The following is a 144,179-nucleotide window of genomic DNA, read 5'->3' on the forward strand; positions in this document are numbered from 1 at the left end:
CTCAAAAAGTTATGTTTTTCTCCTGACAGAGGCTGTCATGCATGTTGAGATTCTCCAACACTTGCGGATACTGGAGAATTTTATTTCAGATCTCCATTATCCACAGTTCTTTGGTTTATTTCACCTTTAATGTTGTTGTTTCATGGTATGTCAGCATCACTGGCAAGGGCAGCATGTGTTGTCTATCCTAATTGCCCTTGACTGTGAGGCCATTTGTCAAGGCAACATGGAGCCAACTATTTCATTGTGGGTCTGAAGTCACACTTAATCCAGACTGGGCAATAATGTTAAGTTTCTGTACCAAAGACGATTAATAATAAAAGAAATCCTGATCGTTTATGGTTTCCATCAGTGACATGTCATGCCAATTTTTGTCATTCAAATTTTAGTTTCGTCATCTGTTGTGGTAGGATTTCAAACAATGGCTTTCGAGTCATATTCTGCGCCACTGAATTACACCTCCAGTGACATCATGAATCTGATACAGAGTACCAGTTGTGAAGTAACTGTAGTGACGAGAACAAGCTTGTGGTCAAAATATTTGTAACTGGAAGAGAGGTCAGAATACAACTGGAGCCATAAATTGTGAAGTTAACAAAGAGGTAGATGATGTTTAATTCAGCAACAGCACTGAGGCAGAGGTGGAGACTGGGGATATTATTGAGGTGGGTGTGGGCAGGTTTGATGACAGAGAGAATACAGAGACATAAAGCAGTTCAGGGCAAAAGTCAAATTTGAGGTTCTGAACAGTCTTGTTCCTTCTTAGATGTTTCTGAGTGAAGAGTCTGAAATTCATTTAAAGGAAGTGGAGACTGTGACTGAACCAGAAGAAAATACTCTACGTATTTGCGAAATATAAATAACAGAATTAGCAATGATATTCACCATAGGTTATAGAATTGACAGGGAAAGACTTACCAGGAATACCAATAATAGTTAGGATCGGATAGTAACCGGCTTGAATAATCATCAGTACGGCTTCGATCCGCAACTCTAACCATGGCCAATCCTGAGAAAGCCAGTAAAGACTAACTCCAGTTCATGGTTGGAACACTCCAGTCTATTGTTCTCAAATTCAATTCCACTCCCTCTCTCTGGAGCTGCTGATCCCTATCGAGTTGAGGATGATGCTGCCCCTGATACTATGGAATAACAGGTTAAAAGAAGCCCCTTAATTATGGAAGAGGGAAACTCTCCAGTGGCACAGTTAGGGTCCATGAAGAGTGACATCAATCACAGTCACCGAACAAACAGCTCAAGTTAACCCACTTCACTACATCACTTATAGACCACAAACATACTTGGTCTGGGTTGGGATGTTGACATCACTGACTATTGGGTGAATGGCACATCTCCAATTGTAAAGTTAGAGTGACGGAGAGAGATAATGGTTTCTCTTCACTAGCATGATGATTCGACTGTGTTTTGGCAGTGTAGGAATTGCTAGGCTTCCGAATCCGTCTGTATCTGACCACCAGGCCTGCTACATCCTTTCATTTTTTTATTTATGTTGAACTTTGATATTTATCTTGCCATCATTTAACTGCTTAGGTGGGGTTAGGCATTTTTGAGAGGCTCCTACAGTGGCATAGACTGCGCAGATACCGTCCATTCCTTTTTTTCCTTGCAACCACAGCCGGGTCCTGTAGAGTGATGGTCAAGCTGTCACAGAAGCAGGATTCTTAATTTTACCTTTTGCCAGTTATGGCTTGGGTCTCAGCAGGGTCAGAAGGCAGGAAACCTCTCCAGGCTGCCAGACACTCTCCCTGAGATTTCTCTCACAATTGACTTTTGTTGTTCTTTCCTCCTGGATTGGAGAACTGCATGTGAGCCAATCTGATTCCTGAATTTGTTTTATGACAAGGGTGTGTCTCAAGGATGTTACCATATTGGAGTAGTTACTGTGTAATATTTAAATAATCAATTATTATGTTATCTTGTCCAATAGAATTAAGTTTTTGTTGCATTTTGTCTACTGTGTTTGAATATATTGTATTTTGCTCAGTGTCGAACACTTTGAGCAAGCAAAATGCATCTGAAACAGAGCACCTTTAAAATAAGAAATCCTTTTGGTTGCGACTGCCTTCATCATATATTTTCAGGTGTTTCTGCGCGTTTGGATCGCAAGAAGGACAGATATTCGCGTTTTATTTAGATAATTATTTCATGGGCAACATGTTGCAGAAATACAGGGTTTGACAGGGAATGTGTTGAGCGAAAGGAGTGATAGCTCCATCAGGAATTATTTCGGATACTTAATCCACCTCACAGATCCAGCCCAGACACTTATACGCCCAGATGAAATATCTGCTCAGCATGAGGCACTGTGCAGACCAGGCTCAGAATAAAATAGCAATGTGTCCAGGATGGAGAATTGTGCAGACCAGACTCATTACAACACAGCAATCTCTCCAGGGTGGAATATTGTGCAGACCACGCTCAGACAAACCAGCAATCTGTCCAAGGATGGAAGACTGCGCAGGTCTCACCAGGCCATTAGCTATCTGTCCAGCATGGGGACCAGCACAGACCCACACCAGTGCATTGATTCAGTAATCCAGGTGAATCAGTCTGTCTGCGGCCCACACCAGTGCCTTGCTTTATAAATACGATAAGGTTTCTGTTCAGTATGAGTAGCTGTACAGTGAATAGATCTGTAAACCTGGAGCAGTTATACTCCCAGCATGTAGAGCTGTGTACACCACCCCACTGCATTGATCTGCAAACCAGTAGCAGTTACCTTCCCAGCATGTAGAGCTGTGTACACAACCCTAGTGCATTGATCTGTAAACCAGGAGCAGTTACCCTCCCAGCATGTAGGTCTGTGTACACCACCCCAGTGCATTTCTCAGTAACACTGTGTTAGATCACTGCACAGCTTGGGGAAAATTGCAGCCCATGCTGGAAATGACAGGATGTGTGGCTCCCATCCATTTACAGCTCCATACATCCATTGTGGCATGACAAGGAGTACTGTGGGTGTGAAAATCACTGGCAGTTCAATTCCCTACACTGACAGAGGTTACCATGAAGGGGACGCTCTCTTAACCACACCCCATCACCCGAGGTGTAGTAACTCTCAGTGCAAACCACCACGAGTGTTCTCTCTCTCATGACAGAGCGGCCCCATGGTCCTTTCGAACTCTGTTCTATCACTGTTTGCATTTTAAAATGTTTTCTAGATTATCGACTGTGGACAACTGAGAACTATAAACCTGCGTATACAGAAAACTGACAAACACTGACGAAATACTTAACTAAACTAGCAACCATCCCAACACACACAAACGAAGCTGTATCAGAACACTATTGCAACGAGCTACCACACACTGAAGCACAGATGAACTTCGGAAAACAGAGGAGAACCACCTTTACAACGTATTCAAGATGAAAGGATACTCAAAAAATACAGTCCGCAGATTCCTCAAGAACAAACCACGACAAGCAGACCAAACACAGCCAGAGACCCTGACCACATTACCATATATCAAAGAAGTTTCAGAAATGACAGCCAGACTACTAAGACCCCTCGGAATCCTAGTAGCACACAAACCCACCAATACTCTCAAAAAAAAACCGAACAAACTTAAAAGACCCAGTACAACCCATGGACAAAACCAACGTCATCTGCAAAATTCCATGCAAGGACTGCCACAAACACTACGTAGGACAAACAGGAAGAAAGTTATCCACCAGGGTACACGAACACCAGCAAGCCACAAATATACAAAACCCTCTCTCCCTCGTAGCCCGACACACGGATGAAAAAAACACCATTTCGACTGGAACAACACATCCAGCCTGGGACAGGCGAAGCAAAGACATGCCAGAGAATTCCTAGAGGCCTGGCACTCCAATAACAACTCCATGAACAAACACATAGATCTAGATACCATGTATCAATCCCTCAGAAAATGAACAGGAAATGACATCATCACAACCCCAGGAACCCCATCCAGGACAAACATATTAATAAAAAGCAGGAGACAACAGCTTTGCTTCACTTGGAGGTCGCCTCTGATGATGTTACTTAGCCAGGTAATGAAATGTCTGGATATCAAACCTACAGCTCAGCGTGCAAACCTGCACCCTAAACCTCAACCTGAGCAACAAACCTTCACAAACCTTGCAACAAGGATATAATTACATTGGAAGCAGTTCAGAGATGTTTCAACTCATGTATTCCAGGGATGAAGGCCTTATATTATGGAGAGTTTAACAGGTTACACATAGAAAGAGAGATGATCTCATTGAAACATACAAGACCTCCAACAGAGTGGATCAGGTAGATACCCACTAGGTATTTTAATGGTCCAAATTTGTTGCCATTGTTATACAACCTCGACAGTGTGGAAGCAGGACATTCTGCCCATCAAATCCACACAGCCATACCGAATAGCATCCCACCCAGTCCTGACCCCTACCCTATCCATGTAATTCTGCATTTCGCATGACTAATCCACTTAATCTACATATCGCTGGGAACTATGGGCAATTTAGCATGGCCAATCCACTCTAAGATACACATTTTTGGACTGTGGCAGGAAACTGGAGCACTGGGAGGAAACGAACACAGACACAGGAAGAATGTTCAAACTCCACATAGAGGGTCGCCCAAGGATGGAATTGCACCCAGCTCCTTGGTGATGTGAGGCAGCAGCGCTACCCTCAGATCCACCATGCTGCTCTGTTAGATCTGTTAGTTATACTTGTGGCTGACTAAAGAAATCTGCCTGACTTGTTCCTACCACTGAACCTGACCCAATCTGAGTCTTTTATCATCGGCCATATCACCAAACAGGTGATATTTAAGATTTGTTGTGAGCAGTGAAGGAGTTGGACGAGAAAAGGAAACAATGACACCCTCCAAACTCTGTCAAAACAGGAATGAGGAGAAATTCACAAAGTGGGATTTCACTCAAGTGGGAATTCTCTTTCCCAGAAGTTTTGGATGGCTGAATCTTTATATTATATCGAGGCTGGGTTCGCCAGGTAGTCCATAGACAGGTGAATCAGGAGAAATGGTGCAGGGAGAGAAAAGTGCAACTGGGACCACAATGAAATGAGCCACAACCGTATTTACTGTTGGAGTAGTGTCAAAGTGCAGAATGACCCACTCCTATCCCTCAGATTTTTGTTATGTTGTTTCATTCAGCCCTTTGGACCTGCTACACAAGGGCAGATCGAGGCCACTCCGATGCTTAGGTGTAGTTTGGGAAAAGTACTTGGAAAATCCAGGCTGAGTCAGGAATTGACCTCCACCCCAATCCCTCTTCCCAGGCCTTTCCTCTCCGTAACTGCTACTCCAGTTGTGGGTCATGTTACAGACCTTGATTCGCTTTGAGTACAGCCCTCGACCCGCTTCCAGGGTTAGCTCAAACAAATCCTTTGCTCTGCCTGAATGCAACATTGTACAACACCATTTTCAGGAAAATAACCAGTTACTTTCCAAAAGAATAACATAAGAACGTAAGAAATATGAACCGGACCAGGCCATTCGGCCCCTCAAGCCTGCAATGTCATTTAATCAGAACATAGCTGATCTACTTCAGAGCTCAACGCCAATTTCCTGCTAACCCCTTGTATCCCTGGACTCGCTGATATGTCAAAACCCAATCCACCCAGTCTGTAAATACATTCAGTGTCCCAGCCCCCTCACTCTCTGGGTTAGGGATTTCCAGATATTCACTACCTTCTGAAAGAAGATATATCTTTGCATATCCCTTATTCTGTATCTCCATCGCGGAGTTCGACACTCTGCCCTGGAATGGATCCAAATTCTCAAAATCTACATTGTCAAGCCCCCTCTGTATCTTGTGCATTTCAGTAATATCACCCTCATTCATTTCAACCACAATGAATAATCGCTTCATCATTTTAGATGTACTCAATAATTCAACGCTTTCATCCCAGGAATCCGCATAACGAACCAACCAAGATACTTGCTGCATCAGCATGCTGTCGTTATGTTTCAAACACAAGAACAATCCCATCCCTTTGCACTGTTCTTTTTGTGTGAGTCCATTCCATTAAATAACAGCCTGCCTTTTAGTTCTCAGTGTCATCCTCAAACTCGGATGTATAATGCACTCAGCTCTTGCCGTCAGGCTATCAGTATAGATTGTAAACAAAACGTGCCATTGCACTGATATTTGTGATACTCCAGCAGATACTTTTTATCAGGAAGATCCATTAACCATGACTCTCCGATTTCTATGTGTTAATCAACCGTCATCCCATGCTAATATATTAAGCGTCATACTACGAGCTCCAGTAATGTGATACATTTTGGAAACCCTCTGGAAAGCACCGTGTCTACCAGCTCCCTTTTATCAAGTCCGCTTGTTACATTCTCAGGGATCTCCACAAAAAACTTTGAATGATTTTACAGGGAAATTATAGAACCCCTTTCGCAAAACCATGCTGACTCCATGTGTAGCTTTTCTAAATGCCCTGCAGTCCTTTCCTTAATAACAGACTCTCACAGATTCCCAGCAATAATGGTGAGGCTAAATGGTTCCTGCTTTCAGTCTCGCTATTTTATTGAAGACAGGCGCCACATTGGATGGTCTCTAGAATCGCTGGTTCATTCCTGCAATCCAGAGAGTTATAGTTTTTTTTCCCCTCAGTACCAGCAGTACTTGTGTAACCGCTGCTTTTAAACCCAACTATGAAGTTGTACTGACCTGTCTACCATTAGTCTTATCAGTTTATTAAAAAAAAACCTTGTTCCTTTTGTTAGAGGCTGTTCAAGAACTTCCCTCCTATTATCATTTTGTTTATATCATTGAAATACTTACAGTGCCTTCCCCTGTGAAGAATAGTGCAAAATTCTGGTGTAAATTATCTGTCTATTCCCTCCAGGCACACCGTCCAAACGTCCTCAATCTACTTTCCTGAATTCATTTCTACCGAAGGTCACACATTCATATTGGACTTTCTTTATATACACGGAAAAGCTCATGCCGCTTGTTTTTATATTTCTTGCCAATTTGCTTACATAATAGCTTTTCTTCCTTTTTTCCTCGCTTTCTAGATTCATACAGTCATATCGCTCAAACAGACCCTTTGGTCCAACTTTTCCATGCTGACAGGTTTTCTAAACTAAACTAGTTTCATCTGCTTGCCCTTGGCCCATATGCCTCTGAACCTTTTCCATTCATATATTTGTCCAAATGTCTTTTAAATGTTGTAGCTGTATTTGCATCTACCACTCTTCCCCTGGCAGCTCATTCTATACACACATCGCGCTCTGTGTGAAAACATTGCCCCTTTATTCCTTTTAAATCTTTCCCTTTTCTCCTTAAAGCTACGTCATCGATGTTTGGACTCTCCTATCCTGCTGGAAAGACCTTGGCTATTCACCCTATCCATGCCTCACATGATTTTATAATCTTCTATAATGTCACCTCTCAACCTACTAGACTCCATCTGATACTAACTTCAAGAACAAGCATTTAAAGATAAGCACTGCTAATTTTAAACAATATTAAAAATGACAGGGAAACAACACTCAGCCCGAACTTCATAATGTGATATGTTTAACTCCATGTTACAATACTAAGGCAGCATGAAACTCTTACTAGTGCCAATAAGACATCAAGCTCCTGAATTCCTTGGTCTAAAGGGGGTGATGATCTCTACAGCGAATACGTATCTCTGGCCGGATCTATGTAAGGAAAGGAATTCTTATACCACACGGGCAGCGTGCAGGGACCTTTAGCAGAGTGAGATGAAGGCTGAGTATACTTTTTTGGGTTTTGGATCACAGTGTGAATTCAGTGCGAAGGGAGAGAGGTGCTTTCAATAAGGTTTACTACAAGAAGAAAACTTTCTGGAATGAGATGTGAGTGGGAGGTCCAGCCACACTGAGACCAGAGGCAAAATAGCAGCACAAAACGCACCTTGATGCTAGTGCAGGGAAGGTAAAATTGATGAAAGAGCTTCAGGTGAAGTGGGGCGGGGGGGACTATAATGTGAGAGAATGTGCTCTGTAATTGGAGAGGGAGAACCTGGAAACAGGAAGGGGAGACGAGCAGGGAAGAGGATGGAGCAGCAATGGTAGGGATGTCTGGGGGTAATTCAGGAAGCACAGCTGAAATTTATGCTCAGCATCTGCTTCTGCTCCCTGAAATAAACATCCAAACCAAGCCCGACACTAACGCTTATTAAATTGTGATTGAATAGTATCCTTGACAGCTTTTGTCAACCATAGGTGGTTCATCTCCTTATCAAGTCCTTCTTTTTGAACAGAAACTATAATTTCTGAGAGTTAAGGGATATCTGCTTGAATGTCTGCCCGTGCATACCCACTGACCTTCCTCTGGGTCTATTTCCACATCCCGCTTCAGACCAAATGTGAGACAGAAATCTTCAAATTAGAGGCTGACCCCATTCTCCCAGTTTCTCCGTCTCTGTTATTTCTGTTTGATGATGCCACATTCCAGTGAGCTGTCTCTGACGTGACCTCCTTTTCCTTCAAACCAGAAATCCCCTAACTCTCGTGGACAGGGCTTTTAGCTGTGACTGTCCCATCGCCCACTGTCTTCCCTCACTCCGTCCCCTCCTCCCCAGAACAATGATAGATCTCCCCTTGCCCTCACTTCCTACTGCACTAGAATCCACATTCACAGAATCATCCTCCGCCACTTCCACCACTACCTGCAGGACAGCACCATCAAACACATCTTCTCCTCCTGTCCAATGTCAGTATTTCTCAGGGACTTCTGTGACACTTTCCATCACCCCGAGCACTTCCCCACTTTCCCCATGGCACTTTCCCGTTCAATTGCAGAAGCTGCAAGAATTGCGCACTCACCTCTTCCCTCCTCACTGTCCAAGGCCCCAAAAACAACATCCAGGTGAAGCAACATTTCACTTGTACTCTTTCAATCCAGTCTCCTGTCATTGTTGCTCACAATGCAGTCTTCTTTACATTGGGGAGACCAAACAGAGACTGCATTGTGGAACACTCCCACTCTGGAGGAATAATTCTGACATTGTCATTGCTTCCCATTTCAATAATCGACCTCGCTCTCATGTTAACTTTTCGTTCCTGGGCTGCTGCAAAGTCTCACTGAAACAGAACCCAAGCTCATATAGCACCTCATTTTATACTTTGGTACGTTACAGCCCGTAGGAGTTAATATTCAATTTCATAACTTCACAGCCTGAACCCATTATGGCTGTCCTCCATGTTTCATGCATTCTCCCTCCTCACCTCCCTATGAGCTTTTGTGATTGTGTCTTCTTTATGTTGCACTCAACAGAGAGAACCCCTTTCCCCATTCACATCTTAATTTAAAGCCAGTTCGCATCATCTTCTCGTTCACCACTGCTAAAAGCCGGTTTGTCTTTTGCCATGCCCTCTTTTCCCCATCACCCATCCTCTCACCTCTCTCAAGGGATTAAAAAGCCCAGTTTCGAATCCTTCTCTGTTCTGAAGAATTGTCACACTAGACTTGCAACACTAACTCTGTTTCTATGTCTCTGCAGATGCTGTCACACCTATTGAGTTTCTCAAGAAATGAATAGGCACATAAAAAATTTTCAATTAAATAAATAATTATGGATACTGGAAAGAAAAATGCAAATATTATTGGTGAAACTGGGAGCTTTGTAGAAGTGTCACTGGACCTGAAAAGTCAACTTTACGTTCACTCCACAAGATATTGCCAGACCTGCATTGTTTCTTCAGCAATATCTGTTTTGAGCAAGTTCCACAGACGTGTGTCAAAGCTGCTCGAACGCCCTGTCTGATATCGAGCGCTGTCACCGGAAAGTGAACAGTAACATTAGGTGCACACATTCATTGGCTCTGAATCTACATAAGACAGGCATCACTGACACTACAAAGCTCTTACTCATGGCTAGAGAGAGGGAACACATTCACATCTAACACAGATGACGGTATTAAGAGAATGGAAAAAAAAATCAGATGAATATGTTAAAGGGTTTAAGGAAGACAATAAATTGGAGACAATAACATCAAGGAGAGACCCTCAGTGGAATGAGAATATGGAAATAGAAGTGCTACCAAATCAGAAACCAGGTCAGGTCACTGAGTAGAGGGCTGATGTGTGAATAAGTCTCGGTGTGAACTGGGGGACAGTCAGTAGAATTGAATTGCAGATATTGTAGCTCAAACGGGGCATTCATGTGGCGCTGTAGATCACAGCAGCAGCAGAATTGTATTCAATCATAATCTGTAATTTATCCCCCAGGATAATAAGTCAGTCTACCATTACCATCAAGCCGATTTATGGTTCAGTGATGACTGTGGGTGAACATGCCAGAATCAGAATCATGTGTAGCTAAACCTTATGACAACCCAAAGTCCTGTACAGTGACAGTGACACACCCTTTCTTCTGTACATAAATCCTCCTAAAATGAACGTCAACACACCATTTACCTTCCTCCACAATGAAACAATCACAGAAGCATGGACTCTGTTCCCTCAAAAAAAAAGCATGATCTACATTAGTCCTAATTTCTTCCATGAGATCCATAGCCAGAAATGTTATGATACTCCAAGTGTTGGTCCAATTGCTGTTTAAAGGTTGTGAGATTACCCATCACAACTACCCTCTCAGGAAGTTTATTCCTGACCCAACACTCTGCGTGAAAAACAATCCTCAAATCCTCTCTAAACTTCAAATCCTTCACTTTAAATGTCTGCTGCTCGTCTTGGTCCTTTGACTAAAATGAACAACTGCTGTCTATCTCCCCTCTCCATACTCTGCTTAACCTCATCCTTCTGAATCACATCCCCTCAGCCTTCTCTGCTCCAAAGTAAACAACCCGAGATTATCCAGTCTCTCTCCTCTGCAGCCCTCCAGTGCAATCACATCCTTCCTGTAATGTGGTTCCCAGAACTGTACACAGTATTCCATCTTGCCCGAATCACAGTCCTGTATAACTCTTACAATCTATGTCTCAATTAATAAAAGCTATGCTAACAGTCGCATGTGACTTCTTACCTAACCCATTACCCTGTCCAGTCCCATTTAGGGATGTGTGGCGAAGCACCCTCTGAGCTTCCTAGTGCGCTACCATTCATTGAATACTCCCCTGTCTCATTCCTTCCTCCAAAGTGCATTACCTCATATTTATCAGGGTGACATTCCATCTGCCATTGATCCACCCATCTGACCATTCCATCCGTATCTTCCTGCAACATCAGGCCTTCCTCCTCACTGGCAACCACCCGGCCAATCATTGTATCAAACATACACTTATTTGTCGCACACTCCCTCCCCCCTCCACATTCACATCTATATCATTTATGAACACCACAAATAATAAGGAACACAGCACTGATCCCTGTGGTACACCAGGGGACATTGGTCTCCAGTCACACAAACAGCCTTCTCCCACCACCCTGTGTCTCCTGCCACTAAGACAATTTGAATGCCACTTACCAAGTTACCCTTGATACCATGAGATTGTACTTCCTTCATCAGTTTCCCCCGAGGGGCTTTGTCAAAGGCTTGGCTGAAAAACCAAATAAATGACCTCTCTGAAATAAATCAAAAAAATTCATTCGGTATGACTTCCATCTGATGACTTCACACTCACGACCCCTGATCAAACTTTGAACAGAGTGAGTCCAATCAGCCACTCATTCATCTTACACAGCAATTGGAGCAGATCTTTTACAGCTTTTTGCCTGTATCACAGGAATTGAAAGAGAGTGTGCGGGTTATAGAAAAGGAAGAACTTAGAATAACCAACTTCACTAGGGAATGGAAAGTATTGGACAAATTATTGGGATTGAAGACAAATTGTTAGAATCTGGTATGAAGGAACTAATAACTGGATATTTTCAAAGTCAAGACACGATCCATGACAGTTAACATAGTATTACTAAGCATCAGTCATGTTTGAATGATTTGACTAACACTTAAAAGAATGTGACAAGCAGGATGGATAAAGGGGATCCTATAGATGTATTATATCTGGACTTCCAGAAGCAATTGCAAAACGTGCCTCAAAAACGAATAATATGCAAGACAAGAGCACATTATGTTAGGAAAAAAACGTGCTTGGAGAGAGGATTGGCTAACTAATAAAAGCCATGATATGAAGGTGCTGGTTTTGGACTGAGTTGGACAAGGCCAAAATCTGCACGACACCAGATTATATTCCAACAGATTTATTTGAAAACTCTAGTTTTCTGAGAGCTGCTTCTTCACCAGGTCTTAGGGAGAGAGGAAGAACTTAGGAATTGGATTTATAAGGAAAAAGATCAAAGGATGTAAACTCGTGCGCTTTAATTGAACACACCTAAGATGGCTCTTAAATCTTTAATCAATTAGAATGAAGGAGTAGGTTTTGTTTGATTAATATGCAAGTGTCCGCTTTTCTTTCATGTCGTTGCCTGGAGATACCTTCAGGTATTATCGATGGAAAGGTGGTGACCCCTCCGGTCAAACAATGCATTTTAGGCACGAGGTCTTGTTTGGAGTCTGTCTTTCTCTTCATCTGGAGTCAGACTGGGTTCATTTGCAAAGAAGAAGGCGATAAATACCACAATGACCAATTGTCTACGAATTGTGTGTATTTGGAACAAAGCGGGTTATATATGAAAATACAAATGAGCAAGTGCAAATTCACACATAAACGTGTATGTATACGCATGTGTGTGTGTTTGTGTGTGTGTGACCTTTCACCTTCATGCCCTCCCCCACTCACCTATTGTACTTTATGCTAATTCCTCCTCACCCCCACCCTCCTCTCACTTATCTCTCCACCCTTCAGGCTCTCTGCCTGTATTCAAGATGAAGGGCATTTGCCCGAAACGTCGATTTTACTGCTCCTCGGATGCTGCCTGAACTGCTGTGCTCTTCCAGCACCACTAATCCAGTATCTGGTTTCCAGCATCTGCAGTTATTGTTGTTACCTACTGAGCTGCCTTCCAGAGCCACTGCACCAGCCGTTTGAACTGTTGTTATCTGTATACCCTCCAGCTGACGCTACAACACGCCTCATGTCTGTAACTACATACAGACAACGCAGCTTTTCCTTTTATATCTGACAGCCTCCCCGAGTTATAACTCTTATAGTTCCTCACAAAATCGCACCTCCTCCATTCCTACCTGCGCTAGAGAGCTCTAAAATTTCTTTATTCTTGTTTAAACTTCTGATCACCTAAATTCTCTCCCTTTTTAAATTTGTAACCCCGTCAGCTTCTGTAACTCTCCATCTCACTGTAATAAATGACAGCACAGGTTCCCTTCCTTAAATCTCTATGATTACAATGGTCGTGTATTCTAAATTGGCATTTTTCATCCTCCTTATCCATCTCCAGACTTCCAACCCCTACAATACCAGTATTTGGAATGCTCCCATTCTCTGCACCTCCTCATGTCCTGAGGGTCCTTGAACACCACCAGTGCTCCAAATGTTTATATTCCCCCCAATTACTGCAAGTCTTCCAACTCTGTAACATCCAACAGTCTCCAGTACCATACAACACTTCCTGACTATCAATTTGCATTTGTTGATGTCTGCACATCTCTGTAAGCAGCTCAGAAAAAGCCCTTTAGACTCCACAAAGCTCCATCATGAACAAGCCAACATCTCTCTATTTCCTTTGCCTTCTTCAGTGCCTGCAATTCTCGCTGTAACTTCTAGTAACCTCCTTTAGTTGTTGCAGATCTGCCTAGCTCCCCAGATAACCTGTTCCATCCCATACAGCTCGCCCAATCACTGTAACACCCTCTGCTCTGTCTAATCCTGCTCTTTTCCACTGTTTTCCAAGCACAACAGCGATCCTGTATGAGAGCAGTGCGGAATGGGATGTTATAAATCTCAACTGAGGCTTGAGGTCTATCATTACCTGGGAGTCACAAGGGCAGATAACCAAAGACAGAGCAGCACAGAGCGAGTGAATATAAATCAGCAGCGAGCGATCGAGGCCTACTGGGACTTGGATTTGGAGAAACAGCAGAGCAGAAGGCTCGAAATCAGCACCTAGTCACAGAGGGAGTGACCGTGTGAGGGAGTCACTTGGAGCAGGAGCATGAGGCTATCATTCCTGGGAGTTACAGAGGCAGCAAAGTGGGAAGATATTAATCAGCACAGAGGATCGAGGCCTAATCGTGCCTGGGAGTCACAGAGACGGTGACCCTGTGAGGGAGCAGAGTGGAGTGGGAGCAGATCACCCTTCAGACAGGACAGCCGAGAAGAAGAAAGCGAATAAGGGACTAGACAATCGAACAGAAACATTCAGAGAATGTAAGGACATCCTGATATCTCCCTCCCAATTCAGTTTCCTGTTTTGGAAGCTGATGAAGTTGCAGGCTGCTCAGGGAAGAAAGTCGGAGTCATGTCTGCGGCACCACAAGCAGCCTGACTGTACAGGGGGGCGGGGGGGAGAAGGAAGGAGAAGCAATACGCACAGGGGATCAGGAAATTGAAGAAGGTGTCAGTGTTTCTGTAATTCCAGTATAGTGGGGTTTAGAATATCAAGGTGTCTGCAGGTCATTCGTCTGGGGTCAATGAGCAGTCAAAGGTCATGTCCATGTTGGTAGGAATGACCTGGGTAGGAAAGGTGAAGTCGTCTGGGAATCAGAATTTAGGGAGCCAGATGGATGGTTAGCAAGCGGGACCTCAGATGTAGCAATCCCTGCAATAATCTCAGTGCTGTGTCCAAGTGAGAACAGAACTCGGAGTTTTAGGTAGATGAGCGTGTGACTGGAACCATGGTGCAGCAGGAGAATTCCTGGGACATTGACACTGTTTCTGGGGAATGCAGCAACCATGCAGAGTACAACAGATTAAGGGTTTCTTTCTCACTCCATCTTCCACTGTTTAAACCTGTTGTTGTAAATTAGTACCAACTGCATATCACATTATTTTGAGAATCCTGGTAGTTCCTTTACTATTCTTTTTTGGATGCTAAGCACACACCAAGTTATTTCCAATCCCTCCCAAACACCCCAGAAGGAATTCAGTCCCAGCTCTGTCACGTTAGCCCACTGAGCTTGCACAGTTGTATTCTGAAAAGCAAGGACTGATTAGTGATAGTCAGCATGACGATGTGCGTGGGAAATCATGTCTCACAAAATTGATTGAGTTATTTGAAGATGTATCAAAGAGGATTGATGAGGGCAGAGAGATGGACATGATCTATGGAATTCAGTAAGGCGCTTGACAAGGTTCCCCATGGAAGACTGATTAGCAAGGTTAGGTCTCATGGAATACAGGGAGAAGTAGCCATTTGGATACAGAACTGGCTCAAATGTAAAAGGCAGGGTGGTGGTGGAGGGTTGTTTTTCAGATTGGAGGCATGTGACCAGTGGAGTGCTGCAAGGATCAGTGATGGGTCCACTACTTTTCGTCGTTTATATATATATATGATTTAGATATGAGCATAGGAGGTATAGATAGTCAGTTTGCAGATGACACCAAAATTGGAGATATAGTGGACAGCGAAGAGGGTTACCTCAGATTACAACAGGATGTTGTTCAGATGGGTGAGAAGTGGCAGATGGCGTTTAATTCAGATAAATGTGACGTGCTGCATTTTGGAAAAGCAAATCTTAACAGGACTGATACACTTAGTGGCAAATTCCTAGATAGTGTTGATGAACAAAGATATCTTGCAGTGCAGGTTCATATTTCCTTGAACGTAGAGTTGCAGGTAGATAGGATATTGAAGAAAGTGTTTGGAATACATTCCTTTATTGATCAGAGCATTGAGTATAAAAGTTGGAAGGTCATGTACAGGACATTGGTTAGGCCTCTTTTGGAATATTGTTCTCCATCAATTCTGTTCTCCATCAATAGGAAGGATGTTGTGAAACTTTAAAGGGTTCAACAAAGATTTACAAGGATATTGCCAGGGTTTGAGCTGCAGGAAGAGAGCAAAAAGGCTGGAGCTTTCTTTCCCTGGAGCATCAGAGACTGTGGAGTGACCTCCGTAGAGGTTTATAAAATCATTGGTAGCATGGAGAGGGTAAACAGACAAGGTATTTTCCCTGAGTAGGAGAGTCCAGAAATAGAGCATAGGTTGAGAGTGAGAGGGGAAAGATATAAAAGGAAATTAAGGAGCAACTTTTTCACGCAGAGAGTGGTGCGTGTATGGAATAAGCTGCCAGAAGAAGTAGTGGAGGCTGACAGTTATAGCATTTAAAAGGCATTTGGATACTTGACATGAATAGGAAAGATTTTAGAGGATATGGCCCAGGTGCTGGCAAGAGGGATAAGATTAGGTTCGGATATCTGGTCGGCATGGACAAATTTGACCGAAGGTTCTGTTTAGTGCTGTTTATCTGTGACTCACAGCTCAGTGGGTTTCAGTCTCTTCAAAGATAAAACTTAGTCTGTTGTATTTTAGTAAAGCTACAACATTCAGTAGGGCGACGGTTTATATCTTTAAATACACATCTTATGATACTTTGATTAAGTTTTTTAATATAAAATATTGGTACTAATTTATTCTAGAGTAGTGTTTTGTACAGCTGTAAGACTGTGTGCCTTTTTCTGGGTCTGTGGACTGTTAAGGTGCAGAGATGGCCATTCGTACAGTGATGTGCTCTTCCTGTTGGATGTAGGAGATTAAGGAAAGTTTCAATGATCCTGATTGTCTGCAGGAAGTGAGGATGCAAATCCTGTAGGATTTCATGGATCAGATGGAGCGATGGTTAAAGGTAATGAAGAATTTACAGGAGCCGGGGGGTGTGATAGGTGGCAGTTTCAGAAAGTTAGGAAAACTGCCGATCCAGTCAGGTAGATGGGTTTCCTCTCGGAAAGGGAGGAGTGGAGGGCAAGTAGTGCAGGAGTCTTCTGTGGTTATGTCCATCTCAAACAAGTATACTGTTTTGGAAAGCATCGGGGGTTACACTCTCAGGGGAATATCGCACTGACAGCCAAGTATCTAGTGTAATGTGAGGTATATCAGGTTCCACGCGATCGATGGTGATAGGGGGCTCTCTAGTCTGCAGCACAGACTGCAGTTTCTGTAGCTAAAGGTGAGACATCAGAATGGCGTGGTGCCTCCCTACTGTCTGGGTGAAGGATGGCTCTGAGGCTGCAGAGTATTCTGAAAGGGGAGAATGATCAGTGGGAGGTCGCTGTACATTGGCACCAATGACATAAGAGAAAAGGATGAAGTCCTGATGAGACAATATAGCAAATTAGCCTGTAGGATAATAAGCAGGTCCTTGTGGGTAGTAATATCTGGATTACTCCCGGTGCCACATGCTAGAGAGAGTAGGAACAGCAGGGTAGAGTAGATGAATGCGCAGCCAAGGATCTGATACAGGGGAGAAGGATTCACATTTTTGGATCATTGAAATCTCTGCTCGGGTAGAATTGACGTGCATAAGAAGGATGGATTACACCTGAATTGGAAGGTGTCTAATGTCCAAGCAGGGAGATTTGTTAGTGCTACTTGGGAGGCATTAATCCAGTGAGGGAGTGGGGGTAAACCTAAAGAGATAGTGAGAAAGGAGGTAAGTCTGAGGCTGGTACAGTTGAGAAGTTAGACAGGCAAGGCAGGCAAGGCAAGGCACAGAATGAGGTAGAACTGACAAGGTACAATAGACAATCGGTGCAGGAATAGGCCATTCTGCCCTTTGAGTCAGCACCACCATTCATTATGATCATGGCTGATCGTCCACCATCAGTATACTGTTCCTGTCTTATCTCCGTAACACTTGATTCCATTATCTTTAACAGCTCTAATCATCTCTTTCTTGAAAGTATCCAGAGACTTGACCTCCACTGCCTTCTGGGGCAGTGCACTCCATGTGCCCACTACTCTCTGGGTGAAGACGTTTCTCCTCAACTCTGTTCTAAATGGCCTCTCCCTTATTTTTAAACTGTGTCCTCTGGTTCTGGACTCACCCATCCGTGGAAACATACTTCCTGCCTCCAGAATGTCCAACCCTTTAATAATCTTGTAGGTGTCAATCAGATCCCCTCTCATTCTTCTAAACTCAAGTGTATACAAGCTCAGTCGCTCCAATCTTTCAACATATGATCATTCCGCCATTCCGGGAATTGACCTCGTGAACCTACCCAACACTCCCTCAATAGCCACAATGCTCTTTCTCAAATGTGGAGACCAAAACTGCACACAATACTCCAGGTGCGGTCTTACCAGGGCCCTGTACAGCTGCAGAAGGACCTCTTTGCTCCTATACTCAATTCCTCTTGTTATGAGGGCCAGCATGCAGTGAGCTTTATTCACTACCTGTTGTACCTGCATGCTTGCTTTCATTGACTGATGTACAAGAATACCTAGATCTCGTTGTACTTCCCCTTTACCAAACTTGACTCCATTTAGATAGTAATCTGCCTTCCTGTTCTTGCTTCCAAAGTGGATAACCATACATTTATCCACATTAAACTGCATCTGCTATGCATCCGTCCACTCACCTAGCCTGTCCAAGTTAACCTGTATTCTCATAACATCCTTCTCACATTTCACCCTGCCACCCAGCTTTGTCATCAGCAAATTTGCTAATATTACTTTTAATATGTTCATCTATATTATTAATGTATATTGTAAACAGCTGCGGTCCCAGCACCGAACCTTGTGGTACCCCATTAGTCACTGCCTGCCATTCCGACAGGAAATCCATGCTGACTCTGACGAATCCTATTACTGCTATCCAAATGAGCCATAATTTCATCTTTTATAATTGACTCCAGCATCTTTCTCACCACTGACATCAAGCTAACCGGTCTCTCATTCCTTGTTTTCTCTCTCCCATCTTTCTTGAAAATTGGGACAACATTAGCCACCCTCCAATCTAATGGTACATCTCCTGATTCTGTGTCTCCCCCTTTGCAAGGGGCTGAACGTCATCCCTCACCAACAGGGCCATCCCACCCCCTCTGCCCATCAGTCTGTCCTTTTGATAGCACTGCACACTGCATTTATTTCAGTGCAAGAGGTTTGACAGGGAAAGCAGATGAGCTTAAGCTCTGGTTTTGAACATGGGACTGGGATATAGTGGGTATTACAGAAATGTATCTTCGGTTGAAAAGGACAGGTAGCTTAATGTTCCAGGGAATAGATGTAAGAGGAAGGATAGAAAGGGGGATAAGAGAGAAGGTGGAATGGTGTTTTTGATTAGGGATAACATTATTGTTGTGCTTAGGGAGGATATTCATGGAGGTTCACCTGGTGAACTTACTTGGGTGGAACTGGGAAATAGGAACAGGATGATCACCTTATTGAGGTTGTCTGTGTAGGTTTCATCCGGGTGCTCTGGTTTCCTCCCACAGTCCAAAGATGTGCAGGTTGGGTGCATAATCCAGGCTGAATTGCCCACAGTGTTCAGGGATGTGCAGGTTGGGTGGATTGGCCATGTGAAATTACCCATAGTTTTCAGGGATGTGCAGGTTGGGTGGATTGGCCATGGGAAATGCAGCGTTACAGGGGTAAGGTAGGAGGATCTAAGGGTCAGTGTGGATGTGATGGGCCGAATGGCCTGCTTCCACACTTGGGATTCTCTGACGATAATTCTAGTAGTTTTAAAATAGTTGCAGAAAATAATAGACCAGATCTAAAAGTTGGTGTTCGAAGTTGGACAAAGGTGAATTCTGACGGTACAAGGCGAGAACTTTCAATATTTCTTTGCAACCCCCAGGTAAAGGGATGGCTGGGAAGTGGGAACATGGGAACAGAAGGAATAGGAGCAGGAGTAGACCATCTGGCCCCTCAAGCCTGCACTGCCATTCAATAAGGTCAGGGCTGAGCTTTTCATGGCCTCAGCTCCACTTTCCTGCTCCCTCACTATAACCCTTAATTCATTTCCTGTTTGCAAATCTATCTTTTGTCTTTCAAGTTGATAACGTCAACTGCTGCACTCAGCAGGGAATTCCACAGATTCATAACCCTTTACTGAAGAAGTTCCTCCTCAACTCTGTCCTAAATCAGATACCCCCTTATTTTGACGCTATGCTCTCTCGGCTGACCCGCCCCTCCCCCAATGGAAATAAACTCCCCGCTTCTATCTTATCTATTCCCTTCTTAGTTTTATTTTTTCCAATACAACCACCCATTCTTCTAAATTCCAACAAGTACAGTCCCAGTCTATTCGGTCTCTCCACATATAGCAACCCTCTCAAACTAGTGACCCTCCTCTGCACCCCATCCAGTGTCAGTACATCCTTGCTGAAATAAGGAGATCAAACCTGTACACAGTACTCCAGGTGTGACCTCACCAGCACCCTATACAGCTGCAGCATAACTATCCCTCTGGCAATGAAGGACAATATTCCCTTCACCATCTCTTTTAGTCCCCTGGGATGCATTCCATCATGGCCAGGAGACCCATGTACTTTTGGGCTGTTATCTTTCCCAACATTACCTCTTTACTGAGAATGACTGTTTCCATGTCCTCATCTGCCATTGCCTCCATAGGCCTGTGAAAATGAGACAACAAGAGTACATACACAGTATGTTCCTGTTAAGGCCAAGGCTGGTAGGTGAGCCTGAAGTTAGTGGCAGACAAGGTGTTGGAAGGAATTCTGAAGGACAGGTTTATATGTTATTGGAAAGACAAGAAGTGAGTAGGGATAGTCAGCATGGCTTTGTACATAAATTACTAATTTGGACTTCAGAAAGACATTCAAAAAGGTTCCACATAACAGACTGGTTAGCAAGTTATACACCATGGGATACGGAGAGAACCAGCTGTTTGGATACAAATTGGCTGGAAAGTTGGAGACGGAGGGTAGTGCTTTTTAGATTAGATTAGATTACTTTACAGTGTGGAAACAGGCCCTTCGGCCCAACAAGTCCACACCGACCCGCCGAAGCGCAACCCACCCATACCCCTACACAACTACCCCTTACCTACCACTACGGGCAATTTAGCATGTCCAATTCACCTGACCTGCACATCTTTGGACTGTGGGAGGAAACCGGAGCACCCGGAGGAAACCCACGCAGACACGGGGAGAATGTGCAAACTCCACACAGCCAGTCGCCTGAGGCGGGAATTGAACCCGGGTCTCTGGCGCTGCGAGGCAGCAGTGCTAACCACTGTGCCACCGTGCCGCCCCAGCGGACTGGAGGCCTGTGATGAGCAATATGGTGTAAGGATCGGTGCTGGGTCCACTGCTTGTCATTTATAATTTGACATTTATATCAATGATTTCTATGTGAATATGAGGTATAGTTAGTGGGTTTACAGTAGACATCTAAATTGGAGGCGCACTGGACAGCGAAGAAGGTTACCTCAGAGTACAATGGGACTTCAATCAAATGGGCTGAGGATTATCAGATCGAGTTTATTTCAGATAAATGTGAGGTGCTCCATTTTGGAAAAGCAAATGAGGGCAGGAATTATATACTTAATGGGAAGGTCCTGGGAGAGAGAGACCTTGGAGTGCAGGTTCATAGTTCCTTGAAAGTGGAATCATAGGCAGGGTAGTGAAGAAGGTGTTTGGTGTACTTGCCTTTAATGGTCAGTGCATTGAGTAGTGGAATTGGCACGTCATTTTGCGGCTGCACAGCACATTGATTCAGCCACTTCTGGAATCCTGTTTTCAGTCCTGGTCTCCCCGCTATTGGAATGATATTGTGAAACTTGAAGGGGCTTGGAAAAGATCTGCAAAGATGTTGCCAGGGTTGAGGGTTTGAGCTATATAGGTAGAGGCTGAATAGGCTGGGGTTGTTTCCCCTGGAGCATTGGATACAATTATGAGGGGCATGGATAGGGTGAAATCCCAGGGTCTTATTCCCAGGATATGTGAGTCCAAAGTTTGGGGGCACAGGCTTCAGGTGTGAGGGAAAAGATTTAAAAGGGATCTAAGGGGCAATGTTTTCCAGCTGAACATGGTACGTGTATGGAGTGAGCTGCCAGAGGAAGTGTGTAGGCTGGTACATTTACCCAATTATGCATTTGAGATGTTGTATGTGATTAGCAAAGGTTTAGAAGGATATAGGCCAAGAACTGGCATATGGGATGAGACTAATTTAGGATATCTGGTCAGCATGGACAAGTTGGATCGAAGGGTCTGTTTCTCTGCTGTACATCTTTATGGCAGTACTAAAATTAAGATGGGTTTCTCTTTTATAGAGAGTTAACAGAAGGTCAGATAATTCTCCTTGGAGCTGAGAAGGTTAGGCAGTGATTTCGACCAGGAGCAGGATTGTTTCCAGGATATTTAATTTACCGAGTGACAGAGGGAGAATTTGTTAACGTCACAATTTTTAGTAACTACCTTCAGATAACTGGCAAATAATGCAGGTTAAAAATGTGAAGATTATTTTACTCACTAAGATCTTAGCATCTGGAACAGTTTGACCGAGAGCTGGATGCAGATTCAGTAGTTATTGTCAAAACAAATTTGGAATTTAACTTTTTTAAGGAAGGATTTGGAGAGCTACAGACAAATGGGTGGTGAGTTGGGATAGACTGGCACCATCTCCAGCGGGAGAGAGTACATCCCCAATGGGCTGAATAGCCACAAACCCCTGTGCTCAGTGTTACTGCCCCATTCACTGTGAATGATGAAGCTCATCCCAGGGCAGAGTCATAGAGACATACAGCATGGAATTAGACCCTTTGGTCGAACTGGTCCATGCCGACCAGATATCCCAACCTAATCTAGTCCCATTTGCCAACACCCTTCCTATTCACATACCTATCCAGATGCCAAATGGTGTAATTGTACCAGCCTCCACCACTTCCCTGAACAGAAGATTCCATACACGTACCAATCTCAGTGTGAAAAAAGTTGCCTCTTGGGTCCCTTTTAAATTTTTTCCCTCTCACCTTAAACCTACACCCTCTCGTTTAGACTCCCCCACCCCGGGGAAAAGACCTTGTCTATTTTTCCCATCCATACTCCTCAGGATTTTATAAACCTCTATGAGGTCACCCCTCAGCATCCGATGCTCATGGGAGGAACCCACTCATGTCACAATGGGGCCCCGGTGATTGACAGCAGCTTCAGACCAATAGGAGAATAGGCGTCATCCTCCAGCCAATGGGAGTGAATTGAGATGGGTCCAGCAGGCCAACTTGTGGCCATAAGCTGTGCAGGCGCAGTGTCACGGTGAGAGGGGACCTAGTGAGTGTGAAGGGAGTGGGAGAGACTGCAAAGTCTGGGGAAGAAATAGAACTATTGTGGACTGGGAGTGTTTATAAATACATGGCTTTAGGCTGCTAGACCTGAATTAGAAATTCCTTGTAAATTCGAACCAAAAGAACTGCGGATGCTGTAAATCTCACACAACAACCAAAAGGGACTGGAAAAGCTCAGCAGGTCTGGCAGCATCTGTGAAGAGAAATCAGAGTTAATATTTTGGATCTGCTGACCCTTCCTCAGAACTGATGTTACTGAAAAGAAATGTCAGTTTATATGCAGAAGGTAGGGGTAAGGAGTAAATGATAGGTGGTGATCGAGTCCAAAGAGATGGGAGCAGTTGGACAAAGGAATGGATAATAATTTGGCTGGTGGAGGGTGAATAGCTGTTTATGGGGGCTGTTAGTGGCAAACCATAGGTAATGTGTAATGGTAGGCTGTGATAACAGGGCCTGGTATGTGGGGTAAAAGGCTCGGGCGCAAAGACATTGGAGAGTTCAGAACCTAAAATTATTGAATTTGATACTGGGGATAGAGGTGTGCAGGGTCCACAAGTAGAAGATGAGTTGTTTTTCTTCCAGCTTGCGTTAACGTGTGGCGCTGGAAAAGCACAGCAGGTCAGGCAGCATCTCAGGAGCAAGAGAATTGACATTTTGGGCATATTCTTTTCATCAAGAATACCGGGATTGGTGGGGGAGGGGGAGTAGTAAGAGGGCTGAGAGATAAATAAGAGGGATGTGTGGGGATGGTGGGAAGAGAGCTAGGAAGGCAATAGGTAGATATAGATGGAGGGTAATGGAGAGAGGGTAGAGTGGATAATTGGAAAGGAAGATGGACAGGTGGGACAGTTCAAGAGGGTGGTGTCGAGTTGGAGGGTTGGATCTGGGTTAAGGCAGGGGAGGGGAGATGAGGAAACCTTGATTCTGTGGTTAAAGGGTCCCAATGTGGAAGATGAGGTTTTCTTCCTCCAGGCGTCGGGTGGCTGGGATTTGGTTGTGGAGGTGGCACAGGATTTGCATGTCCTTGGCGGAGTGGGTGGGGAAGTTGAAGTGGTCGGCCACAGGATGGTGGGGTTGGTTGGTGCATGCATCGCAGAAATGTTCACTGGCACATTCCGCAAGTTGGTGCCCTGACTCCCCAGTGGAGAGGAGACCACACCGAAATCAAAGGCCGTAATAGGTAAGGTGGTTGGATGTGCAGGAAAATCTCTGCTGGATGTGGAAGAATCCTTTGGGGGTGAGGGGGAGATGTGGGCACAGGTTTTACACCTCTTGCATTGGCAAGTGAAGGTGCTGGGAGTGGATGGTGGATGGATCTGACTGGGAATTCACAGGGAATGGTCTCTGTGGAATGCTGAAAGGAATGGAGAGGGAAATATACCTCTGGTGGGATCTGATTGTAGGTGGTGCAATTGCAGGTACATTGTATCTGGGTGGAAGGTGAGGACTAGGGGGTTCTATCCTTGTTGCAGTTGGAGGTGTGGTTCAATGGCAGAGGTGTGGGAAGTGGTGGAGATACACTGGAGAGTGTTGTTGACCACACAGGAAGGGAAATTGCAGTCCTTGAAATACGGGGCGTTTTGGTATGTCCTGGAGTGTTCTGCCAGCTTGCATCAAGCTTCACTGGAACACTGCAGTAAGCATGAGACAGATGTTGGCCAGGGTACAGACTCGTGTGTTAAAGTAGCAGGCAGCTGGAAGTTCAGGGTCTTTTTTGTAGCAGAACGTAGATCATCAGCTGCCATTTCCACCAGCTCCACTGAGATGCTGCCAGACACAGGTTCCTGTGCCCTTCATTAACAGCCAAGCACCCTCCCACCAGATTGCTATCCACTCCTTTGTCTTTCCAAATGTTACTGTTTCTTTTGGGCACTGACCTCACCTATTATCTACTCTTTATACCCCTATTTCCTTCAGTCCAAAGGTATGTAGGTTAGGTAAATTGGCCAAGCAGAATTTCTCGTAGTGTTCAGGGATGTAGAGGTTAGGTGCATTAGTCAGGGGAAGTGTAGAATAATAGGGTCGGGGGATGGGTTTGGTTGAGAAACTCTTCAGAGGATGGATGTTGACTTGTTGGGCCGAATGGCCTGTTTCCACACTGTAGATATTCTAATTTTCCCAGCTGCCATCTGTTCTGAGGAAGGGTCACTGGACCTAGAATGACCCTTGGTGTGTGCAGGAAGAGGAAACAGGAAAGGGGAGTTGGATCCGGTTTAGACTGGGAGGGTTTAATTACACCCTGTACATGTAGTTAGGCCTGAATTAGAACTCTTGGTCCCACGTTTACAGCAAAAGGGAAAATGGCTGTGGCCCTCAGGCGTTGATAGATCCTGGGTTATGGCCGCCATCTTTATTGGGGGCAAGGTACAGAGAGGCACATGGACATGTCCTCTTCCTGGGTGGGTGCGGCTGTTTTGAAGAGGAGCATTTAAACATCAAACACATACCAAGAGAAATATTTGTCTTTACTGTTCAGCCTGCACTGACTGTGAGTTTTGTTTTTTCAATTCATTTTATAGGATATTAATTGAGAATAATTGAGACAGGGATCTCAAAAGCAATTTTCTATCATCAGCAGGGTCATCAGGATCTGAATACCATTGACATTTAACTGTGGAAGGTGAAAGTTGTGTCTGTTCTGTCTGTGTGCAAGTATCTTTTTTTCAAGCAAAAAGAAGAAAGATGTTCAAACTGTGGTTGGATCACCCTTGGGGTTTGTGCTCAATTCTGGACCCTGCAGATGTGGAAGGAGGTATTAGCCTGAGATGGAGAACAAATTGATCCAAATTATACCTCGTCTCTTTCTAGGAACTGTCAGATTTAGACCCAATCACCCACTTCATGATGTTAACCTGTAAACTCCTTATTTTCAATTCCCTGCAAACTTCTCAATAAAATTCCTTGTGGACTCAAATTCCAGCACCATTTCAGGTGAAATGTTCCAGGTTCTCACAAGTGTCTGTTCATCCAGAAACTGCTGAAGTCCATGTTGACTCTGGGGTTACAAAGGGCTGAATTGAAAGATGAGATGCTGTTCCTGACCTCCCATTGAGATGCATTGGAACAGTACAGGAGGCTGAGGGCAGTGTAGGTGGGAGCAGACAATGAGAATGACAGGGCTGCACTGTGAGGGCTGCTTGGCATAAATGAGAGTGTTTTGGAGTTGGGTGTAAACAGAGCGAGGTGAGACAGGAAGAAGGTGAACCTCAGTTTCAGTTTTAGTTCAGACCATTCAGAAATTCACATGGTCCCAATGGGAACAGCCAAGTTGTAAGCGATACCTGCTGAGTTTTTTTTAAAACAGTTTTTAAAAGTGTAAAATGTCGTCTTAAGTAAAGATCGGGCTTTTGATTATAATGGAAATGTTTGCAGTGAAGGAAGGTTGCTAGGTCATTTAAATTCTCTTAATTGGAGTAACTCGCTGAAACTAGAAAGACGTTGTGACAGCATACCTCAGACCAGTGGTGTGCTCCTCTTGCAAAATATGGGAAATAAGGGACGCTTCCTGTGTCCGTGACGGCAATGTGTGCAGGAAGAGTGCCCGTGACGGCAATGTGTGCAGGAAGAGTGCCCATGTGCAACTACTGGGAAACTGCTTTTCAGACCTGGAGCTGAGAGTGGACTCACTGTGGAGCAATACTGAGAATATTATGGACAGCATGTTTAGTGAGTTAGTCACACTGCAGGTGAGGGTTACACAGGCAGAAAGGGAATGGGTGACCATCAGATCAAGTAAAAGGCTCAGGAAGGAAGTGCAGGACTCCCCACTCATCGTTCCCCTTCTCAGACAGATATTGTGCACCACTTGGGATTCTACAAGTGGGGAACAGGTGGATTGGGGTCTCAGGGGAAATCAGCAACAGATGATGACATGACACCACAGATAGCTCCGCTGCAAAGAACTGCAGGAAGGAGAATGGCAGAGCTATAGTGACAGGGGATCCAGTAGCCAGGGAGACAGGCGTGTCTGTGGCCACAGACATGAATCCAGACAGTGGAATTGAACCCAGGTCCATTTATTAATAAGTGCACAGACCAATAAAGGTCAGCGTCCCAAATACAACCTTCAGCACTTGATCGCCCTGAAGCTCTACTTTCCAAGGACTGTGCACTTGTTCTGAGCCCTTCGGAGAGATTGAAGGGGGTAGGGAGAAAACAGGAACATGGTTGCGTTGTAATCTACAAAATAACGGTCACCCTCCGCTCTCGGTCTCTCCCCTCTGTCTCCAACCTCCCATCGTACCTCCTCCCCACCGCAGGGAAAAGACCTTGTGTATTTACCCTATCCATGCCCCTGCTGATTTTATAAACCTCTAAAAGGTCACCCATCAGCCTCTGAACCTCCAGGGAAAACAGTGTATTCATCCTCCCCCCTGTAGCTCAAATCCTCCAACCCTGGCAACATGCTTGTAATTTGTTTCTGACCCTTTTCAAGTTACACAATATTGTTTTGATAGGAAGGAGATCAGAATTGCATGCAATATTCCAAGCGTGACCTAACCAATGCTCTGTTCAGCCGCAATATATCCTCCCAACTCCTATACTCGGTGCTCTGACCAATAAAGGATATCATACTAAACACCTTCTTCACTATCCTATCTACGTGCGATTCTGCTTTCAAGGAGCTATGAACCTGTTCTCCAAGGTCTCTTTGTTCAGCAGCACTCCCGAGGACCTTACCATTAAGTGTATACACCGTGCTGATATTTTGCTTTTCTAAAATGCAGCACCTCACATTTATCTAAATTAAACTCCATCTGCCTGCCCTCAGCACATTCAACCATCTGATCCAGATTCTGTTGGAATCTGAGATAATCCTCTTCACTGTCCACTGTACCTCCAATGTTGGTGTCATCTTACTAACATTACTTCTTATATTCGCATCCAAATCATTTATATAAATTATGAAAATTAGTGGATCCAGCACCGATCCTTTGTGACACCCCACTGGTCACAGGACTCCAGTCTGAAAAGCAACCTTCCACCACCACACTCTGTCTTCTACCTTTGAGCCAGTTTTGTATCCAAATGGCTAGTTCTCTCTGTATTCCATGAGATCTAACCTCGCCAACCAGTCTCCCATGGGGAACCTTGTTGAACGCCTTACTGAAGTCCATGTAGATCATTTCCACCGCTTTGCCCTCATCAATCCACTTTGTTGTTACTTCAAAAAAATTGACTCAAGTTCATGAGATGTGATTTCTCACACACAAAGCTGTTATAATATCCAGGACTTAACTCTGTACATTGGGGTCTGCGTCACCCAGTTATAGATGTTAATATTCTGGATAAAGTTCACGCACGCCAGCTTTATGTTAGTGACTGTGTATTGAGTCTTGTTGATATCACCAACACAGGTGAGTTCCATTTGAAAGGCAGTCCCTATATCCCTAACCCACTCCCATCTGCTCTGTCTCCATCCCCAGCGTAGAAAGTAAGTGGGAGGAGTTCATGGAGTTTCCATGTGAGTGAGATTGAGAAAATCTTCCCTTCTTTCCACTAGCCCACAAAGAAGTGGTGATAGTCTCCTTACTACCATTAAGTGTATACATGCTGCTAATATTTGCTTTTCGAAAATGCAGCACCTCACATTTATCTAAATTAAACTCCATCTCCCTCTTGGGTTCAGGGTTTGGTAACAGCGGCTTTGAAGAGGCTGATTAGAAAACGTGCCCAAGTCACCAGGCCATACTGTCTTCCAGCTGTCCCTGCCTGAGCCTCGAACCAGAACATTCCTGTAGTTTCTCTTCTGTCAGACTCTCCCATTGCTCAGTTTGTCCAGGATCCCCTCCTGCTGCTGCACTGATCCTGTCCCTCACTGACCTGTCCATCCCCCAGTGTCCTCCACATTCATTCATTGTTTACAATCCCACTGTCCCAGTCCTCCAGCCCCGCCCCCTCCACCCTATTGGGCAGCAGCTGCTGTCAATCACCCAGGCTCCCGTGTGATCTGGAGCATGTGCTGTAGGAGGGGAGACCAGTGCACAGGCGCAGTGCTGGGCAATTGTTGGCGTATGTGCAGTATGGGTCAGTGCCAGGGAGGCTGTGGGTGTGTGGGATTAATCTGTCATTGGCAGTTCCTCCCTCTGAAAACAGGACCCAGCGGAATGGCCCCTTCCCTGGTATCCTGACGAGTGGCCAAAGTGTCAATGGGGAAGCATTCTTATGATGATTCAGGAATGTTATGGAAAGGAACAGGGGTGGACCTGTAATTAGAGTTCTAATCTGTTTCATTTTAGTTCAACCAGATATGATTTGGACAGTGTGTGCAGGATGGTTCTCATCAGAGGTCGGAGTGGGGGAAATGAGTAAGACGTTCCAGATTGAGGGGAATAAAATCAATGTGCGTCTGACCAGGAAGGACCCCTGGGAGGTGGGGGAAGTATTCATCAACACCCACGAGGCTCTGAGTCAGACTCATTGATTTGATTAGATTTTCTACAGTGTGGAAACAGGCCCTTTGGCCCAACCAGTCCACACGGACCCTCCAAAGAGCAACCCACCCAGACTAATTTCCCTCTGACTAAAGCACCTAACACTATGGGTAATTTATCATGACCAATTCACCTGACCTGCACTATCAGTCTTTGGATTGTGGGAGGAAACTGGAGCACCCGGAGGAAACCCACGCAGACACGGAGAGAATGAGCCCGAGGTTGGAATCGAATCTGGGACCCTAGTGCTGTGAGGCAGCAGTGCTAACTACTGTGCCATCGTGCTGCCCACTTTTTGGTTCTTAGTCTGCAGGCAGGAGCGAGGAAACTGAATGAAAAGAGAGGAGAGAGTGTTAGAACTGGGTGTGGTGGGAAGGAGTGAGGAGATTGGTTTGGATTTCAGTTCACAGAAGAGAGCAATTGTGAGACTGAGATTTTCAGCTTTGGGGAAAACAAAGAAACTACAATGTAATACTATAATTGTCTTATGAATTTCCATCCTGTGCTAACGGTGGTGACCTGTTTTCTCTATTGTAGGGTTCTGAAAGGGCGGATTTGTGGATGAGAAATTCAAATTGAACTTCCTGTTCCGTTTTGATGGTTACTTGATCCGTGCCGATCTGAATATCATTGGCCTTTTCATGTGGAAGGAAAGGTGTGTATTCTGTCCATGGGCGAATATTTCAAATGTCAGTGTGACTGGAAACATTACTGAGACGCAGCTAAGTCCGTGTTAGTGTGGTGACTGTGGAGAGAGAGTTCATTTGTTTTTAAAAGTCTGAAAAACATGGCACATTTCCCAGGAACAATTAAGCTACAGAATTGTTTTGTATGAGGACAAGTTTTTAATTAATCATGCAACCAGAAAGACACCACGATACCTGCACCATGGAAAAAAAAACTATGGCTTTTAATCCATTGGCGTTGTCACGTCGGCTCCAGTGCCTTTGGGAAACACTGGAAATCTGATGAATGTAATGTAGGTTTCAATTATTAAACTGTAAAAAGTGCAGAAGAAATTTACAGGGATTTTTGCCAGGGCTCAGGGGTCTGGGTTAGCGGGAGAGGTTGTGCAAGTGAGGATTTTTATTTTGTTTAGAGCAGAGGAAACAGGGGGGATCTTTTCTGGAAGTGTATAAGAGGCTTGTATAAGGAGAATGCATTCAGTCTTTTTCCCAGGGAATCAAGGAGTGGAGGCATCAGTTTAAGGTTAGAGGAGAAATTATGAAAGGGAAGCTGAGGGGCACCTGTTTTACACAGAGGGTGGTATGTATACGGACTGAGCTACCAGTGGAAGTGGTTGAGGCGGGTCTGTTACCAACATGTAAAAGACATTTCGACAAATACATGGATAGGAAAGTTTCAGAAGCAGATGAGCCAAGTGCATGGAAATGGGGTTAGCGTGGATGGACATTCTGGTCGGCATGGGCCATGTTGGACCAAAGGGCCTGTCTCTGCTGTAGGACTCTGACTCCAAGTATATTTACTATTTCTCCCGCTATCTCTGGTAGCACCCTGGGATGTATTCCATCAGGGCAAAGAGACTTGTCTACCTTTAGCTCCATTTGTTTGTCCAACTCTAACGCTTTCGTGATAATGATTGTTTCTTGGTCCTCACCTTCCTCAGTATCCTTATCAATTACTGGCATTTTCTTCGTACCCTCCACTGTGAAGACTGACTGCTGTGTACCCATATTCCTGAACCCTGCTGGATAGGAGTAACTAGGCACAGAACTCTGAGAAGTCTTCTTTGAGTCTTTATTGATGAGACATGGCAGTTCCCTGGACAGTGTACATGCAGAACACCTCCAGGCAGCATCAGGTAACTCCCCGCCTATCCGATGTGCCGCTCCCATTCTTATACCTTTGTGGTTTGTGGTTTTGAATGGACGCTGTCTCTCAGTATTATCTCCATGGCAACGGCAGTTAGAAAGTCGAGTTCAGCTCAACACTTTGTGGTTAAACCACATACCCCTCCCCCACGCCCCGGTGGCTCAGTCAGGTATCTGACAGGCACTTCAGTTTCAGTGGGGCTGTCTGTCAGGATTCTGATGTGGAAGAACCGGTGTTGGAGCGGGGTGGGTAAAGTTAAAAACCACACATCACCAGGTTATAGTCCAACAGGTTTATTTGGAAGTACAAGCTTTTGGAGTGTGCTGTGATTTGTAACGTGATCAGGATTATCTCTGTAGTAACAGTTAAGTGCTTCAACAATTCCAGAGGCCATATGTTCCCAACACAATAGGTTCCCCTCTAGCCGTGTAAACTGCTATTCTGTCCCTGGGGATAGCTGCTCATCACTTTTCTCCCCCAATCCCATCTAGCTTTCTGTTGATCTTTAAAGTTTTTCTCATCTCCTAGTTTCTCCTTTGTCTTTGCCAATTTGTATGCTTTCTATTTCAATTTGATAGACTCCCTTATTTCCTTAGCCATCAATGGCAGATTACTCCTTTTCCTACAGTTCTTCCTTTTCACTGATATATACTTTTGCTGAGCAGTTTGAAAAATTTGGTGATATTCCTCCACTGTCCGTCAACTGTCCCACCGTAAAGTCTTTGCTTCCAGTCTACATTAGCCAACTCCTGCCTCATCCTATTGTAGTCTCCTTTGTTTAAGCACAGGATCTGGATTGGATTTAATCTTCCCGCTTTCCAACTGTATTCTAAATTTGACCATACTTATCACAAGTCTTTTATCAGATTACGAGGTGAGACAATGTTACCTGAGTGTTTTGGTTTTCATTGTCAGAGACCTTGGCTTTGTAATAAAATACAGGATAGATATTCACGACAGAGTATTCTGGACGGTGTGAATGTACTACACAATCTAAAATCACAAATCACTGTCTCCCCTCAGTTTAAAATTGCAAAATCATTATCTCCTATATGCTACGTCATCTTCTAAGTTTGAAATGCTAATCCACCTGACTATCCTGCATTTTCCAGAAATCTCCTTTGGTGAAGGTGGTGAGTTTTGGATTCAGCTTTCCAGTTATTACCGTAAGAAGATAAGCACTGGGCACAGGAGAGGCAATGCAGCCCTTCGAACCAGCTCCACCATTTAATACAGTGATAATTGAGCTCACCTCTGTCTCAGCTGGATTTTCCTGCCTGCTCTCCCTCACTCTTCAACTCATTGCAAATTAAAAATCTGTATCTCTCCATTAAATTTGCTCATTGTCCTGGCATCCACCGCATTTTGAATAGGGAATTCCACAGATTCACAACACATCGAGATAAGTACATTCTTCTTCATGAGAATAGAATAGAGTCCCTATAGTGGTCCACACCAACCCTATGATGAGCATCCCATTCAGACCCACCCACTCCCTGTAACCCTGCATTTCCCCTGGCTAATTGCCTAACCAGCACATGCATGGAAACTGGGCAATTTAGCATGGGCAATCCACCTAATCTGCACATATTTGGACTGTGGGTGGAAACTGGAGCAGACGTCAGGGGAATGTGTAAACTCCACACAGTCGCCTAAGGCTGGAATCAAACCCAGATCGCTGACGTTGTGAGGCAGCAATGCTAACCACTCAACTACCTCTGCTTAAAATCTGCTTCTCCTTATTAACCTCTCTATCACCCAATTTGCTTAATCTATATTCCTCACGTCAGAAATCAGGTCGTGGAAACGAATGTCTCAGTGAAACCCAATGACAGCCTACGTGTCTTGTGTGTCTGAATGGGGATTTGATAGACAACACCCTCCAGCCCACACTTTTCATTCACTTTCCAGAGACAGGGCTCAAGTAGCTTCCTGGGGACTATAACTCCCACAATCCCTGAGGCAGGGGACCACACGTGTGTGGGGAAACCCGGCACTGTACATGTACAGAGTGTGGGCGGATTTTGGAGCATGTGCTTTGGGGTACCTAGCGGAAAGGACTTCACACTGTGATTGGCTGAAGGAGGAACACATCCGCTTTTAGTGTTGATCTGCCGGGGAGTTAAGGTGTCACCACACCCACGTGGGACCAAGTTACATCCCCAATGCGTCATAATGCTGGGAATCGACCTATGGGAAACCAAGAAGGATCTAACCCATTCTCCCAGACTGAAGGTTCCTCTTCTGTCCAGGATCTGCCACCTCCCTGTCTGTTCCCTTTTGTTTCATTCTGCTGTTACATTATTGACTTGCAGCAACTGAAGGGAAAGGAATTGAACCCAAAAAGGGTGCAGAGTCAAACCAGGACGGGAAGTGGTGGCATGGATCTGTTTATCAGCAACTCCATGAGAATGGGGAGGGTGTACATTTGGGGTAGCAGAGTCAGAATGGTGGGAGAGAGTAAGTGGGTTACAGCTTTAGAGAAAGACAGGGAAAAAGATATTCCAGATAAACTAAAATTGTCTTCTGAATTTCTAATCTGTACATATTCCTTTATACAGGGTGCTAGATGATGAAGATTTACAGACTGAAATCTCAAAATCATGTGCAGATCATGATTAAGTAAACCAGCATTTGACGAACCAAAGACTGAGAGTCAATCGGCTAAAATTCTGCAACACTCTCCCTCACGGCATTGTCGGTCTATCTGCGCCAAATGAACTGCAAATGGTTCAAGACAGCAGCTCACTACGATCTTCTCAGGAGACTGAGCTGGATGGTCAGCTGTTTCCCATTGAATGGTGGCGCAGGATTGAAAAGCTGAAAGCTCCTCTCCCTTTTAGCTCCCAGCTCTGTATATAACCATGGAACCCGGGTACGAAGAAGTAGGCAGGACAGGGACTCTCCGGGAGATTGCGCTTCCACATCAGTTTTCAGTGAGGGATGGTTTGATGGACTTTGTTTAACATTTGTCTTTAATGCAAAGTTTGTAAATTTGGTTTTAAAAAATGTAAGAGTTTATTCCATGACAAATAAAACGAAAAGAAAAGAAACAAAACGATCTGAATATAACAGTTTTAACATTTCAAACGCCGTATAAAACAAAATCCCGACGACTCCCGGACACCATCACTTTCCAGTTTCTCAAACTCCAGGAGATATTCCCCCCCTGTCGGAACCTTTGGTTTGATTTAACTGCTTTTCAGTTCTCGTCCTGTGAGCTGTGGAGTTTTCTTTTTTCCCCATTTCTCCGACCCAGAAGTGTTATCACAGCAACCTTCCCACCATCAAAATCATCATTACGCCATTATAGCAGTAAACCACCTGAATAACCAATTGAATATTTATAAACAAAGCCCATTATGGGCAAAGCAAACCATTACAAGTGGGAGAGTGGGAAAGGACGAAATCAAAGTAGAGTTGGGAGTGAGGGGTCAGCGCTAGAGATGAAGGGGTGCCCACCTCTATCTAAAGGCATCAAGAGCATTGATACACACCACATGCTCCATCTCCAAAGACACCCTGCTCTATAGCCTTTATCCTCAATCATAGACTAGAATCCCTACAGTGTGGAAGGAGAGCATTGGCCCATCAAATCCCACCAAACATCCAAAGAGCATCCCACCCAGAGCAATCCAGAGTAACATTGCATTTCCCATGGCTGATCCACTAGTCTACACAATCCTCGACACTGTAGGCAATTTAGCACGACTGATCCTGCACATCTTTAGCTTGTGGGAGGAAACCAGACCACCTGGAGGGGACCCACACTATCATGGGGAGAATGTGGGAACTCCACACAGGCCGTTGGCCAAGGCTGGACTCCAACCTTGTACATGATGTCGTGAAGCAGCAGTGCTACAATCAATTTAAATCAAAATAGATGGCCCCCTGCTCATTGTCACATTACTGTTTGTGGAGACTTACTGCCCAAAGAGACACCCTGAGGTTCAGAAAGTGACAATGTAAGTTCAGTCAACTCCAGCCCAGTTAATGTGATTAACAACCACAACATCAATACTCCAACAGTGTCATCATGTGCAAGGTCCAGTCCTGACTCTGATGGACAGTAACATCAGAATCAGAGTCCTGCAGTGATGTGTGAACTCTACCCCACACAGAGCAGGGGATGACCACTTCCCTGTGTGCACTTCTGGGCTCTCAGTCGTGTTGAAGACTCAGCAAATCCCTTGTCACACAGAAAGGTAAAAAGCTCCTACCCTGCTGGGCTCTCAGGGGACAGGATGTATAACTGAATCCTCTCTCCCACACTGAACATCTGAATGGCCTCTCCCCCATGGGCTCACTGGGGTCTCAGGGGGGCAGGATGAATCACTGAATCCCCTCTCACACGCTGAGCTTCTGAATGGCCTCTCCCCTGTGTGGGCTCACTGGTGTCTCAGGGAGCAGGCTGAATCACTGAATCCCCTCTCACACAGTGACCATCTGAATGGCCTCTCCCCTGTGTGGGCTCACTGGGGGGGGGGGGGCAGGATGAATCACTGAATCCTCTCTCCCACACTGACCATCTGAATGGCCTCTCCCCTGTGTGGGCTCGCTGAAGTCTCAGCATGTGGTGCATTTGAGTGAATCTCTCCCCACACACTGGGAGCAAGTGAATGGCCTTTCCCCAGAGTGAGTTCTCTGGGGTCACTGCAGGTAGTGCATTGAGTGAATGTCTCCCCACACTGAGAAAGTGAATGGCCTTTCCCCAGAGTGAGCTCGGTGTTTCAGCATTTCAGAGGACCTAGTGGATCCTTTCCGACACACTGAGCAGGTGATTGGCCTCTCCCCAGTGGGAATGCACTGATGTCTCTGCAGGTGAGAGATTTGAATGAATTATTTCACACACATGGAGCAGGTGAAGGGTCTATATCCTCTGTGCCCTCTCTGGTGCCTCAGCAGATTGTAAGATTTAGTAAATCCCTTCCCATCCGTGGTGCAGGTGAATGGCCTCTCCCCAGTGTGACTGTATCGGTGTGTGTCCTGCTGGGAGGGGTAAGCGAATTCCTTCCGACAGTCCCCACGTTTACTTACCCTAGCCCTGGTCCTGTAACATTGGTGTCTTCGCAAATCACATGACCAGTTAAATATTCAACTGCATGCAGAGCAAAGGAATGATTTCTCTGGGCGAGGCATGCTGCTTTCCCTTTCCATATTACCGATAAGGATCAGGACCTGTGGAATTGGACGACTCTGCAGTTGATGTGATGTTAAAGCTGAGTTTCCCATGTGGAACTTTCTCTCTGTAAAGAAAAAGTTTCTCCATATCATGACTACAACTCCCAACACCAGCTCTCCCTTCAGTTCTCCTCAATTTCTAATTTTGGACTAATGCAATGACCTCAGTAATGTGCCTTTCTCTCACTTGTTTCTGGAAGTAAGTTAGGACCATTTTGAATAACTTTACAAGAAGGACCCGCACCTATTCTATCATGTACGAGTTCTAATCCATGGGAAGTTTGTTACTAGCTCCGATGACAGACATAATGCTCTGACCACTTCGCCAGAGCCAGTGCAAGTCAATTCTAACAATTATCAATAGATTTTATCTAAACAGGATGCCCCCACAATGGACACTCAATGCCCGTAAGTTAAGTTTTTTTTTCTTAAAGCCCCCCATGTGTCCAGCAATCTGGCAATACAATTGAAGATATTTTATACAGTGACCTTACAGTCTCAGTTGCCAGTTCCAGTCCATGAAGCAGCCAGTAACATGCCGCAGTGAATTGAATTCTAACAGCAGCATTGCCCTTGCAGGGCATGAAACTGTCTTCTCTGGAGTATCTAAAATGAAACACTTGAAATGAACAAATTCTTAAAGAGCTCGATTTGATAAATACAGCAAGGATGTGCTCCCTGGATAGTGTGTCTGGAATGAAATAAGTGCTAACTGTGGTATCTTTACCCAGCATCCCCTTCAGCTGCATAAATGTTTAAGATTTAGTTGCTGCTCTTATTCCACGCTCTTGATCCCTCCCGTTTGTAACTGCTGTAATGTTGGTGGCTGTGCAAATTGGTAACATTTGATTCAATCTATCCCAAAACCCCTCTGTGTCTGTGTCTCACTTTTGTTCACCAAGGCCCTCATTCAATCTGACCTCTTTGCAAACTCTGCCCTGATATTTCCTTAGAGGGCTCAGAATTAATTGTTCACAGAATTATTACTGTGCAATAAGGAATGAAGAAGGGCTCATGCCCGAAACGTCGATTCTCCCGCACCTTGGATGCTGCCTGACCTGCTGCACTTTTCCAGCAACACATTTTCAGCTCTGATCTCCAGCATCTGCAGTCCTCACTTTTTCCAAAATGGGTTTTATTCTGATTGAGCATCCCCTCCTGTTTTCTCAGTTGTTATTGACAATCTCATCCCTCTCGCACCAGAACCTGTTCCAGAGAGTGTTACAGAAAAGGCAGAATGGTCAGCTGCAGCTGGTCACCTGACCCCAAAGGTTCACTCTCCACAGATGCTACCAAATCTGCTGAATTTCTCCAGCAATTTCTGTTTTTATGTCTGATTTCCCAGCATTTGCAGATCATTAGTTTTTCAATATTGATCTTGTCTGTTGCAGAGGAGTTTATTGATGAGTTTGGAGAGTTTTGAAAATTGCAAGTTAGGCCAGAAATCAGCCATGATCATCCTGAATGGCAGAGCAGGGTTGAGGGGCTGAATGGCCCCCTCCTGTTCCAAAGAAATTTGCCCATCTGCAGCTTTCGGCAACATTTCCCCTCACTGCTCACTTCACTTCCATGTCTAACACACTGTTACTGACTGAACAAACCTCCTGTGTTTGAGCTTAAACCTGCTAATGTTCAGTAGTCCATCTCCTTCCACCCGGGTTTAACTCTCATCATGGAATGCTGTCTTGTAATTCTACGGGAATGCCCACAAAGGGCTCAGCCTGGAGTCTGTATCCCCTGGGATCCACAAACTCGGTTTATTTCCTTCTTCCTCTCTCATTCTGGCTATTGAACTCTCGGTTTCAATCCATTCTCCTGTCATGCTCTTCAACATGCCCATGTGGATGGACTAGAGGCAGCTGGGATTTAATGAAGGGAAGTGGGGATTAGGCGGAAGCATTAGGAGAGGCGACAGCAAAGACCGTTCTCATTGTAACGACAGAGTTTCTCCGTGACACAGTGAGTGGGGAGGCACCTGAGATTGTGGGGGAGGAAGATTCAATCAGGGATTTGGAAAAACACTCAGACACTGACCTGTCCATCTGATTGTTAACTCAGACAGATAGACAGAAAGAAAGATGCACATTTAGACAGCAACTTTGGTGACCTGGGGCAGTGAACCATGCTTCAGACCCAATGATTCCAACATCAAATCTCTGAACACAAAAACACATAGCTTCCTACTTGTAAAAGGCTGACTGTCAGCCTGCTCTTTTCTTGAGAAAAGTGTTTTGAGCTGTTCAGCATTTCCTGGTGGTTATAGCCTCTTTGCTCCTGTAAGTTTCGTGACTGAACTTTTATTTTCCTGTTCCTTGTGAGTGACGGCAGCAGCAGAAACAGGTCCTGACTGTGAGTGGTTTTGGTTGGAATATTTGTATTTACAAATTCATTCTCAGCCTCACCTAAAGTGAGAAATTGATGTAAACAGAAGGAAAGGAGTGAGTGAGCACCCACAGAAACACAAAGGCAGCATGTGTACCTGAGCTGAATGAACCGGGCATCAGGAAAATGTGATGACAATCACAACTCGTTCGAATCCCTGAGGTGCAGAAAGAGGCTACTCAGCTCATCAAGTCTGCAATAACCTGCTCTCCCACCCTATGCCCATAACCCCACATTTACCATGGCTAACCCAACCCACCTAACCTGCACACTAGAGACCACGTTAGCACAGCCAATAGAGCAACCCTGCACATCTGTGGGAGAGTCACAAATTACATAAAAATGCTTGGAATTGTTGATGAATTCTCACATATACCTGACTGACGCAAATGCTGTGTTTTTGAAAATAAAATCTGGGGCAAACTGCAGCCAGAAAGATTTCCAATTATCTCTGGAGGAAGAGAATTCAAAACTCGTGCCATTGTCCCGGGGGGCGCAGTGAAAGTTACAGAGGCCTGGGAACCATCAGAAATGTAACAGGTTGTGAGGAAGATGGGGGTAAGACAAAGACAAAATGACAGTCTGTCACACGGGGGAAGGCAGGAGAGATTAAATAGCGGAAATGGTAGTGCCTCAATGCCACGAGGAATGGAGTTAGGGCTGGGAAACAAATAAGGAAACAAGGTATGCAGCAGTCAATGAAAAAACAGATTATAACACGAAAGGCCGAATTCAGAGTCTGAAATTATTGCTCTCACTGGTGAGTACAGAATGCTGTAAAGCCTGGGTAGTTCTATTACAGCCAACCCAGGCAAGGACTGATTAGAGATAGTCAACATGGCGTTGTGCATGGGAAATCATGTCTCACAAACTTGATTGAGTTTTTTGAAGAAGTAACAAAGAGGATTGATGAGAGCAGAGCAATAGATGTGATCTATATGGACTTCAGTAAGGCATTTGATAAGGTTGCCCATGGGAGACTAATTAGCAAGGTTACATCTCATGGAATACAGGGAGAACTAACCATTTGGATATAGAACTGGCTCAAAGGTAGAAGACAGAGGGTGGTGGTGGAGTGTTGATTTTCAGACTGGAGGCCTCTGACCAGTGGAGTGCCACAGGAATCGGTGCTGAGTCCTCTACTTTTTGTTATTTACATAAATGATTTGGGTGCGAACATAAGATGTACAATTAGTAAGTTTGCAGATAAGAGCAACATTGGAGGTGCAGTGGAGAGCGAAGAGGGTTACCTCAGATTACAGCAGGATATGGACCAGATGGGCCAATGGGCTGAGAAGTGGTGATGGAGTTTAATTCAGATAAATGCGAGGTGCTGCATTTTGGGAAAGCAATTCTGAGCAGGACTTATTCACTTAATGATAAGGTCCTAGGGAGAGTTGCTGCACAAAGAGACGTTGGAGTGCAGGTTCATATCTCCTTGAAAGTGGAGTCGCAGGTAGATAGGATAGTGAAGAAGGCTTTTGGTATGCTTTCCTTTCTTGGTCAGAGTATTGAGTACAGGAGTTGGGAGGTCATGTTGCGGCTGTACAGGACATTGGCGAGGCCACTGTTGGAATATTGCGTGCAATTCTGGTTGCCTTCCTATCGGAAAGATGTTGTGAAACTTGAAAGGGTTCAGAAAAGATTCACAAGGATGTTGCCAGAGTTGGAGGATTTGAGTTACAGAGAGAGGCTGAACAGGCTGGGTCTGTATTCCCTGGAGTGTCAGAGGCTGAGGGTTGACCTTATAGAGATTTACAAAATTATGAGGGGCATGGATAGGATAAATAGGCAAAGTATTTTCCCTGGGGTTCGGGAGTCCAGAACTAGAGGGCATAGGCTTAGAGTGAGAGGGGAAAGATATAAAAGAGATTTGTTGCAAACGTTTCGTCCCCTGGCTAGGCGAAATCATCAGTGCTTGGGAGCCTCCTGCGAAGCGCTTCTTTGATGTTTCCTCCGGTGTTTATAGTGGTCTGTCCCTGCCGCTTCCGGTTGTCAGTTTCAGCTGTCCGCTGTAGTGGTTGGTATATTGGGTCCAGGTCGATGTGTTTGTTGATGGAGTTTGTGGCTGAATGCCATGCCTCTAAGCTTGGCGAACAGAACCACAACAACGAGCACCCAAGCTACAAATCTTCGCACAAACTTTGAATATAAAATAGACCTAAGGGGCAACTTTTTCATGCAGAGGGTAGCATGTGTATGGAATGAGCTGCCAGAGGAAGTGGTGGAGACTGGTACAATTGCAACATTTAAAATGCATTTGGATCTGTATATGAATAGGAAAGGTTTGGTGGGACTCGATTGGGTTGGGATATCTGGTCAGCATAGACAAGTTGGACCCAAGGGTCCGTTTCCATGCTGGACATCTCTATGTCTCTATGACTGTATGTATAGAGAGAGGGCTGGCATTGGGTGGGATGACCCACCACCCTGTTAAGTCCAGAAGGCCGTGTCTATGGCACCGCCTGGCATCAAAACTTAAACTTGGACAGACAGGAGGGGGCAACAAAGGGAACTGACATAAACCAAACCTGAACCGTTTACCTGGCTGAATGACAGATGTTGGTGAATGTACACCCAGCCTGATAGAGAAATTGTTATAATGGGTCTTATTGGGAGAAGATGGATGAATTAATTGAAGTCCGCAATCTCACTGATGAGGATGTCAGGCCAAAACCTTTCAGGCCAAGCTGCTCTGACATGTACAGCAGAATCTGTCCCTGCAATGAGAGGGTGGGGGTGGGAGCCGGTTCCCCCCAGTGCACAGCCGATCAGTGGCTCCAAGCATTTACAGATATTACAGGGACACACTGGGGAGGGGACAGGCTGAATGGGCTAAAATAATCTTAGTGACTCAGGGCCCCAAGGGTAATATCGAGGATCGTACAGAGAGGAAGCTTGAGGTGTATAAGGACCATGGGGGATTACCAAACCTCAACCTGTGATGATGAAATTTGTTTGATGTATTTAAAAGATGACATGGGACCCCATGTAACTGTAATTATAAACATGGGACTCCCAGTGGGAGATAATTCTAAACAAATTCAGAATTGGGCCATGAGAGCTGAGGCAAACTCAGAAACACAAGGGAATAGCTGCAGTACAGGGAGGGGAACCAGACTCACAATGTTGCAAGGGAAGCAGAAAAGGGCATATAGACAAGGAACGTAGGCAGAGAGAGGGAGATAGGTGTTCATAGTGTGTGTGGCCTGTGTTCACGTGTGCACATGCATAGCCCATGAATATTTATTGACACGCTGTTAGGGCTCCAGCAACATATGATGTTAACACAGGAGCATCTATATCAGTTACCGATATGGATTTACCCCTCACCCTCTCAATTACTAAAATGAGAGCAGTCGGAGTGGGAACTGAGGAAGCTGGAGGAACCTGTCCCGATGTAGGTCAGGAATATGACAAAATGCATTCAGATATGGGAGTGTGAAACTGAGGAAAGGACCATTCTGGGAGTTGCCATTTTAGAACAATTAGGAGCAACTATTGATGTAGAGACCTGGACTATAACATAGGGACGCTCCAGCCAGTAATGGGACAGGAAGAAAATAAGAGGCGACATCACCAAAGTAGCTGAATTGCAGGGAGAGTGGGACAGTCAGGGAATCTTGGGAGTTACAGCTAGGACCCACTCAGCGGTGTGGGTAACCCAAACAGGAATGTGGGTTATTATCTGTAGATCCTGTAAAGATCGAGGACCCTCTCACACCCCATACAAACAGGATCCCATCAAAGCTGGGGCTGAGGAGGCAGTACTTGTGACAGTGACAGATTGAGAGAAGCAGAGAATCGTCAGACTGACAGTATCCCTTACTAATTGACAGAAGCCGGATAGCTGAGGAAACAGTACACCTTGGTCCAGTTACCTCAGGGATCCCACAATATTCCAGTATACCCCACCGGTATATGGCTGATGGAGTTAGTCACATTGATCTTACCAATACCTTATCACCTCAGTCGGTGAGATATAACATCTCTGGATATTAAACAGAGTATTTGGTCAGGTCATCCAGGCTGGGCTTAAAATTAACTCACAGAGAGTGGGAAGGTAGGGATATCATACTGGGGAGATCAAATCATGAAGCGTGAGGGGACAGTCCCAGCAGAACCAAAAACTATGATATTAAAACTGTCCACACGCACACGTGAAGGGCGTAAGGCAAACCTTAGGATTGTTTAACGACTGTGGGAATTTTGTAAGTAATATCCAGAATTGGCAGAACCATCTAAAGCCCTGAAAGAAGCACTGGCATTAGCCAGGGTCAGGGAGGAAACATGTACACAGCATGCCTTTGACATTGTTCATGATCATGTGTTGGCCTGGGCTCAGTGAGGGTACATCACCCTCTGGGAGCCACATAGAGCATGAGGAACCGGTCAGAGAGTTAGTGGAAACAGCTAAATTTCCCAGTGAAGCAACAATGATGAAGATTAGAGCTCACAAAAGTAGAAACTCCACACCAACAGGGCAGTGAGTATGTGGGTAAGGCAGGTAAAATGCTGACTGAAACAGTGCAGACATTTGGGGAAGTGGCAGTGACAGTAGCTACAGAAGCGAGAAAGGAAAGTTTAAAGACATTCTTAGAAACAGTCACACAACTGGAGAAACAGGAGCAGGAAGAGGGTGGGGCAATAATAGGACACGACAGAGTCTGGATGATCCAGCAGTGCCACTACACTATATAAGACAAACATTATTAAAAACATCTCATGGGCTGAACCATATTGGGCAGGATACATGCAATATCAGATGACCCACTACCGGGGTGGCGGTACTCGTTTAGTCGAGGTTTTGTCGAAGGTGTGTAGTCTGTACACTGTGTGAGCCAGAGAAAGCAATCAGGGTAAAGTGGATCGAGCAGCTGAGACCCAGAAGGAGATGGGAATAATTACAGATGGATTTTACATACACCTCCATCCCAAGCCCAGGGAAGGAAATCCTGCTGGATCTTAATAAATAGGTTTACGCAGTGGGTGCAAGCATTCCCCTGCAAATTCTGACCAAGGGACACGTAGTTAAACACATCTGTGCCCTGTTTGATACTGAACAGAAATCCCATCTCCCACACCACCCCCAGTGCTCAGGTACAGCAGAAGGAATGAAGCAGACACTGACAGCTAGTCTGACTAAGGCCCTGACAGAGACAGGCAGGGATGGGTTAGAGTACTCCCCATCATGCCAATGAAACTGAGGCAACAGCAGCAAAGGAAACAGGACTGTTCACCTTTGAATTAGTGACTGTATGGACTATGCAGCTGCCAGAGGGTGTGGCAGTGGGAGGGCACGAGATGTGCAATGGTAAGGATAGGGTTAAACAATTTGTGAAAGAACTGGCTAAGCAACTGCATGAGCTGAGAGGTGAAGTTGCAGAACGGTAGAGAATCAGAAACTGGAAAAGGGATCAGAGAAACCTCTAAGCTGACATCCCAAACCCAGGAGATTGGGTCAGGGGGGATATATTACCGGAACGTATGAAGGAAATGCAGCAGAATGCTGGCCTTGGCTGGGGGAGCCAGAGAGGCAACTCTCCCATCATGCATTAGTAAGGAGCTCTGAATAAACGTCGGTCGTGCTGCACAGCACAGAACTGAAGGCTCCTCTTTGATATTTCTCCCAGCAACAGTTGTGCTGGGGCAAGTTGCCGGCTGGAGGTCTGTGGCTAGTGCTGTTCCACAAGGATCAGAACTGGGACATCAGTTGTTTGTAATATATAAATGATTAGTTTGAAAATGTTAACGATTTAATTAGCAAGTTTGTAGATTGTACAAACTCACGAAGTTGTGAATCATGAAGAATGTTGTGAAAGGATACAGCAAGGAAGAGGTCAGGTGGAAGGTTATGTGGAGAAATTGCAGGTAGATTTTAATTCAGATAAGTGTGAGATGATACATTTTGGGAGGCTCATTGTAAGAGGAATGTATACACTAAACGGAAGGGCCCTGAGCAGCATTGGGATACAGAGGGATCTTCAGGTGCAAGTTCACGGCTCCCTGAATGTGGTGAAGGAGGTGGATGGCAGGCTTGCCTTCTCCGGGATTAGTGGTGCTGGAAGAGCACAGCAGTTCAGGCAGCATCCGAGGAGCAGTAAAATCAACGTTTCGGGCAAGAGCCCTTCATCAGGAATAAAGCTTTCTTCTGTCAGGGGAGTGAAGATAAAACTGTCATTAGGCCACCTTTGGAGTATTTTGTGCTGTTTGGATCACCACGTTATAAGGAGGATGTGGAGGCTTTGGAGAGTGTGGAAACAGGTTTACCAGGATGTTGCCTGGATTGGGAGAGGTTGGAAAATCTTGAATTGCAGTCTTTGGAAAGTCAGTGGCTGCAGAATAATCCGAGAGGCACAGACAGAGTGAATAATCTGAATCTTTTTCCATGGTGGAAATGATAATTTCTAGAGGCCATAGATATAAGGGGAGAGGGGGAGGTTCAAAGGAAATGAAAACTGAAAGAACAGCAGATGCTGTAAACCAGAAAGAAAAACAGAAGTTTCTGGAAAAAAACTCAGCATTTCAATCAGCACCTGTGAAGAGAAATCAGAGTTAACGTTTCTGTTGAAGGGTGACCAGAACCGAAACATTAACTGAGTTTTCTTCACAGATGCTGCATGACCTGCTGAGCATTTCCAACAACATCTTTGCAAGTTTAAAGGAAGCTGTGTCAGACAAATTTCTTGAGCAGAAGGTTGTGAGTGATTAGAATGTACTCTCCTGGGAGTTGGTAAAAGCAGAAGCAATCACAACATTCAAGAGGCATTTGGACAGACACATAAGCAGGCATGGGTTGTCAGGGATATGGATCATATACAGGGAGATTGAATTAGTTTGGAATAGCATCATGATCCGCACAGACATGGTGGGCTGATTATTCCTGTGCTGTGCTGTTCTGTTTTCCAGGGGGTAGAATGTGTGGAACGAGAGATGATATTTTGAATGGAATATGTTTCTTCTTTAGAACATACAGTAAGTTGATGCATTTTTAGAGAAGCAATGTAGAAAGGGAATATATAATTTGAATGGCACAGACACAGAGAGCAGGACAGCAGGAATGGGGAACAAAGTGTACATATCATTAATGGAGAGAGAACATAAATTGTTTTGAGGAAAACATATGGGATGCTCGACTTCATTAATAGGAGGAATGATAACAAAATCACGGAAAAATTGTGATTTGGAAATGCCCGTGTTGGACTGGGGTGTACAAATTTAAAAATCACACACCAGCAGGTTATAGTCCAACAGGTTTAATTGGAAGCACACTAGCTTTCAGAGTGACGGTCCTTCATCAGGAGCCCTCCACTATCACCTGATGAAGGAGCATCGCTCCGAATGCTAGTGTGCTTCCAATTAAACCTGTTGGACTATAACCTGGTGTTGTGTGATTTTTAACTTTGTACACGGAAAAGATGCTAACCCTTGACAAAGCTCTAGTTAGATCACAGTCAATCATTGCATCCAATTCTGGTCAACAGATTCCTGGTCAGAATGAGGAAATTAAAATACCACAGAGGGGCCAGTTCCACAATTTGCTTCTCTTTCAGGACATGTGTATTCCACCATAACCCCAGACAGACGAATTTGCCCTTGCCAGACAAGACTGAGAGTCCTGGGCACAAGCCTGTTAAACTGCCTCCAGGTCCATTATCTTACCTCCCCTCCATATGAGCATAGGTTAAGTGAATCCCCCATTAACTGAAGGAAGAACCCTTCTGCCTTAATCTCCTCCCATCAACACATAAACATGAACAATACGATAATCAGTTTCTGTAATCCATCACACGTTATCACAGGACATCGCCATTCATCAAGCTTTGTAAGGTCATAATTACCTACTTTAAACTATCTATTGACAATCGCCCATGTGACTGATATGCCTTTGTCTAATTCCTATTAAATATACTGTCTCTGTGGGTAAGGCAGAGATTCAGGAAGAACAGCCTCTGCAAGTAGACACTCAGCTACTTTAGAGATGCTTTGAAACTCTCGCCGGCTGTCCAATAATAAAGCTACTGCTGTTGTGCAGAAAACTTGCGTCGTCTGGGTTTGTGGAACAAAATAGACATCAACAATGAAGGATATGAGTGATCTTCAGAGTATAGAGTACAGACTTACTGGAGTGGTTCACTGATGAAGAAAATGCTGTCACTGGATTGATTTGAAGAAATTGCTATTTTCTTTGAAGTGAAGATGTAGAATATATTTTTGATAGAGCTGTATAAGATTACAACAGACCTAGATATAGCAGACAAAAATATCTGTATTCAATAGGTGATGGCATAAGAATGAAGATCAGATGTAAGGTTTTGAGACAGCGGGAGTTGAAAAATGTGGTGCTGGAAAATCACAGCAGGCCAGGCAGCATCCGAGGAGCAGGAGAATCGACGTTTTGGGCATAAGCCCTTCTGCAGGAATGATACTAGTGCGCCAAGCGGGCTGAAATAAAATGTAAGGGGGAGGGAATTCGGGGGAGGGGTGCTGGGAATACGATAGGTGGAAGGAGGTGAGGGGGACGGTGATAGGCCGGAGAGGGGGTGGGGGCGGAGAGGTCGGGAAGAAGATTGCAGGTCAAGAAGGCGGTGCTGAATAAGTGGAGGGAGGGGAAATGAGGAAGCTGGAGAAATCTACATTCATCCCTCGTGGTTGGAGGATGCCTAGGTGGAAGATGAGGTGCTCTTCCTCCAGGCGTCGTGTGGCCAGGGTGTGACGATGGAGGAGGCCAAGGAGCTGCATGTCATTGGCGGAGTGGAAGGGGGAGTTAAAGTGTTCCGCCACAGGTTGGTGTGGGTTGGTTGGTGTGGGTGTCCCAGAGGTGTTCCCTGAAGATCTGCAAGTAGGCGGCCTGTCTCCCCAATGTAGAGGAGACCACATCGGCTGTAGTGGATACAGTAAATGATGTGTGTGGAGGTGCAGGTGAATTTGCGACAGATATAGAAGTATCCATTGGGGCCTTGGAGGGAGGTGAGGGGGGAGGTGTGGGTGCATGTTTTGCACTTCTTGTGGTTGCAGGGGAAGGTGCCGGGAGTGGAGGTTGGGTTGGTGGGGGGTGTGGATCTGACGAGGGAGTCGCAGAGGGAGTGGTCTCTCCTGAATGCTGATAGGGTTGGAGAGGGAAATATATCCCTGGTGGTGGGGTCTGTCTGGAAGTGGCAGAAATGACGAAGAATGATACGATTTATCCGAAGGTTGGTGGGATGGAAGGCGAGGACCAGTGGGGTTCTGTCCTGGTGACGATTGGAGGGGTGGGGTTCAAGGGTGGAGGAGCAGGAAGTGGAGGAGATGCAGTGGAGAGCATCGTCGACCATGTCGGAGGAAAAATTGGGGTCTTTGAAGAAGGAGGCAATTTGAGTTGTTCGGTATTCGAATTAGCCCTCCTGGGAGCAGATGCGGCGGAGACGAAGGAATTGGAAATATGTGATGGCGTTTTTACAGGGGGCAGGGTGGGAGGGGGTGTAATCTAGGTAGCAGTGGGAGTCGGTCGGTTTATAGTAAATGTCTGTGTTGAGTCAGTCACCCAAGATAGAAATGGAGAGGTCGAGGGAGGAGTCTGAGACAGTGGAGGTGAATTTGAGGTCGGGGTGGAAGGTGTTAGTAAAGTGGATGAACATTCAACCTCCTCATGGGAGCACGAGGTAGCACCAATACAATCTTCGATGTAGTAGAGGAAAAGGTGGGGGGTGGTGCCAGTGTAGCTGCGGAAGATGGACTGTTCCACATATCTGACGAAGAGGCAGGTATAGCTGGGGCCCATGCGGGTGCCCATGGCTACTCCTTTGATTTGGAGGAAGTGGGAGGATTGGAAGGAGAAGTTGTTAAGAGTGAGGACCAGTTCAGTCAGTCAAAGGAGGGTATCAGCGGGAGGGTACTGGTTGGGTTGGTGGGAAAGGAAGAAGTGGAGGGCTTGGAGGCCTTCGTGATGGGGGATGGAGGGGTATAGCAACTGGATGTCCATGGTGAAGATAAGGCGGTGGGGGCCGGAGAAGCGAAAATCATGTAGGAGGTGGAGGGCTTGGGTGGTATCCCAAATGTAAGTGGGGAGTTCTTGGACTAAGGGGGACAGGACCGTGTCGAGGTATGCAGAGATGAGTTCAGTGGGGCAGGAGCAGGCTGAGACAATGGGTCGGCCGGGGCAGCCACGTTTGTGGATTTTGGGCAGGAGGTAGAAACGGGCGGTGTGGAGTTGTGGGACTATGAGGTTGGAGGTGGTGGATGGGAGATCTCCTGAGGTGATGAGGTTATGGATGGTCTAGGAGATGATGGTTTGGTGGTGGGAAGTAGTGGGGTCATGGTCAAGGGGGAAGGAGGAGGAGGTGTCTGTGAGCTGGCGTTTAGCCTCAGCAGTGTAAAGATCAGTGATCCAAACTACCACTGCGCCTCCCCAAACTCACCATCAAACCGGCAAAAACGCCACCCCCACTTTGAGACAGTGGGAGATGAGCCATTGTTTCTGCTGTCTGTATTGGCTGGAAATATGCAGAACATGCTGCCTATTATGGTGGTGCAGGCAGAGGAGAAGATGAATAATTGATAAAAACAATTAGATCAGTTCTGAGGGAAATAAACTTGCAGAGTTTGGGGTACGTATGGGAAATGAGAATGTGAGATTCTGCTGCAGAGAGCCAGCTTGGATTTGATGGGCCTCTCTCTGTGCTATAATGCATATTATTTGGACCTACTTAACTTGCTCTGGTCACCAATTAAATTGTCATTGAGGTAAATCTGCTCAGTGTTCCTACTCAGACCAACACAGGCTGTCCCTCCACAGCAGGAGATAATGTTTACTGTTTTATACTGGGTTCGGGGCTGGAGTTCTGAGGACAGTTCTCTTCAAGATATTAACCAACAAGAATGTCAGACTGGATTAATCATCATAAAACTCAAGTCCTTTTGATATTCATATATTTACAATCAGTATTCAATTGACCAAATGTAGCTGAAGGTAAAGATAATCTTCAAGTGATTGTAACAGTGGAGACATCTGAATACTTGATCAGCAAATTAAAGCCTGTTGTGTTTAGATAGTAATAATTTTAAAGAAATTTTTAACAAGTAAGGTGACTTCAGTATAATGGAAGAAGTTGATTGGTGGGTAGCTGATAATCTTGTTTTAATCTGAAGTTAATTTAGGATTAGTTAACAAATAAACACATGGTAGGGAATCCCAGCCTCATGGAGTGCATATCCAGTTCCATGTGGGAAATCCAAGACACTTCTTGTCTGAGCGACAACCACAAGAACACGGAGGTGACACGGGAAATGTCAGGAACACTCGTTTGACCACAGCTAAAGTACTGCACACATTTCTGATCCCCACATTCCAGGGTTGATGTGATCACACCAGAGAGGAGATTGATCAGAATATTTCTCCGATTGGAAATGCCTGCTCTGAGGAAAAGTTAGATAGACTGGGGATGATTTCTGAGGAGGATGAGCTGAGATTTAATTGAAGTGATAAAATGCTGAAGAATCTAGATCGAGTGGATAGGGAGGAGCTATTCATTAACAGAGAGGTCAGAAACTGAAGGTTTTAGATTGAAACTAATTCTCAGAAAGAAGGGGAGGGGAGACTTCATTTCACTCGGAGATGGTGAGGAGCAGGAACTCACTGATGGGGTGGCAGAGGCAGTAACCAGCATCACATTAGGACAAAAGGTTATGGATGTAACTGAGATGCTGGAACATGCAGGGCTGCGGACTAAAGTCTGCAGAATGGGATCAATGTGATTTATTTGACATTTCTCCAGCATATTAAACTCAAGTCGAATTTGAGAATTTATGAGCATCATCAGACTTGATATGTCGGAATAAATTTATCAGAAAGTTGCAGCACAGACCTCGGCCACTTGGCCCTTCCTGTATGTGTTGGCTGTAATAGAACTATCCAGGCTTTACAGCATTCTGTACTCACCACTGACAGCAACAATTTCAGACTGTGAACTCTGCCCTCTATGTTCTTATTATCTGTTTTTCAATGTATTTCTTTGACAGCTGCACTCCTTGTTTCCTAGTTTCGATCCCATCCCGAACTCTATTCCCTGTGGCCTTGAGGGACTACCATTTCTGCTGTTTAATCTCTCCTGCCTTCCCCTGTGTGACAGACTGTCTTTTTGTCCTTGTCTCACCCCCACCTTGCTCACAACCTGTTACATTTTTTTTAGATTACATTAGATTAGATTACATTACAGTGTGGAAACAGGCCCTTCGGCCCAACATGTCCACACCGACCCGCCGAAGCGTAACCCACCCATACCCCTACATTTACCCCTTACCTAACACTACGGGCAATTTAGCATGGCCCATTCACCTGACCTGCACATCTTTGGACTGTGGGAGGAAACCGGAGCACCCGGAGGAAACCCACGCAGACACGGGGAGAATGTGCAAACTCCACACAGTCAGTCGCCTGAGGCGGGAATTGAACCCGGGTCTCAGGCGCTGTGAAGCAGCAGTGCTAACCACTGTGCCACTGTGCCGCACATTTCTGATGGTTCCCAGACCTCTGTGACTTCACTGTGTTCCCTGGGTCAATGGCACGAGTTTTGAATTCTCTTCCTCCAGAGATAAGTGGAAATCTTTCTGGTTGCAGTTTCCCCCAGCTTTTATTTTTAAAAACAGAGCATTTGTATCAGAGTCAAATATTCGTGAGGCTCCATCCACAATTTCAAGCATTTGGATGTAATCTGTGACCCTCCCACAGATGTGCAGGTTTGCTCTATTGGCTGTGCTAACATGGCCTGTAGTGTGCAGGTTTAGCGGGTTGGGTTAGCCATGGTAAATGAGAGGTTATGGAGGTAGGGTGGGAGAGCAGTTCATTGCAGGCTCGATGGATCGAATAGCCTCTTTCTGCACCTACGGGATTCTGTGACTCTAACTAGTTGTGATTGTTGTCACATTTTCCTCATGCCAGGTTCATTCAGCTCAGGTACACACGCTGCCTTTGTGTTTCTGTGGGTTCTCACTCAATCCTTTCCTTCTGTTTTACAGCAATTTCACACTGTACGTGAGGGTGAGAATGATTTTTTAAATACAAATACTCCAATCGAAACCCGCACAGGTCAGGAACTGTTTCTGCTGCTGGCATCACTCACAAGGAACAGTACAATAAAGGTTCAGTCACAAATCTTAGAGGAACACAGAGGTTATAATCACCAGGAAAGGCTAAACAGCTTAAAACTCTTTTCTCAAGAGGAGACTGAGAGACAACCTGGTACAAGAAAGATGTGCAGGGTCAGGTGAATTGGCCATGCTAAATTGTCCGTAGTGTTAGGTAAGGGGTAAATGTAGGGGTATGGGTGGGTTTCGCTTCGGCGGGTCGGTGTGGCTTTGTTGGGCCGAAGGGCCTGTTTCCACACTGTAATCTAATCTAATCTAATCTAATCTTTGTGCCTGTGTTTTCAGAGATTTGTGGTTGAAATCATTGGGATGGAAGCATGTTTTATTGCCCCAGGTCATCAAAGGTGCTATCTAAATGTGCATCTTTCTTTCTGTCTGAGTTAACAATCAGATGGACAGGTCAATGTCTGAGTGTCTTACCAAATCCCTGATTGAATCTGTCTCCCCCACAAACTCAGGTGCCTCACCACTCACTGGGTCATGGAGAAACTCTGCCGTTACAATGAGTACTGTCTTTGCTGTCACCGCTCCTCGTACTTCCGCCTAATCCCCACTTCCTATCATTAAATCCCAGCTTCCTCTAGTCCACCCACATGGGCATGTTGAAGAGCATGACAGGAGATTGGATTGAAACCGAGAGTTCAATAGCCAGAATGAAAGAGGAAGGAGGAAATAAACCGGGTTTGTGGATCCCATGGGATACAGACTCCAGGCTGAGTCCATTGTGGGCATTCCCGCAGTAATACGGGACAACATTCCATGATGAGAGTTAAACCTGGGTGGCAGGAGAGGCACACTGAACATTAGCAGGTTTAAGCTCAAACACAGGAAGTTTGCTCAGTCAGTAACAGTGTGTTAGACATGGGTGTGAAGTGAGCAGCGAGGGGAAATGTTGACACAAGCTGCAGATGGACAACTTTCACTGGAAGGGGAGGTGGACATTCAGCCCCTCAACCCTGCTCTGCCATTCAAAACTCTCTAAATTCATCAATAAACTCCTCTGCAACAGACAAGATGAATATTGAAAAACTAACCATCTGCAAATGCTGGGAAATCAGAAATTAAAAAAAAAAATTCAGCAGATCTGGCAGCATCTGTGGAGAGTGAACCTTTCGGGACCAGTGACGGGTCAGGTGACCAGCTGCAGCTGACCATTCTGCCTTTTCTGTAACACTCTCTGGAACAGGTTCTGGTGCGAGGGGGATGAGACTGTCACTAACAACTGAGAAAACAGGAGGACGTGCTCAATCAGAATAAAACACATTTTGGTCTTTCACTTTTAATTCAACTGCAAAAATGATTCATTATCACCACATAAATAATAGGCCAGAAATCAACTCTTCATGTCACTGGTCTCGGAAACTGTGTTAATTCTGACCTTGACCAGCCTACATGTGAATCCAGACCCTGAATAATGGGGTTGACCCTGGACCATCTTCTGGGCAGTCAGAATGGATGACAAATGCTGCCCCAGCAAGTGATGCCGTGATCCCATGAACAAACAAAATAAATCCAATCGCTGTGGTTACTTGTGAATTTGCCGGTGTTTCACCAAGCTGGATATCTGAGCGAATTGCTTCCGATACTCAGAGCAAGTGAATGGTCTCTCCCCAGTGTGTATTCGCTGGAGTACAGTGAGGCTGGATGGTGTCCTGAACCCAGCCGCACAGTGAAAGCAACAGTCTCGCACTGGTCTCCTGTGACCGCGAGAGATGATATTCACCATCCCGAGGGATACTGGGTAAAGATACCTCCAAAAGGGATCTATTGAGAGTAGACCAGGAGAAACTGCTCTCTTTCATGAAAGAATCAATAATGAGGAGGCACCGATGTCAAGGGATTGACAAAAGAAGCACATGTAACATGATACAAAGTGTTTTCATGCAGAGAAGGTTTATGGTCAGGAATGCACTGCCAAAGAGTACAATTGGAGCCAGGTATAATGAAGAGAATAGAATTGAACAGAACAGTTATTGGAAGAGGACGAATGGGAAGGTTTATGGGGTAAAGGTAGAAGAATAGCATTCGGTGAGGTGATCCTTTGGAGAGCTGATGAGCCAATCAGCCTCCTTTTGTGCAGTAACAATTCTGTGGACATTTAATTTCTGAGCCCTCTAGGGAAATATCAGGGCAGGGTTTGTAAAGAGGTCAGACTGAATGAGGGTCTTGGTGAACAAAAGCGAGACACAGATACAGAGAGGTTTCAGGATAGATTGAATCAAATGTTACCAATTTGCACGGCAACCAACATTACAAATGGGATTCAATAAGAGAGTGGAATTAGAGCAGCAAATAAATCTTGAACATTTATGCAGCTAAAGGGGATGCTGGGTAAAGACACCGCAGTTAGTGCTTATTTCATTCAAGACATATCAGCCAGGGTGCACATCGTCCTATATCTATCCTATTGAGCTCTTGAAGAATTTTGTTCATTTCAAGTGTTTCATATTTCAGTCCTCCAGAGAAGACAGCTTCATGCTCCTCAATCTCTCCTGACAGGAGAAAGCTGCTAATAGAATTCAATTCACTGGCGAATGTTACTGACTGCTTCATGGATTGGAATTGGCAACTAAGACTGTAAGGTTACTGTATAAACTATCTTCAATTGTATTGCCAGATTGCCAGACACATGTGGGGCTTTAAGAAAAATAACTTACAGGCATTGAGTGTCAGAGCGCCTACTGTTGTGTGGGCATCCTGTTTAGATACAATCTATTGATAATTGTTAGAATCAACTTATACCGACTCCATAGAAGTGGTCAGAGCATTATAACAGTTATCAAAGCTGGTAACACATTTCCCATGGGTTAAAAGTCGTATATGATAGAGTAGGAACGAGTTTGGCTAGTAAAGTCCAGTTATTCAAAATCATCCTAATTTACTTTCAGAAACAAGTGAGAGAAAGCCACATTATTGCATTAGTCCAAATTTAGAATTTCAGGAGAACTAAAGGGAGAGCTGGTGTTGGGAGCTGTAGTAATGAAGGAGATAAACTTGTTTTACAGAGAGAGAGTTCACAGATGGGAAACTCAGCTTTAACATCACATTTAACGCACCCAGTTTCGCAGGTCCCGAACATTATACATAATATGGAAGGGGAAAGCAGCATTCCCAGCCCAGAGAAACCATTCGTGTTGTGTATGTGGTTGAGGATTTAACTGGTCATGTGATCTGGGAAGACACCATTATGACGGGACCAGGGTGAGGTTGTGGGGACTGTGGGAAGGAATTCACTTACCCCTCCCAGTGGGACACTCACTGACACAGTCACACTGGGAAGAGGCTGGTCACCTGCCCCATGTATGGGAAGGGATTTACTCACTCTTGCAATCTGCTGAGGCACCAGAGAGGGCACAGAGGATTTAGACTCTTCACCTGCTCCATGTGTTAGAAAGGATTCATTCAAATCTCTCTCCTGCAGAGACATCAGTGCGTTCCCACCGGGGAGAGGCCATTCACCTGCTCCACGTGTGGGAAAGGATTCAGCCAGTCTTCTGATCTGCTGAGACCCCAGTGAGCCCAATCTGGGGAAAGACCATTCAGATGCTCAGTGTGTGAAAAGGGTTTCAGTGATTCATCCCTCCTGCTGATACACCAGAGGGTTCATACTGGGTAGGAGTTGTTTACCTCTCAGTGTGACAAGGGATTTGCTGCATCTTCAACATGACTGAGAGACCAGTGAGTGCACACAGGGAAGTGGTCATCCCTCTGCTCCGTGTGGGGTAGAGTTCACACATCACTGCAGGACTCTGATTCTGCAGTTACTCTTAATCAGAGTCAGGACCGGACCTTGTATATGATGACACTGTTGGAATATTGATGTTGTTGTTGGTGTTAGCCACATTAACTGGGCTGGAGTTGACTGAATTTATAATCCCATTTCTGAACCTCAGGATGTCTCTCTGAGCACAAGGCTACACAAACAGCAATGTGACAATGAGCAGGAATTATCTGTTTTGATTTATATTGGGATTGAAGCAACTCGGCTTCAAAGCACCAGGTACAAGGTCAGAGGCCAGCCTTGGTCAACGGCCTGTGTGGAGTTTCCACATTCTGCCCACGATAGTGTGGGTCCTCTGTTTCCTCCCACAGTCAAAAGATGTGCAGGTTAGGTGGATCAGTCGTGCTACATTGCCCATGGTGTCCAGAAATGTGTAGACTAGGTGGATCAGCCATGCGAAATGCAGTATTACAGGGATTTGATGGGCCAATGCTCTCCTTCCACACTGTAGGGATTTTATTCTATGATTGAGGATAAACGCTACACAGCAGGGTGTCCCTGGAGAAGGAGCATGTGGTGTGTATCAATGCTCTCAATGCCTTTAGACAGAGGTGGGCACCGCACGGGATACGTGCTTTATCTCTGTCGCTGCCCCCTCCCTACAACTCTACCTTGATTTAGTCCCTTCTCACTTTGTCACTTGTAATGGTTTGCTTTGCCTGTAAGGGGTCTTGTTTGGAAATATTAAATTGGTTACACGGGTAGCTTACTGCTGGTAACAAAAAGCAAAATGGCGTAATGATGATGTTGATGGTGGGAAGGTTGCACAGCTGTGTGAGATAATTTCTGGGTCGGAGAAATGGGGGGGGGGGGGGGGGGGCGAAAAAGAACGCTTCACAGCTCACAGAACAAGAACTGAAAAGCAGTTAAATCAAACCAAAGGTTCAGTCAGGGAGGGAATATTTCCCTGGAGTTTGAGTAACTGGGAAGTGATGGTTTCCGGGAATAGACAGGATTTTGTTTTACAGGGCGTTTGAAATTTCAAAAACTGTTATATTCAGATCGTTTCGATTCTTTTACTTTTATTCTGGGATAAACCTGAATACAAGGTTTGCAAATTTATTTTTTTTTAAATGTAAAAGACAAATATTAAATAAAATCCATCAAACCTTCCCTCACTGAAAACTGATGCAATCTCCTGGAGAATCCCTGCCCTGCCTACTTCTTCCTACTTGGGCTCCATGGCTATATACATACCTGGGAGATAGCAGGAAGCAGCTATTCGGCTTTTCAATCCTGCTCCACCAACCAATGGGAACCAGCTGACCATCCAGCTCAGTCACCTGTTCCTGCTGTGTTCCAATCCCCTTAGATATAGTTCTTCGAGGTAAATTCGGCGAAGTCCTCCTTTGGTTTCACTGCCTTTTGTTTCAGTGGCGTTGCGGTGTTACTGTGTGGGTGTAGACAGGGGTAATGTGATGGTGCTGCCTCCTGGAGGATGCACTCAGCATCCCTCATCATCCTGCAGTAACATCAACCGCGTTTCAGCAACTAGAGATAGAAACCATTTCCAGGATATGGGCATCACTGGCTCAGCCAGCATTTAAACCCCATCTCTAGTTACCCGTGTGAAGATGGTAGTGAGCTGCTGTCTTGAACCATTCACAGTCCATTTGGTGCAGAGAGACCCACAATACTGGGAGGGAGAGTGTTCAGGATTTTGGCCGAGTGAGTCTCTATCTTTGGTTCTTCAAATGCTGGTTAACTTAATCACGATCTGCACATGATTTTGAGATTTCAGTCTGCAAATCTTCACCATTTAGCACCCTGTATAAAGGAATATGTACAGATTAGAAATTCAGAACAGACAATTCTAATTTCTCTGGAATATTTTTCCCCTTTCTTCCCCCAAAGCTGTAACCCTCCAGCCCACTTACACTCTCCCACCATTCTGCCTCTGCTACCCCTAATGTACACCCTCCACATTCTCATGGAGTTGCTGATAAACAGATCCATGCCACCACTTCCCGTCCCTGGTTAGACTCTGCACCCTTTCTGGGTTCACTTCCTTTCCCTTCAGTTGCTGCAAGTCAATAATGTAACAGCAGAATGAAACAAAAGGAAACAGAAAGGGAGGTGGCAGATCCTGGACAGAAGAGGAACCTTCAGTCTGAGGGAATGGGTCAGATCCTTCTTCGTTCCCCATAGGTCGATTTCCAGCGTTACAACAAGTTGGGGATGGAACTTGGTTCCACGTGGGTGTGATGGCACATTGACCCCCCCCCCAAACCGATCAATACTATAAGTAGATGCGTCCCTTCTCCAGCCAATCAGTGTGAAATGCTTTCTGCTAGTTACCCAAAACAAATGCTCCAGAACACGCCCATATTCCGTACATGTACAATGCCAGGTTTCCCCACACGTGTGGTCCCTGCCTCAGGGATTGTGGGAGTTGTTGTCCCCATGAAGCCTCTGGAAAGTGAATGAAAATTGTGGGCTAGAGGGTGTTGGATCCCCATTCAGACACACAGGACATGTGGGCTGTCACTGGGTTTTACTGAGACATCTGCTTAGACAACCTGAGTTCTGACGTAAGGAATATACATTCAGCCAATTGGGGGGTGGGGAGGTTAATAAGGGGCAGCAAAGTTTAAGAGAGGTGGCTCAGTGGCTAGCACTGCTGCCTCACAGCGTCAGAGAGCCGGGTTTGATTCTAGCCTTAGGCGACTGTGTGGAGTTTACACATTCTCCCTATGTCTGCGTGGGTTTCCTCTGGGTGCTCCGGTTTCTTTCCACAGTCCAAAGATGTGCAGGTTTGATGGATTGGCCATACTAAATTGCCCACAGGGTCCACGCATGTGCCAGTTAGACAATTAACAACAGGAAAGAAGGGTTACAGGGAATGGATGGGTCTAAATGGGATGCTCACTATAGGGTTGGTGTGGACTCGATGGATGATTACCCTGTTTCTGCACTATAGGGACTCTATTCTATTCTCATGAAGAAGAATGTACTTATCTCAATGCGTTCTGAATCTGTGGAATTCCCTATTCAAAATGCGGTGGATGCCTGGGCAATGAGCAAATTTACTGAAGAGATACAGATGTTTCATTTGCAATGAGTTGAAGGGTGAGAGAGGGCAGGCGGGAAAATCCAGCTGAGAGCGAGGTGAGCTCAGTCATCATTGTATTAAATGGTGGAGCTGGTTCGAAGGGCTGCATTGCCTCTCCTGTGCCCAGTGCTTATCTTCTTACGGTAATAACTGGAAAGCTGAACCCAAAACTCACCACCTTCACAAAATGCAGGATACTCAGGTGGATTAGCGTTCCAAACTTAGATAGTGAGGAAGCGAGTAGGAGATAATGATTTTGCAATTTTACACTGAGGGGAGACAGTGATTTACGGTTTTCGACTGTGTAGGACATTCACAGCGTCCAGAATACTCCGTTGGGAATATCTATCCTATACTTTACTACAAAGCCAAGGTCTTTGACAATGAGTTATCTCAGAGAGCACCTCTGGGCCACCCAGACGAACCAACCCAACCAACCTGTAGCACAGCATTTCAACTCCCCCTCCCACTCCACCGAGGATATGCAGGTCATTGGACTCATCCACCGCCAAACCACAACAACCCGACGGTCGGAGGAGGAGCGTCTTATCTTCCGACTGGGAACCCTCCAACCACAGGGGATGAACTTGGACTTCACCAGTTTCTTCATCCCCCCTCCCCCCACCTTGTCTCAGCCGGATCCCTCCAGCCAGGCACCGCCTTCCCGACCTGCAGTCTTCTTCTTGACCTCTCCGCCTCCATCCTACTCCGACCTATCACCCTCACCTTGACCTCTTTCCACCTATCAAATTTCCAACGCCCCTCCTCCCTACCTTTTATCTTCTCCTGCTGAACACTCTCTGCTCATTCCTGAAGAAGGGCCTGTGCCCGAAACGTCGAATCTCCTGTTCCCTGGATGCTGCCTGACCTGCTGTGCTGTTCCAGCAATAAAGTTTCAACTTTGACAATGAAACCAAAACACCGCCTCACCTCGTAATCTGATAAAAGACCTGAGAAGTCTGGTTGAATTTAGAACACAGATGGAAAGTGGGAAGATTAAATCCAATCCCAAGATCCTGTGCTTAAACAAAGGAGACTACAATAGAATGAGGCAGGAGTTGGCTAATATAGACTGGAAGCAAAGACTTTAGGGTGGGACAGTTGACAGACAGTGGAGGAATATCAAAGCAATTTTTCAAAGTGCTCAGTAAAAACATATATCAGTGAAAAGGAAGGACTGTCGGAAAAGGAGTAATCTGCCATGGGTGGCTAAGGAAATACTGGAGTCTGTCAAATTGAAATAGAAGGCATACAAATTGGTAAAAACCAAGGAGAAACCAGGAGATTAGAAAAACTTCAAAGATCAACAGAAAGCTTGATGGGATTCGGGATAAAATGTAATGAGTAGCTATCTCCAGGGACAGAATAGCAGTTTACACTGCTGGAGGGGAACCTATTGTGTGGGGAACATATGGCCACTGTAATTGTTGGAGCACTTAACTGTTACCATAGAGATAATCCTGATCAAGTTAAAAATCACAGCATACTCCAAAAACTTGTATTTCCAAATAAACCTGTTGGACTATAACCTGGTGTTGTGTGGTTTTTAACTTTGTCCATCCCACCCCAACCCCGGCTCCTCCACATCAGAATCCTGATAGACAGCCCCACTGAAACTGAAGTGCATGTCAGTTACTTGAGGGAGCCAAAGGGGCGTGGGGGGAGGGGTGTGTGGTTTAACCACAAAGTGCTGAACTGAACTAGACTTTTTAACTGCTGTTGCCATGGAGATAATCCTGAGAGATAGTCTCTATTCAAAGTCACAAACCACAAAGGTATACGAATGGGAGTGGCACATCGGACAGGCGGGGAGTTACCTGATGCTGCCTGGAGGTGTTTTGCACGTAAAATATCCAGGTAACTACCATGTCTCATCAATAAAGACTCAAAGAAGACCTCTCAGAGTTCTGTACCTAGTTATTCCTACCCAGCAGGGTTCAGGAATATGAGGACACAGCAGTCAGTCTTCACAGTGGAGGATACGAAGAACATGCCAGGAATTGATAAGGAGACTGAGGAAGGTGAGGACCTAGAAACAACAGTTATCATGAAAGAGTTAGAGCTGGGCAAGCTAATGGAGCTAAAGGTAGACAAGTGGGCGGCACGGTGGCACAGTGGTTAGCACTGCTGCCTCGCAGCGCCAGAGACCCGGGTTCAATTCCCGCCTCAGGCGACTGACTGTGTGGAGTTTTCACGTTCTCCCCGTGTCTGCGTGGGTTTCCTCCGGGTGCTCCGGTTTCCTCCCACACTCCAAAGATGTGCAAGTCAGGTGAATTAGCCATGCTAAATTGCCCGTAGTGTTAGGTAAAGGGGTAAATGTAGGGGTATGGGTGGGTTACGCTTCGGCGGGTCGGTGTGGACTTGTTGGGCCGAAGGGCCTGTTTCCACACTGTAAGTAATCTAAAAAAAAAGTCTCTTTGCCCTGATGGAATACATCCCAAGATACCAACAGAGTTAGGGGGAGAAATAGCAAATGCACTTAGTCATAGAATCCTACAGCAGAGACAGGCACTTTGGCCCAAACTGGCCCATGCCGATCAGAATGCCCATCCATGCTAACCCTATTTCCATGCACTTGACTCATCTGCTTCTGACCCTTTCCTATCCATGTATTTGTCCAAATGCCCTTTAGATGTTGTTAACAGACCTGCCTCAACCACTTCCACTGGCAGTTCATTCCATATACATACCGCCCTCTGTGTAGAACAGTTGCCCCTCAGGTTCCCTTTTAGTCTTTCTCTCTAACCTTAAACTGATACCCTCCAGTCCTTAGTTCCCTGGGAAAAAGACTGAGTGCATTACCACAAAGGTATAAGAATGGGAGTGGCACATCGGACAGGCGGGGGGGTTACCTGATGCTGCCTCTCCTTACCCATGCCTCTCATGATCTTATACACTTCTTTAATATATTCCCCCTCGGTTTCCTCTGCTATAAACCAAAAGGTCCTCGCTTGTCTAACCTCTCCCTGTAACTCAGACCCCTGAGACCTGGCATCATCCTTGTAAATTTCTTCTGTACCTTTTCCAGTTGAATAACTGAAACCTACACTGCATCCATCACATTTCCCGTGTTTCCCCACGGTGCTGGAATCGACGTGACAACGCCAATGGATTACAATCCATGATCGATAATTCACTCCGTTACAACAATCCCATTTTCATAGCTTTTTCCATGATGCAGGAATCCTTTTGTCTTTCTGGTTTCATGGTTAATTGTCCTCATACAAAACCAATCTGGGGCTTAACTGTTCCTGGGAAATGTGCCATGATTTTTTAGACTTTCAAAAACCAAATGAAATTTCTCTCCACAGTCCCCACGCGGACATGGAATTCGCTGTCTCAGTACTGTTTTCCAGCCACACTGACATTTGAAATATTCGTTCACGGGCAGAATGCACACCTTTCCTTCCAGATGAAAAGGCCAATGATATCCAGATCGGCACGGATCAAGTAACTGTCAAAACTGAACATGAAATTCAATGTGAATTTCTCAAATACAAATCCCCCTTTCAGTACTCTACAACAGAGAAAACAAAGTGCTGGAGCTCCTCAGCAGGTCTGGCAGCATCTGAAATGGTGACAGATGCAGGAAACATTGCAGCCTGGAAGAAGTGTTCAGATGATTACACCAGGCACATTCGCTTGATGACCGGTATGGAGAAGATGGGGGCATTGTGTTCAACAGTTTTATACCAGAGACTCTGACCCCATTTTATTCCGTGTTTCTCTGAGATTCCCTCTTTTCAGAAGCAGGCAGGAGTGAAGCAGTGGAGAATGTAAATGATGTGTGACCTTCCTAGTGAGAGGATTCGAGTACCGGAGCAGGGATCCCTTTCTGGAAGGGCCTTGGTGAGACCACACCTGGGGTACTGTGTGTACCTTTGTTCCCCTTTCCCAAGGGAAGCTAGCCTGGTTATTGAGAGAGAGTAAAGGAGGGTCACCAGCCTGAGTCCTGGGATGTGTAGATAGTTAAGGGCTGCAGATGCTGGAAGTCAGAGTTTATACAATGTGGATCTGGGGAAGTGCAGCAGGTCAGGCAGCATCAGAGGGGCAGGAAAGTTGATGTTTTGGTCAGGACAGTTTGTCAGTCCGGATGAATAGTCCTGACCCGAAACATCAACTTTCCATCCCCATTGTATCCATGCTGGTCATCAAGCGCCTATTTATTCTAGTCCCACGTTCTGGCACTCCGTGTAACATCTTGGTGTGATCATCTAAACACTTCTTCAAGGCTGCAATGTTTCCTGCATCTGTCACCATTTCAGATGCTGACAGACTTGCTGAGGATGTCCAGCAATTTATGTTCTTATTGCAGATTTCCACCATTTTGCTGAAGCACATAGAGTCATAGACATGTATACAGCTCCATATTTTGTTGACTCACATTTCTGAGATGTCAGGACTGATGGCTGAAGAGGGACTCAATCCTCGTTTAATCTTCCTTTTCTTTGGCTTTCTGAGTTGCTGACGACATCACTAATATTCTACCTCCCATTCCCTGACCCGAATCTGACCCATCTAAGCCGACACTTTAGTTCCCAACCCCCTGCCAGACTAGTTAAAACCTCACCAATGGAACTGCAAAAGCCCCCATCAGATTTGTCTCAGCTCTGCCCAGGGGTAACCGGTCAGGCTGGTATAGGTCCCACCCAGAAACAGTCCCAGTGCCTGAAGAATCTAAACCTTTCTCTGGTACACCATTTCCCCAGCCACACATCCAGCTGATCTACCCTCTTATTCCTGCTCTCACGAGCACATGGCACTGGGCGTAAGTCTGACATTATTACATTTCAGGAACTACATTTTAATGCATCTCTGCTCTCCCTATATCTAGCTTTCAGGCCCTCATCCCTCTGTTTAGCGATGTTGTTGGTATCTGTGTGTTCCACCACCATGGGCTGTTTAACTTCCAGCTCCAGAAAGTCCTGCAGCCGCTCCATGATATTGCGGATCCTAGCTTTATGGAGGAAACATACCATCCTGGATTCATGTCTGTGGTCACAGCAGTGCCCGCCCTAACCCTGAGCATTGAATCCCGTCACTATAGCCGTGTTTCCTCTCTTTCCTCCCGCTCTTTGCAGCGGAGCTCTCTGTGGTGGTATGACCCTGACTGGTGCTGATTTCCCCCACCCATTCCCGCCCTTACAGAACCCCAAGCGGGATACAGTATCTGTATGAGAAGGGGATGACCACTGGGGACCCCTGCACCCCCTTCCTGAGCCTTTTCCTTGATCTGATGGTCACCCATTCCCTTTCTGCCTGTGTAGCCCTCACCTGCAGTGTGACTAACTCACTAAACATGCTGTCCATAACATTCTCAGATGCTCCACAGTGAGTCCACTCACAGCTCCAGGTCTGAAAAGCAGTTTCCCAGTAACTGCAGATGGACACATTTGTAGCACACATAGACGTCAGGCACATTGGAAGCGTCCCTTATTTCCCACATTGGACAAGAGGACCACACCACGGTCTCTCTCTCTACATTCATCTCGTTACTCCCACTAAGAAAATTTAAATGAGTGAGCAACCTTCCTTCACTTCAAACATGTACATTATAATAAAAAAAATCTTCACTTCAGCAGATATGTCATACTTTAAAAACTTAAATACTCCGCAGGTATCACTGAGAAATTGGCTGTTCCCATTGGGACCACGTGAATTACTGAATGGCCTGAACTAAACTTGAGTTTCAGCTTCACCTTCTCCCAGTCTCACTTCCCTCTGTTTACACCCAACTCCAAAACACACTCATTGAGCCAAGCAGCACTCTCAGTACAGCCTTGTCATTTTCAATGTCTGCTCACACCTACACTGCCCTCAGCCTCCTGTACTGTTCCAGTGCATCTCAATGGGAGCTCAGGAACAGCATCTCATCTTTCAGTTCAGCCCTTTGTAACCCCAGAGTCAACATGGACTTCAGCAGTTTCTGGATGAACAGACAGTTGTCAGAATCTGGAATGTTCCACCTGAAATGGTGCTGGAATTTGAGTCCACAAGGAAATTCAATGAGAAGCTTGCAGGGAATTGGAAGTAGGGAGTTTACAGGTTAACATCATGAAGTGGGTGACTGGGACTAAATCTGGCATTTGGATAAATCTATGCTCTCTCTCAGGCCAATACCTCCTTCCACAGCTGCAGGGCCAAGAATTGAACACACACCCAAAGGGTGATTTGACCATGATCTTGAACATCTTTCTGCTTTTTGCTTGACAAAACTATTGGTGATATTTTCCCAGACTGAACAAACCTTTCTCGTTCCACAGTTAAATGCCAATGATATTCAGATCCTGATGACTCCGCTGACTGTAGAAACTTGTTTTTGAGATCCCAGTCTCAATTATTCTCAATTAATATCCTAGAAAATGAATTCGCAAAACAAAGCTCACAATCAGTGCAAGGTGAATAGTGAAGGCGAACACTTCTCTTGGTATGTGTTTTATGTGTAAACACTCCTCTTGAAATCACCCCGCCCCCCCCAAAAGAGGACATGTGCATGCGCCTTGCTGTACCTTACCCCAAATAAAGGTGGCGGCCATAACCCAGGACCGCTCACTGCCTGAGGCCCACAGCTGTTTTCCCCTTTGCTGCAAATGTGGGACCAAGATTTTCTAAATCAGATTAACGACCTGCACAGAGTGTAACTAAACCCTCCCAGTCTACACTGATACATCTCATCTGGTTTCTGCTGCCACTCTCCCCTTTCCGCCTCCTGCAAACACCAAGGGTCATCACGGGTTCTTCGACCCTTCAGGAGAACCAAAGACAGCTGGGAAAAGTAGAATCCCTATAGCGTGGAAACGGGCTCTTCGGCCCAACAATTCCACACCCACCCTCCGAAGTTCATCTCACCCAGACCCATTCTCCTCCCTTTTACTCTCCATTTCCCCAGACTAATGCACATCCCTGAACACTACGGGAAATTTAGCTGGGCCAATTCACTGAACCTACCCGTCTTTGGACTACAGGAGATAGGGGTTAAAGAGTAAATAATAGGTGGGGACAGAGTGCAAAGAGAGACAGGAACATTTGTAAAGACAAAGGAGTGAATAACGATCTGGTGGGAGGGTGGAAAGCTGTTAGTGGAGGAGACAGGAACCTGGTAGCATCTGAGTGGCAGTGGTGAAAATGGTGACTGATGAGTTACATTGTGGCTGCAAAAAGGTCCCGGAGCTTCAAGTTGCCTGTCACTTTAACACACAAGACTGTTCCGTGTCCAACATCTCTGTCTCATGCTTACTGCAATGTTCCAGTGAAGCTTGATACAAGCTGGCAGAACACTCCAGAACATACCAAATGGTCTCCTATTTCAAGGACTGCAATTTCCCCTCCCATGTGGTCAACAATGCCCTCCAGTGTATCTCCTCCCCTTCCCACACCACTGCCCTTGAACCCCACCCTTCCAACCCCAACAAGGATGGGATCCCCCCACTCCTCACCTTCCACCCAGATACAACACATCATCCTCTGCCATTTCCATCACCTACAATCAGACCCCACCAGAGATATATTTCCCTCCCCTCCCCTTTCAGCATTCCACAGAGACCATTCCCTCTGTGACTTCCTCATTAGGTCCAAGCTCCCCACCAACCCATCCTCCACTCCCAGCACCTTCGCTTGCCACTGCAAGACGTGTAAAACCTGTGCCCACACCTCCCCCTCACCTCCATCCAAGGCACCAAAGGATCCTCCCACATCCAGCAGAGAATTCCCTGCCCACCCAAACACCTCAACTATTGTGTCCTTTGCTCTCAATGTGGACTCCTCTACACTGGGGAGTCAGGACGCCAACTTGTGGAATATTTCAGGCAATATTTCTGGGGCACATGCACCAACCAACCCCACCGCCCTGTGGCCGACCACTTCAGCTACATCCCCTCCGCCGCCACGCTGCCAAGGACATGCAAGTCCTGGGTGTCCTCCACCCCCCAAATCCAAGCCACCCGACGCCTTGAGGAAGAACACCTCATCTTCTACCTTGGAACCTTTCAACCACACGGCATCAAGGTTTCCTCATCTCCTCTCCCCCACCTCATCACAGATTCAACCCTCCAACTCGGCACTGGCCTCCTGAACTGTCCCACCTGTCCATCTTCCTTCCCAATTATCCATTCCACCCTCTCACCACTATCCCATCTACATCTACCTAGTCTCTTCCTAACTCCCTTCCCCCAACCCCAAACACCCCTCCCTATTTATCTCTCAGCCCTCTTCCCCCAACTCCCACATTTCTGATGAAGTGCTTACATGCCCAATATGTCAATTCTCCTGCTGCCTGACCTGCTGTGCTTTTCCAGCCTGACCTGCTGTGCTTTTCCAGCGCCACAAGCTGGAAGAACAACACCTCATCTCCCAGTCGGGGACCCTACAATCCTCTGGCTTCAACATCAAATTCAATAATTTTAGGTCCTGAACTCTCCCACGTCCTAGTGTCTTTGCCCCTTACCCCACACACCAGGCCTTGTTATTACATAGCCTGGCATTACACACTACCTATGGATAGCCACTAACAGTCTCCATAAACAGCTATTCACCCTCCCCCTCAGATTGTTATCCACTCTTTTTGTCCAATTGCTCTTATCTCTCTCTTTGGACTCTATTCCCCACCTATCATTTACTCCTTAACCCCTACCTCCTGCATAAAAACCAACATTTTTTCTCAGTAGCATCAGTTCCTGAGGATGGGTCACCGAATCCAAAATGCGAACCGATTTCACTTCACAGATGCTGCCAGATCTGCTGAGCTTTTCCAGTACTTTCAGTTGTTATGTGTGATTTACAGCATCCACAGTTCTTTCAATTTACCCGGAGTATCTAATTCAGGTCTAGCAGACTGAAACAGTGTTTATCAACCCTCCCAGTCCACACTAACTCCATCTCTCTCCCAGTCTCTGCTGTCTCTCCCACTCCCTTCACACTCACTGAGTCCCCCCTCACAGTGACACTGTGCCTGCAAAGCTGATGGTCATGTGTTGGCCTGCTGGACCCACCCCTCATTTATTCCCATTGGCTGGAAGATCATGCCAACTCTCCTATTGGTCTGAAGCTGTGTCAATCAGCCAGGCCCCATTGTGACCTGAGTGGTGGGATCCTCCCAGGTGCATCAGAGGCTGAGGAGTGACCTCATAGAGGTTTATAAAATCAGGAGGGGCATGGGTAGGATAAATAGACAAGGTCGTTTCCCTGGGGTGGGGGAGTCCAGAATGAGAGGGCATAGGTTTAAGATGAGAGGGGAAGAATTTAAAATGGATCAGAGGGGCAATTTTTTTTCCCACCGAGGTTGGTGCGTGTAATGAATCTTCTGTCGGGAAGTGGAGGATGTTGGTACAATTATACCATTTGGCATCTGGATGGGTATATGAATAGGAAGGGTGTATGTGCCAAGTGTTGGCAAATGGGACTTAGATTAGGTTGGGATATCTGGTCAGTATGGACCAGTTTAACCAAAGGGTGTATTTTCATGCTGTACATCTCTACAGCTCTGCCCTGTGATGAGCTTCATCATTCACAGTGAATGAGGCAGTATCACAGAGCACAGGGGCTGGGAGCTATTCAGCCCATTGGGGCTGTACTCTCTCCCTCTGGAGATGGTACCAGTCAGTTCCAACTCATCTCCCATTTGGACATAGCCTTCCAAATCCTTCCTTAAAAAGTTAAATTTCAAATTTGTTTTGACAATAGCTACTGAATCTGCATTCAGCTGTCTTTCAAACTGTTCCAGATGCTCAGAACTTAGTGAGTAAAATAATCTTCACATTTTTAACCTGCATTATTTGCCAGTTACCTGAAAGTAGTTACTAAAAATTGTGACGTTAAAAATTTCTCACTCTATCTCTCTATAAATGAAATATCCTGGAAACAAATCAACTACTAGTCGAAATCACTGCTTATCCTTCTCAGCTCCAAGGAGAATTGTCTGACCTTCTGCTAACTCTCCATAAAAGAGAAACCCATCTTAATTTTAATTTATTAGTGTCGTAGAGATGTACAACACAGAAACAAACCCTTCAGTCCAAATTGTCCATGCCGACCAGATATCCTAAATTAATCTCGTCCCATATGCCAGCACTTGGCCCATAACCTTCTAAATCTTTCCCAATCACATATCCAATGAGATGCCTTTTAAATGTTGTAACTATACCAGCCTCCACACTTTCTCTGGCAGCTTATTCCATATACGTATCACGTTCAGCTTGAAACTTTGCCCCTAATATCCCTTTTCATTCTTTTCCCTCACGCCTGTGCTTTCTAGTTTTGGACTCACCTAAACAGGAATAAGACCCTAGCTGTTTACCTTATCCATGCCCCTCACGATTTTATCAACCTCTATGGTCACCCCTCAGCACCAGATTCTCCAGTGAAAACAGCCTCAGCCTATTCAGCCTCTCCCTATAGCTCAATCGCTCAACCCTGGAAACATCTTTGCACATCTTTTCTGAATCCTTTCAAGTTTCACAATATCATTCCGATAGTGGGGAGACCAGGACTTGAAGCAGAATTCCAGAAGTGACTGTACAGCTGCAAAATGACGTCACAACTCCTGTACTCAATACACTGACCGATAAAGGCAAGAATACTAAACACCTTCTTCACTACCCTGCCTATCTATTATTCCACTTTCAAGGAACTATGAACCTGCACTCCAAGATCTCTTAGTTCAGCAACACTGCCCAGGACCTTCCCATTAAGTGTAGAAGTCCGGCCCTGATTTGCTTTTCCAAAATGCAGAACCTCACATTTATCAAAATTAAACTTCATCTGCCACTCCTCAGCCCATTTGACCGGAGTCTCATTGTACTCTGAGGTAACTTTACTGTCCACTGCACCTCAAATTTTGGTGTCTACTGTAAACCTACTAACTATAGCTCCTATATTCACATGGAAATCATTGATATAAATGACAAAAAGCAATGGACCCAGCACCCAGCCTGACAGCATTTTGCTCACCACAGGCTTCCAGTCCTAAAAGCACCCTCCACCAAGACACTGACTGCTCAGCAAGGTTAGAGCTCATGGAATACAGGGAGAACTAGCCAATTGGGATCCAGAACTGGCTCAAAGGCAGAAGACAGAGGGTGGTGGTGGAGGGTTGTTTTTCAGACTGGAGGCCTGTGACCAGTGGAGTGCCACAAGGGTCAGTGCTGGATCCACTACTTTTCGTCATTTATATGAATGACTTGGATGTGAACATAGCAGGCATAGTTAGTGAGATGACACCAAAGTTGGAGGTGTAGTGGACAGTGAAAACAATTACCTCAGAGTACAACGGGATCTTGATCAGATGAGTGAATGGGCTGAGGAGTGGCATTTGGGGAAATCAAATCTTAGCAGAACTTATACACTTAATGGTAAGGTCCTGAGGAGTGTTACTGAACAAAGAGACCTTGGAGTGCGGGTTCATCGCTCCTTGAAAGTGTAGCCACAGGTAGATAGGATAGTGAAGGCGGCATATAGTTAGAACATTAAGTACAGGAGTTGTGAGGTCATGTTGTGGCTGTACAGGGCATTGGTGAGGCCACTATTGGAATATTGCGTACAAATCTGGTCTCCTTCCTATCGGAAGGATGTTGTGAAACTTGAAAGGGTTCAGAAAAGATTTACAAGAAAGTTACCAGGATTGGAGGATTTGAGCTCAGCTGGGGGTTGAATAGATTTTGAATAGACTGGGGCTATTTTCCCTGGAGCGTCGGAAGCTGAGAGGTGAGCTTATAGAGGTATATAAAATCATGAGGGGCATGGATAGGATAAATAGACAAAGTCTCTTCCCTGGGGTGGTGGATCCCAGCACTAGAGGGCATAGGTTTAGGGTGAGAGGGGAAAGACTTTAAAGAGACTTGTGGGGCAACGTTTTCACAGAGGGTGGTACGTGTATGGAATGAGTTGCCAGAGGAAGTGGTGGAGGTTGGACGAATGCAACATTTATAAGGCATCTTGATGGGTATATGAATAGGAAGGATATGGGCTGGGTGCAGGCAGGTGGGACTACATTGCGTTGGGATATCTGGTCAGCATGTACTGGTTGGACCGAAGGGTCTCTGCTTCTGTGTTGTACATCTATGACTCTTTGATCTTCCAAACAATTTTGTATCCAAATAGCTAGTTCCGCCTGTATTCTATGGTGTTGAACTTGCTAACCAGCCTGTTATGTGGAACCTTGTGTCTTTCTCAAGTCCAAGTTAATGACTTTCATGCACAAAGCCATGCTGACTATCCCTGATCTTTTCTTGCCTTTCCAATGACATGTAAATTCTGTCCCTGAGAATCCCTTCCAACAACTTGCCTGCCACTGACTTCAGGCTCACCGGTCTATAGTTCCCTGGCTTTTCCTTACTACCTTTCTCAAATAATGATTTGGAGATGCCAGTGTTGGACTGGGGTGTACAAAGTTAGAAATCACACAACACCAGGTTATAGTCCAAACAGTTTAATTGGAAGCACACTTCCAAATAAACCTGTTTGACTATAACCTGGTGTGTGATTTTTAACTTTCTCAAATAATGGCACCCATCTTCCAGCACCTTGTCTGTGGCAATTGATGATACAAATATCTCAGCGAGGGGCCCAGCAATCACTTCCCTGGCTTCCCTCAAAGTTCTGGGATACACCTGCTCAGATTCCTGGGATTTATCCACCTTTCTGCTTTTTAAGACATCCAGTACCTCCTCCACTCTAATATGAACAATTGCCAAATTATCACTATTTATTTCTCCAAACTCTCTAGCTTCCATATCATTTTTCAGTAAAAACTGATGTGAAATACTTAGAATCTCTCCCACCGCCTGCGGTTCCATAGACAGCCTTACTGATTTTTGAGGGTTGCTATTCTCTGCCTGGTTACTCTTTTGTCCAGCCATCCCTTTCCCTGGAAATAACCTCCCGCAAACAAATTTTGCAAGTTCTTACCTTGTGCCATCGCAATTGTCCAATTCAGAAGGCTACCTATTAGATCTGGTCTATTATTTTCTGTAACTATTTTAAAGCTAGTAGAATTATCAGAGAATCCAGACAGCATGGAAGCGGGCCATTCAGCCCATCACATCCACACTGAACATCAGAGCCTTCTACCCTACCCCTATAACGTTGCAATTCCAATGAGCAATCCACCTGGCCAGCACATCCCTGAACACTATGGGCAATTCATCCTGGATGACCCACCCATCCTACACATCTTTGGACTTTGGGAGGAAACCAGAGCAACCAGACGAAACCCAAGCAGACAACCACAACAAGGTGATCATCCCTTTCTTATTTCCCAATTCTATCCAAGTAACTTCACTGGAAATACTCCCAATATCCTCCCTGAGCACAACCATAAAGGTATCCCTAATCCAAAACGCCATTCTGCCTCCTCTCGTCCCCCTTTCTATCCTTCCCATTGCACCCTAGAACATTAAGCTGCCAATCCTATCCATCACTGAGCCACGTTTCTGTAATATCCATGATATCCCAGTCCCATGTTCAAAACCATATCCTCAGCTCATCTGCCTTCCCTGACGGGCCTCTTGCACTGAAATAAATGCAGTGAAACTGCTCTGTCCCACCTCGTTCTGTGCCTTGCCCTTGCCTGCCTTGACTGTCTAACTTCTCAACTGTACCAGCCTCAGACATACCTCTTCTCTCACTATCTCTTTAGGTTTACCCCCCACTCCCTCACTGGTTTAATGCCTCCTGAGTAGCACTAGCAAATCTCCCTGCCTGGGTATTAGACACCTTCCAATTCAGGTACAATCCATCCTTCTTATGCACGTCAATTCTACCCCAGCAGAGATTCCAATGATCCAAACATGGCAATCCTTCTCCCCTGCACCAGATCCTTAGCCACACATTCATCTGCTCTATCCTGCTGTTCCTACTCTCACTAGCATGCGGCACAAAGAGTAATCCAGATATTACTACCCACGAAGACCTACTTTTTATCCTCCAGGATCATTTGCTATATTCTCTCGTCAGGACCTCATCCTTTCCTCTTCTGATGTCATTGGTACTAATGTATAATGAGCTCCCACTGATCACACTCCCTTTTGAGAATACTCTGCTCCCTCTCAGAGACATCCTTGTCCCTGGCACCAGGGAGGTACCACCCATTCTGATGTCTCACTGTCAGCTGCAGAAACGGCAGTCTGTGCCCTATACCAGAGAATCTCCTATCACCATCGATCACCAGGAACCTCATATACCTCACATTACACTGGAGCCAGTCTCTGTACCAGTACCTTGCTTGTCAGTGCGATATGCCCCTGAGAGGGTGACCTCCGATGCTTTCCGAAACAGTGTCCTTGTTTGAGATCAATCAGCCGGGCCCCATTGTGAGGTGAGTGGTGGGATCCTCTCTCTCTCTGCCCTGGGATGAATTTCATCATTCACAGTGAATGGGGCAGTATAACAGAGCACAGGGGCTGGGGGCTATTCAGCCCATTGGGACTGTACTCTCTCCCTCTGGTGATGCTGCAAATCTGTCCCAACTCCCCTCTCACTTGCCCAAAGCCCACTAAGTCTTTCCTTAAAAGGTAAAATTTTTAATTTGTTTGCGAACACCTGCTGAATCTGTGTCCAGCTGCCGTTCAGCCTATTCCAGGTGCGCAGAACTTACTGAGTGAAATAATGTTCCCATTTTCACTCTGCATTATTTGCCAGTTACCTGAAAGTAGTTACGAAAAATTGTGATCATGCTAACAATTCCTCTCTCTCTGCAAATTAATTGTTTGGAAACAAATCTGCACCTGGTCCAAATCACTGCTTAACTGTCTCAGCTCCAAGGACAATTATCTGTGCTTCTGCTCGCTCTCCACAAAAGAGGAACGCATCTTAATTTATTAGTGTCATAGAGATGGACAGCACAGAAACAGACCTTCGGTCCAATTCGTTCATGCCGACTCGGAATCCTAAACTACTGGAGTCCCATTTGCCAGCTATTGGGCCCTATCCCTCAAAACCCATCCCATTCACGGATGCCTTTCAAATGTTGTAATTGTATCAGTCTCCACTACTTCATCTGGCAGCTCATTCCACACACACACCACACACAGCTTGAAAACGTTGCCCCTTAGATCCCTTTTAAATCTTTGCCCTAGCAACTTAAGCCCATGTGCTCTTGTTTTGGACCCACCTCACCTGGCGGGGGGGAAAAAAGACCCTGGCTGTTCACCGTATCCATGCCCCTCACGATTTATAAATCTCCATAAAGTCACCTCTGTCTTTGACTCTTCAGGGAAAATAGCCCCAGTCTCTCCCTGTAGCCCAAATCCTTCAACCCTGGCAATGTTTTTGCAAATCTTGTCTGACTCCTTTCAAATTTCATAACATCCTTCCCAGAACAGGGATATTCGAACTGAAAGCAGAATTCCTGAAATGGCTTAATCAATGTCCTGTGAAGCCACAATATGACGTCCCAGCTTCCGTATTCAATGCATTGACTAATAAATATAAGCATACCATACACCACCTTCACTAGTCTGCCTACCTGCGACTCTACTTTCAAGGAACAATGAACCTGAACTCCAATGTCTCTTTGTTCAGCAACACTCCCCAGGACTTTACCATTAAGTGCATAAGTCCTGGCCTGATTTGCCTTTCCAAAATACAACAGCTCACATATATCTAAATTGAACTCAGTCTGCCATTTTTCGTTCCAATGGCCCATCTGATCAAGATCCTGTTGTATTCTGAACTAACTTTCTACACTGCCCACTACACCACCAATTTTGGTGCCTTCTGACCATATCTCATATATTCACATCCAAGTCATTTATTGAAGGCCCCAATATCCATTGCTGCAGCACACTGCTGCTCACAGGCCTCCAGTCCACAAAACAACCCTACATCACCACTCTCTGTCTCCTACCTTCAAGCCAGTTTTGTATCCAAATGGCTCGTTCTCCCAGCATTCTATGTTATCTAACCTTGCTAACCAGTCTGCTTTGTGGAACCTTGTTCAATGCCCATGGAGACAACGTTCACAGGCTGCCATCAATCATCTTTGTCACTTCTTCAAGAAAAAAAAAATACTCAAGTTAGTGAGACACGATTTTGCACAAACAAAGCCACTTTAACTCTTCCTAATCATTTCCAAATACACGTATATCCTGTCCCTCAGAATCCCTTCCAACAACTTGCCTGCCACTGACTTCAGGCTCACTGTTCTCTTGTTCCATGGCCTCTCCTTACCACCTTTTTAAAAATAATGGCACCTCACCTGTCGCTATCAATGATACAAATATCTCAGGAGAGGCCCAACAATCTTAAAGGAGGACAGAGGGGGTTAGGGAGGATATTCCAGAGGTTTGTGTCCTTGGCAGCTCCAATTGTGGAGTGATGTAGGTGGGGGATAGCTGTCAACGGAGACAATTAGTGGTTAATCGTGGGTAGTGTGTAATGGCAGGCAATGTGATAACAATGTGTGTGAGTTAAGGGTTGGAGGGGTGGGGTTCAAGGGCAGTGGTGTCGGAAGTGGAGGAGATACACTGGAGGGCATTGGGGTTGACCACGTGGGGGGAAATTGCAGTCCTTGAAATATGGTCCATTTGGTATGTTCTGGAGTGTTCTGCCAGCTTGCATCAAGCTTCACTGGAACACTGCACCTAAGCATGAGACAGATATTGTTCAGGGAACACGCTCGTGTGTTAAAGTGGCAGGCAACCGGGAGCTCAGGGTCTTTTTTGGCCTGAGAGGCAGCATAGATTGATCCAAATTGCACTTCATTTCTTTGTAGGAACTGTCAGATTTAGTCCCATTCACCCAATTCATAATGTTAACCTGTAAACTCCTTATGGACTCAAATCCTAGCACCTTTTCAGGTGGAATGTTCCAGATTCTGATAACTCTGTTCATTGAGAAAAAGATGCCCTAAGATCCCTTTTAAATCTTTTCCCTCTCATCTTAAGCCTGTGTCCTCTAGTTCTGAACCCACAGAACCTGGGAAAAAGTCCATGACTGCTCACCTTATCCAGGTCCATCATGATTTTATAAACATTTATAAGGTCACCTCTCAGTCTCTAACTCTCCAGGGAAAATAGTCCCAGCCTATTCAGCATTTCCCAATAGCTCAACCCGTCCAACCCTGGCAAAGTCCTTGCAAACCTCTTCTGAAACCTTTGAAGTTTCACAACATCATTCCGAGAACAGGGAGATTGGAACAGAAAACAGAATCGCAGAAGAGCATTAATCAATGTCCTGTACAACCACAATATGACGTCACAACAGCTGCATTCAATGCATTGACCAATAACGGGGAGTGTACCAAACACTGCATTCACTACCCGCCTACCTGTGACTCGACTTTCAAGGAACTATGAACCTGCACTCCAATGTCCCTTTGTTCAGCAACACTCCCCAGGACTTTAAGTGTATAAGTCCTGCCCAGATTTGCCTTTCCGAAATCCAACAGCTCACATTTGTCTAAATTGAACTCCATCTGCGCCATTGGCCCATCTGATCAAGATCCTGTTGCATTCTGAACTAACCTTCTTCACTGTCCACTACACCTCCAATTTTGGTGCCTTCTGTAAACCTACTGACCATACCTGACACATTCACATCCAAGTCAATTATTTAAGGACCCAATATCGATCCTTGTAACACACTGCTGCCCACAGGCCTCCAGTCCGCAAAGCAACCCTCCATCACCACCCTCTGTCTCCTACCTTCAAGTCAGTTTTGTATCCAAATGGCTTGCTCTCCCTGCATGCCATGTTATCTAACCCTGCTAACCAGTCTGCTTTGTGGAACCTTGTTGAATGTCCACATAAACAACATTCACCGCCTGGCTTCATCAATTTTCTTTGTCACTTCAAAACATTCAGTTAAGTTAGTGAGACACAATTGTGCATGTACAAAGCCACATTGACTGTCCCTGATCATTCCTTACCTTTCCTAATAGATGGATATCCTGTCCCTCAGAATCCCTTCCAACAAACTTGCCTGCCACTGACTTCAGGCTCACTGTTCTCTTGTTCCATGGCCTTTCCTTACCACCTTTTTAAAATAATAGCACCTCACCTGTCGCAATCAACGATACAAATATCTCAGGAGAGGCCCAACAATCACTTCTAGATTTCCAGAAAGTTCTGGGATACACCTGATCAGGTTCCAGGGCTTTATCAACCTTGATGCCATTTAAGACATCCAATACCACCTCCTCTGTAACATGGACACTTTTCAAGTTATCTCTGTTTATTTCTCCAAACTCTTGAGTTTCCACATCCTTCTCCAGTAAAAAATGACATGAAATATTTGCATATCTTTCCCACTCCCTGTGGTTCCATAGACAGCCTTGTTGATCTTTAAGGGGTCCTATTCTCTGGTCCAGTTAATCTTTTGTCTGTGATATATTTGTTTAATCTCTTTGGATTCTACTTAAACCAGTGCCTGAAGCTATTTCATGTCTTCTTTTTGCTCTCCTGATTTCCCTCAAGTATAAAAGCATGATCCTGTGCTCCCAATTCCTCTGCCTCTGCCATATCTGCTCCCAGGAGGAGCAATTCCACCCCAGGACATCCCAGAAAGTCCTCCTACTTCAAGGACCACAATTTCCCTCTCACTTGATCAACAATGCCCTCCAATGCATACCCTCCACTTCCTGCACCTCCACCTTTATCCCACCACTTCAACCACAATAAGATTATAACCCTGCAATCTTCACCTTCCACCCCACTAATCTCCAGATACAGTGCATTAACCTCTGTTATTTCTGCTACCTAAAGTCGGATCCCACCACCACAGACATATTTCCCTCTCCATCCCTATCTGCGTTCCACAGAGACCATTCCCTCAGCAACACCCTTGTTAGGCCCACCCCCTCCCACCAACCCATGCTCCACACCCTTGACCCTCCCTTGCCGCCACGGGAGATGTAAAACATGCGGCCACACCTCCCTCTGACCTCTGTCCAAGACCCGAAAAGGATCTTTTCACATCAGGCAGAGATTTCTCTGCACATCCCAAAACCTCATCTACTGCATCTGGACACTATGGGAAATTTAACATGATTCATCCAACTAACCTACACATCTTTGGACTGTGGGAGCAAACTGGAACACCCGAAGGAAACCCTCACAGACACTGGGGAGAACGTGCCAACTCCAACACAGGCAGTCGCCAGAGGCTGGAATCAAACCCAGGTCCCTGGTGCTGAGGAAGCAGCGCTAACCACTAAGCCACAAGATCTTTGGTGCTGACGTGCTGCCCCACTGATAACTCAGTCTCTCACCCTGCCTCATTTTCTAAGTGGCAGTGATAATGGAGTGAAATTATCGCTAGACTGTTAATCCCGAGAAACAGATAACGTTCTGGGGACCTGGGTTTGAATCCCATCACGGCAGATTTTGGAACGTGAATTCAATAAATATCTGGAAAAATTAATTTTGTGACAACAATGAATCCATTGTCAATTGTTGGGAAATCCCATCTGGTTCACTCATGACCTTTAGGGAAGGAAAATGCCATCCTTACCTGGTCTGGTCTGCATGTGACTCCAGACCTATAGCAACGTGGTTGATTCTTAACTGCCCTCTGGTTAAACGAAGCAATAAATGCTGGCCAAGCCAGTGACAGCCTCATCCTGTGAATGAATAAAGAAAACAGGTCAGGTTTTGTTCCTTCTCTAGTAGGTACATCCTACAAACTGAATCTGAAATGTTCTCGTACACACTGAACAAATACCTTTCCATCCAAGCCCTTAACACTACAGCACTCCGAGGCCATGTTGGTAAAGTTAAAACTCCTTATCATTGCATCCATATTATTCTTACAGATAACTGAGGTCTCCTGGTAAAATTGTGTCTCAATTCCCCGCTGACTATTGGGAGAGAGTCTATAATACAATCCCAGTAAGATGGTTATCCCTTCCTTATTTCTCAGTACCACCCAAGTAACTTGCCTGGATGTACTCCCAGGAATATCCTCCCGAAGCCCAGCTGTAATGTTATCCCTAATCAAAGACGCCACTCCCCCTGTACTGTTGCCCCCTTTCTATCGCATCTACACCCTGAAATATTAAGCTGCTAGTCCTATCCATCCCTGAGTGATGCCTCTGTAATTGCTATAATATCCCAGTGCCATCTTCAAAACCATACCCTGAGCCCACCTGCCTGACCTGTCAGGCATCTTGCACTGAAATAAATGCAGGGTAACTGGTCCGTCCCACTTTATTCTGTGGCTTGCTCTTGCCTGCCTCGACAGTCTAATCTGAACAGTACCAGCCTCGGACATACCTCTTTTCTCACTATATCTTTAGGTTTACCCCAACTCCCTCACTGGTTTAATGCCTCCCGAGTGGAACTAGCAAATCTCCCTGCTCATCAGGACCCCATGCTTTCCCCTTCCTATGCCATTGGTACCAATGTACAATGTCCTCCCACTGGCTATTCTCCCCTTTGAGAATATTCTGCACCCTCTCCAAGGCATCCTTGACCCTAGCATCAGGGAGGCACCACCCCATTCTGATGTCTCACTGTCAGCTGCAGAAATGGCAGACTGTGTCCCTGACTAGAGTGTCCCCTAACACCGTCGTTTGTTTGGAACTGGGTATACCTTACATTATGTTAGAGCCAGTCTCAGTCGCAGTAACTTGGCAGTCAGTGCTATATTCTCCTGAAAGTCTATTACCCCCTACATTTTCCAAAACAGTACACTTGTTTGAGCTGGGGATAACCACTGGATATTCCTGCAGTACTTGCCTACCCCTCCTAGCTTTCCTGGAGGTAACCCACCTACCTGACTGTATCTGCAGTATCCTGCAATCCTGAGACTGCCACCTATCACACCCTGACCCCTGTCAATTCCTCACTGCCTTTAATCACTCCTTCACCAATCCATGTGATCTGATAGGATTTGCAAAAACACTTCCTGCTGACACAATCATCAGGATCATTGAAACTCTCTCTAAACTCCAACATCCGACAGGAACAGCATACCAATCTACAATAGGCCATCTCTCCGCCTTAACAATCTACAGACCAAGACAAAGGCACAGTCTTACTGCTCGAAAAATACTCCCGAGAATAACTTAATGCTTACGCTTTATATTTTAAACATTTAAACAACAGACCGAAAGACATGAAAAAGAAACCCTCACCTTTCTCACTATTAATATAATAAAACCGTCTAAAATTGATGTTTCAAGAGACTGAAACCCACTGAGCTGATCCTGGCTGTGAGCAGCTCAGAGAGCGAGGTCTCTCGGAGGGCAGCTGTGAAATGTCACTGTTTGTTTCTCTTTTCTCCAAGCTGCATTTCCAGAGAGGTTTATACCTTCACAACAAGTCAGCTGGGAGAGGTCACTGCTCGGTTTTATTCACTGGAGGTTGCCTTTGCTGCCCAGACCAGTATTTATTGGCCACCTTTATGTGTCTTGGAGAAATGGTGGTGAACGGCCTCCCTGAAATGTTGCAGTCCATGTACACCACAGTGATGTTTGGACAACAATCCCCCACTAGACCCACATCCCTCTCTGTCTCTGTAATCCCCCTCCAGCTTCAGAAATTGCATGTGTGTAATTTTACCTCAAATTGTACACGGAGAATGATGGAGCTTTTTTTAAAAAAATACATTGCTAAAAAGGGAGGTAAAGGCCAGATGATATTCTTGCTAGACGAGTAATATGAGCAATCTTCCGAGGATTACGGTTAGATGGTAGCATCATGGCTGATGGTGGCATCAGATATCAATAAAATCTCGAATGAAAAGGCTCATGATGACCATGAAACTATTATCGACTGTTAGGAAAAAAACCATCTGGTTCACTAATGCCCTTTAGGGAAGGAAACTGTCATCCTCACCCGGTCTGGCCAACATGTGACTCCAGACCCACAGCAATGTGGTTAACTCCCAACTGCCCTCAGGGTAAACATCCACATCTGAGTGAATAAACAAAAAGAGATTTATATTTAAATCGCAGAGGAAAGCTTTTTTAAAAACAAAATGGTGTTTTCAAACTTTAAAAAAAATCACCTTGGTCAGATGGCACTATAGACGCTGCAATAATCAGGGAGAATATAAGGAACAAATATACAGAGAGATCTCCGATATACAGTCACAACAATAAGGTTATAGTAGTAGGTGATTACGATAGTGTGAAAGGTTTGGTTGGTAAAGAATGTGTTAAATGAGTTCAAGAAATGTTCTTTATCAATATTTAAATGTTCCTATCAGGAAGCAAGCAACACCTGACCTTTTCTTGTCTGATCAGACAGGGCAAGTGACGGAAGTGATAGGACGGGAACAGTTTGGGTGAGAGGTAATTGTGGGTACCATGGAGAAATAGTTGTATAATCGATAACTACAGGTGAGCTGCCTGATGACTGGAGAGTGGCTAATGTTGTACCTTTGTTAAAGAAGGGGTATAATGAGCAGCCTAGGAACTGTAGACCTCAGTGGTGGGTAAGCCGCTGGAGGCGATTCAGAAGGATAGGATTTGCATGTATTTGGAGAGTTAAGGAATGATTAGGGACACTCAACATGGTTACTTAACAGGGTGTCTCACAGACTTGATTGAGATTTTTAAGGTAGTCACCAAGAAGATCGATGAGGGCAGAGTGGCAGACATTGTTTATTTGGACTTTAGTAAAGCCTTTAAAAATGTTGTGCAGGGGAGACGAAGTTGTAAAGTTCGATCCCATGGGATTCAGCAAGAGCTTGCCAACTGGATACAAAATTAGCTTAACAATAGGAGACAGTAATAGTGGAGGGTTGTTTTTCACACTGGAGGCCCGTGACCAGCAGTGTTCTCCAGGAATCGGTGCTGGGTCCATTTTTGTTTGTCATGTGTGTAGATAGTTTGAATTAGAATATACAAGGCATGGTTTGTTTGTGGGTGACATCAAAAACTGTTAAGGTAGACAGTAACAAAAGGTTATCCACGAATACAGAGGGATCCTGATCAATTGGGTGAATGGGCTGAAATGTGGCAGATGGAATTTAATTTGAATAAATGTAAGATATTATATTTTAATAAAACAAAATCTCCTTTAGCCTCATTAATTAATTACACTAATTAAAAGTAAGGCCTTGAGTAGTGATGTGGAACAAAGAGACCGAGGGGTTCAGGTCTTTGCAGTTTGTATCACATGTAGACAGGGTGGTTAAGTGGGTGTTTAGCACGCTTACCTTCATTGCTCAGACCTTTCGGTATAGGAGTTGGGACACTGTCATGAGGTTATACATGATGTTGGTGAGGCCTCTTCACTGTGTTCAGTTCTGGTCCCCCGTTAGAGGAAGGATGTTATTAAATTGGAGAAGTTTCAGAAGATGTTTCCCAGGATGTTGCCATGAATGGAGGGATTGTTTTAGAAGGAGAGGATGGATAGGCTGGGATGTCTGTCACCGGAGAGCAGGAGGTTGAGGGGTGACCTTATTAGAGGTTTATAAAATCATGGAGTGTGTAGACAAGATGAATGGCTGCATGGGAGGGGGATTCAAGACACCGGTACATACAGTTTGAGAAGAGATGACAAAGATTTTAAAAAGACATGAGTTTTTCTATTTTTGCACTTATGGGTTGAACTTCCAGAGGAAGTGGTAGCTGTGAACACAATTACAATACTTAAGAGATATTTGGATAAGTACATAAATAGGAAATATTTGGAGGGATATAGGCCAAGCAGCGGCAGGTGTGATTAGTTTAGGTGGAATTATAGTCGACATGGATTGGTTAGACCACAGGGTCCATTTCGATGATATATACCTTTGAAACTCTAACTCTCGGTGTCTTCGTGCTCACAACTCTCCCTATCACTGTCACCTGATGAAGCTTCACAACTCTTCCTTATCTCTGCTATCATAAGCATCTCTGTAACATCCTCCAATCACACAATCCTCCCTATCTCTGTAATCTCGATCCCCACAAATCTCTCTGCTAAGTGCCTTTCTGTAATTCCAGCCTTGAGGATAGCCCATTTTTAACTCAGATTCCTGCACCCTGAGCTCCAGAATTTCCTACTAAACCTCTCTGCTCATTTGCCTCCCCAAAACATTAACCAATCATCTATCATCTATTCTAATATCAAAAAGGTATGAGATGATCGCAGCGGGCATGTGTGCTTGATGACCAATATGGATAAGATGGGGGCATTGTGTTCAACAGTTTAATACCAGAGACTCTGACCCCATTTTATTCCGTGTTTCTCCGTGATTCCCTCTTTTTGAAGCAAACATGAGTGAGAAGCAGTGGAGAATGTAAATGATACATGGTCTGCATAGTGAGAGGATTCCACCACCACTGGCTGTTTACCCTCCAGCTCCACAATGTCCAATAGCCTATCCATGCTATTGCGGATCCTGGCATCAGGGAGGTAACATACTATCCTGGATTCATGCCTGTGGCCACAGAAGTGCCTGTCTATACTCCGGACTATTGAATCCCCGTTACTCTCTTTCCTCCTGTTCTGTGCAGAATCCAAAGCGGGATACACTATCTGTTTGATAATGGTATGTTGACTGGAACTCCTGCATTTCCTTCCTGAGCCTTTTACTTGATCTGATAGTCATCCATTCCCTTTCCTAACTCACTGAACGTGCTGTCCATAACATCCTCAGTATTGCAGATGCTCCACAGTGAGTCCACTCACAGATTCAGATCTGAAAAGCAGTTTCCCAGTAACTGCAGATGGGCACACTTCCTGCACATATTGTCGCCAGGGACACTGGAAGCATCCCTTATTTCCCACATTGTACAAGAGGAGAACACCGCGGATCTGAGGTCTCCTCTAACAATATCTCTCTAGATTCAGCTAGTTCTCCCATCGCGAGAACTTAAATGAGCTAGCAACCTTTCTTCACTTCAAGCATGTCCATTATAATCTAAATCCCCGACCTTTACATAAGCTGACATGTTATACTTTAAAACCTGTTACAAAATATTCAGCAGGTATCTCATAAAAATTGGCTATTCCCATTGGGAGCATGTGAATTTCTGAATGGCCTGAACTAAACCTGAGTTTCAGCATCACCTTCTCCCTGTCTCACCTCACTGTTTTCACCCAACTCCAAAACACATTCACTGAGCCAAGCAGCACTCTCAGTGCAGCCCTGTTATTTTCAGTTGTCAGAATCTGGAACATTCCACCTGAAAAGATGCTGGAATTTGAGTCCATAAGGAATGTTAGTGGGTAGTTTGCAGAAAACTGAAAATAAGGAGTTTACAGGTTAACATTACGAAGTGGGTGATTGGGGACTAAATCTGACAGTTCCTGCAAAGAGATGAGGTGCAATTTGGATAAATCTGTGCTCCCTCTCAGGCCAATATCTCCTTCCTCAGCTGCAGGGCCCAGAACAGAGCACACACCCAAAGGGTGATCCAGTCACAAATTTGTCCATCTCTCTGATTTTTGCTTGACAAAATTATTGAAGATATTTTCTCACAGACAGAACAGACAAACCTTTCTGTTTCCACAGTTAAATGCCAATTATTCAGGTCCTGATGTCTCTGCTGACTGTAAAAACCTGTTTGTGAGGTCCCAGTCTCAATTAGTATCCCATAAAATGAATTCACACAACAAAATTCAGTCAGTGCAGGATGAATGGTAAAGACAAATATGTATCTTGCACCTAACCTACACATCTCTGAAAACTATAGGCAATTTAGCTCCCAGTGCAATGGCAAAGGAGATAGGGGTTAAAGAGTGAATAATAGGTGGGGACAGAGCCCAAAGGAACATTTGGAAAGAAAAAGGACTGGATAGCGATCTGGCTGGGAGAGTGCATAGCTGTTAATGGAGGGAACAGGAACCGGTGTCTGGCAGCATCTCAGTGGATGTGATGGAAATGGTGGCTGATGTACGTTCTGCCGCAAAAAAGACCCTGAGCTTCCAGTTGCCTGCCACTTCAACTCACGAGCCTGTTCCCTGGCCAACATCCCTGTCTCATACTTACTGCAATGTTCCAGTGAAGCTTGATACAAACTGGCAGAACACTCCAGAACATACCAAATGGCTCCGTATTTCAATTACAGCAATTTCCCCTCCCATGTGGTCAACAATACCCTCCACCGTATCTCCTCTACTTCCCACACCTCCGTCCTTGAACCCAACTCCTTCAACTGCAACAAGGATAGAATCCCCCAAGTCCTCACATTCCACCCAGGTACAACACATCATCCTCCACCATTTCCACCACCTACAATCAGACCCCATCAGAGATATATTTCCCTCCCCAGTCCTTTCAGCATTCCTGAGAGACCATTCTCTCTGTGACTTCCTTGTTAGATCCACGCTCCCCACCAACCCATCCTCTACTCCCAGCACCTTCGCTCGCCATTGCAAGAGGTGGAAAACCTGTGCCCACACCTTCCCCTCACCTCCATCCAAGACACCATAGGATCCTTCCACATTCAGCAGAGATAGTTCTTACATTCAAACATCTCACCTATTGAGTCCTTTGCTCTCGATGTGGTCTCCTCTACAGTGGGGAGACAGGACGCCAACTTGCGGAATATTTCAGGGAACATTTCTGGGACACATGTACCACCCAACCCCACTGCCCTGTGGCCAACAACTTCAACGGCCCCTCCCTCTCCGCCAAGGAAATGCAGATTCTGGGCTGCCTACATCGGAAAATCGAGCCATCCGAAGCCTGGAGGAATAACACCTCATCGTCCGCCTTGGGACCCTTCAACCACACAGCATCAATGTTCCCTCATCTCCCCTCACCCCACCTTATCCTAGCTCCAACCCTCCAACTCGGCACTGGCCTCTTGAACTGACCCACCTGTCCATCTTCCTTCCCCATTATCCACTCCACCCTCTCACCATTACCTCCCATCTGTATCTACCTATTGCCTTCCTAGCTCCCTTCCCCCCCAACCCTACACACCCCCTCCTATTTATCTCTCAGCATTCTTTCCCACACCGCACATTCCTGATGAAGGGCATATACCTAAAACGTCGATTCTCCAGCGACTTGGATGCTGCCTGACCTGCTGTGCGTTTCCAGTGCCACATGTTAATGAAGCTGGAAGAACAAAACCTCATCACCCACTCGGGGACCCCTTTGGCCTCAATATCAAATTCAATAATTTTAGATGCTGAACTCTCCCACGTCCTAGCGTCCTAGCCCCCTACCCCACACACCAGGCCTTGTTATTACATAGCCTGCTATTACACACTATCTGTGATTAGCCACTAACAGTCCCCATAAAAAGCTATTCACCCTCCCCCAGCCAGATCGATATACACTCCTTTGTCCAATTTCTCCTCTCTCTCTCTTTGGGCTCTATTCCCAATCATTTACTCTTTAACCCATACCTTCTGCATATAAACCAACATTTTTTCCTCAGTCACATCAGTTCTGAGGAAGGTTCATAGGATCAGAAATGTTAACTCTGACTTGTCTTCACAGATGCTGCCAAACCTGCTGAGCTTTTCCAGCACTTTCTGGTTGTTGTTCATCATTTTCATCATCCACAGTGTTTTCTGGTTTTTATTTAGCGGGAGCTTGTAATTCATGTCAAGCAGCCTACACCCTGTGTTTATAAACCGCCCCAGTACCCACAAAATCCATTTTTCTCCCAGTCTATGCCACTCCCATCACACTCACTGAGTCCCCCCTCACAGTGACACTGTGCCTGCACAGCTCATGGTCACTTGTTGGCCTACTGGCCACACCCCTCATTCACTTCTATTGGCTGGAGGATCACACCAACTCTCCTACTGGTCTGCAGCTGCTGTCAATCACCTGGGCCCCATTGTGTCATGTTGGTGGGATCCTCCCATACGTGTTGGAGGCTGAAGGGTGACCTCATTGAGTTTTATAAAACCATGAGGGGCATGAATGGGATAAATAGACAGGTCCAGAACGAGAGGGCATAGGTTTAAGTTGACAGGGAAAATATTTAAAAGGGACCTAAGGGGCAACTTCTGTCAATCAGAGGATGCTGCATGCATTGAATTTTCGGTCAGGACAAGTGGTGGAGCCTGGTACAATTACACCATCTGAAACACATCTGAATGGGTAGATGAATAGGAAGGGTATAGAGGGATATATGCCAAGTTCTGGCAAATAGGACTTGATTAGGTTAAGACATCTGGTCACCATGGACGAGTTTGACCGAAGGGTCTGTTTCTGTGCAGTACATCTCTATGGCTCGATGGCTCTGCGGTGGGATGAGCTTCATCATTCACAGTGAATGGGGCATTATCACAGAGCATAGGGGCTGGGGGCTATTCAGCCCATTTGGGCTGTACTCTCTCCCACTGCAGATGCTGCAAATCTGTCCCAACTCCCCTCCCATCTGTCCATAGCCCTCCAAATCTTTCCTTAAAAAGTTGAATTCCAAATTTGTTTTGACAGTAACTGTTGAATCTGCATTCAGCTATTGTTCAAACTGTTCCAGATGCTCAGAACTGACTCAGTAAAATAATCTTCTCATTTTTACCTTGCATTATTAGCCAGTTACATGAATGTAGTTACTAAAAATTGTGACAAACCTTCTACTTTCCCTCTCTGTCAACTAAATATCCTGGAGACAAATCACGATAGGGGGAGGTTGAATAGGCTGGGGCTGTTTTCCCTGGTGTGTCGGAGGTTGAGGAGTGACCTCACAGAGGTACATAAAATCTTGAGCGGCATGGACAGGATAAATAAGATAAATAGACAAAGTCTCCCCACTGGAGTGGGGGCTTCCAGAACTAGAGGGCATAGGTTTAGGGTGGGAGGGGAAAGATATAAAAGAGACCTGAGGGGCAACGTTTACACACAGAGGGTGGTCCGTGTGTGGAATGAGTGGCCAGAGGAAGTGGTGGAGTGAGTACAATTGCAACATTCATAGGTATATGAATAGGAAAGATTTGGAGGGATATGGGCCAGGTGCTGGCAGGTGGGACTAGATTGGGCTGGAGTATCTGGTTGATATGGATGGGTTGGACCGAAGGGTCTGTTTCTGTGCTGTATGTCTCTGTGATGAATTTTATCCAAATAGCTAGTTCTCCCCGTATTCTATGATGTTGAACTTGCTAACCAGTCTGTTGTTATGTGGAACATTGTGTCTTCCTGAAGTCCGAGTTAACGATGTCCATGCACAAAGCCATGCTGATTCTCCCCAATTATTTGCCTTTCCAATTACATGCAAATCCTGTCCCTTAGAATCCCTTCCAACAACTTGCCTGCCACTGACTTCAGGCTCACCGGTCTATAGTTCCCTGGCTTTTCCTTACCACCTTTCTCAAATAATGGCACACATCTTCCAGCACCTCACCTGTGGTTATTGATGACACAAATATCTCAGGGAGGGGCCCAACAATCACTTCCCTAGCTTCCCACAAATTTCTGGGATACATCTGATCAGGTCCCAGGGATTTATCCACCTTTATCCATTTTAAGACATTCAGGGTATCCTCCTCTGTAACATGGACACTTGCCAAGTTATCACTATTTATTTGTGCAAATTCTCTAGCTTCCATATCGTTTTTCAGTAAAAACCAATGTGTAATATTCATATAGAATCTTTCCAAACTCCTGGGGTTCCATAGTCAGTCTTGTTGGTCTTTGAGGGTCCCTATTCTCTGCCTGGTCACTCTTTGTCCTTAGTGTATTTCTAGAATCTATTTGGATTCTCCTTAAATCTATTTCCCAAAGCCATCGCTTGTCCCCTTTTTGCCCTCCTGGTTTCCCTCAAGTATTCTCCTACTGTCTCTATACTCCTCCAGGGATCCACTCAAACCCAGCTGTCTGTACCTGCCATATCCCTCCTTCATTTTCTTGACCAGAGCCTCAATTTCTCTCGACAGGCAGCATTCTCTACGCCTCCCAGCCTTGGCCTTAACAGGAATATACTGTCTGTGTACTCTCATTGTCTCATTTTTACAGGCCTATGGAGGCAATGGCAGATATGGACAGAGAATCAATCATTCTCAGTAAAGAGGAAGTGTTGGGAAAGGTAACAGCCTAAAGGTAAAAGGGGTGCCTGGCCGTGATGGAATGCATCCCAGGGGCGAAAAGAGATGGCCGGGAAAATAGCAAATGTGTTCATGATAATTCGGGAAAATTTGCTGGACTCTGGGACGTATCTGACAGATTGGAAAGCTGCAAATGTGATGCCACTATTTAAAAAAAAACACCCATTAGTTTAACTTCTGTAGTGGGGAAAATGCTTGAACCTCTCAAGGAAGTAGTAGCGAGTTATCTGGGTAGAAACTATCCCATTGAGCAGACACAGCATGGATTCATGAAAGGCAGCTCATGTTTAATGCATTTACTTGAACTATTTGAGGACATCACAAATGCATTGGACAAGGGGGACCCGGTGGATGTGGTGTATCTGAATTTCCAGAAAGTAATCAACAAGTTGCCACATGAAAGGCTGCTGTATAAGATAAAGGCTGCACGGCGTTATGGGTAACGTATTAGCATGGATACAGGATGGGTTAACCAACAAAAAGTAAAGAATGGGGATAAATGGGCGTTTGGATTAGTGTTGGCACTACAACTGTTTACAATTTACACAAATGTTTTGGAGTTGAGGACCAAGTGTACGGTGTCAGAGTTCAGATTTGATACAAAGATGAGGTCGAGCAATGTGTGCAGAGGCCAACGTAAGTCTGCACAGGGATACAGATAGGTTGAGTCAGTGGGTAAGGATCTGGCAGATGGAGGATAATGTTGGGAAATGTGGGGTCATCCATTTTGGTCGAACTAACGGCAAACTGGATGATAAAATGGTGAAAACTTGCAGCAGGCTGCTGTGCAGAGGGAGCTGGGTGTCCTTGTGCATGAATCACAGGAAGTTGGTTTGCAGGTGCAGCAGGTATTTAAGGCAGTGAACGGAATATTGAGCTTCCTTGCTCGAGGGATGGTTATGCTGCAGCTGTACAGGCCACACCTGGAGTACTGTGTACAGGTTTGGTCTCCTTACTTCAGCAAGGATGTACTAGCACTGGAGGGGGTGCAGAGAAGGGTCACTAGTTTGGGCCTGGAGTTGAGAGGGTTGGTGTATGTGGAGAGATTGAGAAAACTGGTTCTGTACTCATTGTAATTTAGAAGAATGGGAGGTTGGATGGGGGAAAAAAACAAAATTATGAAGGGTGTAAGTAAGATAGAAGCAGGGAGTTTATTTTCACCAGGGATGGGTGAAACTAGAGAACATAGCGTCAAAATAAGGTGGAGCAGATTTAGGACTGAGTTCAGGAGTAACTTCTTCAGCTAAAGGGTTGTGAATCTGTGGAATTCCCTGCTGAGTGAAGCAGCTGAGCTATCAATTTTATTTGCCTTTAAGGCAAAAGGTAGATTTGTGAACAGGAAAGGAATTAAGGGTTATGGTGAGAGAGCAGGAATGTGGAGCTGAGGCCATGAAAAGATCAACCCTGATCTTATTGAATGGCAGAGCAGGTTTGAGAGGTCAGATGAAAGTTTTTGCCTTGTGCCATCAAAATTGACCTTTGAAAAGTCAAGTTTCTAAATTGGACAATCTGGTCTATTATTTTCTGTAACTATTTTAAAACTAGTAGAATTATCAGAGAATCCCAGAATCCCAACAGTGTGGAATGAGACCATTCAGCCCATCACATCGATACTGACGCTCAGAGCCTCCTAACCTCCCCCTGTAACGTTGCATTTTCCAGGGCCACCCAACCTACACATCCCCGAACACTACGGGAAATTCAGCCTGGATAATCCAATCTACTCTGCACATCGTTGCATTGTGGGAGGAAACCAGAGAATGAAATCCACGCAGACAACCACAATAAGGTGATCATCCCTTTCTTATTTCCCAGTTCCACCCAAATAACTTCACTGGGCATACTCCCATGAATATATTCCCTAAGCACAAACATAATGCTATCCCTAATAAAAAACGCTACTCCCCCTCCTCTCTTGGCCCCGTTTCTATTCTTCCTATAGCATCTATACTCTGAAACATTAAGCTGCCAGTCCTATCCATCCCTGAGCCACGTTTCTGTAATACCCATAATATCCCAGTGCCATGTTCAAAACCATACCCTAAGCCCATCTGCCTTCCCTGTCAGGCCTCTTGCATTGAAATAAATGCAGTGTAACTACTCAGTCTGACCTCATTCTCTGCTTTGCCCTTGCCTGCCTTGACTATTTGACCTCAGAACTGTACCAGCCTCAGACATACCTCTTTTCTCACTATCTATTTGCAATCACACCCACTCCCTCACTGGTTTAATGCCTCCTGAGTAGCATTAACAAATCTCCCTGCCCAGATATTAGACACCTTCCAAATCAGGTACAATCCATCCTTCTTATGCAGGTCAACTCTACTCCAGAGGAGATCACAATGATCCAAAAATGTGAATCATTTTCCCCTGCACCAGCTCCTTAGCAACTCATCCAGCACCTCCTCCTCTGTAATATGGACATTTTTCAAGATGTCACCATTTATTTCCCCACATTCTATATCGCCCATGTACTTCTTCACAGTAAACACTGATGCAAAGTACTTGTTTCCCTATCTCGCCCATCGCCTGAAGCCCCACACAAAGACTGCCTTGCTGATCTCTATTTTCTCCCTAGTTAGCCTTTTGTTCTTAATGTATTTATAAAAGCCCTTTGGATTATCCTTAACCCTATTCGCCAAAGCTATCTCACGCCCCCTTTTTGCCTCCTGATTTCCCTCTTAATTATACTCCTACTGCCTTTATACTTGAAGGACTTTTGGATTGGAATAAATGCAAAATATTACATCCTGACAAAACAAACGAGGGTAGGACTTACACTCAATAAAAGTAGGGCCTTGAGTAGTGATATGGGAACGAAAAGACCGAGGGCTTCACGTCTCTGAAGTTTGTGTCACATGTAGACAGGGCGGTTAAGAAGGTGCTTCGCACATTTACCGTCATTGTTCAGACCTCTGAGTACAGGAGTTGGGACGTTATGTTGAGGATGTACAGGACGTTGGGGAGGCCTCTTCTGGAATACTCTGTCCAGTTCTGGTTGCGCTGTTATCGGAAGGATATTATTAAATTGGAGCAGGTTCAGAAGAGATTTACCTGCATGTTGCCATGAATGGAGGGATTGTGTTCTAAGGAGAGGCTGGGAATGTTTTCCACTGCAGTGCATGAGGTTGAGGGGTGACCTTATTGAGAGGTTTATAAAATCAGAAAAAAGAGTGTAGATAAGGTGGGAGAGGGGGGATTCAAAACTCGGGTGCATCCATTTTGAGAAGAAATGAGAAAGGTTTGAGAAAAGACATGAGGGTTTTGAAAAAATATATACGTGTGGAATGAATTTTCAGAGGAAGTGGTAGCTGTGAATACAATTACAATATTTAAAATACATTCAGATAAGTACATAAATAGGAAATATTTGGATGGATGTGGACCAAGCGGAGGCAGGTACAATTCGTTCAGTTTGGAATTATGTTTGGCATGGACTGGTTGGACCTCAGGGCCTGTTTCCTTGCTGGAAAACATGATGACTCTAACCCTTACTAACTCTAAATTCCTCCATCCTCAACTCTCCCGATCACTGTCACCTCATCCAGCCTCACAACTCTTCCTTATTTATATAATTCCTCACCAGCCACAGAACGCTCCCTATCTCATGTCCTCCAGTTTCTCAAATCTCTGCGATATGTGCCTTTCTTTAGTTCCAGCCTTGAGGATGCCCTCATTCACTCCGATTGGTTGGAAGACAAACTGGTACGACCTGGTCTTCCAGTACGGCCCTCTGCCCCCTATTGGCCTGCGCTGACATCAATCACACGAGACCCATTGTGAGGTGAGTAGTGGGATCCTCCCTCTATCTGCCATGGGATGAGGTTCATCATTCAGTGAATGGTGCAGTATCACAGAGCACAGGGGCTGGGGGCTATTCAGCCCGTTGGGACTGTACTCTCTCCCTCTGGAGATGCTGCACATCTGTCCAAATTCCCTTCCCATTTGCCCAGAGCCCCCCAAATCTTCCCCTAAAAAGTAAAATTCCAAATCTGTTTATGAATAACTGCTGAGTCTGTGTCCAGCTGCCAATCAGACTGTTCCAGATGCTCAGACCTTACTGAATAAAATAATGTTCAGATATTATTTGCCAATTACCTGAAAATAGTTACAAAAATTGTGACATTGTTAACAATTCCCTTCTCTCTGCAAATTAAATATCCTAGACACAAATTTGCAGCTGGTCAAACTCACTGCTTAACCTTCTCAGCTCCAAATACAATTATCTGTGCTTCTGCTAGCTCTCTACAAAAGAGGAACACATCTTATTTTCATTTATTCGTGTCATAGAGATGTACAGCACAGAAACAGACCTTTGGTCCAATTTGTCCATGCCAACTAGGAATCCTAAACTAATGGAATCCTATTCCCAGCTATTGATCCCTATCCCTCGAAACCCTTCCTATTCATTACCCAATCAATCAGATGCCTTTCAAATGTTGTAATTGTACCAGCCTCCACTACTTCATCTGGCAGCTCATCCAATACACACACCACACCCAGCTTGAAAACTTTGCTCCTCAGATCCCGTTTAAATCTTTGCTCTCTTGACTTAAGCCCATGTGATCTTGTTTTGGAACCACCTAACCTGGGGGGGGGGGGGAAAGACCCTGGCTGTTCACCTTATCCATGCCCCTCATGATTTTACAAATCTACATGAAGTCACCTCTCAGTCTTTGACTCTCCAGGGAAATTACCCCCAGCCTCTCCTTGTAGCCCAAATCCTGGCAAAGTCTTTGTCAATCTTGTCTGAACTCTTTCAAGATTCAGAAATCCTTCCCAGAACAGGGGATTTTGAACTTAAAACAGAATTCCTGAAATGGCTTAATCAATGTCCTGTCCAGTCACAATATGATGTCCCAGCTTCTGTATTCAATGCATCGACCAATAAATATAAGCATACCAAACACCACCTTCACTAGTCTGCCTATCTGCGACTCTACTTTCAACGAACAATGAATCTGAACTCCATGGTCTCTTTGTTCAGCAACACTCCGAAGGACTTTACCATTAAGTGTATAAGTCCTGCCCTGATTTGCCTTTCCAAAATGCAGCACCTCGCATTTGTCTAAATTGAACTCCGTCTGCCATTCTTTGCTCCATTGGCCCATCTGATCAAGATCCTGTTGTATTCTGAACTAACCTTCTTCGCTGTCCACTACACCTCCAATTTTGGTGTCTTCTGTAAAACCACTGACTATATCTCATATATTCACATCCAAGTCATTTATTTGAGAACCGAATATCCATTCCTGCAGCACACTGCTGCTCACACGCCTCCAGTCCGCAAAGCAACCCTCCATCACCACCCTCTGCCTCCTACCTTCAAGCCAGTTTTGTATCCAAATGGCTAGTTCTCCCAACTAACCAGTCTGCTAACCAGTCTGCTTTGTGGAACATCGTTCAGTGTCCATATAGACAGCGTCCACAGTCTGTCTTCATCAATCATCTTTGTCACATCTTCAAAAAAACTCAAATCAAGTTAGAAAGAGAGAATTACTCACACAAAGTCATGTTGACTATCCTTAATCTTTCCTGGTCTTTCCAAATACATGTAAATCCTATCCCTCATAATCCCTTCCAACAACTTGCCTACCACTGACTTCAGGCTGCCAGTTCTCTTGTTCCCTGGCCTTTCCTTACCACCTTTTTAAAATAACACCTGTCTTCCAGCACCTCACCTGTCACAAACGATGATATAAATACCTCAGGGAGGGGCACTGCTTTCCTAGCTTTCCACAAATTTCTGGGATACACCTGATCAGGACCCAGAGATTTATCTACCTTGATGCTATTTAAGACATCCAGTACCACCTCCTCTGTAACATGGACACTTTTCAAGTTATCACTGTTGTTAACTATCAAGTTCTCCATACTCTCCAGAAAAGAGTAGCATAGTATCTCTCCCACCTCCTGTTGTTCCACAGATGGCCTTCTTGGTCTTTAAGAAGTTGTATTCTTTGTCTGTTTTTTCTTTTATCCTTGATATATTTGTAGAATCGCTTTGGATTCTACTTAAACCATTTCCTAGAGATATTTCATGTTCCCTTTTTGCTCATCTGATTTCCCTTGAGTATATCCCTGTAAAAACATGAACCTGTCCTCCCAATTCCTCCGCCTCTGCCATATCTGCTTCCAGGAAAAGCAATTCCACTCCAGGACATCCCAGAAAGGATTCCTATTTCAAGGACTGCATTTCCCTCCCACGTGATCAAAAATTCCCTCCAATGCATATCCTCCACTTCTCGTACCTCCACCTTCCCCCCCACCCCTCCAACCACAATAAGAATATAATCCACCGGTCCTCACCTGCCACCCCACGAATCTCCAGATACAGCACATTAACCTCTGCAATTTCCGCTACCTACAGTCAGACCCCACCACCCTTCCCAAATGGTCTAGTGATACTATCGCTAGATGGATAATCCAGACACCCAGATAACGTTCTGGGTCCCAGGGTTTGGATCCCGTCACAGCAGACAGTGGAATGTGAATCCAATAAAAATTTGGAAGTAAGAATATATTAAAGACCATGAATCCATTGTTGATTGTTGCAAAAACAAACAATGAGATTCACTAATATCCTTCAGGGAAGGAATCTGCCATCCTTACCTGGTCTGGCCTGCATGTGACTCCAGACCGACAGCAACATGGTTGAATCTTAACTGCCCTTGAGGCCCAGCCAGTGACACCCTCATCCTGTGAATGAATTAAAAAAGGTCAAGTCTTGTATACAATCATACTATTCTTACAGATAAGTGATCTGTTAGTAAATTTGCTTCTCAATTCCCGGCTGACTATTTATTTCTCAGTTTCACCTGCACAACTTGCCTGGATGTACTTCCAGGATTATCCTCCTGAAGCCCAGCCATAATGTTATCCCTCATCAAAACCACCTCACCCCCCTGCTCTGTTGCCCCCTTTCTATCCTTGCTATAGCATCTATACCTTGGAACAATAAGCTCCTGGTCCTAACCATTCCTAAGTCATACCTCTGTAATTGCTGTAATATCCCAGTGCCATGTTCAAAACCATACCCTGAGCTCCTCTGCCTGACCTATCGGGCCTCCTGCATTGAAATAAATGCAGTGTAACTGCTCAGTCCTACCTCATTCTGTGCCTTGCCCTTGCCTGCCTTGACTGTTTGACGCCTGAACTGTACCAGCCACAGACTTGGCTCTTTCCTCACTCTTTTGAGTTTACCTCCATTCCTTCACTGGTTTAATGCCTCCTGAATAGAACTAGCAACTCTTCCCTTTCAGTGCAGGTACAATCCAACCTTCTGATGAAGGTCAATTCTACCCCACAAGAGATTTGAATGATCCAACAATGTGAAATCTTCTATTCCTATGTCATTGATACCAATAAACAACAGCCTCCCCTCAAAATGGTTATTCTCCCCTTTAAGAATATTCTGCTCCCTCTCTGAGGCATCCTTATACAAAAATTACACATTCGAATAATAAACCTTATACTCATCACATCATTATAAAAGGATTACATAACACATGATGGTTTGGGGAGACCTTTTGAGAAAATGTGATGATTCAAAGGAGAATTTTTAAGCAGCAAATAGGATTGATCTGGAACGCAATACTCACAATGCGAATATCCATGTCCTGATGTACTGAGTAATTCAGAGTTTGGCAGAACATTTACTGAGATTACCATCTGAATGTCCACCTGTAATATCCTGTAATACAAGTTTATAAAATCTGTCACTCTCAGTTCAAGTTAGAAACCCACACCATCCCCTCCTCCTGGCGCAGGATTACTGTACATAGTTACAACAGGTCATCAGGAAGGGGAATGGAATGTTTTGTTTAGAGGGTTTTCAGTATGAGAGTTTGGAGTATATACCTGAGAGTAACGTGAGGAAGTGGTGGTGAGACCACCATATCTGGAGTAATGTGAGCAGTTTTGGTCCCTTTAGATAAGGAATGTGTCACTTTATTGGAGGCATTTCAGGGAAGATTCACTAGTAGAAAGTGCGGACTGCAGATGCTGGAGATCAGAGCTGAAAAATGTGTTGCTGGAAAAGCGCAGCAGGTCAGGCAGCATCCAAGCAGAAGGAGAATCAACGTTTTGGGCATAAGCTGAAGAAGGGCTTATGCCCGAAACATTGATTCTCCTGCTCCTTGGATGCTGCCTGACCTGCTGTGCTTTTCCAGCAACATATTTTTCAGCAGGGAAGATTCACTGGGATGATCCCTGGTTTGGAGGGATTATCTTTTAAATAAAGGCTGAACAGGTTGGGACTCTACTCACTGGATTTTGGAGAAAGAGAGGTGATCTCATTGAGACAGATGGGATTCTTAAGGGGTTTGACAGGATAAATACTGAGTGGATGTTTCCGAGTGTTAATACTGAAAAGGGAGTCTGGAACCAGATTCTGGGTCAGTCGCGGAATCAAGGGTTCTGCTTCAGATTCGTCAAGTTTAAGGCGACACAGAGGCGGGTAAGGGGTTTCAGTAGCAATGGAGCTGGGGTGAGGTGGAGACAAACAATGTTTAAGAGATTGGAATTCCCTGGTGTTTGGGATTGTGCAGATGTCTGATCAGAAGGTCACCTTAGGGTCAAATATAACAGCAATATTGTGAAGAACGTATTTCTGCCTCAGACAGTTACCAGGGAGAGGGAGAGGCTCAGCAGTAAGAGAAAGGAGTTTGGAATAACAACTGAAGGCAATGGGTTTAACCGTTACAATGTTTCATTGGAGGAAACTGCAGCTAATCAAGTAGTGGGAATGTGATAAGCAGTTTGGTAACTGAGTAACAGTGGAACAATGGAGAGGGATGGTGGGGAGGGAGAGCTGGGCAGTGTCAATGTACATGTGAAACCTAACATGGTGCTTTTTCACAATGTCAACTCCTGGCAGTATGTAGGTGAGATACAGGAGAGAGCAAGGATAGATACTGGAGGGACACCAAATGCAAGGAATTCAGAAAGGAAAGAGAGAGTGGAAATGGAGCAGGATTTTCCAAAAACCGTGAGGTCAAAAGGAAGTTTTTCAAAGAAGGGGAGAGAAGGGCATAACCAGAAAAGACAGACAGCCAGAACAAGGAACAATATCTGTGAATCGGTGAGGAGGAGGAGGAGACAGAGTGTTGGAAAGTCTGTGGTTTAGCAAGCTTTGGGTAAATTGTAAAGATGAGCTCTGATAAGGCTTAACAAGAGACTGGAGAAAGATGTAGGTTTAGGACAAAAACCAGGAACACCACGTGAGGCAGTTTGGCTCGGTGGGCTAGTGGGAGGGAGGGAAGCAGCAGATCGGATTATCTCAGTCATGGTGACAGAGAAACTCCATGTGCTCCTCACTCATGTTATTGGAGGGGAGGATAGAGGAGACAGGATGATGGACAGTGTTTTACAAAGAAACAAAACCAGGGTTAGTGATATTTAAAATGAGTGAACAAACCTGATGTGTTTAGCTTTTATCCAGAATATTAAAACAAACGACTGAAGTCCTGGTTCGAATCCCATCTTGCAGATGGTGGAATCTGAATTCACGAAAAAATAACTGGATTTAGGAATCTCCTGATTTCCACGAAACCATTGTCAATGGTAAAAAAAAATCCTGCCAACCTGACAGCGGCCCAGCCAGCTACTCACTGTACTAATCACTGTAAAGTCTCAACACAGGAATGAAACTGGATGGACCATGTGGCATCTAACAAGGCACCAGAAATTACAACCACAGAATCAACCCTCTCGATGGTGCAACGTCCTCCTCACTAACATATGGTTTTTGGTGCCAAAATGTGGAGAGCTGTACCTCAGACTAGTCAAGAAGCAGCCTGACATAGTCATATTCACGGAATCATCCCTTACAGACAATGACCAGACACCACTTTCACCATCCTAGATATCGAGAGTGTGGTGCTGGAAAAGCACAACAGTCAGGCAGCATCAGAGGAGCAGGAGAATCGACGTTTTGAGCCTCAGCCCTTCATCAGTCTGATCTGGTGTGCTTTTCCAGCACCACACTATCGACTCTGACCTCCAGCATCTGCAGTCTTCAATTTCTCCTAAAATCTCTGGATATGTCCTGTCCCACCGGCAGCACAGACCAGACAGAGGTGGTGGTACAGTGGTGTACAGACAGGGAGGATTCGCCCTGGGAGTCTCATGGCTCCTGCTGATTACCACGTACTGTCCTCCCTTGGCTGATGGATCAGTTCTCCTTCGTGTTGAACAACATTTGGAGGAAGCACTGAGGCAACAAAATGGTGTCAAACAAACTCTGGGTACAGGATTTCAATGTCCACAATCGAGACTGGCTCTGCAACAGAATTACTGACTGAGCTGGCCAGGTCCTAAAGGACATAGCTGCTCAACTGAGTCTGCAGCGGGTGGTGAGGGAACCAACAAGAGGGAAAAAACATACTTGATCTCATTGTTATGAATTGACAAGCTGCAGATATGTCTGGCCATGACAGTTATCGGTAAGAACGACCATTACATGTTCCTTTTGGAGACAATGCCTTGCCTTAAAGTTGAGAAAACCTCCGCTGTGTTGAGTGGCACTATCACCGTTCTAAATGGGACAGACTTCAAAGAGATGTAGAATCTCAAATAGGGTATCTATAAGGTACTGTGGGACATCAACAGCAGCAGAACTGTACTCCAGCACAATCTGTAATCTCATGGGTTTGTAAATCCTGCTCTCACCCATCACAATGGACAGTAAAGGAGGGCTTGCCAAGAGCAGCACCAGGCAGACCTAAAAATGAAGTGCTAATCTGGTGAAGCTATCAAACAGAATTACCTGCATATCAAACACCATCAGCAGCAAGCAACAGAGCTAAGTGATCCAACATCCAATGGAACAGATCGGAGCTCTGCAGTTCTGCCACATCCAGTTGTGAACGGTGATGGACAATTAAACAACTCACTGGGGGAAGCATCACAGAAATCCCCACCCTTACTGATGGAGGGGCCTCACACATCCATGCACCAGATAAGATGACAGCATTTGCAGCAATCTGCAGCCAGAGTGCAAAGTGGGATGATCCATCTCAGCCTTCTCCAGTGGTTTCTAACATCACAGATGTGAGTTTTAAACCAGTTCGATTCAGTTTGAATCACATCAAGAAATGGTTAAGTAGTGTAAAGGTTACGGGCCCTGCCAATATTCTGGCAATAATACTGATGGCTTGTGCTCTAGAACTTGCCACCCACCAAACCACGGACCGCTCCAGCACTGGCATCTACCGACAATGTGGAACATTGCCCAGGGATGTTTAACACAAAAGCACAGAACAATCCAACCCAGGCAATTTCCATCTATCAGTCTACACTCGATCAGCAGTAAAGTGATGGAAGATGTCATCACCAGGGCTACCAAGCAACAGCTGCTCTGCAACAGCCAGCTGAGCGACACTCACTTTAGGCTCCACCAGGGCCAATGAGCTCACGATTGTGTCACCGCCTGATGCATAAACTGACAACCAGCTGAATCCCAGAGGTGAGGTGAGGGTGATAGCTCAGCCCCACTCCAAGATCACTATTTCGAGCTGATTTCACCCTTGTCTCAACACAATGTGATGAAAGTATATGAGCTATCTCTAGACTTCATTATCCAAACTCACTCCCTGGCCAGCTTCCCACATTCAACCTACCTGTAATCTCAAGAACATCTAAATATCTGCTTGTTGATTCATCAAAAGTCTCCTATTCATAAGCAACAACATAGAGTCATAGAGATGTACAGCATGGAAACAGACCCTTCGGTCCAACCCATCCATGCCAAACAGATATCCCAACCCAATCTAGTCTCACCTGCCAGCATGTGGCCAATATCCCTCAATTTAAATTTCTCACACTTGATTTAATTCCTGGCTGTGATAATCCCTAGCTCCCTGCACCACACATACTTTGAGACCTCGACAACCCATTTTCTTTGAGACTCCCAACAATTTGTTAATTCATTACTTCATCTGTGTGGCTGTTTCTACAGCCAGATCACTTATCTGAAGCAGCATGGTCTGAAATTCGCAACCAAAATCTCACAGGTCTGCTTTCCACCTTTAAGACATCCCTCAAAACCTGCTTTTGGTTACCTGACCTAATCTCTGGCCTTATGTCTAAAGTTCTCAATAGTATTTTTGTGAAATTATAAGCATGATAATAAAAATACAAACTGTTGTTGATTTGACATTATTTTCAAATCATCACTGTTGCTGTAATGAATAATCTGTAATGTCTCTTACCCAACCTCATTGTAGGAGCACCTTCACCACACAAACTGCAGCTGTACAAGAAAGTCAAACATCACCCTCTCCACAAGCAACAGGGCTTTGGCATTAATCACTGGTTTCTGTGGAAGGAGAAACACAGTTGATGTTTCATGGAGTGCAAAATGGATTACAGGGAATGAAAATGGTGCAGAATTTGACAGCCAGAAATGGAAGGAAAATACACTTGCTTTTTGGAAAAAAGAATTCTTGACTGTCAAAAATATTCAAGAAAAAAGTAATCTGATAATAGAGCAGCACATGGTCAGGGGCTGGGCCGCAGTGAAAAACTCATTTGCAAAGGTCTATAAAAGTAATAATACAGTAGTAAACAGACCAAAAATACACCCATGGTTCGAGACTGAGGAAGCTAGACATTGACAAAGTGGCCATGAGGGAGCCCAGAGGTGAATCAGAGCTTTACTGGCTGCTCTGATCACAAAGACTCTATACCAGAGAAAGGCTGCACATGCGCCTGGCTGCACCTTGCCCCCTACAAAGATGGCGGCTCCGCACATGTCCAGTGAATCGTTGTCCCGAATAAAGATGGCGGCGCTCACTCAGGCCTGCAGCCGCGCTGAGGCAATTCCTCATTTACTGCAAACACGGGACTGGGACGTTCAAATTTGTGTTTTCCGACGTGCACAATTTGTTTGTAAAACCTCTCCGCTCATAGCAACACAGTTTTTCTCCCATTTCCCTGTTTATTTCTTTCCTTACCGTATCCTTTCTGTCCATAACTTCCCGAGCCTTCATTACAACGACTCTGCGCCGCGCGCGAGTGATCACATGGTTTAGTTTAGCTCCGCCCAACATTCACTTTGATTGGTTGGAGGACCAACATCCCGCTAGGTCATCCAGCTCCGCCCACCGTCCTTTCATTGGTCCGGTGCTGACATCAATCACCCGGAGTCCCTTTGTTGGCGAGAACATGCGCAGTGTGTCCTGCTTTAGCTGATATGTTGGGTAATGTGATGGGAGAGTTTACTGAGGGAAAGAATTCCCTTTGTGTGAGCTCTGCAGTAGATTTCCTTTATTCATGGAGGGGATTGCCTTCCTACTCATGACTGTATAGCTGTGATTGATGAATCAATGCCTTCTGAATCAGTACATAAACACCCCATTTTCACTCCTTTACACAACATCTGAGATCTTAAGCACATTGTATCACGCTCTTCTTTGGAAACAAAAAAAAACATGAAATAGAGCCTCAAGGAATCGGTGCAGGAGTAGGGCATTCATCGCCTTCAGCTTGTTCCCCCATTCTATCAGATCATGGCTTGGCCAACCCAGACCTCAATACCTCTTTTATGCTTGATCCGCATAGCCCTCAACTGCTCAATATTTCAAAAATCTATTTGCCCTTTTTTAAAATAATTTGAGATAGAATCATAGATTCCCTACTATGTGGAAACAGGTCCTTCAGCCCAACAAGCCAGAACAACCCTCCGAAGAGTAAGCCAACCATTCCCCTCCCACATTTAACTTTCACAATTGTTTGGGTGCGGAAATTCTAGCCATTCACAGAGAAAAAGTTCTTTACTTTTTCTAAAATGAATGTTCCCTTATGTAATGTCCCCTGGTTTGAGACTTCACTGGTGCTAGAAAATCTAGTCAACATCTACTCTGTCAAGCTCCTCAGAATCTTGTTTCCATAAGATCACTCCTGCTTATCTATTCTTGATAGGTCAACACTTTCGTCCTCGAAACATCTAATTGAATCTTTTTTGAATGGTCTCCGATGTTGGTTTATCCTTTATTAAATATGGGAGCTAACATTGTATACAACACTGCAAGTGAGGACTCACCAACAGCCAGTGTGGTAAACCAATCGTCAATCCATGCTAATACATTACGCCGATACCATGAGCTCCTAAATTGAGCAATTGACTTTTATGTAGCACCTTATCATTTGCATTTTTAAAACCCAAATACAGAACATCATTGGATTGCCCTTTATCAGCCCTGCTTGTTATCTCCTCAATGAACTGTCGCAAATTTGTCAAATATAATTTCTCTTTCACAAAACCCAGTCTACCATGTTTAATGATAAGCTTTTCTAAATGTCCTGCAATTTCTTACTTTAATATTTGACTCTGTAGATTCTTTCAGTAGCTTTGTTAAGTATGATTCCCCTCTCTTAAATCCACGCGGACTCTGTCCAATCCTGTCACTGTTCAGGAAGAAACTTGACTGTATCCCAATGTAGTTAGTAAATGTATCTATATTTATTTTTAAAAATCGATTACTTATCAATGCTGGACCCATGCAATATCAATAAATTAGTGACTCTGAATTTGGGTAATAATATTTTTTCTGTTAATTCCTTTACGTACTGTGTTATGCAGACAGCGCCAAGCTGTTACTCTCAATTGTGAGTAACTTTGAAAATAATATATTTTAAAAATGACATCCCAAAATACTACCTCATTATTGTGCAAGGAGGATTTTGCATTCAATAGTTTGCAGATAAAATTGAACAGCTTTTTGCTGCAATTTGGCCAGACTGCAGGTTACTCCAAAGTGGCAACTCTGCTCTCAAATTCTTACTTGACACTGCCCAAGGCGATACTGGTGGGACTTCACTTTGCCATTCTTGTTCACCAGCTTTATTTCCAGGTTTAATCCTATAATCATTCTAGAGCTTGTAATTTTAACCAAACTTATCTTTTAGGTACATATGTAAATATCATACTGAAATGTTGCTCTGAATGGTAACAAATCTGAAATTAGTCTCTAATCAGATAGTAACGTGCTTCGACCTTTCTACGTATGTGTTGCCATAAGTCTATGCCAGATATTTTTCTGAAGCCTGTGATTGCTGATGAAGGGCTTATGCCTGAACCATCAACTCTCCTGCTTCTCGGATGCTGCCTGACTTGTTGTGCTTTTCCAGCATGACATTTTTCGACTCTGATGTCCAGCTTCTTTGGTCGTCACTTTCTCCTTTGAGTAGATTAAACCAAGAATATTTTTTGTTGATCACAGTGCAATAGGAACCAATTCATGAAATTCAGATATCTCACATTTACCTTAACTATGTGAAGGCTAAGACATTAATAAATTATTGTCAGTAATTGAAACCGTGCTGACAAACTTGTGCAGTATCAGTGCCTCAGCTTTAGAGTGTTCCCAGATATCGCACAGCTGCAGTATTTTGTTTTGCACTCGGCTATATTTTGTTCTCAATTGTTTCTTTGTGAAAGATTACAAAATTAACTTAGATGAATGAACTTATGATTTCTTTAACCAATGTTAGAGAAAACAACGTCAGTATTTCAAGTGCTGATAAAGTAAAATAAAATGATAATCAGTAGAAAGGGTTTAAGATGGATATGGAACAAATGCTGGAACAAATGCTGGGATGAGATTAATTTAGGATATCTGGTCAGCATGGGCAAGTTGGACTGAAGGGTCTGATTGTGTGTTGTACAACTGTGACTTCATTCTCTCAATTATTCAAGAATTTGAATACTTCGAGGAGGAAAAGGAGAATTTATGCAGAGAATGCACTTGAAATGATAATTGAGGTGTATCAAACTCACATTGTTTCATGACCTTTTCCTCTGGGTTCTTCAATGAACAAACTTGTTTTATTATCTGAATAACTATGTATCATGTGATTTGTTTTGCACAAAATATTTCGTTAGGATCTCGTGAACTATTAAGAAGTGTTCATGTTTAAAATTTAGGCAGCGTGATTATTAAGCAAGAAAAGGTGAGTGTTTTACTCCCACTGAATCATTGCTCTATAAAAGGTGACAAGCTTTTTATCTTTTCTGGGCACTGAATATATGGAAATCAATTCTGAAGGAAAAAATCCTCGACGGTAATTTTTTTTTCGATTACTTACAGTGTGGAAACAGGCCCTTCGGCCCAACAAGTAACACCGACCCGCCGAAGCGCAACCCATCCAGACCCATTCCCCTACACCTAACACAATTTAGCATGTCCAATTTACCTGACCTGCACATTTTTGGACTGTTGGAGGAAACCGGAGTATCTGGAGGAAACCCACGCAGACACGGGGAGAATGTGCAATCTCCACACAGTCAGTCACCTGAGACGGGATTTGAACCCGGGTCTCTGGTGCTCTCTGGTGCTGTGAGGCAACAGTGCTAACCACTGTGCCACCCCAATTACTCCCCATATGTTCCCACATATGGGGAGTAATTGCTTCTGGTCACTCTTCAGGCTATAGAGGCTCGGAAAGAAATGAGTTGGCAAAAGTTTGTCCATCCAAATGATGTTGCTATGCTCATTGGTAAACTTGCAAGATCTATTGAAGAAACACGTGTTTCAGAGTGTATGCAATAAACCTGAACATTGTTATTTTTTCACAGAGCTTGGGACCTGACTGGAGCTGCAATGAAGCTCGTATTGTTTTTTTAAATTTCCGAGCTTGCCAAATTATTGTTGGTAAATGCAGGTGACTTTATCAAAGCACATTTCACACTCCCCAGCTAGGAATTTGGTCCCAATTCTGTCAGTCCATCCATTCCTATGGATCACAGGTATTTTAGATGTGAGCACTCCATTTAACTATTTGAATTGAATACTTCAGTGGTTAAATCCTCTTGCATTCTTAATTTCAAATTACTCAATGTGATTTTTTTGTCCCCCCTGAATTTGCCAAGCACTGGGCAGTTCTGGAATATTCGAAATATTTACAATAGATGCATTCACACTATTGAAGGCAACCTGGCAGATTTGAATACCATTCAGGTAGTCAACAACAATACATAAGTAACTTTATGAATTGCTTACTGTACACCAACAACGCAAACCAAGTATCAGTGAAACCACAGACTGTTTCCCAAGGATTCCCAAATCTAAACAGGGCATTCCAGATATGCTCACTATCACCATCTGGGAGCAGTCTCCAAAAGTGCTCCCAGAATTTAGAAAGTGCATTCACTGCCCTCCAAAGCTCAATCTGCTGTCACAGGCTTCACTCTTATTGTATACAATGGTAGTTATTGTCCAGTTCTTTAACGTGACAAATGATTTTACAAACAATTTATAAAATACTTTAAATCCTGAGGAAATGTGATGTCAGCCCTTTGTAGAAGTGAAAGAAAGTGTGATGTTTGTTTGACCTTTGGCTCTATGTATCAGACTGAACTGAACCTTTAGCAAGATGTGGGATGTTTCCCACACACTTTGTTTAAAAAAAGCAAAGATTTTGCTCTGAGATTTAAATGTTCAATCAGGTTTAATAAAAATCTTTCCAAAAATTGAGAGTTTGACTTCAGCTCCTGTAAAGAGACACGCTCTTTGCCTTCAATTTTGTGACATGTGATCATTCTTCGGTAAAGGTGGCTGTGTGCAACACTGCAGGATGTTGTCTGAAGTTCCTCATTGGGTGGATGAGCTTTATTACTGGTGTAACTCGGCTAATTTTGAAATGGAATATTACTTTGAGTTAAATCTTGTTTTTAAACTGAGGCGTGCTTGTGTAACTCAAGTGTGGAAACTATGCTCATGTTTGCAATGAACCTTTCACTTTTGGAGATTAGTATTTTTCCGATCTGTTTTGTAAATAAAGTTGAATATCGAAAGCACAGTGATGGAGAACTGCAGGCCCAGCAGCATCTCTGAGGGGAATTAAACATTGTAAGTTCCAAGTCCAATGACCTTTTGTCCATTCAGACAAAAACTTGAAATGTAACAATTTTTTTTCTCTTCACCAATGCCCTCAGAACTGCTGAGTTTCTCCAGCACTTTGTTTCTGGGTTTAGATCACCAGCACCTGCAGTTTATTGTTTAGATCCTATGATTTGACTTGTGGAGCGAGAGGCAGCAACTGTGATCAACGAGGATAAAACTCCCCAACCACAGAAAACAAACTGGTTCTTTATACTTTTCAAAACACTACTGTAAATAAGAAATGCAATTAAGCTGAATGCAAGATGGTATACCACCGGCCTTGTCTCAAACCTGCTACTCATCTTTGAGAACTCATCTGTCAGAATTGTGTTTGCTCGCTTCCTTTGAGATCACGGTCCACAAATGTCCCAGTTCCAATTCTTGGGCCGGGCCCGGTTACCACATTGCTGTGGGGTGGGGAGCTTTATGTCAGCCTGAAGTTTTTGTTAATAACAACATTGCAGGTTGAAGTTGACGGTTTTGACGAATATTGCCTCGTTAAACTTGGAGGCAATCCTTCCGAATGTATTGACTAACTGGACTGAGCCTGTTTACATGCAGCCCTGTTAGTAGTGCTGTAATATTCTAAGTTAAGAATCACACAACACCGGTTATAGTCCATCAGGTTTAATTGGAAGCAAACTAGCTTTCGGAGCACCGCTCCTTCATCAGGTGAGTGTGGAGGGCACAATTCTAAGGCACAGCATTTATAGCAAAAATTTATAGTGTGACGTAACTGAAATTGTCCATTGAAAAATACCTTGGTTGTATGTTGAGTCTTTCATCTGTTCGAATACCATGATAGTTTCACTTCTTTCATGTGTAAATCACAAAACCTTTCTTCAAAAGTTGCATTTCTGACAGTGGCCCATCAAATCACTCATTGTATTAGTCACTGCACAGTCTCAACAAAGGAATGAAACTGGATGGACCACATTACATCTACCAATGCACTGGAAAATACAACAACACAATCAGCCCTCTTGACCCGACAACCTCTGTCTCACTGTGGGCCAACAGCAGTACCAGAACTGTACCCCAGCCCAATTTTGTAATCTAATGGCCTGGTATATCCCCCACTCAACCATTAACATCAAGCCAGGGGAATCAACACTACTTCAATGGAGAGTTCTGCAGGGCATGCCACGAGCAATACCAAACATACCTGAAAATGTGGCGCCAACCTGGTGAAGGTACAGTGCAAGCAACACCAAATAGAACTATGTGATCCAACAGCCAGTGGATCAGATCTGAGCTCTGCAATTTTGTCACACCTAGTCAGGAATGGTGATGGGCAATTAAACAACTCACTGCAGGAAGCATCACAGATATCCCCACCCTTAATGATGGAGGGGCCTCACACATTCATACAACAGATAAGACGACAGCATTTTCAGCAATTTTCAGCCAGCAGTGCCAAGTGGATGAGGCTTCTCCATTTGTCCATGACATCACAGATGTGAATCGAATTGGTTGAAAACCCATTTCAAATCAGATCAAGAAATGGACAAGTAGTGTAAAGGCTATGGGCCCTGCTAGCATTGTGGCAATATATACTGATAGCTGTGCTCCAGAACTTGCTGAAAATGTGTTGCTGGAAAAGCGCAGGCAGGTCAGGCTGCATCCAAGGGGCAGAAGAATTGACGTTTCGGGCATGAGCCTTTCTTCAGGAATGAGTTTCTGAATGCTGCCTGACCTGCTGCGTTTTTCCAGCTACACATTTTCAGCTCTGATCTCCAGCATCTGCAGTCCTCACTTTCTCCTCCAGAACTTGCTGCCCACCAAGACAAGTACTGCTCCAGCACTGGCATCTACCGATATTGGGAAATGTTTCCCAGTGTTGTTCAACACAAAACCGCAGGACACATCCAACCCAGCCAATTTCCCTCCATCAGTCCACACTCGCTCAGCAGTGAAGTGATAGACATTGTCATCGATAGTGCTGTCAAGCACATGCTCACAATAACCTGCTCAGTGACGCCCAGTTTGGGTTCTTGCAGGGCCAATCAGCTTCTGAGCTTGTTACAGACTTGATTCACAAACTGACAAACAGCTGAAGGTAACAGCCCGTCCCACTCCAAGACCACTATTTCGACTTCAGTGATATCATCTGACCTCACCACAGTCTCAGCTAATTTAATGAAATTTTCATTCATTCATTTTATGAACTCTAGATTTCATTATCTAAACTAACTCCTGGCCAGCATCCCACAATCACCCTCCCTATAATCTCCAGAATATTGAAAACTCTACTGCCCAAGTGTTCACTTGTACCAGAACTTGCTGATCCATCAAAAGGCTCCCATTTATAAGCAACAGCAATTTACTTTCACACCCTTGACTTAATTCCTGGCTGTAATCATTCCTATCTCCATGCATCAGACACACTTTCACATCTCAATAACTCATTTCAGTTTAGACTCCCAATGATATGTTTATTTTTGAGTTCAGCTGTGTGACTGTTTCTACAGATTCCAAGGCAACACGGTCTGGAATTCCCACCCTCTAAGATCTGCTTTCTTCCTTTAAGTCATTCCTGAAAAATTGCTTATTTCGCAAAGGTTTGGTCACCGGACATAATATTCTCTATCTGTAGCCTTACGTCAAAAGTTCTCAATATTTTGTGAAATTAAAAATGTGTTGATTTATACAGATATCTTCTACTCTTCACTATCTCTGAGTGCATAATCTGTAATGTCTCCTACCCAACCACGTTGTGGTAGCACCTTTACCATACCAACTGCAGCAGTACAAGGAAGTCAAACATCACCTTCTCAACAGGCAACAGAGCTTTGGCCTTGATCACTGGTATCTGTGGAAGGAGAAATACACATCATGTTTCAGGGAGTGCAATATGATTTATGGGGGAATGAAAATGGTGCAGAATTTGACTGTCAGAAATGGAAGGAAAATCCACTCACTTATTGGAAAAAAAAGAACTCTTGACCGTCAAAGATATTGTGGAAAAAATAACCTGATAATAGAGTATATGGTCAGGAGCCAGGCAGCAGTGGACAATTCATTTACAAAGAGGACTGTGAACGTAATAGTAAAATACTACACAGAGCAAAAATACACACGAGAGACTGAGAAAGCTAGATAATAAACAAGTGGACATCAAGGAGCCCAGAGATGAATCAGAGCAATGTTCACTTTTATGATCCCACAGTCAGATGTCTAGCACAGAAATAGACTTTTTGGTCCAACCCATCTTTGCCAACCAGATATTCTAACCTAATGTATTCCCATTTTCCAGCACTTGGCCAACATCCCTCTGAACCCTTCCTATTCAAATGCCTTTGAAATGTTACAATTTTAGTTGCCCTTTCGGCTCCTTTTGAATTTCCCACTCCACCCTAAACCTATATCCTCTAGTTCTGGGGTCTACCAACCCTTGTCTACTTACGCTATCAATGTCCCTCACGATTTTTATAAGCCTCTATAACATCACACCTCAGCCTATGACACTGCAGGGAAAATGGCCCCAGCTTATTATGCCTCTCCCCGCAACTCATATCCTCCAACACTGGCAACATCCTTGAAAATCTATTCTCAAACCTTTCAAGTTTCAGTGCCTCCTTCTGATGGGAGGGAGACCAGAACTACACACAATATTCCAAAAGTGACCTAACCAATGACCTGTCCAGCTCCTTTACCCAATGCTCTGACCAATAAGAGGAAGCATACCAAATGCCTTCTTCACTGTCGTATCTACCTGCAACTCTACTTTCAAGGAAATATGAACCTACATTCCAAGGTCTCTTTGTTCACAAGATTTTCCAAGATCTTACAATTCAGTGTGTGAGTCCTGCTCTGATTTGCTTTTCTAAAATGCAGCACCTCACATTTATCTAAATTAAACCCTATCTGCCACTCCCCAGCCCATTGTTCCATTCGATCAATATCCCATTGTACTTTGAGATACCCTTTATCACTGTCCACAATACCTCCAATTTTGGTGTCACCTGCAAACTTACTAACTGTACCGCCTCTATTCACATCCAAATCATTTAAATGAATGAAAAAACAAATCCAGAAAAAAAATCCATTTCTCTGGGTGTGAATATGCTCTGTGCAAATCCTGCCCTGTGACTCCCTACCAGAGAGGGCTGCACATGCGTCCCGCTGAACTTTGCCCCCAACAAAGCTGGCGGCTGCACGGGTCCAGTGAATCGTTGCCCCGAATAAAGATGGTGGTGCTTACTCGAATCAATCGCTGGATGAGGCATTTTCCCGTTTACTGCAAAAACGGGACTGAGTTTCAAATTTGTATTTTCGATGTGCACCAAATGTCTGTAACCCCTCTCAACCCATACCGACACCATTTCCCTCCCGCTTCCTGCTGTTTATTTCTATCTTTACCAACAGCTCTCCATCCACACATCCCGAACCGACCGCGAGGATGATCAAGTGGTCTAGTCTGGTCCCGCCCCTCATTCACCCTGATTGGTCGGAGGACCAACTGTGCGCCAGGTCCTTCAGCTCTGTCCCTGCCTTTCCATTGGTCCGCCGCTGACATCAATCACCCGGGGCGCATTGTTGGCTGGAGCATGCGGATTGCTTCGTGGCTTTTGTTGCTGTTCATGAGTTACAAAAATGACAACAGCATCTCAAAACCCCCTGATGAAGAAGCAGCAAACCTAGTGCTTCCAAATAATCCTGTTGACCAATAGCCTGGTGTTCTGTGAATTTTACTTTTATCCATCCCAATCCAACACCATCACCTCCAAGTCACGAATGAGGGGGGGATGTATAACCTAAGATCTAGGAACAGTAGAAGGCCGTCCTGCCCTTCGAGCCTGCTCTGCCATTCAATAAGATCATGGCTGATCATTTCGTGGACACAGAACCATTTACCCACGTTCTCACCGTGTTCATTAATTAATTACATTTTAAAAAATCTAACCTAGTTTTAAAAACGTTTTCTGAACGAGCACCAACTACTTCCCTGGGCAGTGAATTCCATAGAGGTCAAGAAGTTCCTTGTCAATTCAGTCTTAAATTTGCTGCCTCTCGTCTTGCGGTGATGCCCTCTTGTCCTAGCTTCACCTGCCAATGGAAACAGCTCTCTACTTCTATTTTATCCATTCCATTCATTATTTTATATGTTTTCATTCTTCTGAATTCCAATGAATATAATCCCAATCTACTCAGTCACTGTTAAGCCGAACCTCTCAACTCTGGAATCAACCTAGTTAACCTCCTCTGCACCCCCTCTAGTGCCAGTACATCCTTTCTCAAGTAAGGAGACAAAAACTACATGCAGTACGCCAGGTGTGGCCTCACCAACACCCAAATACAGCTGAAACAAAACCTCTGCTTTTAAACATAATCCCTTCAGCAATGAAGGACAAAATTCCATTTGCTTTCTGAACTGATTATTGTATCTGGTGACCAACCTTCATGTAGAAGGATGCTTAGGTCACTCTGCAGAGCAAATAATGCAACTTTTTAACATTCAAGTGATTTTTTTTAAAAAATGTTACTACAACCAAAGAATATAAACTTTATATTTACAAACATTCTATTTCATTTTACAGACCATTACCCACTCACTCCATGTATCTATGTTCCTCTGCAAAGTTTCACAGTCCTCCGCTCACTTTGTTCCGCTAATCATCTTAGTGTCACATGCAAACGTTGACACCCTACATGTGGTTCCAACTCCAAATCATCTGTATCAGTTGTAAATAATTGCAGTCACAACACCGATCCCTGAGGCACACTAATTGTCAATGATTGCCAGCCAGAATAATGCTCATTTATCCCCACACTTTGCTTCCGATTAGTCAACCAATCTTCTATCCATGCTAATACTCTGCCAGTAACGCCATGCACCCTTATATTATGCAACAGCCTCTTGCACAGCACCTTGTTGATGGTCTTTTGGCAATCCAGGTACACCGCATCCACTAGGTCCCCGTTGTCTACCTTACTTGAAAAGTCTTCATAGAATTCAAAAAGATTGGTCAACCTGCCCCTCATGCTGTGTCTGTACAATGGGACAATTTCTATCGAGATTCTCTATTATTTCTTCCTTGATAATAGACCCAAGCATCTTTTCCACTACAGGAGAATAATGTAACTGGTACATAATTCCCCACTTTTTGTCTACCTCCTTTTAAAAACATTGGTGTCACTTTTGCTGTTTTGCAGTCTGCTGGGACTGCCACAGGCTCCAGTGAATTTTGGAAAATTACTGCCAGTGAATTTGCTATTTTTCCTAGCATCTCTTTTAGTACCCTGGGATGCATTCCATCAAGGTGAGGAGACTATTCTATCGTTAGCTCAATTACCTCAAAACAGTCTAAAGCTAGCTGTTCTGTAATAATGATAGTTTCCAAATCCTCACCTACCTTTGTCTCTTTGCTAGTTACTGGAAAGATATTAGTATCCTCCACTGTGATATCCCATAACTAAATGCTTCTTCTCATTTTCCAAAGGACCAACATTTACTTTAGCCATTCTTTTCTCGTTATATATATTTATATAAACTTTTCCTTTCTGTCTTTGTAATCTGTGCTAGTTTATTTTTCTCATGATCTATATTACTTTTCTTTATAGCTCCTGTGGCTTTCGGTTGACCTTTAACATTTTCCCAGTTCTAGTTTCATGCTGTTTTTGGCCACTTTGTCCGACTTCTCTTTCAACTTGATTTTCCAGAACAGCAACCCAATTCTCCAAGCATTTCACATACTATTTCTTCTTGCAATGGTACTCTCGAGCTGCTTCCCTGTTTCTCATGAGGCAGACCTCACGTTTACGAGTGGTTTCTTCAGCATTCTGGGGCTGGCTTTGCAGGACTGGTGAAGATGCCATAACCATTCCCTGGTCAGCAGTGGAGTTAGGAGTTGTGCGGATCTGATAGGTTTGGACATCTCCAGCAGCATCTTGAACAAGCATTTGGCTGCCCGGCACAAAGATTTGCGGTCCATCAGAGCTCTGTGCATACTGTATAATGGCTGCTCCAACCTTGGCTGTCGCTGTATTGGTCATTGTTCATGTGTGGAGTCCTTGCATTTAATCTGTACCATTGTTGGCCAGCTGAATTGCTTCCCCCTGTGTCATAGCAATGTATTGTCCACTGCTAACCTGATAGATGGGTGTCTGCATCATCGTTGTAGTAATGGTTGAGACAGTCTCTTCTTCTGATTTCTCCTCATCGATTTCTTGGCACACTGGGGGGATCAGAAGAAAGTTCATTCAGGATTTTCCTGTATGAAGGCCGTCTCGATAGAATTTCTCTACGTTTCTGAGAGTCGGTCGTGCTATCCACAGATTCCTGGGAGTCTTCATTTTAAAGTATAGTAGAAATCTGAGCAGTCTGAACTTGAGGGGACTGCGTGACTGAGGACTGAGCTGCTTGGATAACTACTTGGACTTGAACAGTCTGCCCATTCGGCAATTGCACTAAAGTTACTGCTGGACTTGTTGTTCATTGGATCCCAGGCATGGTTTCCTGCATGATCACATGATATATTAATGATCTGGATGAAGGGATGGGGGCATTCCAACGAAGTTTGCTGATGATACGAAGTTAGGCAAGTAGTACTAAGGAAGTGGGGAGGCTGCAGAAGGATCTAGACAGTTTGGGAGAGTGGTCCAGGAAATGGCTGATGGAATTCAACGTGAGCAAATGCGAGGTCTTGCACTTTGGAAAAATGAATACGAACATGGACTACTTTCTAAACTGTGAGAAAATTCATAAAGCCAAAGTACAAAGGGATCTGGGAGTGCTAGTCGAGGATTCTCTAAAGGTAAACATGCAGGTTGAATCCGTGATTAAGAAAGCGAATGTGATGTTGTCATTTATCTCAAGAGGGTTGGAAGAGAAAAACAGCGATGTGCTACTGGGACTTTAAAAAGCTCTGGTTAGGACCCATTTGGAGTACTGTGTCCAGTTTTGATCCCCACACCTCAGGAAGGGCATACTGGCACGAGAGCGTGTCCAGCGGAGATTCACACGGATGATCCCTGGAATGGTAGGTCTAACATATGAGGAATAGCTGAGGATCCTGGGATTGTATTCATTGGAGTTTAGAAGGTTAAGGGAGATCTATTAGAAACTTACAAGATAATACATAGCTTGGAAAGGGTGGACACTCGGAAATTGTTTCTGTTAGGTGAGGAGACTAGGACCGGTGGGCACTGCCTTAGAATTAGAGGGGATAAATTCAGAACAGAAATGCGGAAACATTTTTTCAGGCAGAGCGTGGGGCCTGTGGAATTCATTGCCATGGAGTGCAGTGGAGGCTGGGACGCTAAATGTCTTCAAGGCAGAGATTGATAAATTCTTGATGTCTCAAGGAATTAAGAGCTACGGGGAGAATGTGGGTAAGTGAAGTTGAAATGCCCATCAGCCATAATTAAATGGCGGAGTTGACTTGATGGGCCGAATGGCCTTACTTCCACTCCTATGTCTTATGGTCTTATGGTCTAATTTGATCACTTTCCTCAGATACCCATTGCTGAGTATGCCTTTTCATACAGTCCTTCCATTTCACTGGAATAGACCTTTGTAAAATGTCTTTGAAACTCTTCCACTGCTCATCAACTTCCCACCATAAAATTTTTGTTTCCAGTCTACTTTATCCAGATTCTCTCTTATTCCCTTGTCCCTTAATGTTTCTGTTGCTTAGCTGCTGAGTCGCGCCACAATCAACACTGCAATTGGGAGGAAGGGGCGGAACTGGAGGACAGAGCAGCGTCCGGTCCTCCAAACAGAGTGAGTGAGGAGCGGGACCAATGCATTCTCGGGAGTGAACGCTTCAGCATTGGTCAGAAAGTAAACTGTTTTGCAGGATTGATCATTCTCACGACATAGTGGAGTATTATCCCCTCTCATAAAACAATGTGAGGTTTTAAAGAAATCGTTAAGATGTAAATCTGACAACATAGTTAAGATGTAAATCTGACAATGTACATATTTCCAATCGATTTACACAACTCGAGTAACAAACTTATTTTCAAATTCCCAGAATGATTGGAAATTTACATACCTGGCCGGTATGATTAAGTTGGATGGAAAAATGTATTTGGATATGAACTATCTCAATGACTGTAACTCGACAGAGCAATTGCTAATGTCTAATATTTCTCCCGTGATTCTATGCAGTTATGAATATTCTCTATAAACTCACTGATAATCTTCGACGCACGCGCAGTTTGGTTTCTATGAAGGGCATGCGCAGTGTCACATTAACCAGGACACGGCGAGACTTGGAGCAGCTTTCTCCGGGTGCGGCTACGCTCGGCTTCAGAGAGTGGCGTGTGGGAGACTCACTGGGAGAAAGGAGCGGAGAGAATTCACAAGACGCCGATATAGGTGAAAAAACCCGAAAAAGACCCTCAAGGCCCTGATAAGGAGGTGGTGGTCTCTGTCGGGAAAGCGGCCCAGGGTGACGGCCGCCATTTGTTTGAGGGAAGAGGGAGCGCGGGCCTCAGAGCCGCCATCTTGAGAAGGTCAATGTGCAGGTGGGCGGGGCTATTGGGGTCGAGGACAATTGGAGGAAAGACCCACCTTAGATTACTTCACTAAAGACATGAATGCACCCGGTGGATTTTTCTTAACATCAGCAATTGTTTAATACTCACTCACAGGTTTTTAATTACATCTTTTTTGAAGCATTTAATTCACATTCAATCATTTGCAATTGTGGGATTTGAACCTGTGTCCAGAGCACACTTGCTGAGTTTCTGGATAAATTGTCTCACATAATGTCACTAGGCTATCACTTCGCCTGCTCATAGGTTGAGCATCCCAGTGCAACATGAATTAAACCCTTTCTTCCTGCACAATTGTTTGATCTTGCACTCTGGTGATATTACTTAGTAACTCTCCATGTGATATCCCTCACTGTGTGGGTCTAATTGTTGCCTCTGTCAGTATCCCTCGCTTTTGCAGCTACTCCAGATCCTGAACAAACAGAATTCTCACTCCAGATAGACGATGGAGACTGGGATGTTCCAGATTTCTGTCGGACTCAGTGCCATTTGACATGAGTAGTCCTCACTGCATCAGTCTAATTTCCCATTCTGTTTATCTGTCTGTAGGTACTCAGGAAGGTCATGACCTAATAGACTTCCCAGCTGCTGGGTGTCTCATCCACCCCTCATTGAAGATGGTTTGTCAGCCAGAGAGACACAGGGCAGGGAGATCTGGAGCCTTCAATAAATCCTGCAGTGAGGTAAGATCACTCATAGTGCAGAGAGCAATGAGAGGGCTCCAAACATCAGCTAAAAGTACATGACATAGCTATAGTGCTGGAGGGGGAGCACAATACAGACACACCCCAGGTTCGGTCACTGCCTTTACTGCAAGTTTTGTTGTACTAAGACAACATCGGGAGTGTCACAGTTATCAATCTAAGCCTGTGCTGTCTTAGTGAGCATCAGTACAAAAGAGGAGAAATCAGGCCTTCCAGGAGAGGGTGGGAACGCTGTCTGGGAATGTTCCATTCTGTGTTCCCTCTCCCACACAGAATCTATGGCTTGTCTTGTGGAGCAGTGTCTTCAATCATTCTAATGCCAAAAACAGTTCCTATCTCAGTACTTTCCTCCCCTCTCACCAATCACTTCATACGTTTGAACCTGCTCCAGTCCAGACGACCAGCCATATCTCTCTAACTTACTTCAGTCTCGACAACATGCCTTGTCACGAGAGTCCACTCCCCCAATAACCCAAGGCCTGTTCCTGTGCTGCATGACACTCAGGCCGAAGTCATCAATGCTGAACAGGTTTCCTGAACTGAATGAGTTGCATTTCCCTGCGTTTGGCCCATGGCCCTTCAAACCTTCTCCCCTCCATGTTCCTGCCCAAATGTCTTTCCATGTTGTAATTGTTCTTGTTTCTCCCATGTGCCATTGGCAGTCCATTCTGTATATGAACCGTCCTCTGTGGAAAATGTTGCCCCTCAGCTCTGTAAGTAAATCTTTGCTCTCGGTCACTCCTCAGGCCTTACCCATTCTGCTGTGGGACACAAACCCTCCCCGGTACATTTGTGGGTGGCACAGTGGTTAGCACTGCTGCCTCACAGCGCCAGAGACCCGTGTTCAATTCCTGCCTCAGGCGACTGACTGTGTGGAGTTTGCACGTTCTCCCCGTTTCTGCGTGGGTTTCCTCCCACAGTCCAAAGATGTGCAGGTCAGGTGAATTGGCCATGTTAAATTGCCCGTAGTGTTAAGTAAGGGTAAATGTAGGGGTATGGGTGGGTTGCACTTCGGCGGGTCAGTGTGGACTTGTTGGGCCGAAGGGCCTGTTTCCACACTGTAATATAATCTAATGTAATCTAATCTAATTACCCATCCTGCTGTGGGTGCAGACTGCCCATCCCGGTGCAGACTGCCCTTTAGGCCTTAACCATCCTGAAGTGGGACACAATCCCTCACCGGTACAGATGGCCCTCAGGCCTTACCCATTCTGCTGTGGGACACAACACCTCCCTGATACAGACTCCCCTTAGGCTTTACCCATCCTGCTGTGGGACTGAACTCCTCCCTGATAAAGTCTAATCTTGAGCCTTGCCCACCCTGCTGTTGGACACAATCCCACTTGGGTACAGTTTTCCCTCTGGCCTTACCCATTCTGCTGTACAACACATTCCATCCCCAGTACAGACTGTCCTCAGACCTTACCCATCTTGCTGTGGGACCGAACCCCTCCCCAGTATAGTCTACCCTTGAGCCTTACCTGTCCTACTTTGGGTCGCATACTCTCCCTGGTACAGAGTACCCTCGGGCCTCACCCTTCCTGCCGTGGGACACAACCCCTCCCCGTTATAGACTATTGACTGTCCTTAACCATCCTGCTGTGGGACACAACCCCTCCCTGGAGCAGTCTCCCCTGGGGCCTAACCTATGCTGCTGTGGGACACAACCCGTCCCCAGTACAGACTCCCCTTGGGCCTTACCCATCATGCTGTGGGACACACTCTCCCCTGTACAGATTCCCGTCCGGCCTCACCCACCCTAACGTGGGACACAATGCCTCCCCTGTACAGATTTCCCTCAGACATTACCCATCCCGGGTCCAGACTTGTCCAAGGCCTTGCCCATCGAAGTGTGGGACAAGACCATTTCCCGGTACAGACACCTCTCGGGCCTTCCCCATCCTGCTGTGGGACACAGCCCCTCCGAGGTACAGACTCCCCTCCGGCCTTACCCATTCTGCTGTGGGACACAACCCCTCCGAGGTACAGACTCCCCTCGGGCCTTCCCCATCCTGCTGTGGGACACAGACCCTCACGGTTCAGACTCCCCCCGGGCCTTCCCCATCCTGCTGTGGGACACAACCCCTCCGAGTACAGACTCCCCCCGGGCCTTCCCCATCCTGCTGTGGGACACAACCCCTGCCCGTTACAGAGTCCCCTCTGGCCTTACCCATCCTGCTGTGGGACACAACCCCTGCCCGTTACAGAGTCCCCTCTGGCCTTACCCATCCTGCTGTGGGACATAACCCCTGCCCGGTACAGACTCCCCTCGGGCCTTACCCATCCTGCTGTGGGACACAACCCCTGCCCGGTACAGACTCCCCTCGGGCCTTACCCATCCTGCTGTGGGACACAACCCCTGCCTGGTACAGACTCCCCTCGGGCCTTACCCATCCTGCTGTGGGACAGGTTGACAATTGTATTGAATAGTATCCCTCCAGTGTGGAAACAGGCCCTTAGTCCAGCAAGTCCACACCAACCCACGATACATACCCTGCTCAAAATAGCTTCAAAATACATAGATTGAAACTTTATTGCTGGAACAGCACAGCAGGTCAGGCAGCATCCAGGGAACAGGAGATTCGACGTTTCGGGCACAGGCCCTTCTTCAGGAATGGCCTGAAGAAGGGCCTGTGCCCGAAACGTCGAATCTCCTGTTCCCTGGATGCTGCCTGACCTGCTGTGCTGTTCCAGCAATAAAGTTTCAACTTTGATCTCCAGCATCTGCAGACCTCACTTTCTCCTCAAAATACATAGAAACAATGATCACTGAATTGGTTAAAAACTCTGCAGTTACATCGGGCAGTTTAAAAGTTTCGCTGTATTGGTGATATGTTCCTTTTCTTCAAAAAGGTAACATTTTTATTAAAGCAGCAGATGTTCATTGTGAGAGTGTCTCTGTTAAACTAGAATCTGTTCTGTTCTCTGTGTAACAGGCTGTTGTTGTGTGCGATGGACTGTCACTAACAGTGTAATTGACCTGTGAGTCCTTGATCAGGTTTTCTTTGTCTGTAAATCTAATAATCAGTGAACTATGCATCTGCTCTTCTTAGCGAAAACAAAGAATCATTTCTCAACGAAAAAACGGCACATCACAAAGCTATTTCATGGATTTCTGGCACACACCACCTACCAATGTATCTGGTAAGTCTGTTTCCTGAATAATTCTGAACTCTTTCTGTAACTCTGAAAGTATCTGTATTGCTTGTCAGTTGGTTGAGAATTCAGCCTCTTTGTTCTGAGCTGTTGTGATGCAGGCGGTGGCTTCATTCTGTCTCTGCCAAGTTTGTTTTCTCCTTCTGCTGTGATTCTGGGAGATTCCTTTCTGCAGGTGAGAATATTCAGTGACTGAACATTGAATGATTTTGACTCTAACAGAGCAGTGGCCTTGTTTTCAGCTCATTACTCACTTTCCATTTCCTGGTTGTGTTGAATGTTACAGAAACAGACTCTGAGCAATGTTTCCATTCACTTGTATTAGATTCATTGACAGCCACGTGGTCAGTCAGTTTCAGGCCGATGGATCAGTTTCTCTGTCCTATTAGATGGTGGCCACTTGCACAGTTTCCGATGGTTCACCTCAGTGTCAGGCCGTCAGCTGCTGAAACCCTCCATCCAGCATTTGTTCCCTCTCTCCATGACTACTCCAATACAGTCCCAGCTCGTTTCCCACATTCTACCTCCATATACTCACGATCACCTCAGATTCTACTGTCAGTATCCTTACAGCAAGTCACGTAAGTCATCCACCTCCATTTCACGCTGCTCTACATTACATTCAGTCCAAATATAATTTCAGAATTCCATTCATTGCGTTTAAAAACACCCATGATCTTGTCCTGTCCAAGCATCCAGGTTCCATCAGGTAGGTGGGTGTCCGCGTGGTTGGGTTGGAGCAAGAGCAGGAAACTGAGGATCGTACAGGGGACAAAGATGGGGTTGGATGCGGGATGTTTAAGGAGAGAGAGCTGGTGTATTGTTGGGGATAGCTTCTCAGGGGAGTAGCACAGCGGTAGCCAGGTCTATAATACTCAATAGCCTGAGTTATCGGAAGAGGTTGGACAAGCTGGGACATTTTTCTTCAGAGGACAGGAGACATAAGGGAGATCTTATAGAAATGTATTTGATCATGAGAGGCATGGATAGGGTGAATGCATTCAGTCTTTTTCCCAGGGTTGAAGAATTGAGGACTAGAGGGCATCAGTTTAACGTTAGAGGGGAAAGAATAAAAGGGAACGTTAGCAGCAACTTTTTTACACAGATGCTGATTCTCATACGGAATGAGCTGTCAGTGGAAGTGGCTGAGGCAGGTACATTAACAACATTTAAAAGGCATTTGGACAAATACATGGATAGGAAAGGATTAGAAGGAGATGGGGCACGGGCAGGGAAATGGGGTGACCATAGATGGACATTATGGTTGCCAGGGATCAGTCTGGCCCTTAGGGCCTCTCTCTGTGCTGTAGGACTCTATGACTCTATAACTGACTCTGCTGTAGACCAAGGTCGGGCAAAATCCAAGGGAGCGAAAATGGGAGGAGAAGCACTAGTTGGGGGCATAGACAGGTGTTACTGTGGCTGCGTCTGAGACTGTTGTATCCCTGGTGCCTGGTCAAGGACATCTCTGAGCATTTGCTTGAAATTCTGAATTGGGAGAATGGGAGGCCAGAGGTCATTGCTACCAACGACACGAGTAGAAAGAGGGATGAGATCCTGAGGAGTAAGCACAGGAAGTAGGGAACGACTGAAAAGCAGAACCTTGAGGCTAGTAATCATTGCGTTAACACCAGTCCCTTGTGCTTGTGAGACAAGGAATTGAAAGATAGCAGAGATGAATGCATGGCTGAAGAGCTGGTATAGGGGGAAGAGTTTCAGGATCTTGAATAATTGGGACCTGAACTAGAGGGGAACTGATATCCTCACTGGGAGGCTTGTTCCTGCTACAAGGGAAGGGTTTAACCTAGAATGGCAAGGTCCTGGGAATCACAGCAGCAGGGCAGCACGTGGGGGGTAAGGAAGGTCGGAAGATGTATACGAGTCAATCAGAAAGGAAATACAGAGAAATGAACACCATTGTACGAATGGGCTGATTGTGTTAATTTCAACACAAGGCGCAACATAGTTAAAGTAGATAAGCACAGATCCGATATTGTGGCCATTCCAGAGATTTGGTTCGGAGAAGGATAGGACTGGCTGCTCAATATTCCAGTGTTTCGTTGTTTCAGATGAGATGGAGAGGAGGGTAAAAGAGGTGGAGGAGCTGCATTACCAATCGGGTGAATGTTATGTCTGCACCCAGGACATACTGGAGGGGCTCGCCCACTGAGGCAACGTGGATAAGAAGGATGCAGTTAATGGGATTATACTATAGGACCCTCAATCTGCCAACGATACCTCGAGGTACAAATATCTTGGCAGAATATCTCGGCAGAGGCAATAACAACAGAGTTCTCAAAGTGTCTTTAACTTCCCCACCATTTGCTGGCACTACTTTAGAGCAAGAGGCTGAGACAGTGCAGAGTTTATTAAGTGTATCCAAGAGGGTTTCTTGAAATAGTAGTGTAAAGGAGGGGTAGGGGCCATAGTGGACCTTATATTGCTGAATGAGCCTGGCCAGGTGACTGACCTTTCAGTGGGAGACCATTTTGGAAACAGTGATCACAACTTAAGTTTTTTTTTAAGGCAGCTACGAATAAATGGGATGTTTCTAAATTGTGGGATTGCAAATGATGTCAGTATTAGGCAGGAGCTAGGGAGTGTTAATTGGGAGGAGCTGTCATCAGACAATGCCACATTGGGCACGTGGGAGTTAGTTAAAGGCTTGCTGATTGGAGTTCACGACCAGCATGTTCCAGTAAGGAGGAGGGATAAGGCTGGTAATGTAAGGGCCCCTTGGATAACAAGGGAGGCTGGGAATTTAGTCAAAAGGGGAAAAAAACAAGCCTATGCAAGGTTTGGGAAGCTAGAATTGGGCATGGCATGTGAGGAACGTAAAAAAACAAAAGCTGGAAGGAACCTGAACCGGGAATGAGCAGAGCAAGGAGGGGCATGCCCTTCGCAAGTAGGGTTAAAGAGCATCCCAAATCGTTCTGGAGATAATTACCCACAAGAGGATGTGAACATGGATTGTTACAGCGCAGTACAGGCCTTTTGGCCCTCAATGTTGCACCGACCTTTGAAAATAATCTGATGCCTATCTAACCTACACCCTTCCAATATTACCCATATGTATGTCCAATGCCCATTTAAATGCCCTTTGCGTCGGCAATTCTACTACTGTTGCAGGCAATTAAGTCACCTCTCGACCTTCTTCTTTCCAACTAAAACAGCCTCCATTCCCTCAGCCTTTCCTTGTAAGACCTTCCTTTCATACCAGGCAATATCCTAGTAAATCTACTCTGCCGTCTTTCCACAGCTTCCACATTACTTGGAAAGAAGTCGGGCCAGTCAAGACTAAAGGAAGGAACTTGTGCTTGAAGTCAGTGGAAGTGGACGAGATCCTAAATAATTACTTTGCATCGGCATTCACCCAGGAAAAGGATATTGGGGATAATGAGATTTGTGTGGAGTATGCTAATGTGCTCGGGTATTTTTGAGGTCGAGAAAGAAGCATTAGATTTCTTGAACAGCATTAAAGTGGATTAATCCCGAGGATCCGACGGTAGCTACCCCAGGTTATTGAGAAAGGCAAGACAGGAGATCTTTGGGGTCTTGGACATGATTTTTGAGTCCTCACTTGCCAGTGTAAAGGTCGCAGAGGACTGGTGAGTAGCTTATGGTGTTCCTCTCTTCAAGAAGGGAAATAGGGACAATCCAGGAAATTATAGCCTGGTGAGTCTCACCTCAGTGGTTGGGAAGCTTTGGACAGAATTTTTACGGATAGGATTTATGCGCATTTGGTAAAGAATGACCTAATTAGAGACAGTCAGCGCAGCGCCATGAGATGCACAGGGTTGACGGTCAAAATGTTTTACCCAGAGTTGAAATATCTTTACGAGAGAATGTGCATTTAAGGTGAGAGGGGGAGAGCTCAAAGGAGATGTGAGGGGTAATGTGTTTTCCACAGAGAGTGGTCGGAATCTGGAACATGTTGCCAGGGATGGTGGAGGAGGCAGAAATGAGAGGGTTGTTTAAGGGGTTTTTGGGTGAGCATGTGAATATGCAAGGATATGGAACAAAGATAGGAAGAAAGGATGAGTTTAATTTGGTGTCACATTCAGCACAACATTCTGGGCTGAAGGGCCCGCTCCTGTGCTGTACTGTTCTTTGTCGTGTTTCTTTTGTTACAACATGACGGTGACCCCCTCTGTTAGTTAAACCAAACACCCAGAAAAGTTCACCTCCCCACATAATCTGTTAAAGTCTTAGTGACAGAAAACTCACACATTCCACTATTTAAAGAAAATAGCATTAATCTATTTTTAACTCAAAGTGAATATTAAACAGCTATTCATAAATCTAAGCTCTCCCTTTCTCTTCACTGCATATTATCTGCCTCCAGCCCTATGACTATATGTTATTTCAATAAGACACTTATTAAAATTACATCAATTTAATTTCTAACCCACACAGTGACTCGTGAATTTTGTGTCTTTCTGCTTCTGGCTGAGGATCTCCCTGGGTCGTCGTTGTCTTCTTTTACTCCGAGTATGTTTCATATGAAAAGGTACCCTTTGATTGAGAGACTTTCCTAATTTATTGGTGAGCAAGATGTTGACTCTCCCAGACAGCAGTTACTCTCTGACCAATTTTTAAAATGTCCACATTTTATACGCCCCCATCAGATCATCTCATTGGCTTGATGCTGGCAAAACAATAAATTCAAACTCAATTGGGTTTTAGAATCTTGGGGTATAATTTAAACTGTTAGGTTAAATTTGAATTTTGTCAAAACAGCAACCAACATAGGTCTATATTTCACAGCCAAATGTTACATTTGTTTCTTTTCCCAGTACACTTTGGCTTGCTGGCTAGTCATATACAGTACACAGTTCAGAAGAGTGTTCTCTCCCTCTTAAAGATAGAGTACACACCTTCATCTTTATAACACTTTGAGCATTACCTTATCAGAAAGGTCGTTCATTAAAGTGACAAGCAGTAGATTGTTTACATAACCTTTTTAGCTTAATATTTCAATTTCAACATAAAACAAAAGCTTGTGTTTGTGAGAGGATCATGTTACTGTGTGCAACAGACTGTCACTAATAAGATTATGCTCCCAATAATGCAGATTTCCTTTGTAAATTCTGCATGAAGTGATTTAAACACCTGGAAAGGGATTTGGTTTTCCAATGTGATTTCCATCAATGCACTTATTGGAACCTCAGGCAGACAGATAGACCCAGATGGGTGCAAATTTGTTTTCCTCACTGAAGGAAGCACACGTTGCCATCAGAGTGTTTGTAACAGAGGGGCACCAACTTATTCCTGGTTCTGGAGATTGTTGAATCAGTGGGTGAGATTCAGATATCCTGTACTGCATGTGATAAGAGGTGTTTTCATTGAATTGGATATTATGACCAAAGAGATTGGCAGGATTGATGTTGGCAGCTGTCTCTGCTGATAGGAATCTACGATGGGTCACAGTCTCAGGACTGGAGAGCAGCCTGAGTGACTGAGATAAGGAGAAATGACTTCACTCAAACACCTGGGAATCTGTGATCATTTCCACCTCAAGAACGGAATCACTGACTACATTCCAGAGAATAATTTGCAATGTTTGTGATACTAAGTGGATCAAAAGATGTTGCAGAAACTGGGTGAGTTCTGAAAAGTTAACGATGATGTTACTAAAATGAACACACATGCTGTGGCTGCTGGAAATTTGAAACAGACCGGCAGCTAATGTAGAGAGAGAGAAGCAGAGTTAATGTTTTGCATTTGATTAGATTAGGTTACTTACAGTGTGGAAACAGGCCCTTCGGCCCAACAAGTCCACACCGACCCGTCGAAGCGCAACGCACCCAGACCCATTCTCCTACACTTAACACTACGGCCAATTCAGCATGGCCAATTCAGCTAACCTGCACATCTTTGTGTCTGTGGAAAGAAACCCAAGCACCCAGAGGAAACCCATGCAGACACAGGGAGAATGTGCGAACTCCACCCAGTCAGTTGCCTAAGGCGGGAAATGAACCCGGGTCTCTGGCGCTGTGAGGCAGCAGTTCTAACCACTGTGCCACCTGTGCTGCCTACAAACTTTTAATCAGAACAAAGAATGTTATTAAGCTGCAGTCAGGCTCCTGGGGCTAAATGGTATCGTTCTGTCTGTGTTGCTAAAGTTTTTTTTTGGGAGAAACAATCCCCTCATTTGCTTGGCTGTGGCACTGTGATTGCGCTATTGAAACAGCAAGGACTCTTTCTGGGTCTCATTGATGTCTGGGTGTAAATTAGGGTCCATTGTTCATCGCTGACTCTGGAGGCAGTTCTGATACGTGGGAATATTCAATTTAAAATGTTGATCCTGCAAAATAGCAAGGTTTTCTCCCAGCCAGGGAATCAGACGTCCATTACTGATCCTCACTGACCATGACAGGATTGAAACTGAGAGATTTATTTTTGTGACTGACACAGTCAGATGTGGTGTACAGTAGCTCTCACAGTCCTGTCCTTCCACACATCCCGGCTTCCGGACTCTGAATCAGAGGATCTCGATGGAGAAACACTTCCAGCAGTTGGGACAATTCTGAAGATACCCAATATACACATTCTGGGAATCCCTGAAAAGTGGTCTGTCAGGTTCATAATGGATATTTCTTTAATATTTGCTCAGTGAATTCCTAGAACAGAGAGATTCATTGGAGGCCCAGATTGTCAGCTTGAAGAGTAGTCACTGCTTTAGTGTAGGAAATGGAAGGGTATCATTTGGATTGTTCATTTCACCCATTTGTAGAGGGAGCTATTGCTTTCATTGTGAGTGGGAGCTTGAGAGAAGCTGATTTAGCGTGATTGTGGGGATGTTTATACAAACTTTCAGGAACGGATTAATACACCAGAGGAATGTGTCAGTGTTTCCAGGGGGCTCTGAGAGGGGTGGGCGTGGGGATTGTGTCAGTGTTTCCAGGGGGCTCCGAGGGGGTTGGGTGGGGGGAATGTGTCAGTGTTTCCAGGGGGCTCCGAGAGGGGTGGGCGTGGGGATTGTGTCAGTGTTTCCAGGGGGCTCCGAGAGGGGTGGGCGGGGGGAATGTGTCAGTGTTTCCAGGGGGCTCCGAGGTGGGGGGGTGAGGAGGGGGAATGTGTCAGTGTGTACAGGGGACTCCGAGGGGCTGGGTGGGATGTACCTCAATTTACAGGGGGCTCCTGTCCCCCCACCCACCCCCAACCGCATCCAACGCTGCTCCCATCAACCACGTCTGACACCGTCCCCCCCAACGCCGCCCTCCCAACGCCGTACCCCCAACCCCGTGCAACGACGTTCCCACCCAACCCCGTGCAACCCCATCCCCGCCCAACCCCGCCCCCCCAACCTTGTGCAACTCAGTTCTCCCCAACCCCGTGCAATGCCGTTCCCCCACAACCCCGTTCCCCCAACCCCGTTCCCCCATCCCCGTACAGGCCCAACACCGTGCAACGCCATCCCCGCCCAAACCCGTCCCCCCAACTCCATGCAACGCCGTTCCCCAAACCCCGTGCAACGCCGTTTCCCCAACCCCATCCCCCCAACACTGAGCAACCCCATTCCCCACAACCCCGTTCCCCCCAACCCCGTCCCCATCCAACCCCATGCAATGACCCCCCCAACCCCGTTCCCCCAACCCCGTGCAACGCCGTCCCCAACCCTGTGCAACGCCGTCCACGCCCAAACACGTTGCCCCAACCCCATCCCCACCCAATCCCGTCCCCCCAACACTGTGCAACCCCGTTCCCCAACCCCGTCCCCCAACACTGAGCAACACCGTTCCCCCAACCCCGTCCCCCCAACACTGTGCAACCCTATTCCCCCTCAACCCCGTCCCCCAACCCGTGCAACGCCATTGCCCCCAACCCCGTGCAACACCGTTACACTCCCAACCCTGTGCAATGCCGTTCCCGCCAACCCCGTCCCCCCAACCTTGTACCCCCCAATGCCGTTCCACCAAACCCCTTCCCCCCAACCCCGTGCAATACCGTTCCGCCAACGCCGTTCCCCCTAGCCCCGTGCAACGTCGTACCCCCACAATGCCGTTCCTCCCAACCCCGAACCCCATGCATCGCCATTCCATCCAAGCACATCCCCCCCAACCCTGTGCAACACCGTCCCCGCAACCCCGTGCAACGCCTTTCCCCCAACCCTGTCTCCCAACCCCGTGCAACACCGCCCCCCCAACCCCATGCAACACCGTTCACCCCCAACCCCGTGCAACGCCGTACACCCCAATGCCGTTCCCCGCAACCCCGACCCCCCAACCCCGTGCATCGCTATTCCCTCCAACCACATTCCTCCAACCCTGTGTAACACTGTCCCCGCAACCTCATGCAACGCCGTTCCCCCCAACCCCGTGCAACGCCGTTCCCCCAACCCCGTCCCCCCAACCTTGTGCAACGCCATACCCCCAATGCCGTTCCACCCAACACCGTTCCCCCAACGCCGTTCCCCCTAACCCCGTGCAACGTCGTACCCCCACAATGCCGTTCCCCCAATCCCGTGCAACGCCGTTCCTCTCCCAACCCCGTCCCCCCATCCTGTGCAACGGTGTTCCCCCAACACCGTTCCCCCAACCTTCTGCAACGCCGTTCCACCCAACCCCGTTCCACCCAACCCCTTCCCCTCAACCCCATGCAACACCGTTCCCCCACAATGCCGTTCCCCCAAACTCCGACCCCCAACCCCATGCATCGCTATTCCCTCCAACCACATCCCCCAACCCTGTGCAACACCGTCCCCGCAACCCCGTGCAACGCCGTTCCCCCAACCCTGTGCAACGCTGTCCCCCCAACCCTGTGCAATGCCATTCCCCCCCACAACCCTGTCCCCCCAACCCCGTGCAACGCTGCTCCCCAACCCTGTCCCCAAAGCCGTTCTCCCGCACCATGCGCAATACTGTTCCCCCCCAACGCCGTTCGCCCCCAATCCCATCCCCCCCACCCCGTGCAACGCAGTTAGCCCCCACCCCGTGCAATGCCGTTCCCCCCACCCTCTGCGACGCTTTTCCCCCCACCCCGTGCAATGCCATTCCCCCCAACCCCATCCCCCAACTCCGTGCAACTTCATGTCCCCCCAAACCCATCCCACGCCGTTCCCCCATCCCCATTCCCACAACATTGTGCAACACCGTTCCCCCCAACCCCGTGCATCACTGTTCACCCAACCCCGTATAATGCCGTTCCACCCACACCCCGGCCCCCCAACCCCGTGCAACACTGTTCCCCCCAACCCCGTGCAACGCAGTTCCCCCAAAACTGTCCCCCCCAAACCTGTCCCCCCCACCCCGTGCAACCCTGTTCCCCCCAACCCCGTGCAACCCTGTTCCCCCCAACCCCGTCCCGCCAACCCCGTGCAACGTTGCTCCCCAACCCTGTCCCCAACCCCTAGCAACGCCATTCCCCCCAACCCCGTTCCCCAAACCCTGCTCCCCTGACCCCGTGCAATGCCGTCCCCCCCCACCCCGTGCAATGCCATTCCCCCCCAAACCCGTCCCATGCCGTACCCACATTCCCATTCCCCCAACACCGTGCAACGCCATTGCCCCAACCCCGTCCCCCAGAGTGTATGTGAGAGATAGGGAATCCCAGAGAGTCCCCGGGTGCGTGTGAGAGATCGGTAATCCCCGAGTGTGTGTGAGAGATCGGTAATCCCCGAGTGTGTGTGAGAGATCGGTAATCCCCGAGTGTGTGTGAGAGATAGGGAATCCCAGTGATGGGGACTCCCAGAGTGTCCCTGAGTGTGTGTGAGAGATAGGGAATCCCATTGTGTGCGTGAGTGAATCCCAGAGAGTTCCCGAGTGTGTTTGAGAGATAGGGAATCCCTGAGTGTCCCCGAGTGTGTGTGAGAGATAGGGAATCCCAGAGAGTCCCCGAGTGTGTGTGAGAGATAGGGAATCCCATTGTGTGCGTGAGTGAATCCCAGAGAGTTCCCGAGTGTGTTTGAGAGATAGAGAATCCCAGTGAGTCCCCGAGTGTTTGTGAGAGATACGTCATCCCAGAGAGTCCCCGAGAGTGTGTGAGAGATAGGGAATCCCAGAGAGTCTCCGAGTGTGTGTGAGAGATAGGGAATCCCATTGTGTGCGTGAGTGAATCCCAGAGAGTTCCCGAGTTTGTTTGAGAGATCGGGAATCCCAGAGACTCCCCGAGTGTGTGTGAGAGATAGGGAATCCCAGAGTGTGTTTGAGAGAGAGGGAATCCCAGAGTGTGTTTGAGAGAGAGGGAATCCCAGAGTGTGTTTGAGAGAGAGGGAATCCCAGAGAGTGTGTGAGAGAGAGGGAATCCCAGAGTGTGTGTGAGAGAGAGGGAATCCCAGAGTGTGTGTGAGAGATAGGGAATCCCAGAGTGTGTGTGAGGGATAGGGAATCCCAGAGTGTCCCGGAGTGTTTGAAAGAGATAGGGAATCCCCGAGTGTGTGTGAGATATCGGGAATCCCCGAGTGTGTGTGAGAGATGGGGACTCCCAGAGTGTCCCTGAGTGTGTGTGAGAGAAAGGGAATCCCAGAGAGTCCCCGTGTGTGTGAGAGCGAAAGGGAGTCCCAGAGAGTCCCCGAGTGTGTGTGATAGAATCCCAGAGAGTCCTCGAGTGTGTGCGAGAGATAGGGAATCCCAGAGAGTCCCCGAGTGTGTGTGATAGAATCCCAGACAGTCCCGGTGTGTGTGTGAGAGAAAGGGAATCCCAGAGAGTCACCGAGTGTGTGTGACAAATAGGGAATCCCAGAGAGTCCCCGAGTGTGTGTGAGAGATAGGGAATTCAAGAGTGTGTGCGAGAGATAGGGAATCCCAGAGAGTCTCCGAGTGTGTGTGAGAGATAGGGAATCCCATTGTGTGCGTGAGTGAAAGCCCGGAGAGTTCCCGAGTGTGTTTGAGAGATAGGGAATCCCAGAGAGTCCCCGAGTGTGTGTGACAGAATCCCAGAGAGTCCCCGAGTGTGTGTGAGAGATAGGGAATCCCAGACAGTCCCCGAATGTGTATGAGAGATAGGGAATCCCAGGGTGTCCCAGAGTGTGTGTGAGAGATACGGAATCCCAGAGTGTGTGTGAGAGAGAGGGAATCCCAGAGTGTCCCCGAGTGTGTGTGAGAGAATGCCAGAGAGTCTCCGAGTGTGTGTGAAAGAAAGGGAATCCCTGAGTGTGTGTGAGAGATGGGGACTCCCAGAGAGTCCCTGAGTGTGTGTGAGATATAGGGAATCCCAGAGTGTGTGTGAGAGATAGGGAATCCCAGAGTGTGTGTGAGAGATAGGGAATCCCAGAGAGTCGCCGCGTGTGTGTGAGAGATAGGGAATCCCAAAGTGTTTGTGAGAGATAGGGAATCCCTGAGTGTGTGTGAGAGATGGGGACTCCCTGAGAGTCCCAGAGTGTGTGTGAGAGATAGGGAATCCCAGAGTGTGTGTGAGAGATAGGGAATCCCAGAGTGTGTGTGAGAGATAGGGAATCCCAGAATGTGTGTGAGAGATAGGGAATCCCAGAGTGTGTGTGAGAGATAGGGAATCCCATTGTGTGCGTGAGTGAAAGCCAGGAGAGTTCCCGAGTGTGTTTGAGAGATAGGGAATCCCAGAGTGTCCCGGAATGTGTGTGAGAGAATCCCAGAGAGTCCCCGAGTGTGTGTGAGAGAATCCCAGCGAGTCCCCGAATGTGTTTGAGAGATAGGGAATCCCAGGGTGTCCCCGAGTGTGTGTGAGAGATACGGAATCCCCGAGTGTGTGTGAGAGATAGGGAATCCCCGAGTGTGTGTGAGTGATAGGGACTCCCAGAGAGTCCCCGCTTGTGTGAGAGAGACAGGGAATCCCAGAGAGTCCCCGAATGTGTGTGACAGAATCCCAGAGTCCCCCCGAGTGTGTGTGAGAGATAGGGAATCCCAGACAGTCCCCGAATGTGTATGAGAGATAGGGAATCCCAGGGTGTCCCAGAGTGTGTGTGAGAGATACGGAATCCCAGAGTGTGTGTGAGAGATAGGGAATCCCAGAGTGTCCCCGAGTGTGTGTGAGAGAATGCCAGAGAGTCTCCGAGTGTGTGTGAAAGAAAGGGAATCCCTGAGTGTGTGTGAGAGATGGGGACTCCCAGAGAGTCCCTGAGTGTGTGTGAGATATAGGGAATCCCAGAGTGTGTGTGAGAGATAGGGAATCCCAGAGTGTGTGTGAGAGATAGGGAATCCCAGAGAGTCGCCGCGTGTGTGTGAGAGATAGGGAAGCGAAGACAGTCCCCGAGTGTGTGTGAAAGATAGGGAATCCCAAAGTGTTTGTGAGAGATAGGGAATCCCTGAGTGTGTGTGAGAGATGGGGACTCCCTGAGAGTCCCAGAGTGTGTGTGAGAGATAGGGAATCCCAGAGTGTGTGTGAGAGATAGGGAATCCCAGAATGTGTGTGAGAGATAGGGAATCCCAGAGTGTGTGTGAGAGATAGGGAATCCCAGAGTGTGTGTGAGAGATAGGGAATCCCAGAGTGTGTGTGAGAGATAGGGAGTCCCAGAGTGTGTGTGAGAGATAGGGAATCCCAGAGAGTCGCCGCGTGTGTGTGAGAGATAGGGAAGCGAAGACAGTCGCCGAGTGTGTGTGAGAGATAGGGAATCCCAGAGAGTCCCCGAGTGTGTGTGATAGAATCCCAGAGAGTTCCCGCGTGTGTGTGAGAGAATCCCAGTGTGTACTCGAGTGTGTGTGAGAGAAAGGGAATCCCAGAGAGTCCCCGAGTGTGTGTGACAAATAGGGAATCCCAGAGAGTCCCCGAGTGTGTGTGAGAGATAGGGAATCCCAGTGTGTGCATGAGAGAATCCCAGAGAGTTCCCGAGTGTGTTTGAGAGATAGGGAATCCCAGAGAGTCGCCGCGTGTGTGTGAGAGATAGGGAAGCGAAGACAGTCCCCGAGTGTGTGTGAAAGATAGGGAATCCCAAAGTGTTTGTGAGAGATAGGGAATCCCCGAGTGTGTGTGACAAATAGGGAATCCCAGAGAGTCCCCGAGTGTGTATGAGAGATAGGGAATCCAAGAGTGTGTGTGAGAGATAGGGAATCCCAGTGTGTGCATGAGAGAATCCCAGAGAGTTCCCGAGTGTGTTTGAGAGATAGGGAATCCCAGAGTGTCCCCGAATGTGTGTGAGAGAATCCCAGTGAGTCCCAGAGTGTGTGTGAGAGATACGTAATCCCAGAGACTCCCCGAGTGTGTGTGAGAGATGGGGAATCCCAGAGAGTCCCTGAGTGTGTGTGAGAGAATCCAAGAGAGTACCCGAGTGTGTGTGAGAGAATCCAAGAGAGTCCCCGAGTGTGTGTGAGAGATAGGGAATCCCAGTGTGTGTGTGAGAGATAGGGAATCCCCTAGTGTGTGAGAAAGATAGGGAATCCCTGATTGTGTGTGAGAGATAGGGAATCCCAGAGAGTCCCTGAGTGTCTGTGAGAGGTAGGGAATCCCAGAGAGTCGCCGAGTGTGTGTGAGAGATAGGGAATCCCAGAGAGTCGCCGAGTGTGTGTGAGAGATAGTGAATCCGAGAGATCCCCGAGTGTGTGTGAGAGATAGGGAATCCCCGAGTGTGTTTGAGAGATAGGGAATCCCAGAGTGTGTGTGATAGAATCCCAAAGAGTCCGAGACTGTGTGTGAAAGATAGGGCATCCCTGAGAGTTCCCGAGTGTGTGTGAGAGATAGGGAATCCCCGAGTGTGTGTGAGAGATAGGGAATCCCAGGGTGTCCCCGAGTGTGTGTGAGAGATACGTAATCCCAGAGAGTCCCCGAGTGTGTGTGAGAGATAGGGAATCCCAGAGAGTCTCCAAGTGTGTGTGAGAGATAGGGAATCACAGAGAGTCCAAGAATGTGTTTGTGATAGGGAATCCCAGAGAGCCTCCGAGTGTGTGTGATAGAATCCCAGAGAGTCCCCGAGTGTCTGTGATAGAATCCCAGAGAGTCGCCGAGTGTGTGTGAGAGATAGGGAATCCCAGAAATCCCCGAGTGTGTTTGAGAGATAGGGAATCCCAGAGTGTGTGTGATAGAATCCCAAAGAGTCCCAGACTGTGTGTGAGAGATCGGGCATCCCTGAGAGTTCCCGAGTGTGTGTGAGAGATAGGAAATCCCAGCGTGTCCAGAGTGTGTGTGAGAGATAGGGATCCCAGAGAGTCCCCGAGTGTGTGTGAGAGATAGGGAATCCCCGAGTGTGTGTGAGAGATAGGGAATCCCAGGGTGTCCCCGAGTGTGTGTGAGAAATAAGTAATCCCAGAGAGTCCCCGAGTGTGTGTGAGAGATAGGGAATCCCAGAGAGTCCCCGAGTGTGTGAGAGAGACATGGAATCCCCGAGTGAGTGTGAGAGATAGGGAATCCCAGAGTGTGTGTGATAGAATCCCAGAGAGTCAAAGACTGTGTGTGAGAGATAGGGAATCCCAGAGAGTTGCCGACTGTGTGCAAGAGATATGGAATCCCAGAGAGTCACCGAGTGTGTGTGAGAGATAGGGAATCCTCGAGTGTGTGTGAGAGATAGGGAATCCCAGAGTGTGTGTGATAGAATCCCAGAGAGTCAAAGACTGTGTGTGAGAGATAGGGAATCCCAGAGAGTTGCCGAGTGTGTGCGAGAGATAGTGAATCCCAGAGAGCCTCCGAGTGTGTGTGATAGAATCCCAGAGAGTCCACGAGTGCGTGTGCTAGAATCCCAGAAAGTCCCCGAGTGTGTGTGAGAGATAGGGAATCCCAGGGTATCCCCGAGTGTGTGTGAGAGGTACGTAATCCCAGAGAGTCCCCGAGTGTGTGTGAGAGATAGGGAATCCCAGAGAGTCTCCAAGTGTGTGTGAGAGATAGGGAATCCCAGAGAGCCTCCGAGTGTGTGTGATAGAATCCCAGAGAGTCCCCGAGTGTGTGTGATAGAATCCCAGAGAGTCGCCGAGTGTGTGTGAGAGATAGGGAATCCCAGAAATCCCCGAGTGTGTTTGAGAGATAGGGAATCCCAGAGTGTGTGTGATAGAATCCCAAAGAGTCCCAGACTGTGTGTGAGAGATCGGGCATCCCTGAGAGTTCCCGAGTGTGTGTGAGAGATAGGAAATCCCAGCGTGTCCAGAGTGTGTGTGAGAGATAGGGATCCCAGAGAGTTGCCGAGTGTGTGTGAGAGATAGGGAATCCCAGAGTGTGTTGAGAGAGGGGGAATCCCAGTGTATATTTGAGAGAGAGGCAATCCCAGAGTGTGTGTAAGAGATAGGGAATCCCAGAGAGTGTGTGAGGGATAGGGAATCCCAGAGTGTCCGGAGTGTGTGTGAGGGATAGGGAATCCCAGAGTCCCCGAGTGTGTGTGAGAGACAGGGAATCCCCGAGTGAGTGTGAGAGATAGGGAATCCCAGAGAGTCACCGAGTGTGTGTGTGAGATAGGGAATCCCCGAGTGTGTGTGAGAGATAGGGAATCCCAGAGAGTGTGTGAGGGATAGGGAATCCCAGAGTGTCCGGAGTGTGTGTGAGAGATAGGGAATCCCCGAGTGTGTGTGAGGGATAGGGAATCCCAGAGTGTGTGTGAGAGATCGGGAATCCCAGAGAGTCCCCGAGTGTGTGTGACAGATAGGGAATCCCAGAGAGTCTCCGAGTGTGTGTGAGAGATAGGGAATCCCAGAGTGTGTGTGATAGAATCCCAGAGAGTCAAAGACTGTGTGTGAGATATAGGGAATCCCAGAGAGTTGCCGAGTGTGTGCGAGAGATAGTGAATCCCAGAGAGCCTCCGAGTGCGTGTGCTAGAATCCCAGAAAGTCTCCGTGAGTGTGTGAGAGATAGTGAATCCCAGGGTGTCCCCGAGTGTGTGTGAGAGATAGGGAACTCCAGAAGGTCCCCAAGTGTGTGCGATAGAATCCCAGAAAGTTCCCGAGAGTGTGTGAGTGATAGGGAATCCATGAGTGTGTGAGAGATATAGGGAATCCCAGTGAGTCCCCGAGTGTGTGTGAGAGATAGGGAATTCCAGAGACTGTCTGAGAGGGAGGGAATCCCAGAGTGTCCCCGAGTGTGTGTGACAAATAGGGAATCCCAGAGAGTCCCCGAGTGTGTGAGATAGATAGGGAATCCAAGAGTATGTGTGAGAGATAGGGAATCCCAGTGTGTGCGTGAGAGAATCCCAGAGAGTTCCCGAGTGTGTTTGAGAGATAGGCAATCCCAGAGTGTCCCCGAATGTGTGTGAGACAATCCCAGTGAGTCCCCGAGTGTATGTGAGAGATACGTAATCCCAGAGAGTCTCCGAGTGTGTGTGAGATGTAGGGAATCCCAGAGAGTCCCCGAGTGTGTGTGAGAGATGGGGAATCCCCGAGTGTGTGTGAGAGATGGGGACTCCCAGAGTGTCCCTGAGTGTGTGTGAGAGAAAGGGAATCCCAGAGAGTCCCCGTGTGTGTGTGAGCGATAGGGAGTCCCAGAGAGTCCCCGAGTGTGTGTGATAGAATCCCAGAGAGTCCTCGAGTGTGTGCGAGAGATAGGGAATCCCAGAGTGTCCCCGAATGTGTGTGAGAGAGTCCCAGTGAGTCCCCGAGTATGTGTGAGTGATAGGGACTCCCAGAGAGTCGCCGCGTGTGTGTGAGAGATAGGGAATCCCAGAGAGTCCCCGAGTGTGTATGTGAGAAAGGGAATCCCAGAGAGTCCCTGAGTGTGTGTGAGAGAAAGGGAATCCCAGAGAGTCACCGAGTGTGTGTGACAAATAGGGAATCCCAGAGAGTCCCCGAGTGTGTGTGAGAGATAGGGAATCCAAGAGTGTGTGCGAGAGATAGGGAATCCCAGAGAGTCTCCGAGTGTGTGTGAGAGATAGGGAATCCCATTGTGTGCGTGAGTGAATCCCAGAGAGTTCCCGAGTGTGTTTGAGAGATAGGGAATCCCAGAGTGTCTCGGAATGTGTGTGAGAGAATCCCAGTGAGTCCCCGAGTGTGTGTGAGAGATACGTAATCCCAGACAGTCTCAGAGTGTGTGTGAGAGATAGGGAATCCCAGAGAGTGTGTGAGGGATAGGGAATCCCAGAGTGTCCGGAGTGTGTGTGAGAGATAGGGAATCCCCGAGTGTGTGTGAGGGATAGGGAATCCCAGAGTGTGTGTGAGAGATCGGGAATCCCAGAGAGTCCCCGAGTGTGTGTGAGAGATAGGGAATCCCAGAGAGTCTCCGAGTGTGTGTGAGAGATAGGGAATCCCAGAGTGTGTTGAGAGAGAGGCAATCCCAGAGTGTGTGTAAGAGATAGGGAATCCCAGAGTGTGTGTGAGGGATAGGGAATCCCAGAGTGTCCGGAGTGTGTGTGAGAGATAGGGAATCCCCGAGTGTGTGTGAGGGATAGGGAATCCCAGAGAGTCCCCGAGTGTGTGTGAGAGATAGGGAATCCCAGAGTGTGTGTGAGAGATAGGGAATCCCAGAGAGTCCCCGAGTGTGTGTGAGAGATAGGGAATCCCAGAGTGTGTGTGAGAGATAGGGAATCCCAGAGTGTTTGTGAGAGAAAGGTAATCCCCGTGTGACCCCGAGTGTTTGTGTGAGATAGGGAATCCCAGAGAGTCCCCGAGTGTGTACGATAGAAACCCAGACAGTCCCCGAATGTGTGTGAGAGTTAGGGAATCATAGAGAGTCCCCGAGTGTGTGTGAGAGATCGGGAATCCCAGAGAGTCCCCGAATGTGTGTGAGAGACAGCGAATCCCAGAGTATGTGTGAGAGATAGGGAATCCCAGGGTGTCCCGGATTGTGTGTGACAGATAGGGAATCCCAGGGTGTGTGTGAGAGATAGGGACTCACAGAATGTGTGAATGAGGGAATCCCAGAGTATCTGAGAGAAATGGAATCCCAGAGATTCCCAGAGAGTGTGTGAGAGTTAGGGAATCCCAGAGTGTGTGTGAGAGATAGGTATTCCCAGAGAGTACCCGAGTGTGTGAGAGATAGGGAATCCCAGAGTGTGTGTGATAGATAGGGAATCCCAGAGAGTTTCCGACTGTGTGTGAGAGATAGGGAATCCCGGAGTGTCCCCGAATGTATGTGAGAGAATCCCAGTGAGTCCCCGAGTGTGTGTGAGTGATACGTAATCCTAGAGAGTCCCCGAGTGTGTGTGAGATGTAGGGAATCCCAGAGAGTGCCCGAGTGTGTGAGAGAGAGATGGAATTCCCGAGTGTGTGTGAGTGATCGGGAATGCCTGAGTGTGTGAGAGAGATCAGGAATCCCAGAGAGTCGCCGAGTGTGTGAGAGAGATAGGGAATCCCAGAGTGCTTGTGAGAGATAGTGAATCCCTGGGTGTGTGAGAGAGATGGGGACTCCCAGAGTGTCCCTGAATGTGTGTGAGAGATAGGGAATCCCAGAGTGTGTGTGAGAGATAGGGAATCCCTGAGTGTGTGTGAGAGATAGGGAATCCCAGAGTGTGTGTGAGAGATAGGGAATCCCAGAGTGTGTGTGAGAGATAGGGACTCCCAGTGTGTCCCCGAGTGTGTGTGAGAGGTAGGGAATCCCAGAGAGTCCCCGAATGTGTGTGAGAGATAGGGAATCCCAGAGTTTTTATGACAGATAGGGAATCCCAGAGTGTGTGTGAGAGATAGGGAATCCCAGAATGTCCCGGAGTGTGTGAGAGAGATAGGGAATCCCAGAGTTTGTTTGCGAGATAGGGAATCCCAGGGTGTCCCGGAGTGTGTGTGAGAGATAGCGAACCCAGAGTGTGTGTGAGAGATAGGGAATCCCAAAGTGTTTGTGAGAGATAGGGAATCCCTGAGTGTGTGTGAGAGATGGGGACTCCCTGAGAGTCCCAGAGTGTGTGTGAGAGATAGGGAATCCCAGAGTGTGTGTGAGAGATAGGGAATCCCAGAATGTGTGTGAGAGATAGGGAATCCCAGAGTGTGTGTGAGAGATAGGGAATCCCAGAGTGTGTGTGAGAGATAGGGAATCCCAGAGTGTGTGTGAGAGATAGGGAATCCCAGAGTGTGTGTGAGAGATAGGGAGTCCCAGAGTGTGTGTGAGAGATAGGGAATCCCAGAGAGTCGCCGCGTGTGTGTGAGAGATAGGGAAGCGAAGACAGTCGCCGAGTGTGTGTGAAAGATAGGGAATCCCAAAGTGTTTGTGAGAGATAGGGAATCCCTGAGTGTGTGTGAGAGATGGGGACTCCCTGAGAGTCCCAGAGTGTGTGTGAGAGATAGGGAATCCCAGAGTGTGTGTGAGAGATAGGGAATCCCAGAATGTGTGTGAGAGATAGGGAATCCCAGAGTGTGTGTGAGAGATAGGGAATCCCAGAGTGTGTGTGAGAGATAGGGAATCCCAGAGTGTGTGTGAGAGATAGGGAGTCCCAGAGTGTGTGTGAGAGATAGGGAATCCCAGAGAGTCGCCGCGTGTGTGTGAGAGATAGGGAAGCGAAGACAGTCGCCGAGTGTGTGTGAGAGATAGGGAATCCCAGAGAGTCCCCGAGTGTGTGTGATAGAATCCCAGAGAGTTCCCGCGTGTGTGTGAGAGAATCCCAGTGTGTACTCGAGTGTGTGTGAGAGAAAGGGAATCCCAGAGAGTCCCCGAGTGTGTGTGACAAATAGGGAATCCCAGAGAGTCCCCGAGTGTGTGTGAGAGATAGGGAATCCCAGTGTGTGCATGAGAGAATCCCAGAGAGTTCCCGAGTGTGTTTGAGAGATAGGGAATCCCAGAGAGTCGCCGCGTGTGTGTGAGAGATAGGGAAGCGAAGACAGTCCCCGAGTGTGTGTGAAAGATAGGGAATCCCAAAGTGTTTGTGAGAGATAGGGAATCCCCGAGTGTGTGTGACAAATAGGGAATCCCAGAGAGTCCCCGAGTGTGTATGAGAGATAGGGAATCCAAGAGTGTGTGTGAGAGATAGGGAATCCCAGTGTGTGCATGAGAGAATCCCAGAGAGTTCCCGAGTGTGTTTGAGAGATAGGGAATCCCAGAGTGTCCCCGAATGTGTGTGAGAGAATCCCAGTGAGTCCCAGAGTGTGTGTGAGAGATACGTAATCCCAGAGACTCCCCGAGTGTGTGTGAGAGATGGGGAATCCCAGAGAGTCCCTGAGTGTGTGTGAGAGAATCCAAGAGAGTACCCGAGTGTGTGTGAGAGAATCCAAGAGAGTCCCCGAGTGTGTGTGAGAGATAGGGAATCCCAGTGTGTGTGTGAGAGATAGGGAATCCCCTAGTGTGTGAGAAAGATAGGGAATCCCTGATTGTGTGTGAGAGATAGGGAATCCCAGAGAGTCCCTGAGTGTCTGTGAGAGGTAGGGAATCCCAGAGAGTCGCCGAGTGTGTGTGAGAGATAGGGAATCCCAGAGAGTCGCCGAGTGTGTGTGAGAGATAGTGAATCCGAGAGATCCCCGAGTGTGTGTGAGAGATAGGGAATCCCCGAGTGTGTTTGAGAGATAGGGAATCCCAGAGTGTGTGTGATAGAATCCCAAAGAGTCCGAGACTGTGTGTGAAAGATAGGGCATCCCTGAGAGTTCCCGAGTGTGTGTGAGAGATAGGGAATCCCCGAGTGTGTGTGAGAGATAGGGAATCCCAGGGTGTCCCCGAGTGTGTGTGAGAGATACGTAATCCCAGAGAGTCCCCGAGTGTGTGTGAGAGATAGGGAATCCCAGAGAGTCTCCAAGTGTGTGTGAGAGATAGGGAATCACAGAGAGTCCAAGAATGTGTTTGTGATAGGGAATCCCAGAGAGCCTCCGAGTGTGTGTGATAGAATCCCAGAGAGTCCCCGAGTGTCTGTGATAGAATCCCAGAGAGTCGCCGAGTGTGTGTGAGAGATAGGGAATCCCAGAAATCCCCGAGTGTGTTTGAGAGATAGGGAATCCCAGAGTGTGTGTGATAGAATCCCAAAGAGTCCCAGACTGTGTGTGAGAGATCGGGCATCCCTGAGAGTTCCCGAGTGTGTGTGAGAGATAGGAAATCCCAGCGTGTCCAGAGTGTGTGTGAGAGATAGGGATCCCAGAGAGTCCCCGAGTGTGTGTGAGAGATAGGGAATCCCCGAGTGTGTGTGAGAGATAGGGAATCCCAGGGTGTCCCCGAGTGTGTGTGAGAAATAAGTAATCCCAGAGAGTCCCCGAGTGTGTGTGAGAGATAGGGAATCCCAGAGAGTCCCCGAGTGTGTGAGAGAGACATGGAATCCCCGAGTGAGTGTGAGAGATAGGGAATCCCAGAGTGTGTGTGATAGAATCCCAGAGAGTCAAAGACTGTGTGTGAGAGATAGGGAATCCCAGAGAGTTGCCGACTGTGTGCAAGAGATATGGAATCCCAGAGAGTCACCGAGTGTGTGTGAGAGATAGGGAATCCTCGAGTGTGTGTGAGAGATAGGGAATCCCAGAGTGTGTGTGATAGAATCCCAGAGAGTCAAAGACTGTGTGTGAGAGATAGGGAATCCCAGAGAGTTGCCGAGTGTGTGCGAGAGATAGTGAATCCCAGAGAGCCTCCGAGTGTGTGTGATAGAATCCCAGAGAGTCCACGAGTGCGTGTGCTAGAATCCCAGAAAGTCCCCGAGTGTGTGTGAGAGATAGGGAATCCCAGGGTATCCCCGAGTGTGTGTGAGAGGTACGTAATCCCAGAGAGTCCCCGAGTGTGTGTGAGAGATAGGGAATCCCAGAGAGTCTCCAAGTGTGTGTGAGAGATAGGGAATCCCAGAGAGCCTCCGAGTGTGTGTGATAGAATCCCAGAGAGTCCCCGAGTGTGTGTGATAGAATCCCAGAGAGTCGCCGAGTGTGTGTGAGAGATAGGGAATCCCAGAAATCCCCGAGTGTGTTTGAGAGATAGGGAATCCCAGAGTGTGTGTGATAGAATCCCAAAGAGTCCCAGACTGTGTGTGAGAGATCGGGCATCCCTGAGAGTTCCCGAGTGTGTGTGAGAGATAGGAAATCCCAGCGTGTCCAGAGTGTGTGTGAGAGATAGGGATCCCAGAGAGTTGCCGAGTGTGTGTGAGAGATAGGGAATCCCAGAGTGTGTTGAGAGAGGGGGAATCCCAGTGTATATTTGAGAGAGAGGCAATCCCAGAGTGTGTGTAAGAGATAGGGAATCCCAGAGAGTGTGTGAGGGATAGGGAATCCCAGAGTGTCCGGAGTGTGTGTGAGGGATAGGGAATCCCAGAGTCCCCGAGTGTGTGTGAGAGACAGGGAATCCCCGAGTGAGTGTGAGAGATAGGGAATCCCAGAGAGTCACCGAGTGTGTGTGTGAGATAGGGAATCCCCGAGTGTGTGTGAGAGATAGGGAATCCCAGAGAGTGTGTGAGGGATAGGGAATCCCAGAGTGTCCGGAGTGTGTGTGAGAGATAGGGAATCCCCGAGTGTGTGTGAGGGATAGGGAATCCCAGAGTGTGTGTGAGAGATCGGGAATCCCAGAGAGTTGCCGAGTGTGTGCGAGAGATAGGGAATCCCAGAGAGTCACCGAGTGTGTGTGTGAGATAGGGAATCCCCGAGTGTGTGTGAGAGATAGGGAATCCCAGAGAGTGTGTGAGGGATAGGGAATCCCAGAGTGTCCGGAGTGTGTGTGAGAGATAGGGAATCCCCGAGTGTGTGTGAGGGATAGGGAATCCCAGAGTGTGTGTGAGAGATCGGGAATCCCAGAGAGTCCCCGAGTGTGTGTGACAGATAGGGAATCCCAGAGAGTCTCCGAGTGTGTGTGAGAGATAGGGAATCCCAGAGTGTGTGTGATAGAATCCCAGAGAGTCAAAGACTGTGTGTGAGATATAGGGAATCCCAGAGAGTTGCCGAGTGTGTGCGAGAGATAGTGAATCCCAGAGAGCCTCCGAGTGCGTGTGCTAGAATCCCAGAAAGTCTCCGTGAGTGTGTGAGAGATAGTGAATCCCAGGGTGTCCCCGAGTGTGTGTGAGAGATAGGGAACTCCAGAAGGTCCCCAAGTGTGTGCGATAGAATCCCAGAAAGTTCCCGAGAGTGTGTGAGTGATAGGGAATCCATGAGTGTGTGAGAGATATAGGGAATCCCAGTGAGTCCCCGAGTGTGTGTGAGAGATAGGGAATTCCAGAGACTGTCTGAGAGGGAGGGAATCCCAGAGTGTCCCCGAGTGTGTGTGACAAATAGGGAATCCCAGAGAGTCCCCGAGTGTGTGAGATAGATAGGGAATCCAAGAGTATGTGTGAGAGATAGGGAATCCCAGTGTGTGCGTGAGAGAATCCCAGAGAGTTCCCGAGTGTGTTTGAGAGATAGGCAATCCCAGAGTGTCCCCGAATGTGTGTGAGACAATCCCAGTGAGTCCCCGAGTGTATGTGAGAGATACGTAATCCCAGAGAGTCTCCGAGTGTGTGTGAGATGTAGGGAATCCCAGAGAGTCCCCGAGTGTGTGTGAGAGATGGGGAATCCCCGAGTGTGTGTGAGAGATGGGGACTCCCAGAGTGTCCCTGAGTGTGTGTGAGAGAAAGGGAATCCCAGAGAGTCCCCGTGTGTGTGTGAGCGATAGGGAGTCCCAGAGAGTCCCCGAGTGTGTGTGATAGAATCCCAGAGAGTCCTCGAGTGTGTGCGAGAGATAGGGAATCCCAGAGTGTCCCCGAATGTGTGTGAGAGAGTCCCAGTGAGTCCCCGAGTATGTGTGAGTGATAGGGACTCCCAGAGAGTCGCCGCGTGTGTGTGAGAGATAGGGAATCCCAGAGAGTCCCCGAGTGTGTATGTGAGAAAGGGAATCCCAGAGAGTCCCTGAGTGTGTGTGAGAGAAAGGGAATCCCAGAGAGTCACCGAGTGTGTGTGACAAATAGGGAATCCCAGAGAGTCCCCGAGTGTGTGTGAGAGATAGGGAATCCAAGAGTGTGTGCGAGAGATAGGGAATCCCAGAGAGTCTCCGAGTGTGTGTGAGAGATAGGGAATCCCATTGTGTGCGTGAGTGAATCCCAGAGAGTTCCCGAGTGTGTTTGAGAGATAGGGAATCCCAGAGTGTCTCGGAATGTGTGTGAGAGAATCCCAGTGAGTCCCCGAGTGTGTGTGAGAGATACGTAATCCCAGACAGTCTCAGAGTGTGTGTGAGAGATAGGGAATCCCAGAGAGTGTGTGAGGGATAGGGAATCCCAGAGTGTCCGGAGTGTGTGTGAGAGATAGGGAATCCCCGAGTGTGTGTGAGGGATAGGGAATCCCAGAGTGTGTGTGAGAGATCGGGAATCCCAGAGAGTCCCCGAGTGTGTGTGAGAGATAGGGAATCCCAGAGAGTCTCCGAGTGTGTGTGAGAGATAGGGAATCCCAGAGTGTGTTGAGAGAGAGGCAATCCCAGAGTGTGTGTAAGAGATAGGGAATCCCAGAGTGTGTGTGAGGGATAGGGAATCCCAGAGTGTCCGGAGTGTGTGTGAGAGATAGGGAATCCCCGAGTGTGTGTGAGGGATAGGGAATCCCAGAGAGTCCCCGAGTGT

At 46.0% G+C, this 144,179-nt stretch overlaps 2 long non-coding RNA genes and 1 pseudogene across 4 annotated transcripts; 1 reads left to right on the forward strand and 2 right to left on the reverse strand.

The window, feature by feature from the left end:
- Window positions 1-36,187: 36,187 nt before the first annotated feature.
- Window positions 36,188-101,038, reverse strand: LOC148147107 (uncharacterized). Of its 3 annotated transcripts, none has more exons than XR_015760245.1 (7): window positions 100,935-101,038; window positions 98,141-98,222; window positions 96,324-96,415; window positions 95,335-95,421; window positions 78,287-78,395; window positions 56,989-57,558; window positions 36,188-36,571 (listed from the first exon to the last, which is right to left on the reverse strand). It is a non-coding gene; the product is annotated as an uncharacterized LOC148147107 (long non-coding RNA). The 3 variants fall into 3 exon arrangements; XR_015760244.1 differs by lacking the exon at window positions 36,188-36,571 and adding an exon at window positions 65,091-65,198 and having other exon boundaries at window positions 56,171-57,558; XR_015760243.1 differs by lacking the exon at window positions 36,188-36,571 and having other exon boundaries at window positions 56,171-57,558.
- Window positions 101,039-113,253: 12,215 nt separating this feature from the next.
- On the reverse strand, window positions 113,254-115,429 carry LOC148147108 (cyclic AMP-responsive element-binding protein 1 pseudogene; annotated as a pseudogene).
- A 432-nt stretch (window positions 115,430-115,861) lies between these two features.
- On the forward strand, window positions 115,862-124,253 carry LOC148147109 (uncharacterized). Its single transcript, XR_015760051.1, has 4 exons — window positions 115,862-115,932; window positions 116,661-116,794; window positions 119,869-119,959; window positions 123,231-124,253. It is a non-coding gene; the product is annotated as an uncharacterized LOC148147109 (long non-coding RNA).
- The last annotated feature ends 19,926 nt before the right edge of the window (window positions 124,254-144,179 follow it).

Source organism: Chiloscyllium plagiosum, unplaced genomic scaffold (assembly GCF_037043375.1).
Source record: "Chiloscyllium plagiosum isolate Xiang-an unplaced genomic scaffold, Cpla_swu_hap1 HiC_scaffold_18, whole genome shotgun sequence".
Lineage (NCBI taxonomy): Eukaryota > Metazoa > Chordata > Chondrichthyes > Orectolobiformes > Hemiscylliidae > Chiloscyllium > Chiloscyllium plagiosum.